Source organism: Pinus tabuliformis, chromosome 5_2 (assembly GCF_031772625.1).
Source record: "Pinus tabuliformis cultivar Carrire ecotype Pingquan chromosome 5_2, CPIR1, whole genome shotgun sequence".
Lineage (NCBI taxonomy): Eukaryota > Viridiplantae > Streptophyta > Pinopsida > Pinales > Pinaceae > Pinus > Pinus tabuliformis.
In genome coordinates, this window is record NC_142306.1 from 524,117,704 (window position 1) to 524,261,882 (window position 144,179).

The 144,179-nt window shown below is 35.7% G+C and overlaps 1 protein-coding gene and 1 pseudogene across 1 annotated transcript in view; both read right to left on the bottom strand.

Moving 5' to 3' along the window:
* Positions 1-22,917, bottom strand: part of LOC149160007 (transcription factor bHLH36-like) — a 257,260-nt gene extending 234,343 nt beyond the window's left edge. Inside the window, exon 1 of the mRNA XM_089433612.1 lies at positions 22,222-22,917. The gene's annotated coding sequence lies outside the window, so the exon portion shown is untranslated. The remainder of the gene's footprint in view (positions 1-22,221) is intronic.
* A 7,753-nt stretch (positions 22,918-30,670) lies between these two features.
* On the bottom strand, positions 30,671-118,873 carry LOC149160008 (LRR receptor-like serine/threonine-protein kinase SIK1; annotated as a pseudogene).
* Between the last annotated feature and the right edge of the window lie 25,306 nt (positions 118,874-144,179).

Here is a 144,179-nt window from a genome sequence, read left to right on the forward strand (position 1 = left end):
TACTGGTATGAGTCTACACCAATAAAATATTGTAAGATATTTTCCTTTATAATAAAAGAACAAGACAAAGATGACGACAGTAGTGGCTTTCTCCCACATTGGGTTTCCACCTAAAATCTTGGTGTTCATGTGTGATTGATATGTTTCTTGTGTGTTGATGATCTATATTGTCTTTATTGCTGCTTAATTAATGAATAATGAATTAATGATGCATTGGTTAAACATGAACTGATGATGAAATATATGACAAGTTAGTTGACTAGATATACATTGTTTTCCTTTACTAAAGTCATGTACATACCTTGGTTTCCTGAATGACAGTATCATATGGAAATTAGAATAAGAAAAGAAAATTTGAAGTGAGTTTATAAATATTAATTACCCCCCTAGTATTTTTTCTAACACAAGGATTGTCATCCATCATCTCCAACTATTTGAAAGGGTCTCATAGTAGAGCTATTGTCGTCAAAGGGTAAGCTAGATGATTAGAAATTTGTTGGCACTTAGAGGAGGTGATACTCTCATATTTCTATGCCACAAATCACATTCTAATAGATAAATTTAGAAGAATAGGATTTGATATAAAAGGATACATGTATAATGTCTAGAGGATCCATGTACCACCTGACAAGCTGAGATTTCTCTACATTCGCAAGTGATTAAGTTAGATGTTGGATGGATTTCCATGAGAGGAGAGTTTAATATGATTAATCTCTAGTGGAGAAAATTTTGGGCATTAGGAGACTAGATCAAGATGTTGAAAAATTCAAAGAGACACTGCATGCTTTAAAAATGGTGGACCTGGATATAATCAATGATACATTCACCTCGAATAACTAATGCAAGGGATCAGACTAGGTTGTCTCTAGACTCGATTGTTTCCTAGTCTCTGAAGCACTCATGGAAAATGATGTCTTTTAGAAGCTTCCATCCTTGCTAATAATATTTCATGTCATTGTCTTGTTTGTCTAACCATAGACATCAAATCTCACCCCATGAACAAACCTTTTTCTTCAATATCTTATAGATTTTGGTCTAGTATTTCATTGGAAAATCCTAAACTCAGTGGTTAGAAGCCCCTTCAAATTCATTCCCAATAATGAAATAATTCAAGAAAAAATTAAAATTCCTCTGAAGTTGTGTCAAAACCTAGAGCAAGTCAAAGTCTTGGAACATCTTTCAAGCCCATGGGATCCTAGAAGATGGCATGAAAGAAGTCCAAAAAAAGTTTTTCATAGAGACAAGATCAAAAGAGTTATATATAAAACAATCATCCTTCATCATCCAACTAAAATACAAATGAAAGTAGGAGAAAAAACTTCGGCATAAAAAATCCTGCATCAGGTGGCCCAAGGAAGGTGAGAAAATCTCAAAATTCTTCCATCACTGAATTCTTAACCATCATAATTGAAATTGGATCTATTCCTTAAAAAATTAAAAACTGGTCAATCTCTTGAAGCATGAGAATATTAAAGTAGAGTTCATTGTCTATTATAAGAATCTCTTCTTCAAACCTCCACAATCTCGAAATGAAGTTGTTACTAAGATAGCAAGATGCATTCCATCCCTAGTTAGTCAAGCATTGAATGATTCCTTAATGTGTCAAATTTATATGGAATATGTGGAATGGGTAGTCTTTGGAATGCCCAAGAATAAATAATCATGGTTGGATGGATTCACCTATGACTTCTACCAAGCATGTTGGTATTTTATGAAGGAAGACTTCAAGGATGTTGTTGAAAAATCATAAAAAAAAATCAATACTACTTTCTCTCAATGTAACTCTCTGAGCCTTAGCACCCGTAAAATATAACTCCTAGGATCCAAGAATTTTTCACCTGATAGCTCTTTGTAATACCATTTACAAAACCATCTCCAAGGTCATTGCGAGTAGTCTTAAGCCCATCCTCCCTACTCCCATATCATATGTGCAAACAAGTTATGTAAAAGGTAGTCAAACTCTAGATGGAATAGTAGTTACTGAGGAGCTCATCCACTTATTTCATTATTCAAAAACATCCAACATTCGTGTCACATTAGATCTCTCTAAAGCCTTAATTAATTAATCTTGTTATATATGTTTCACATTTCTCATGTATTTGGTTTCTCAGAGGAGTGGATGAAATGGATCTTCTCTCTTATTCGATTGGCCTTTTCATATATACACATTAACACTTTCCGCACATTTGATTTCAATCCTTCCCAAGGGATCCATCAGAGTCACCGTCTTTCCACCTTCATTTTAATCCTAGTGGTTGAAGGGTTAGGGAAAGCCTTGAAACAAGTACTAGCTGCTAGAGCTATCAAGGGACTCCACTTTTCCAACTCTACTAAGAAAGCATCATATCAACAGTTTGTTGAAAACACAGTTCTCTTTTGGGTTCCCACAATTATAGAAGAGACTGTTTTTCATAAAGTTTTAGAAACTGTCTAATCAATTGGACAACTTGACTTTTAGATCACTAAATATAGTAGGTTAAATGGTCCAACTCAAATATTTTTTGTAGGCCTTACCCATGTGCCTTATATTAGGTATTTTCATTCCTAAGAACATTCTCCATCAAATAAAAGCATCCAATGAGATTTCCTATGGGAAGGGGTGAAAGCCTTGAGAAAATTTGTGTTCTTTTGATGAGAAAAATTATGATTACCAAAAAAAATGGGAGGATTGGGAGTTCGTGATCTAGAAAGTCCAAATAGAGTTCTAAGAGAAGCTTTGTGGTGGTAATGGTTGCAAGGAGGGAAAAATGTGTGGAAGAGAATATGGTCAAAAAAATATAGCAATCACATACGACATGACCATTGAATTCACATTGCACTCTTTCCCGTAGGCACATTCATTTGGAACCTAAGTTATAGGGGGGAAGCACTTGGTATAGGATCATTGTTTTTGGGAAGTCAAATATGGAAGTATAGCTCATATTTTGGATGATTCCTAGGAACAATTTTCAAAAACATTATCTCGACAAGATCTTGAGATACTTATCATGCAATACAATATTTAGGGAAAACACAAGTGATATAGGGAAGGTGTTTCTCCAAAAACCATTCAAAACAAGTGGGAATCCCCTTCAGCCTAAGACTTATCCCTCTCGAGAGAAGATCAACATGAATTAAAGGATATCTTTCTCCACCACCAAATACCCTTTTCTGAGGAACTTGATAGACTCTAATGGGGATATCAACCCCAGGGATACTTCACTATTAAATAAGTTTATCACCCCCGAGTCAATCATGATAAATTTCAGAGTAAATTAGTATGGTCCAAGATTTGGTATCAAAAGTTATGTCCCAATATCACATAATTTATATGGCTAATCCTTCACAGGAGAACATTGACATGGGATAAGTTACTATCTAGGGGATATGTGGGCCTTTATTTTTGTTTCCTCTACCAAGAAAGTTAGGGGACTAGAGATCATCTCCTCATATAACGTCCAATGGCTATGGAATTATGGAACATGTCTAGAAAAAGATTCAGATAACCTAGTAAAATGGGATCCAATACAAATGAAATGGTTAGTGACTAGAATCCCTCCTATTTTCAAAACCCAATTCTCAATCAAGAATGAAACTCGGTACTAGGCTTCATTCTCTTCACCCTATAGAAAGAGTAGAATTGGCATATCTTCCCCAACTCATACGGATCCAATTCATCCCTCTAGGACACATGCGTTTTTATTTCAAAGAAATTGTTCTCATCTCTAACTAGTCCACATCAAATTGGAATTCAAAGACTCAGATACTTTTTCTAACCTCCAGTTACCCTCCACTCCTTTACTTTATTCGATTTCTCCTTGTATTTCCCCTTCCTCTCTTGCTCATTTGTCCTGCCCACTGGTGAATTTCGCCAAGCTTAATTTTGATGATGCCTCTATGGGAAACCATGATAAAATAGGCTGCAGACGAGTCTTTCCCTCTGAAGCGAGAGATATATTCATACATACATGGGGTATATAGATGATAATATTAATAATGTAGAGGAATTATGCATGCTAGAAATGGGACTAAGGATCACTCACTCTTTTAACTTATTGAGGACTATCATTGAAGGAATCTTCCATCTCGTCATCCATGTAACACCCTTTCTAGACCATTGGAATGAAAATAACATATATATGTGGAACTAGGATAGTGAACTAGAACATACCAAATGGGCTAGTGAGTCAAGGACATATTTTGAGGGTTGTTATACCCATGTGCATGTGTGTCTTTTTCATTTTGAAGATTCATTGTGTTTGTATACATGAGTTTTTTTTTGTGGGTGGGGGGGGGGGGGGGAGGTTGGTATGCCTGATTCACGTGTTCCTAATTGTATATGTGTTTTTAGGTTAGAAGACCTAGAAATGTAATTATGATAACATATGCATGTTAACAAAAATATAATGGCCAGACACTGAAAGGAGGTAAAGAGTATCGAAGGTCAAAACTCCATGGATGGGTAAAAAGAGGCACATATGATTTAATAACCATTAAAAAGTGCACATGCATATAACTAATGTCCATCAAGCAGCTTGAGGAAGTCCCAAGTGGCATAATAAAGGCATGCATATAAAAAAAGGATGTTGGCACTGTGAAGGCAGATTCAGGTTTATCCATTCTGGATTATAGCCATGGAAGCAAAGAGGTAAAATGGAATGAAATCATGTAAGGGTACTTGAAATAACCATGAGGGAAGTTGAACTCCTAAAAGATATTGGACTCTAAAACATTCCTTTCTAGATGAATATGATGCCTTTAAAGATGGTGCATAAACATGAGGGACTACAGGTGCATAGAAGGGTGTGCATTGCTTGGGTGAAATATGATGGGGAATCTGAGCCTGCTAGGTTGAGACTTACGGGTTTCACACCTTGGTTGTATGAAGGCCTAGAAGGGTACCTAGAAGACCTATGAGAGAAGTGGAACTCTTAGAAGTTGCAAGAATTTGGAACATCCCTGCCTGACCAATATAGGGGATGATGGGGGATGTGAGCCTATTGGTTGGAGGCTATCACGTTTGGTACCTTGTTTATTTGATAGTACTAAGCATGTATTGAAATTTGGGTGAGCCAATTGCCATGGAGACAAAGCCCCAATTCAGGGGTGACCTAATATTGAGAGAAAATGAACCACATCGTCTATGGTTGGGTGGAACGTTGAAGGTATGTAGCCAATTGGGCACAAATTGAATGATAAGAATTTAACTTCTATAAATATTTCAGCTACATGTTTCTTTTGTTTAGGTGAACTATATCTTGAATTTCAATTATTATATTAATCTATAATATTCCTATGCATAAGTAGTGCATATTAACATGCATTTAGAACTACATTATATCATGCCATAATTTCCGAAAAGAAAATATTTTTTCTCTTTCTTAAAGGTTATCATTGATGTCAAATATAGAGTTGGGCCTAAACTAGAGACTAGAATAGATCATTAGTGCATTCAAGGACATTACAGGGGGTATTAGAGCCCATGATAGAAAATTGGGTTTGTATGGGCCAAGAAAAAATATGGTGTATAAAGGTTGCAAAGAAAGTGTTTGAAAAAATGCTAGTAAGAGGATCTCTGCTAAGTGTTTGTTAAAATTTCCCAAGTGGAATTGAGGAAATCAAAGCAAAGGGTTAAAAAATATCAATTTTAACCCTTTCATGAATGATTAGGAATTAGACAAGTTGTTTTAATTATAGAGCTAGACATGGATAATTTAGGGAAATTTGTGAAACTTCAAAAAAATAATGATATTTTTTTTAAATGTTATGAAAATTTGGTAAAAAGGGTGTCAAAGTGCATGTTAGATGGGAGGACAACCATTGATCTATATGTTGGTAGTGTTGGAATTAATGTCAAATGGTTATGAAGGAAAGAAACATGTAAAATGGTTATGAAGGCAAGTAGCATGTCATATGAAGGCAAGTAGCATGTCATATGAAGGAAAGTAGCATGTCATATGGCTATGAAGGAAAGCAACATGTTAAATTATTCTCAAGGAAAGAATCATGTTAAATGGTTGTGAAGGAAAGCAACATAAGACATATAATTATTAAGACTTGGAAACGCGCTAATCAAGACTTGACAACATATTAAACTTGGACTAGTAATGCTTCATAAGCAATTTTTCATAAACCATTTTTTTTCATAAGAAATGGATGTTTCATAAGCAATATTTGCCATATTGTTTAGGTCATAAGAAAAGTAAGTATATGGCATAGAATATCTAGAGAATGTTTTATTTTCATTGATTATGAATGTTCATATCAACTTCCAATATGATATATGTTGAGTTTACATTTCCAGGAAGGAACCATATCCAAGCGATATAGGAAATCATTATTGTTTCCTTATATTACTTAATCATTTTGAATCATACAAGGTCATTTAATCTTGACTTCACCTTCAAATTCGAAAAATGAAGAGGTAGACCACAAAGATCACTGTAATACAAAGAGGCAACATTTCACTTCAAATTCATGCATTGAAATGCAGATAGTAAGATAACTAAGTATATAGAAAAGTGTGTTTTAAATGATAGAGAGGCTAATAAATTCAAATTTTTGTGAGAACTAATTTATGAACTTCCTATCCAAGAAAGAAATAGGAAGTGGAGCATATGTGAAACATAATTGAGGAGGAAGAATAGGAGATAAGGAATTGTAAAGAGAGTAGAGACATACTACATAATAGAGATAGAGAAAAGAGGAATTCAAAACTAAAGCCCACGTTATGAAGCATATTAAAATTTTTATGTATCAAGGGATTATTGTCTCCTTTCAGATAGTAGCCTGAAAAAGAGAGTGTTAGAGACTATAGAACATGGAGTAGGAGATTCCCAACAAATTGTAGCTTGTAGAAGAAAATCAAGGTAGAAGCTTCCTGTAGGTAGAAGTCTATAGAAAATTGATGTAAAACAAGAATGGGTGCTTCCCTTTACATCACAACAACCAAAATTTGTGGTTTTTCCTTTTATGTGTCTACATTTATATCAAGTGTCTCAATGTGTTGTATGATCTACTTGTATGTTTTCCTATGAATTCATGGCTAATTGTTGAACACATATATAGATATTTTGCTAATACATTAAAGGAATATTTAAAAGGTTGGTAAAATACTATAAAATTTATCATTTAAAAGGCACAATTACTTATTCACCCACGTCTCAATAATTTCCTAGTTTTCAACACTATGGTGGCACCATATTTCATAACCAACGTCAACTTTGGAGCCCATGCTCATGTTCAAGATTTAACAGGGGGTGGTGGAAAGTTGTGCCCTCATTAACCGTTATATATCAACGATCAATTTTCGCATATCAACAATCAAGATTGACTATGTGGCCCCTTTCATAGTTAATGTATAGCAAGAGGAGAGATTATGGTTGGGATTTTTTCCAAACATTTCCCATGCCTAATCAATAGTGTAGGTTAATTGTGCCCCGCCCCCCTTCCCCAAATTTGAAACCACTACTAGGAGGTATACATTACTTATGGTTTTGGTCAGGGAAATTTCCCATGATCATGTGGCACACAATAGGATAGTAAGTGGTCATTATAGGGCCATGTAGGAACATAGTAATATATGATGCTGACATGGTAGTTGGCATGGACAACTGACGTTCCATTCCATGTCAACATGAGATCATGATGGTGCCACCAATGAAAGGACTCAGATAGGATTTTTGAGACTTATGCCCAAAAGAGACAAAGGGACTTGATTAATGTGGAATTAAAGATTGAATGCATGCTATGTGTAAAAGGATGTGTCACATGGTTAGTTAAAGGCCATTGAGAAGTAAAAACATGAATAGGTGGAAGGGTGCATGCATGCTAAGTGTTGAGGGAGGCGACGCATGGAAATTTAGGGCGAATGACAACTTGAATAACCCAAAAGTATGGGAAGCTATTTATTTTCTTAGGGAAATATGAGGTGCACAAAACTGTTAGTATGATTGAAACAAATATACAATATAATTACAAGCAAATATGATTATTACAAGGGAGAAAACTAAAAAGAAATTAGCAAATTTATCTGATTCTTTGCTAAATTTATAGGTCATCTGCTTGCAAGATATTTTTGAGCACCTAAATAATTCTTTTTGGCATTGAAAAACCATGACAACTTATTTTAGCATAAAATAGTTCGGGATATTTACAACAACATGCTACAATCACAAAATCGAGTTAATGGGAAGGAGTTGTGACTGAAACAATATGAAGGAAAAATAAGAAATATAGTCACATAAAAAATGGGTAACTTAACAACTAGAGCATTAATTGGGATGTTAAAGTTAGAGAGCTAAGAGACGACAAAATCCAACCATGGAGCTAGATTTGAAAATTTGAATGCATAATTGCTTAGGAAATTGGAAATAGTGTACTATGACATACTAAGGTAAATTGGGTTAAATAGGCCAAAATTTTCAAAGGATATAACTTCCAGCTCCATAATAATATTTGGGAGAGCAAACAGTTGATATAAAACTATTGAGATGGAGAATACTCCTATAAATATAGAATTTTGGATCAAGGTAGGAGATTTCTTAAAAATTTTAAAAGAATATATTAGGTGGCTTATAAGGCAGGACCAATATGAGGACCATGAGTATGGGGGGATACCTAGGGATCCTACAATCTTGAAGAAGAGGTCTAAGCCATAAAAATTAGAATGGCTAATGCTAGAACAAAGTCAAATAGTCATGGAAGGGATATGCTAGAGGAAAGAGGCATAGAAGAGACCTTCAAGAGTCTCCAAATGGAATTACTCATTTATAAATATAATAATGAGAGCTTGATAGTAGAATAAAAACAAATCAATTATCATATCTTACATATCCTAAAAAATTGCAAATGAGAATAAACTAGGGGTCTCATTGTAGAAAGGAAAAGGAACATGACTCAACAATTAAGTGGAGAGATGTTGTAGGTTTAAGAAACTCTAGAAATGCTTCTAGGCATCCTCATCATGCATCAAGGAAATCCACTAATAGAGCCCATGTTTCTTTAGGATAAGAAAGTAGTTCAACCATGTCACTAGTAAGGCAGCCAAGAAGGAGACCAAACCTACACAATTTACAAGGGGAACTTGGAAAGGTCATGCCACTTATATTTATTGGTGAGCATAAGAATGGAAAAGATGTTGAATCTTGGTTGTTAGAAATGAGAAAGTACCTTTAGCGACATGTTTATTCCTCTAATTTAGAGGAACAAATTGCCATCTATCACATGTAGGGGAAATAAAATTTATGGTGAGGGAAGCTCAAATAAGTAAAAAATTTAGATGAGAATAAGATTTCACGGAGGAAATTTTATAAATATTTCCAAAGGAAGTACTTATTTGAACATTACTAGGAGAGAAAAATGCATGCATTTTGTGGACTCACATTTCGGAAGATGACAATGGAGGAATATGGCCATAAATTCACTAAGTTGTTGAGGTGTGTGGAATTTATTAAAGATGGAAAATTTAAATTACAAAGATATGTGAGTGGATTACCACCATTATATGGTGACAAAATTAAATATGACAAACCAAATACTTTTTATGAAGCTATGAGGAAGGTAGAGACCTCTATCAATAAGGAAAAAATGAGCCATATTACGAAATGACTTAGGATGAAAAGAAAGGAAGAAATATGGAACAAAGGAAGAAGGGGTTCAAATCCTCATCTTCAAAAAATTATTCTCATGAAAACCAACTAACAGAACTAGCTCATAATGAAACAAAGTGGGATGATTCACTGAGCAAGAAACGAATATTTGATCCCATTAGTTGTTCGGGTTATGATGGAGAGAATAGGTATAGAGACTGCCCACACAACAAAGGAAAAGTGAGTATTATACATCACATCCAAGGAGATGATACAATGGAGGAAGTGGATAGAAGAATGCCCATAATTTATACAACATTTGATAACGGGAATGTTGAGAATCATGCACACATGGTCAAGGTGGAAGATAAGTAAAATAATCATCCCATTTCTATTATAATTGATTATGGAGATAATCATAGTTATCTTGATCCTGTGTTTCATCAAAAATATAACTTGCAGAAAACAGAGCATCATTGGGCTTGGTTAGTTTAGTTAGCTACAAGAGCTAAAAGAAGAATAAATGAAATGGTAAGGAAATGTCCCATCAATATGATTGAGTTAGATACAAATGCATATTAAAAAAAATCCATTGGCATCATGTGATTGCCTAATTGGCATGGATTAGCTGGAAAAACATCATACAACACTAGAATGTTACATTAAAACATTTTGTTTACTTGATGAAGAAGGGAAGGAAAGTGGAGGAAATACTAAGGGAAATTTCTATTATTGAAATATTGTGTATGAAAGTGAAGAAGAATTTTAGAAAATGGTGCTAAATTTATGCAGCAAATATGTAGGAGATGGCCGAGGATCAGGGACCAAGTCTTGAGGACCATCCAATACTTAAGGAGTTTAAAGATGTGTTTTCCAAAATTCTAGGGTTACCACCTCAAAGAGACATTGAATTCTCTATATAATTTGTATCTAGAGCTACATGAGTGTCCAAAACAAAATGCTAAATGAGCACACCATAATTAAGAAAATTACAAATGCAACTAGAGAAGTTGTTAAGGAAAATGTACATATGACCAAGTGTATCACTCTAGGGTACCCCAGTATTTTATTAAAAATAAGGATGGTACAATGAGTTTGTACATTGACTTTCATCGACTAAATGTGGTCATAGAGAAGAATGTGTCCCACAATAGATTATTTTTTTACTCGCTCGGGGGAGCTAAAGTATTTTCCAAAATTGAGTTAAGTTTAGGGTATCATCAGGTGAGGATTGAGGAAGAGGTATTAAGACAATATTTCAAACACAATATGGACATTATGAGTTCATAGTGTGCCATTCAGGCTATCTAATGTACCAAATGTTTTCATGTGCCTCATGAATGGTATCTTCTAGAATTATTTAAATAAGTTTGTTATTGTGTTTTTGGATGATATCTTCATGTATTCGAAACATGATGAAGAGCATGAACAAAATTTAAGGATGGTGGTACAAGTATTTGCATAGAATTAGTTATATTCCAAGCTAACTAAGTGCTCATTTTATCAGAGAAAAAATCATTATTTGGGTCCTATTATCTCATAAGGGATAGCAGTAGAGCCATAAAATATTAAAGGAATTAAAGAGTGGTAAACACCAAAAAATTTGAGAGTTAAGGTATTTAATGGGTTTAAAAATCTATTATAGAATACTTCTTGAGCAGTTCTCTAGGACAACCTATCCCATTATGTCCTTGCAAAATTTGACTGGTTTCATAAATGTGAAGAGGTCTTCCATCATTTAATGAGGTTTTTAACAAGTGGATCTATATTGAATATATATGACCTAGATGAAGACTTTCGTGCATGCACAAATGCATGTAAAGAAGTACTTGGAGGAGTTCTCATGCATAATGGGCATGTGAATCGAGGAAGCTTAAGGAGCATGAAAAGAATTATGACATTTATGATATGTAGCTGACAACCATTATACATTCCTTGAAAATGTGGATGAATTACCTTATAGGAAAGATATTTGAGTTAATAACTGGTCATAATGGGTAAACAAATTTGTTTGGAAAACCAAATTTAAATGATAGACAAATAAGAGCATGTAAAGATGATTTAAAAATCATAATTTTAGAAGTACGAAATTTAGATCAATGATACATGAAAATAAAAGCATCTTACGACAAGGTAAAGTGTAGCACAAGTAGAAGGATTATGAAACAAAATAAAATGTAGACATATTGTATGAAGGTAGGATTTATTTGTCAAATTATGGAAGGATTAAAAAATTAGTGTTGAGTGAAATTCATGGAGTGCCTTATGTTGGGAACCTAGAGAATTAAAAGGAAAACTCAACAATCAAGAAGCACAAATTTCGGCTTCACATGAAGAAAGAAATGGCTGATTAAATAGATGGGTGTGTGGAGTGAAGAAAGTTTAAAACTAAGATTAGGAACCTAACACATTTTCTACAACCAATATCCATTCCTTAGTGGAAATGGGAAATTGTTTCCATTGATTTCATTACAAATCTACCTATAATAGTGAAGCAACAGGATTCCATCATGGTGGTGGTGGATAAGCTTGCAAGGTGTTCAAGTTAATTGCAATTAAATAAAAACAAGAGGAGTCCCAGTCCATTTCAATGAGGCCAAAACATAAGGTAGCTAATGTTACTGATATTTACATGAGGAAAATTTCTAGGATGCTTGGTGTGACCAAGGAATTTATTTCAGATAGAGATCCCAAGTTTACATCCAATTTTTGGACATGTTTATTTAATGGATTTTTGATTGATATAAATTTTAGAATAACATACCATATAGATCTAGATGGCCAACCAAAATGAGTTAATCAAGTTGTTGAAGACAAGCTAAGGATGTATGTGATGGAAAAACCATCAAAATTGGTAGAATATTTGCACCTGGTAGATTTTCCTTATAATAATGGGTACCAAACATCTTTGAAGATGAACCCATTTGAATCCTTTCATGGCAATAAATAAAACATAGTAGTGAGTTGGGATAGTATCGTAGATAGGACCATTGTTGGTCCATATTTTATCTGAGAAATAGAACAGAAAGTAAAAAAAATTAAACAAAATTAGAAGGCTTCCTAGGATAAACAGAAAAGTAATGCATATAAGAATAAGTTGAACAAAGAATTTAAAATTAATGACCATGTCTTCAAAAGAGTGAAGAAAAGGAAAATTTCCTTGAGGTTGGGAAATTGTGCAAAATTGGTAGCTAGATACCATGGACCATTTGAAATCATAGAGAGGATTGATCTAGTGGCATAAAGGATTGTATTTCCAACAATCATGCAAATTCATAATGTTTTTCATATTTCATTACTTAAAACATATGTTATTGATGCTAACCATGTGATTGATTAAGACATGATTCTAGTGGAACTCAAGCAATTCTTTTAGCTCCAACTAGTGTGGATTTTGGAAAAGAAATTCAAGGTGGTCTAGAATCGAGTCGTGACCTTAGTAAAGGTGCAATGGATCAATTTTAGTAATAAAGACACTACATGGGAGAATTTGGATGTAATGATACCCTCATATTTTTAGATATATATATATATATATATATATATATATATATATATATATATATATATATATATATATATATATATATATGGACTGAGGATAATGCTTAAATAAGGGGGAGGGGAATGTAATACCTATACCTGATCACTAGAATGTAAATAACTTTTATATGTGGAATTAGGCTAGTATGTCGAAACATACAAACTAGTTTGGTGAGAATATGACACTTTTCAAGGGTTGTTATGCCCAAGTTCATCTGTATTTCTATGTTTTGAAGGGCCATTATTCCCATATACATGTTTGATCATGTTTTCAAGCTAATATACCTCACTAGACATGTTGCTAATTGCATATGTGTTTTGAGGCTAACGGGCTTGGAAATCTAATTATTATAACACATGCATGTTAAAAAAAATATAACAGTTACAAATTGAAAAGAAGTAAAGAGTATGGGGGGTTGAGACTACATGCATGGTAAAAGGAGACACATATGGTTTAATAAAAAATACAATGTGCACATGCATACAACCAAAGCCCATTAACTGGTTTGGGAAGCACCAAGTGGCATAATAAAGGCATGCATATAAAAATAGGATGTTGGCACTGTGAACGATGATGATTACACATGTTCATCCATTTTGGTAGATGACCATGGAAGCCTGAAGGTAGTATGTAATGAAATATTGTAAGGGTACCTAGAAGAACTATGGGGGTAGTGGAATTGATGGAAGCCACAAGACTCTAAAACATTCCTTTCCAGTGGAGTAAAATTCCCTAGAAGGTGATGGCATAGCCCAAGGGACTTTAGGTGAAGAGAAGGGTGTGCACCACTTTCATGTAGGCCGATGGGTAATGTGAATGTGCTAGTTGGTGATTGTCTAGTTTGGTACCTTGGTTGTATGAAGGCACATAACTCTTGGAAGTTGCATGACTTTAGATCATCCCTAGCTAGCTAAGATAAGGGTTGATAGGAGATGTGAGCCTTCTAGTTAGAGGATGCTCAATTTATTACCCTGATTGGTTGAAGGTATTGAGCATGTACCAAAATTTGGACAAGTTAATTCCCAGAGTCAAGGCCCCATCTCGGTGGAGACTTTTTGTTGCGAGAAAAATAACAACATGGTATATGGTTGGGTAAAATGATTAAAGTCTGCAGCCAATTAGAAACTAGCAGAAAGATAAGTATTTAAATTCTATAATTATTTATGCTTCAATGTTTTACATTTTTAAGTAAATTTTTTCTTGAATTTCAATTAGGATATTCATGTAGAATATGCATGTGCAAAAGAAGTGCATCTTAACATGCATTTATACATGTACTGTGTTATGCAAAAATTTTCTAGAAGAAAAGAGAAAAAAATTAGTTATAAGCTATCAGTCATGTTAGATACATAATTGGGGCTTAGCTAGAAGCTAAAATACACCAATAGTGGATTGAGTGAGATTGTAATGTATTTTATCATCAAGCTTCTCAAGGGATCTTCCTTATTACAGATTGCCAAAAGTTTGAGAATGGAAGGCTCTCTACCTCACATTAAACAACTTCTCCCCCATATTCCATCTTCCATTCCCTTGCATATCAGAGGATCATCTAATAAGTTGGCCAACAACCCAACAAATGAAGGATGTAATCATCATATTTTGGTAAGCCAGTCATCCTAGACTTCTTTCCCCACAACCTTAAAGTAAGAATGTTAGGAAATCACCACCAAGAATATGAGAGCCCCAATGGGTTTGTTAATGTGACAATAATGATGACTGGTATTGAAATGACAAGCCCTCCCATTTTCCATCCTTTGAACATTCCACTATATCACGACACAAGAATGGGGCCTCGGCTCCCAAGGAGGATGGCAAATGATCCCTGGCATGCCTTATGTTTGAACTCTTGAGTGAGGCTTGCATGATCCACCATGCTCCATCTCCTAGGTAACCTATTTTCATTCTTGTTGCTTATTTAATGCCTCCTCCTAATGCTTTCTCTGTTCACCACTGATTTTGATGGTTGTTTGGTTGTTTGGCTCTGGGGATCCACTCCATCCCCTCCCCCTTTTCCTTCTCCTTTGATGAATTTTTTAGATGGAGTGGGACTTACATCGAGCCCATTATCAGTGCAATCCACCTGTCATGACATTATGATTAAATTCTTCCATAATAAGCTCTTGTAGCTTCTCACCTGGCTCCAACCGTGCCCCAATAAAGTCTTGTTGCCTCTAGTAGCCATGATTCACCAATGAGCTCGATGATGGCATAAAGGTGGAGGTCAAGGTGCTTTGCAAGGCTTTAAAGTGAGGTTGTCTGTTAAGTCCATAGCTCACATATTACATGAAAACACTCCTCTAGACATCTAGGAGGAAATTTGACTTGTAGAGGTGGAAATTTGGTAGGAAATACAAGTCACATTAGACTTGGAGGTTATGTAAAGCATTGCCTCTTGGGCTCTTGACACTTGTAACTCTAGAGGTTGTCAGAACCATTACCTTCTTACAATGGACTTGTATTAGCATGCGAGGTTGTTGCTTGGAAAGATTATTATGGATAGGAGACAAACTCATGTCAACCTTATGAATAGACTTGATGAGCACAGGGATATCAGGTTGGATATGGAAGGGAGGCTTGCTAGGCTAGAGATGTGATCACCAAACAACTTTCCCATTCCACTCTCATGCAAAGTTGAGGAACAACCCATTATCCTTGAGACCTCATTATCTTCTTGATCCTAAAGCTTCTTATATTTCATAGTCTAAGTCCTTATTTCTCATTGTTTCTTATTTAGGTTGTTAACAACTTATTCTTATAATATATGTCTAGTTTCCTTTCCTTATTAACTCAAGCACTATGGATTCTAAAAACCACTCATTTTTTGCTTTTATTGTTAGCTTCCCCATAACAGGATAGCATTATCCCTGTAAACTTCAAAAGTTTTAGATTGTAAGTTATAGTTAAATGTGAATATTGAATATATTCATATTTAAAAAAATAAATATATTCTAAAATTATGCTTATATATAGACTTGATTTCTACCTTGGTAAGTATGAATGAATGTAATTACTATCCCGTATAAATAATGTCTCACCTAAAAGCTACAACTCATCTTCCAATCTTTTTGTTTTTCATTATTACTATTTAGAAGTTCTATTTGTACAAAAATGATAACACTGAAAACTGAAAAGAAAATTACCACATGCATTCACGTGACAGAAATGTTTGTCCTGCTATATAGCGGAAAAACTGCTTAAACTTTTTGTTTTAACTTTTTTAAATAGAACTTCGAGTCCAGCCTGTTTTGAATTTACACCTAGTCTCAAGGAACTTTGTTACAAAGTCAAATACATTTAACAGAAATAGCTAGCCAGAAGAAACGTAAACTATATATTATTTTGTCATTGAACATTTTGGAATGATGCCATTCATCAGTTCGCCAATTATCCCGTGTAGGACAACGCTATCAAAGTGGTTACAATCTAAGAAACGCAGGGTTAAGATAGAATCGTTAGAATATTTGGAAAAAAAAATTGCAGGGTAAAAATATAATCGTTAAGGTATTTGTGAAAAAGAATTCCAGACAAACGTTGCAGCTTCAGGGTTTCAATAAAATAAAAGATCAACTTCGAGTGAATCCTATAAAAGACCCTATAATTTATAGCAGTGACTGTAGCATTCACAACTGCAAGTCCGCAGTCGATCTGATTCTTGAAAATATTTACAGTGACTTCAATACTTAGACCAAATTTGGTAACCCTTATGGTCTGAAATTTGTCCCGGACATTGGAGGCTCGAGCCTGGGGCTTTTATAGATACCGAAACTGCCGGAGAAGGGTTTAACAGTGAGCGAGAATTTTAGCACATATCTTTTCTTTTCGAGCTCTATTAGCTTATTTTGCAAGTGACGAATGCATTTAATGGCCTCCAGCAGTTTGTCAGATAATGTGCATTTTGTCTACAAAATTATTAACACTTACATTTTTCTTTTGTTTTTAATTCTTCTTTTCGTATGCTTTTCTTTCGTTTTTAATTATTCTTTTCGTATGGTTTAATTCCAACTAACTCTTTCAATATAAAATTGGGAATCTTATATTGTGAGTATCAACATCAATGTGTAAAATAAAATGAGACATTCATATATGCAACATTCAAGTCCATATCCAAAACATTTAAAAAAAATACACATGCTTATTGTTTAACGTGAAAACTTCAGTATGAATCGTGTATCATATGGAAATAAAAGAACCATGTCATAGTTTTATATACACTGGCGGATTGTTGAGGGTCACTTTCATACATACATTGCTTTGGTTGGGAATATCTAGTGACACATGTTCACTATCTTTGAAAGACAGATATAGCGATGTTAATTTATAGCGTCGTAACGTTTTATATTTGGAACTTAAACAAACCTAGGTTTACCATTATTATTGATTGAGGCTTCGTAAAGTAGAAAATAGTCTATCATAATGAGGGGCGATAATTATTAACCAAATTTACATAATCTTATCCACATAATCTTAGGTAAAATATAATTTAGAGTGATTCTTCATGCCATAGAAATTTAAGGTAGTTTAAAATAACCTAGATGGATAAGTAATTATGCTATAGAGAAAGATGACTAATAATAATTATGATGAGAGATGATAAATAATAATTGTATTTGTAGTTTTGTTGATTTATTAAAAATGAAAAATTAGACATGTCTTTGGACTTTTTGTTAAGGGTGATGATTATCAATTATTAATAGCTAGATATTGTTGACCATTTGGAATCATGGAGAGGATTGATTTGGTGGCATATAGGATTGCATTTCCAACAATCATGCACATTCATAATGTTTTTTATGTTCCATGGCTTAAAATTTATGTTATTAATGTTAACCATGTGATTGTTTAGGACATGATTTTAGTGGAGCTCAATGGATTCTTTTAGCTTGAGCTAGTGTGGATTTTGGACAAGAAATTCAAGTTGATTTGAAGCTAATTCGTCACCTTAGTAAAGGTGTAGTGGACCCGTTTTGATATTGAAGATGCTACATGGGAGCAAGAGGATGTAATGAGGGAATAATACATCATATTTTTGGATAACCTATAATAAATGCACAGATGATAGTGCATAAATAAGGGGGAGGGGAATGTAACACCCCTACTCCACCCCTTGAATGTAAATAACATGTATATGTGGAACTAAGCTAGCAAATTGAAACATACAAAATAGGTTGATGATCATAGGACACATTTTAAATGTTGTTATGCCCATGTTCATGTGTGTTTATATGTTTTGAAGGGTTGTTGTGCCTGCATATATGTGTCATTATGTTTTGGGGCTAAGATGCACAACTATGCATGTTGGTAATTGTATATGTGTTTTGAGGCGGCTAGAGGGTTTGGAAAAGTAATTATGATAACACATGCATGTCAACTCCATGCATGGGTAAAAAAAGGCATATATGATTTAATAAACATTAAAATGTGCACATGCATACATCGAATGTCCATTTATTGGCTTGGGAAAGTGCCAAGTGGCATAATAAAGGCATGCATATAAAAATAGGATTCTGGCATTATGAAGGGTGAAAATTACTTAGGTTTATCCATTTTTGTAGAAAACCATGAAAGCCTAGAGGTAGTATGCAATGAAATGTTGCAAGGGTAACTAGAATACTTGTGAGTTTATTGGAACTCTTGGAAGCCACATGATTGTGGAACATTCATTTTCAGCTAACTAATATGCCCTCGAATGTAGTGGGATAGCATGAGGGACTTCATGTGAAGAGAAGGGTGTGCATCACTTGGGTGTAGGTTGATAGGGAATGCAAGCATGTTGGTTGGAGATTGTCGGGTTTGGTACCTTAGTTGTATGAAGGACTTGAACTCTTGGAATTTGCATGACTCTGGATCATCCCTAGTTAGTCGAGATAAGGGTTGATAAGGCACATGAGCTTTCTAGTTAGAGGCTTCTCAATTTAGTATCGTGGTTGATTGAAGATATTGAATAGGTATCAAAATTTAGACAAGTTAATTCCCACAGAGTCAAGGTCCCATCTCGGTGCTGACTCATTGTTGAGAGAAAATGAACAACATGATCTATGGCTAGGTAGAATGTTGAGGATCTGCAACCACTTGGAAACAAATTGGAGGATAAGTATTTAACTTCTATAAGTATTTCTAATACAATGGTTTACATGTTTAAGTGAATTCTTTCTTGAATTTCAATTAGGATATTCATGTAGGATATGCCTATGTATAAGTAGTGAATATTAACATTCATTTAGACATGCATTGTACTATGCAAAATTTTGTAGAAGAAAAGAGAAAAAAATATTGGTTATATGTTACCAATCATATCAGATACATAATTGGGCCTTAGTTAGAGGCTAGAATACACTAGCAATAGCTTGGGGGAGATTATATTCTCTTTGATCGCCAAGCTTCTCAAGGGGTTTCCTTTATTACAAATTTCAAAAAGTTCGATAATGGAAGGATCTTCACCTCACATTGAACAATCACCCTGCCCTACCTTATTTTATCTTCCATTCCCTTTCATGTTAGAGGATCTTCTAATAAGATGGACAATAGGCTAGAAAATGAAGGATTTACTAATCATCTTTTGCTAAGCCACTCATCCTAGCCTTCTTTCCCCACCACCTTAAAGAAAGAATTCTAGGAAATCACCACCCAAAATACTAGAGCCCCAATGAGGGTGTTAATGTGATAGTAATGATTATTGGTATTGAAATGAAATGCCCTCCTATTTTCTATCCTCTGAACATGCCACCATATCATGACATAGAAATGGGGCCTTCCCTCCCATGGAGGGCCGCAAAGGCTTCTTGGCATATCTTTTGTTTGAACTCTCAAGCGAGGGTTGCATGCTCTGTCGTGTTCCTTCTCCTATGTAACCTATTTTCATTATTGTTGCTCATTTAATATCTCCTCTTGATGCTATGTTTGTTCACAATTAGTTTTGATTACCATTTGGTTGTTTGAGTGTGGGGATCCTCTCCATCTCCTCAGGATCCCCCTCGTCTTGTGGTGAATTTTTGAGATGGAGTGAAACTTGCATCGAGGCCATTGTTGGTGAAACCCACTTGGCATGACATTATGATTAAATTCCTTTATTAAAAACTCTTATAGCTTCTCACCTCCCTCCAACCCTCACTTAGTGAAGTCTTGTTGCATCCAATAGTGATGGCTTTTTAGTGAGCTCAAGGCTAAAAGGGAGGTGAAGTTCACACTGCCTTATGACGCTCCAAAGTGAGGTTGTGCATTAATTCCTTAACCCACATATTTCATGAAAACACTCCTCTGGACATCTAGGAGGAAATTTGATTTATAGTGGTGGAAATTTGATGGGAAAGACGAGTCACATTCAACTTGGAGGTTATGTCAAGCACTGCCTCTTAGGGTCTTGACACCGGTAACTCTAGAGGTTGTTAGAATCATTATATTCTTACAGTGGACTTGTACTAGCATGTCAAGCTACTGCTTAGAGAGATTCTTTTGGATAGGAGACAAACTCAAGTCAATCCCATGCATAGATTGGACAAGCTCAAGGATCTCATGTTTGATATAGCAGGGAGACATGTTAGGCTAAAGATGGGATCACCACATAACTCTCCCATTCCACTATCATGCAAGGTTGAAGAACAACCCTTCAACCTCAACATGTCATTGTCTTCTTAATGCTCAGGGTTCTTATATTTCATGGTTTTAGTCCTTATTTCTCATTCTTTCCTATTTGGGTTGCTAACTACTTATTCTTATAGTATATGTCTAGTTTCCTTTCCTTGTCAACTCAAGCACTATGGATTCTAAAGGCTTCTCATTTTGAGCTTTTGTCAGTGGTTTCTGAGTAGGGAAACATTATCTATTTGAATTTTCAAGTTTTGTATTATCAATTATGATTAATTCTGAATATTAAAAATATTCACCTCTAACAAAAACAAATAATTATTTGTTCTGAAATTATGCTTAACTATATTGTAACCCTCTCTCTGGTTCTCTATTCCGAAATTATGCTTAGCTATATTGTAACCCCCTCTCTCTAGTTCTCTCTATATATAGATACCTGATTACTATCTTGGTGAATGATATATAAATACTTGATTGCTATCTTGGTGAATGTGAACGAGTGTGATTAGTCTCCGATATAAATATCGTGTAGCCTAAAAAGTACAACCCAGCTTCCAATCATTTTATTTTTCATTATTTCTGTTTCGAAGTTCCATTTGTACAAACACGATAACACTGAAAACTGAAGAAAATTACAACATGAACTTACGTTACACAAACGTTTGTGCTCCTATATAGATGAAAACCTGCTTAAACTATACAGAGGAAAAAGTGCTTAAACCTTTTGTTTTAAGTTTAATAAAAAGAACTTTGAGTCCAGCTTGTTTTGAATTTACACCTAGTCTCAGGGAGCTTTGGTGCGAAGTCAAGATACATTTAACAGAAATAGGTAGCGAGAAGAAAAGTAAACTACATATTACTTTGTCATTGAACATTTTAGAATGATGCCATTCATCCGTTGGTCAATTATCCCGTGCAGGACAGCGATCTCAAAGTGGCGGAAATCTAAGAACTACAGGGTTAAAATACAGTCGTTAAAGTATATGGAAAAAGGAATTCAGACAAACGTTGCAGCTTGAGGGTCAGTAAGAGAGTACCTTCGTGTGAATCATATAAAAAAACCTATCATTTGTAGCAGAAACCGTAGCATAAGTCGATCTGCTTCTTGACAATATTTAGAGTGACTTGAACACGTAGACCAAATTTGCTAACCCTTATGGTCTGAATTTTATCCCGGACATTGGAGGCTTAAACCTGGGAAGCTTGCAGGTTTTTATAGATACCGAAAGTGTTGGAAAAGGATTTAAGAGGGGGCAAAAAATTTAGTACGTCTTTTCTTTTCAACCTCTATTAGCTAATTTTGTAAATGACGAATCTATTCAATGGCTTCTAGCAGTTTGTCAGATCATGTGCATTTTGTCTTCAAAATTATAAACAGAAGTACAACAATTACTCTTTTCTTTTCGTTTTTAATTCTTCTTTTCGTATGGTTTATCTACGAAAATGTCAAACACAAGTAAAACTATTGCCCCTGTACTTGTCTTTCTAATACTTTTATTGAAATGCCTGAGATATAGAAAGCCTCACCTTGCCATATTAGAAGCGATAACAGAGTCAAACAAAGAGCTTTCATGTTAATCCGCCTCAGATTGTGTAGAAAAGCATTCCCAATGCATTCCTCGCTAGCCTCATGATCATGACATCCTCCTGCTGCCGTTTTCTTCGTTCGACGCTCCGCGTAGGTGAGAAAAAAGGGTTTGTGGAACTGGGCGAGCTACGGGCTAGGGTTTGAACTGGATTGCCATTGTTGGCTACCAATTTCTTCCAACATTGCGTAACCGCGAGTGATGAATCCTCCTGAGCAATCTGGTCAATCTGCACCGCCGGCCCTAAAGAAGCTGCTCCGAGCAGACCGTAAACATGTGGCCTTTTGGTGGAGACGTCACCAAATATTACACCAGCGCGCGGTATCATCATCTGTACAAAGTCCGGTTTCCGCAAACATCACCGATTTGGTTGCTGTTTATATCTGAATACTTTCATTGGCATCAATGTTACCATGATAATGAGGACACCATGGTGCCTAAGAATCAGAGGACGAAGCATAGGTTTTCCTCCTTAAATATTCTATTTTGAACTCTACCGCCTGCTGCCTGCCTGATTAATGAAGATTGCCAACGACCACTTAAAAGTAAAATCGGAACCTTCAAGTCTCTAATATAGCCAGGTGTCTCGCTTCCAACGAGGAGGGGACTGTCTTTTCCATTCAAATCTGATGGAATGGTAAAGTGGAACTCTGTGACTCTGGTAAGACAAAAGGAAATGAGGGATGAACGTGTTAAACGCTTAGCCGCTAAAGGAACAGAAAGAAGAATTTGTTCAATGCTCAGCTGCAAAAGGAATAGAAAGAGGAATGTGTTCAATTCTTAGTCCATAGGGAATCGACAAAGGAATGGCATACTTGCATGTGTTAACCCTGCTTATTAAGTAAAGTAAATTTTTAAAGATGACAGGAATATATGAGTTTGACTAATTGGACGCATAAATTATTTTCTAGGAATAACATCATGTTGTCCACTCATAATTGTCATTGTCATTAGTAAAGTGATTCTATCTGTGCCCTAATTAAAATATTTAATTTGAGAAACTATAAAACTTAGATAAGAAGATGGGAAAAAATGATAATATATTAATATTTTTAAATATGAAATTCCAACGAACTCTTTGAATATAAAATTGGGCATCTTATATTGTGACTATCAACATCAATATGTAAAACACATAAAATGAGCCATTCGGATATGCATTATTTAAGTTCATATCCAAAACATTTAAAAGAAAATACGCGTGCTTATTGTTTAAGGTGAAAACTTCGGTATGAATCGTGTATCATATGGAAATAAAAGAACCATGTCACATTTTTGAAATAAATCGGGGCAATCCAATCTTGAGGACTAGTAGCATTGGTGGCCTTCTATGGACCTACTTGTAACATGTTTTCTATTATTTCTTGAGCTTTTTAAAAATTATTTATCTTAAAAATTATTTATCTATTTTTAAATGAGATTGATTTTTTCGTGATTAACCTTGAATATGAAGAATATTCATTACTAGATTATTGCAACTTCACTAAATTTCCATTTTTAATTGAAATTGAACTTTTCATGATTAACTTTGTTTATTAAGAATATTCATCGCTGAATTATTGCAACTGCACTAAATAAGAGGTATGAAGTACGGTACCGAGGAGAAATTCATGTATATGTTTTAGGTTTTAGAGGAGTTTTAACATTTTTTTAGTTTAAATTGATTAATTTATTAAAGATTAAATCCTTAATTTTTTATAATTTTAGTGTTTCAAAAAGTTTTTAATATGTTAAATTATCAAAAACCTATTTTAATGAACAAAAATTAAGATTTAGATAAAAAATTTAAACAACAAAAATTAAGATTTAGATAAAAAATATTCACTTAATTTAACATGTTTAGACCATACATATGTTTTTGTGGTAATCCATTAAATGTTGTTTCTCATGGGTTAAAATAGTTTTTGTCATAACACATGGATCATTCCCAAGGCTTCTCTTTAGAAGTGTGGTGGTTTAGGTAATGGCCAACAAAAGACAATATTGAGTTCAAACCATTCGGAGTTTTGTATGGAGAATTGTGCCATTGGATATTTATGGTGATAAGGAGAGAACATCGCCATAAATATTTTGCACTTCGAGGAGACCACAACAGACATGTCACGTAGTCCAAAAAAATCATGGCTAACTGTTGAGGGCCACTGGCATACATACGTTGAATTGGCTGGGAATATCTACTCACACATTTTCACTATCTTTGAAGGACAGATATAGTGATGTTCATTTATAGCTTTGTTTTGCACTACGAGGAGACCACAACAGACATGTCATGTAGTCCAAAAAAATCATGGCTAACTGTTGAGGGCCACTGGCATACATACGTTGAATTGGCTGGGAATATCTACTCACACATTTTCACTATCTTTGAAGGACAGATATAGTGATGTTCATTTATAGCTTTGGTAACGTTTTATATCTGGAACTTGCAAAAATATAGGTAGTCAACTAGAAAATAGTGTATGATAATGAGGGGAAATTATTATTAACAGAATTTAGATACTCTAATCTACATAAGATATAATTTAGAGTGAGTCTTCATGGTATAGATGGTTAAAAATAATCTACATTTATAAGTATTATTATTAATAAAATCTATATATTTTAATTTACATAATTCTATCGTAGTTAAGTCATTCTTGATTGCATAGAAGTTTAAGGTTGTTAAAAATAATTTAGATCTATAAGTATGGTATGAGGAGAGATGATTATTAATAATTATAATTATGGTTTAGTTGATTTACTAAAAATTACAAATTAGACATGTTTTTGCACCCCTTATCAAGGGGATGAATATGAATTATTACTTAAGTCTCGTATTTTTCCTAATTAGAACAAGAATACCATTTTTATTAGTTCAAATATTCACAAGTGTAGTTGTTATATAAAGAGAATTAGAAAAAAATGAGTTATTAGCTAGATAGAATCATTGAGACCATCAAATTTAGAGGACCCTTATCCTAAAAATTTGGAAATTTTTCCCACATATTCTATTATGTCTATACGCATATATAATTGCAAATTTTTCTTAGAATTAAACAATATTTACAAAGATACATGCATGAGATCTAAATAGAAGGGCCACTTTCTTCCATGATTTCCTCCTAGTAAGATGATTTTATGGCATTGAAGTCTCCAACCTATTGAGTAAATGTGCATTATTCACTACTAGAGTATGTTGCTTCGCATGGACCTATATCCTTTGGAAACTAGATATTTTCTACTAATTGACATAGGAAAACCAACCTGTACTCATTCCTTTGGATATTGTTATTTGGTTCTACTAAGATATCCATTATTTTTTTTTATCATTGGGGTGGATTTGTTGTGGTTGAATTTCAAAGAGTAAATTTCCTCATGCAGTTGGTTTACTCTTTCCTAGAGAAGTTAAATTTCTATATCTTTTGAGTTGGCCATTTTTGGCCCCAGTTTCAATTCCTCTTGCAAAGCTACTACTCTACAAAACCAAGTAGTATGAAAATATTCCAAATACAAAAAGAGGATATTTAACTTACCAATTAACATGTGCCACAGTAACCTGAGATGATCAGAGAACAATGCGTAAACACAGTTGATATAATGGTAGACTGTTGAACTCTGAGAAACCTCATCCTAGAAACTTGAAAGGCCACGAACATGTTAGATTTGGAAGGTATAATTCCTCTCCTTGGGAAGGATTGTAAGATTAAAAAGAAATCAATTTTCACCAGGTGATTAAATCCCTATGGCAAAATGTGGAACATTGTTAATATCCTCTTCCCACATACTAAGTTACTCGACTCACCTGACATGATGCCTTACATGTTGAGTTGTCTTCATACGATTCCATCATGCACGTCATGGATCTAGTTGATATGCCTTGAGAAACAATAGACATTGATGTTGACAAAGTTATTCCTCCCAATAATTTTAAGTGGCACTAATTGCTATTTGTAACACATGAAACTATGTCGAAAGAGAACTTGGAAAACATTTCAAGGATCATACACATGAAAATTTCAATTAAATTAGGTGTGATGGAAAACACTTCAATAGGTTCATACTTTCTCCTCTCATAAATTTTATAGCCTACATTGTGTTATTCAAGGTATTTCACTATGGTTTCTCTTAGATTTATCACAGGATGCCTAATTTTAATCCCTTAATTTCCATCTATGAGATAAAAGTGCATGATAGATCCAATTGTATTTAGTGAAAGATCTAGCTTTTTAATCGTAAGATATTAATTACAATGAAGATGGAGGTTGAAAAGCTTCATAATGATGACCTCATGTAGATATTATCCCTTTGTTGGGTCGGCATATAATCTCTTTCTAATCGCCATGAAACAAGGAACCATTAGGGTCTATGACGATTATAAGGATTTAAAAAAGGTTTATTGAAGGATAATTACCCTATCCCATTATTTAGATATTTACATTATTTTTCATCCATCTTAATGCTACTAGAGTGGAAAATTGGAAGAATTAGTTTAAGGGGTCATTTTTATCGGTGGGTCCCAATTTGTAGAATTAGGGTGTGAAACCTTCTAGGGTCCTTTTGAGGAATTACATGACATTTATTGGGGCCAAAAATATCCAATTAAATTCGAAACCTTATGATTCTATCCAATACTGATATATATTTTTAATAAGACAAGAGCCCAGATGTAGAAGGCCTACATAACCATCTATGAAGGTGGTTGGCAATATTGAAGCCAAGAACATTGGATGAGGCTTCTATACAAACACAATATCTAGAAAACATATGCTAGTATAAAGCATAGTCAAGTGTTTCGAGATAGGAAGAACAACATGAAGCTTCCAAGGAGAGGAAGAAGACGTCGAATTGAGGGAATGATAAGAATATAAAAACCACTACACTTAAGTGCAATGATCATAACAATTATTGCAACAAGTACAAAATTGATGGTCACATTGTGGAAAGGTGTTGGAAGCTGCATCAAGAGATGAAACCAAGAAATAAGAAGAGGGATGGTGTTCAGAGACCTTGTAGACTAATGTAATGTTCTACATAGCATATTATAGAGTCAGTAAATTTGTTTAATAAAGGGTATATATATGAATTAAATGTGATGAATGTTTAGTTGGAAGTACAGCCACTCCAACCATATATCATCTTTGTAAATACTTATGAAGAATAAATAAATATATGGTTGGTCAACCTTCAAAAATATTTATCTCTTTGATCATGTTTGAGTGTTCTCGTGTTTATGCTGCAATGCAGTCTAGACTTGTTAACTATGTGTTAACTCCATGTCTTCAATACTTTAGTTCCATTATTATAGACACATAATGTAGGAGAAAATGGGGAAGTGTAAACATAAAAAAAAAACTCGTAAAGCCCTTGTAACATCTTGTTGTTATAGCATGAAGATTTGCAACCAAAAAAAAGAGGGGCTCCCTTACATGCTCATCAAACTTTTGATAAACCCTACAAAAAAAAAATATGAAAGAGGGGAAAGAGAAAGATAACCTATAATTTGAGAATGTGATCATGCATAAATATTTGTGCAAGAAAAAGAAATGAAGTTTCAATAGTTGAAGGGTTGCATGTAAACAAAATAAAATAATGTTGCAAGTGAGACCTACTACTATTCTTGTAGATATTCTCTTTGGATGAAACAAGTTCTTGTGTTTTGTTCCATGTAGTTATTCTCTCTGGATGAAACAATTTATTCCAATTTGTTTCATTGATGCAGAAGTGGGAATATGGTTGACATGATGATATGATTTGTCATAAGATGGTTGATAGGATGATACCACTACTACACAATGGGTGGGGGGGGGTGTTAAGACAATATTTGGGTAAATTGTCTTAAGTTTAGAGAAAAAAAACCTTTTGTATTGTCTTAAATATTGTCTTGAAGCAAATGCCTCAAATTATTGTCTTAAAAAGTTGTCTCTAAAAAGAAAACAAGTCTTATTGTCTCTTCAAAGATAATTTCATTTTTTTTCTCTTTAGAGACAATAGTTGGGAGTAAAGGTGTAGTGTCTATAGAGACAATATGTCTTTAATCCTAGATATTATCTCCCTAGAGACAATTGAATATATATTTAAGGCTAATACAACATCACTTTTGTCTCTTTAGAGAATATAAAACAATGAATCTAGAAAAATATTTCAACATTGAAATAAATCAACATAAAAAGTATTTAATTAAAAATAAACTACAATATCATAACTTAATTCGAATTAAGGCATAGTGGAATCTGACCACCAACCTCTTACTTACAATTCAGGAGCTCCTCCATCGAGATAACACCTTTTAAAGAAGTATGTGAGCACTTATGGTACCTCATTTGCACCTAACTTTAACCCCATGGAAGGTTCTTAGCACAAGGAGAAAGTAGTGCAATTAGTCCATGACCCAACATACATGTTTGCTTCAATTATTTGCACAAAAGTACATACTAAGTGCTACATTGAGCACAACAACCTTGAATGAGTAATGATTTTTTCACCTAACACTAAGACCACAAGTATCTCTGATAATTTTAGAATAACATTATTGTACCATGTACCATGATTTTTTTACAAAATCCCTTGCTTGGTATTATTGTTTGTAATGTTTGCAAAACCCAAGTATTGATTCATCATATAATTAAGTGATTTTCATAAATAAGTGCAATTTTCCTCATCAAATCAACAGCCATATGTTCGAAAACAAATCTAAAAGAGCATTTGCATCATATCAGGTAGATAACCTATTCATTTTTCATAGGAAAATGACTATTTGAATGAAAAAATAACATCTACCATCCTCCCATTTGCTCTCAGCGTCAATCTAATACACCCTATCCCTCACACACAAATAGTTGAATAAGAGCACCTCAGCACACACATGGCATGCATTATTTCCATATTTAAATTTGACTCGGTAGGCAATTCACCTCAAAATTTCAAAAAAACAAAAACCAAGAGGATTTTCCATTCTATCTTATTGGTGATTTAATCTAACAAAGAAGAATATGAATAGACCCACCTAAAGAGCATAATTTTCTAATGACCATTGAGACCCGACTTGAGAACATGGTTTTGGCTATGGAGATTATTTCAACCCAAAATCTTGGCAAGGGAAAAATCATCAAACAAGAAAGACGAAAACAATACTCACTTCTTGCAAGAAAAACTCCATTGAAGGATTTCTATTTGATAAATAAACAAACAATATTCTTCATGTACATAGGCATCCACCATTAATAGTTTTAAGTGTATATATTGTTGTCATGCTATGAAGGAAAGAGGACTTCATTCCATTATGAGAATTTTGAGCTCTAATATGGGCCTCCTAAGAAAACTATACAACCAAAATAAACTTTATAAGAAACAATAGGATTCAAGATGATGATGTCAACCATCGAGGATGATTCACCATTTTTGGAGTAAAAAGGTAAAAAGTGTAAAAACTAATAAAATAATAAAACTACTTTTTCAACTCATATTTTCAATTTATCTCCCTAAGGTTTTACTCAAATTTCGAGCGGGAGTAGTCATTGGATGAAAAAATTAATTCATCACCTAAGGATTACCCATGTTGCATACTTTCGATGGACCCTTCTACATGAAAAATGAGAAATACATGAAAAAATGTGATTGCAATCACATTTTTTCATGCATTTCTCATTTTTCATGTATTTCACATTTTCCATGTATTTCTCAGTTTTCATGTAGTAGCATCCATCGAAAGTATGCAAGATGGGTATTCTCTGGATGAGGATTCAAATTTTTCCTCCAACAAGTGTTTCTACTCAAAATTTGAGTAAACCCATAGGGTGATAAGTTGAAAATAAAAGTTGAAAAAATATTTTTTTCTTTTTTCTCTCTAAATTTTGATGTAATCTAATCTTCTTTTATTATTTCCACTATTATTTTATAATTTCCTTAGGAGGCCCATTTTGGACCTCAAAATTACCCTAAAGTAAACCATATCAGGACTTTGTATCTGAGTGAAGAGGGATGAAAAAAGCTACTGAGTATTTTCTTGTAACATGATTTTTATCTTATTTCAACAATCTTTTCCACCTTAAAGCAACAATATTCAGGTTCATGTTTGGGTACTACACAATATACTATTGGATTCCATTAATATGTTGCTAAACTTTAATTCGAAAAGCACCCGAGAAACAAAAATGTTACGAAGATTATAACCAGCCTCTCTATAAAACAATGCAAAAAACATTCACCCATAACACTTGACACTCTCATTTGTTTTAGCTACCAAGATTTAAATTTTATAGCACACTCTATTCCATTAACAAAATTGGAAAATGTGAGCTTTAGATGTAAGAGGCTAGATTTATTTTCCATTGATAACAATATGGTAGAATGGGCAATTGGATACACTTTTGATTGTTAGCTCCATCTAAGGCTTTTTCAAGTATTTAGAATAGTCAAATAGTGTTTTGTGAAATAACCTTGCCAAATCTCATAAATAAATGTCCATCAAAAGTGCTACTCATGCTTCTTATAACATCTTTATGATTTCCTTCCACATAATCAGCCAAATACCTCTTGTAATTATTGTTGGGGGATGGTTGGTTTACACAGATACTTGGAGATTGTTTAGAAGTTGGTACTAGTGACTAAAAGAATATGGTAACCTCATGCATGGTGGGATGGTCAAAAGTTTGTCTCATTGTGCAAAGTACATGAAAGCTAGAAGATCTTTCTTACAACCCAAAGATCTGTGTAGGTTGTTGCTACTTCTTCATCTACAATTTCCATTACTATATCATTGTATGCTTTTGATAGAATTTGCATTCAAATGCCTATGTCAAAGATACCAAGGTTACTTCTTTATTTTCTTCACCCATGCAACATCCCAAGATAAAAAAGCTTCATAATTGACAAAAATAAAATCCCAGCTAAGGAAAATATAGAGTCATTATCATCTTACGAGTTGAAGAAAATTTGAGTCCTTATCCACAACTTTCCTCCCTATGAGTAACTCTAAAAGAAAAATGTCGTAGTTGTACACATCACATTTCTTGTGAAGCCTATACATCCTTGCATATTTAGGGTCAATATAACTAATAGTACCCATAACATAGGTAGAGGTGTGGGTTTTTGTTGAAGGGATACACTTGGCATTGCCAAAGTTTGAAAAATGTGCTTCAAATTGTTATCTAAGACAATGGTGGAAGTTTTTACATCTCTATAAATAATACATGGGTTACAATCATCATGGAGATATGTTATATGTTGTTCAACTGCCAAAGAAATCCTTAGACATGTGTTCCAGTCTATCTTAATCTTCTTTGAAGATCCTACATACAAGATGCATTGCTTGGATTCTCCAAGTAGGCCATTAGCAAACATTCACTATATATGAAAGGTTGGTTAGAATCTTCTGCTAAAGCCTATATGACTATTATGCATGTAAATTTCTAGAGAGGTTTTTCCATCCATTTCACTCACCATGTAAGATGTTCCATATATTTCCATTCACTATTTAATTGTAGAAGAACAAATTTCCATGTGGAGAAAGAGAATAACCATACAAACTCAGAAGATTCTGATTCTTGATGCTTCCAATAGTCTTAAACTTAGTTTCAAATTGGCGCAAACTTTGTGGATATGGCGTCTATAATCTTTTAATAGAAATTGGATTCCAATTATTTAGAACACATTTATAAACTATGCTTCTAGCACAATAACCAATTACATATTTCTCATTCAAATTTTCTGTGATTTGCATTATGTCATCATACATTTGGAGTGCCATGAACATGTGAAATACTACTAGCCTCAGAGAACCTGGTCAAAACATCAAAGAATTTTTGAAATAAGGGACACATATTGATGTTGATATAATTCTTAGGTCCATGATATAATCCAAAGAAATAATACCTTGTACCATTTTGTTTGCTGACCCTTTGGTAAATTGTTTAGGATGATTTTAATGGTAGAGAGCTATAATGATCAACCATACTAATAAAACTAAACCCAACAAGATGTAAACAATAGATGGTGTTGAGATTCAAGCTTTTCATTTTCAAAATCAACTTAATTCTCTTAAAAATATAATTTCACAGAAACTTGTATCACAAAACATAACTAATCTATGGAATCTAAAATTTAGTTAATGTTTCACCTTTTGATTGTCTAGAGTATATCCCACAAACTGATCTAATCCAATTGCCACAAAGACATGGATTACCTAAAAAGTTGTTGCAATAATCAATCTTGTCAGATGAGATGCACAAACCCATTAATAACCAGAAATAATACCAAATTTAATCCAGAAAAAAATGTTTACATTATATCTACACCATTCTGAGGTAAATCTTATAAAATTCTTTATTACAGGAATATTTCCAGATAAATTGTTGTAGGAGAGATTTATGTGAAATGGTTGAAATCATTTCTAGTATAAATTAGTACACATACTAGAAATATGAATATTATTTCCTTTGTAATTTCACAACAAAATGAACTTAGAATAGGTGATGGGATTCAGATGAATTCTTACAGTGTAGAAAAGATGAAAAAAATGGTCAAATGGTACAAAACCTCCCCTAATAAATTGTTGTTATTCAAGATCCTGTAAATGATCCAACTACAGAGTTATTTTTAGAATAACTGTGAACCTATTAAATAAATTTTATTTTATAAGTCATTATGAGGAACTTACAGTGAGACCAAATTATGTAGGTATTCAAGTTCTTGAGGAATGTTACCTAATAATTGGTTAGCAAAAAGGTCTTTGCATTGAAGATATATCACACCATGTGACTGTGTCATTAAAGTGGTAATGGGTACAGTAATTAATGATGTGGAAGAAACACAACTATAGCACACTTTTGTAGGCTACACAAATCAAGTATAGAAGTATTACATATCCCTAATGCCTCTCAGGTTTCCAAATTCTGCTGGGAGAAAACCACTGAGTTTATTTCCACACAAATTCCTTGAATTCACAATCCAATAGAGATCACAAGGATTAATATAATATCTACCCATAGAAACTATTTTTTTATAAAAAGAAAAAAAAACTACATGTGAAGCTTAAAATTTTAAAAGATGATCCAAATCCCCAACATATCCTTGAATAGGTCTATAAATATCATTTTTAGAGAGGTCCCTAGAAATTCACATCAGATCAAGGATCAATAAAAAAGAATATTCTACAAAATCACATAACCAATCTTTTGTCGACGCGTTTCGAACCAACCAGTGTGGTTCATCGTCAGGACAAGTTGAAGAACTGATCCGGTTTAGCTTGATTAAATAGAGTGTGCAGAGACTCCAACGGCTAATTTTGACCAAAGGTCTAAGTCAAACCACTAATTATTTTATTAATATTCCTAGAAACATAAAATCTATTATTATTAGCCTATATACTAAGAGAGTCCCTTTGTTAATTTGAGTATGAATATTATAATATTTATATAATCTATTTTTAAATATAATGGTCATGTATAATCGTTCCTATTTAATTAAATAATCTATAGATATTATTATTCCTCTGTTATTTTAATAAATAGTATTCAAATTCTACGAAATTTTGTTACATTAGGTAAATTGTGTATTAATATAATAATAATAGTTTAAAGCTAATGGTCCAAAGGTATACTTTAAACTTTCTGGCTGTGCGAATCTGGAGTCTGGTCGGGGTTCAGTCAGTCGAGTCTCCTTAAACCAGGTCTCCTCCCTGAGGGCTTGGGTTTTAAGCGGCTCTTCTTCCGGTGGTATGGATCCGCCGCCCTCTGGCTCTGGTTGGATGATTGGAAGCGGCGGTGGGAGCAGCGACAAGGTGTCGGACATTGGATCAATCGGCGATGATCGAGGGCCCATGAGTCTGGTCAGCCAAGCAGTGGACTGTGGTGATCGCTCTCCGGTCGATCCGCAGCAGCCAGTGGCCTGCTCTACGGTTGACTCTTCCGTGAATAAAGATCTGCGTGGAAGATCTGATAAAAAAGTGTGCTTTCGTGTTTCAGAGGGCTTTGATTTTGGTAGATCAGCGGTTAGAGATCTACGCGCGGGGAGATCAGACCGTTCCGTTGGACGCTGTTCGCGAGGCATTCCGGTCGCTCAAGAGCTGGAGTCGAAGGTTCAAGGTTTGTCTGCGGTGGATAAGAAGACCGGTAGTGGCGTTATGGAGACTGGAGACACCTTTGCGGAGAAGGATTGCGGTGTTAAGGTAAATCCGAGTGCTGTAAGAAATAATCGTAGCGTTGATTTAAACATATGCGATTCTAATAATAATAAGGCTCTAGTATATAAATACAATATTTCAAATAGTGAAGACGATAACGGTAATTCAAACAAATACGACTATGATAATGATGCTCTAATACATAAATGCAATGATTCAAATAATGCAGTCGATAATCCGAGTGGTGAAATTAATAAGGTAGATTGTAATAAGGATTGCGGTGTTAAGGTAAATACAAATGCTGTGAGAAATGAACTTAGCGTTAATATAAACATTTGCGATTTTAATAATAATAATGCTCTATTATATAAATACAATATTTCTAATAATGAAGTAGATAACGTTAATATAAACAATGGCGACGATGATAATAAAGCTTTAATATATAAATGCAATAATTCAAATAATGAAGCCGATATTCCTAGCGGTGAATTTAATAAGGTAGATTGTATTAATAGTGGTAGTTGTAATAATGTGTTAGATGGGATCGATAACCCTAATTGTAAGGTTGGTATTAAGGGTATGTCGGTGGGTAGTTCGAGTTCCCTCCCTCAGGACAATAAGGTGGTAAATCTGTCTAGTTTTTCCTTTCCGCCTGCGGTTTTTAGTCTCTTAAGGAAAGGTCTTAATTTTGCCTTAGCTCCCAGAAAAATCCCTGTTGAAGACATCATTTGCGATGTAGAGTATGGCATTAAGAACCTTCCTGATAAGATTAAAGACACAATTAGGCAGGATTGTGCCGTTACCCTGAGGAGGGCTAAGCCTCCCTGTAGCAATATCAGCAAGGTGGAGTTTGAGGCTTTGAAGAGCTTAAATGAAAATCATGACGTAGTGGTCTTAAAAGTTGATAAAGGTGGGGCTGCCGTTATCCTGGATAGAAAGGATTACAAAAATAAGATGCTTGACCATCTCTGTAATAGTGGGAGTTATAAGAAGCTTTCGAATAATCCCCTCAAAAAGGTTTCCAGAGCAGTCGCTCGTGCGATCAAGTCGTGCAATTCCACGATTCCTCTAGCCCAGAAACTTATTGAGGGAAACCCCATCACTCCTAGGATATATGGTCTTCCTAAAATCCATAAGGATGGGGTCCCCCTGAGACCCATTGTCAATACCATTGGTGGTCCGACTTACCTCTTGGCCAAGTTCCTCGCTGCAAAGTTGAGACCCTTGGTTGGGCAGACTGAGTCCTTTGTCAAAGACTCAGCTTCTTTTATTGATGATCTTAAGAGAGTTAATCTTGAGCCCGAGGACATTCTGGTAAGTTTCGACGTGGTCTCTCTCTATACCTGCATTCCTATCAATGAGGCCATGAAGGTAATTAATAAGCTAACTGACCCTGATACGGCTAAGTTAGTTGAGCTTTGCCTTACCTCCACCTTCTTCAGCTTCGAGGGAGAATTCTATGAGCAGACTTGTGGAGTGGCCATGGGCTCCCCCCTGTCCCCTGTCGTCGCCAATCTCTTCATGGAGGAGTTTGAGTCTAAGGCTTTGGCCTCCTCTCGTCTCTTACCGAAGCTTTGGAAAAGATTCGTTGATGATACTGGTGTTGTCTGGTCTCACGGTCCTGATGAGTTGGATCGTTTCTTCAATCACCTCAATAACCAGTCCGCCGCCATTAAGTTCACGATGGAAAAAGAAGTTAATGGTTGTCTTCCGTTCTTGGATGTTCTCATATCTAAGAAGGCGGATGGTTCCTTTTCTCATCAGGTGTTTAGAAAGAAGACGCATACTGAGCAATACTTGCATGCGTCTTCGCATCATTTCCCCGCTCAGAAGTTAGGGGTTCTTAGCACGCTTGCCACCCGTGCCGTTAGAATTTCGGATGAGGAGAGCCTGGAAGCGGAGAAGGCCCATCTCCTGGATGTCTTTGAGAAGAATGGTTACAATAGGCACCTAGGTCGAAAAGCCTTCCTCAGGGCTAGGAAGGAACCTTCAACCCGAATGGTTCCTAAAGACCATTTCTCGGGTGTGAACCTTCCTTACATCCAAGGAACCACGGACAGGATTGCAAGGATTCTGAAAAAATACGATGTGCCCGCAACTTTTAGGCCTCTCAAAACTATCCGTGGCTCCCTCAGGTCTGTAAAAGACCCTATTGACCCGAAGGACATGAAGGGTGTCTATGTCATTCCCTGTTCCTGTGGGACTCCTTATATTGGTGAGACTGGTCGCTCTATCAATCAGCGGATTAGCGAGCATTCGGCGGACTTAAGACATGGTAGGACCAAGTCCTCAGCCCTGGCTGAGCATGCAGGGAAGACTATGCATCATGTATGTATAGAAGAGGCTCAAGTCATTGCTAAAGTAGCGCAGTTTCACCATCGCAAATTTAGAGAGGCCCTGGAGATTGAGAAAAGGCCGAAAAATCTTAATAGGGATGATGGCTGGAAGATTAGCAGTTGCTGGGTCCCAGCCTTGTCTTCCTAGCCTCCTCATTCCCCTTTTGTTAGGTCTTAGGGTCTCTGTCTTCCTTAAGGTATGTTTTTGGCGGATTAATCTTATTATTATGTAGTATTTAGTTACTAAGTAATTTCGGGCTAAGTATTAACCTTATCCCGTTTTTGATTCTAAGGGGTATAATTCCTTAGGTTTTTGTCTCCTTTTTTTAGGCCTTTATATTTTCCCTTTAACTATTTTCTTATATATCTGACTATTAACCCTTTTTTAAACCTTATTAATAATAATCCATTTACCTAATGACATGGTTAATCTTAATATCTTTTTAGTGAATAAATATTGTTTATCTAATGAATATAGATTATTAAATATAAATATAAATTATAAGAGGAGATAGTTTACAAAATGACCTTTATGTTTAATAATAAATAAGAAATTATTATTTTATATATAACAAATTGATATAAATTTATGATATACCAATAATAGTGAGTGAGTTAGTTATATTTTTTGGATATTCTAGTATTAATAAACATGTTCTTTAATTTTGATTATGATAATTTCCTAATGTAACTAAATAATAAAGTTTTAACAAGAATACTATTTTAATAATATTGGAATTATAAATAAACATAAATTAGTATTTTTATTTTCGAATTGGCCATTCTGATTAAATAATTAATAAAAATAATATATTAAAGTATACCTTTGGACCATTAGCTTTAAACTATTATTATTATATTAATACACAATTTACCTAATGTAACAAAATTTCGTAGAATTTGAATACTATTTATTAAAATAACAGAGGAATGATAATATATATAGATTATTTAATTAAATAGGAACGATTATACATGACCATTATATTTAAAAATAGATTATATAAATATTATAATATTCATACTCAAATTAACAAAGGGACTCTCTTAGTATATAGGCTAATAATAATAGATTTTATGTTTCTAGGAATATTAATAAAATAATTAGTGGTTTGACTTAGACCTTTGGTCAAAATTAGCCGTTGGAGTCTCTGCACACTCTATTTAATCAAGCTAAACCGGATCGGTTCTTCAACTTGTCCTGACGATGAACCACACTGGTTGGTTCGAAACGCGTCGACAAAAGATTGGTTATGTGATTTTGCCGAAGATTATCTAAACAATGTTATGGATCACAGAAGTCTTAATTCCTTAAGAATATTCTACCTTTGGTCCTTTAGAGTAATTATGTTTCTAGATGAAATTTTAATGGCAAGCCTCGAAAACTTAATAAAGACAATAAAATAAAAAGAATGCACAATGTGTCTACATTTATAATATGTTCAAGCTCCATGAAATTGGTCCCTTGACGTTGTTGGAGGACAATTTTCTTGTAAAACCCGCAACAAAAAATGTTAATCACTTTGAATTTACTTTTATTAAATTCAATGGTTCATTATGTTATATAAATCGATCACATTGGCTATGGCTTAGAGACATTTACAAATATGTGAGGTTGTCAAGTTTACAAAATTCCAAAGGAACTGTTCCATTCAAATGATTGCCATGTACATTACTACACAACAAAAGTCAAGAAAAGACATGGCCTCAATATTGTTAGACAAATAGTAAGATTATATCCCACAATTTCTCTAGTAAACTTGAAGATTATAGCACTTACAAGTAATTAAGAGCAATGCATGAATTAATTTTTGCTAAAATTAGACCTTCAAGATGATTTGTAGTAAGGTTCCCATCCCAACAAAATACAACCTAGTATTGTTAAATACTTGTAGCAAAAAATCCACAAAATTTAATGATTGATGTGTATTGTATAATTAGATTTGAGTATTCTTCTACCATGCAAACATAAACTTACAATTCAAATAGTTGTTCCAACTTTCCCAGCACAGGAGGAATTTGCCCTATAAGCCGATTGTCATTTAGCTGCTTGCATATTCATGTACTGGTCACTACCAATGGGAATTCTCTTATAATTCAAATCTAATTTGTAATTTTTGCATTGTATACATGATGATAGATGCAATTTAAAGCTCTTACCAGTAGCTCAACTTTGTCATGTTCACCAATTTTGATGGAATAGATCCTCTGAGATTATTACTATGAAAATATTTGAGAATTATAAAGGAAAGAGTAACAAAATAAATTTGAAAATTAATTAAAGTAATATTCAAAATGCAAGGAACTGGAGGATATAATTCAAACATTTAAGTATGCAAGCAACTTACAACTTTCTAGTGTAATTCAAATTTCCTAACATAGGAGGAATTGTTCTAGTAGGATGATTATCACTTAAATCCCTGTAACAAAGATACTAATCCATCAGTGCACTAATTGATTATGTGCTAAGTCCCAAGAAAAATGCAAAAGCATATAATTTAATGATGGGATCTCTAGACTCCATATTTTCCATATCCTATAAACGTTTTCAACAAGTAAAGAACTGAAAAGAGAGTAGAACCCAAAGTAGCACTCCCAACTTACATAATCTTCAGGTTTTGAACTTGAGACAATATCAAAGAAATAGGTCCCATTAACTTGTTATTATTCACAATCTTGTAAATTTGGTCTATGTGTTAAGGAAACTGCCATTATTTTCTAATACAAGTCAAAATAAATAAACAATTACAAATTGAAAAAAACCCTCTACAGGAGCTAATAACCACAAGACATTACAATACTTACAGTTGTTCAAGTTGTTTCAACTTCAATATTGAAAAAAGAATGTCTTCATATAAATCATTATAAAATACATCTCTACAAGAAAATTTAAGATGAAATCAACTCAAGGCATTCTATGAAACTATTAGATTAATGACTATTTAATTTCACTAGAGAGATGTTCAGAGGAACATAATAGATTGGTCAGTCCTATTATATCTCATCAAAATACATTTTTTTTTAGAATAATACTTGATTGTGACCCATTTGTTTATAAAAATAATAATATAGTAACCTTAAACCAAATCCTGAGTGTTGCGATATGATCAAATCTACTTAAACTAACTTGCAGTTGACTATTAGTTTTGTTTGGACGTATAAACATTTGAAATGGGGCCTTCCTAGAAGAATCAATCCACTTCATTAAGAAAGAAGCCAAACCCATCATACCATCACAATATGAGAAAGAAAAACTCCTAGGATTTTCAAAGAAGAGCAATAGCCAATATCATTAGGAATTTGGCCATAGCAACCATTTCTTTTGAGGTCACTGCATACAAAACATAATAAATCAACTAAGAACACCATAAGATTATGAAGAATTTCTCCATATAATTGGCATTGTAATAATCAACTTAAATGACAACCCAAATAGTTTAAAAACAAATAGACATTAGACTTATGGATTCACATACATCAATTCTGGACTTTTCAGATTGTGAATGACTGGGGAGATTTCACCTCCGATATTTCTCCTCAAAATATATATTTTTCTTTATACTTTCCATATTGTTCAATGTTAAATTAATGAATTAAATAAGGAGAAATCCACATTTAAAATCAAGATAAGTACCATAAAACTATAAGGTTTACATTGTAGCAATTTCAAGTTAGAGTCATATTTGTTTCCAAAACATCAAACAAGAGATATATATACACTACAAGAAAAAATTTCATTGGTGAGGGTCATGCCTATGACATACCTTTAAGGTTCATCACCAATGTTGCATATGGTGAGTGTCCTTAAAAAACCATTGTTGTAAGTGCATACATTAATGATCCTTTATGATTTGTCGTCAAAACCATTTTCAATGACACCTTTGGTGGTGGTTTTCAAAGGTCCATCACTATTTGTATCTTTGGTGACACTTCTACTGAAGATATTTTTTTTGCCCTCACCAATTCCCTTTTTGGTTACTTTTACTGACGGTCAAAAGATGTCTATCATCATTGATCTTTCCAATCAGTGTTTTATGACAACATGTGATCATTGGTATATTTTTTGTCAAAAGATAATGATTTAAGACAACTGTTTTGTAATCTTTTTCATTATGTGTCCAAGGCCATAGTGGTTAGAGTCAATAAATTTGTTAAGAAGTAGTTAGTGTGTATCATTTCCCTCAAGTAATGAGAATATACTTTCCCCATGAGTCAACACATGATTCACGTTTATTAGGTTTATTGTCTAGCAAATTCCCTTTATATGACATTCCACTGGTTTGTGTAGGAACCATATTATTTAATACATCATCAAGCTCATTGAATTCTATTAATGAGAGAAACCTATCCCTCCTCAACACTCTTGGCACACGTTGATATGCTTTGGCACACACTAACATTCCTTGGCACCTCACATGTCTTGGAACATATTTATACCTAGAACATCTTGTCATGACTAGTTCTCCCAAGCACATGTTGCCATGCCCTAGCATAAAACAACACTATATTAGCATGTGTTGGCATGCACTGTAGTCCCTAGCATGCTTTGGAACACATTGGCATGCATTGACATACATTAGAACTTGGCACACATTGGCACTTGGCATGTATTGGAACATATTATTAGTGTGCCTAGCATGACCCTTTTGAAAAAGGTAAAGTATTGAATTATTAACCCTCTTAAGTGTTAATTTCCTTGAATTTTAGCTTGGTTGTCCCTTTTGTTTCCTTGACACTCATTGACACATGTTGGCACACCCTAGAACCCTACACATGCCTCAACACTATTTGGCACATGTTAGCACACCTCATAACTCCCTAGCACACTTTTGCACTTCTTGACATGCTATGGTATTCCCTGGCATGCCTTACCACTACTTAGCATACCTTGTCACTCCCTCCTTGGTATACCTAGCACTCATTTACACTTCCTATCACACCCTCATAATCATTCATTTGCATGCATTTTTACCTAGTGCTCCCTTGTGTTTCCCTAGTACCCCCTAACACTCCTTGGTATGCACTGCCACTCTCTGACACACCTTAGCACTCTTCAACATGCCCTGCCACTTCATACCATGCCTAACACTCCTTGAAACACATTGGAACTTGGCACGTGTTGGCACTTGGTAAATCCTTAGCATGCCTGACATGCATTGAGATGCCTTGGTATGCTTTAGCATGTGTCAAAATGGTTTGGCATGGTTTAATATTAAATTTATTTCAGATCAATTATTGGAAAGAAAGAGATAAGTAATAGAGGAAGATTTGACACTTAAAATGCATTAACACTTGGCACGCATTGTTAGGGTCCCACCCTAACCCCCTTATTTATGTCATGGGATCACGTCATAGTCTAGAGTCAATAAAGCCCATATTAATATTTGTAAGTGGTTAACCCGCAATTAATGACGGGACCACAATTAGCTACAAATGGGCAGTAGTATTAAATAGATGGTATTAATAAAACCCACGGTATTGGCCCGTGGTATTGCATGTAGGAGTCATATATAAAGGATAGAGACTCCCTGCGAGGAGTATCGTGTCTTGTTTTTGTAATCGAGCTTTGCTCTATTGGAGGTTGCCCCCTCGAAGAGGCCTGTGAACATTTCTCTCTGAATAATAAAATCATTGCTATTCTGTGCTCTGGGTAGCTTTTCTTCGCATATTATGTGTTTGGGTATTACTTTGCAGGTTAAGAGCATAACAAGTGGTATTAGAGCACTTTCCAGGGCTCGGTGGGATCTCCAATTTTTAGCAAATTTTTTTTTTTGGCTACAGACGTGTTCCGGCGTCTTTAAACCACGGGATCTGTCATTAAGCACATAAACCTGTGGATTTGGGGAGGCATGAACGCAGGAAATACAAGAGGTGGTCACGTCTGTTGGACTCCCTTGTAACCCCTGTGGGTACCCCTTCGAGTAGTAGCGCATTAGACAGAACCGCGCACGGACTGTCTTCCACGTACCCTCTGGGTATATAGGAAGCCCCCTAGGCTCCCTTAAAACCTCGCCATAGATAAACCTTCGGCCGTCTTGTAGCTACAGTACACCGAGAACAACACTCGGAGAGATTACTCGCCCATACGATAGGGTAGTCGGGTTGTACGGCTAAGGGTACGGTCGATCCTCCTTAGTTAGCACCCTGAAACATTGGGCCGAGTACTACTGTCAGACCCTTATGTATATTGCGATCTGTAGCACCTAACACTCCTCAAGACCATAGTTCTCTTTCTATCGGGGGATCACACATCATCTATTCCAGATCAGCGGGTGCAAAGAAGTGCAGCAGCAGCAGACATCAGTCCGGCAGCTCCATCAGATCAGCAGCAGCAGTTGTTCCACCATTCAGATCTCTCAGATCCACCAGATTGGAGTAGTTGTGAAGGGTTCCTTTACCTGGATAGACTTTTCGGAGGACTTTTGGTGGCATTGACATTTTGAGGATTTGGCGACTGCAGTATTGATCAGGAAGGAGTAAAACTCCGTTAGGAGTTTTCCAAAAAAAAAAAAGGTCTGAGATCTTCCGGGGCGCTTATTGGTGATCTAGCCCATCAGAATCAGGACGACGAGCTGAGCAAGGTGGTACCATTCAATTTCTTAGTAAAAATTTTTAGGCGGTCCCAATTTTTCATCAGGTTGGTGTATGGTAGAAACTCGCGCTCAAGCGATGGCCAATGAAAGGATAGACAAAATTGAAGACCATGTGAACTCCATCCAATTTGCGGTGAACGAAATCCAACATGAGATTAAAGGAATAAGTATCCAGATACAGAATGCACTCTCGAAGGGCAAGGAGCTAGCCCACGAGGAGGCGTATAATGGCCATGAATACCATGAGGGTGAGTCTAGCGACTCTCCTCATGTCTGGCACACCCATCCACCACCCAGTCAGCGACCTCCCAAGTTGGATATGCATAAATTTGACGGTTCTCACACGTCTGCATGGCTAGCACAAATGGAGAAGTATTTCAAATTGAATCATATCATAGATGAGGGGACTAAGGTTATGGTGGGCACCATGTACTTGGACAATGAACGATGGCAATGGGGGGAATGGCATCAGCGTTGCAATGGACATTTTCAGAATTGGGCCCAATTTGCCAAAGCTCTTCGAAATCGCTTTGAACAGGAAGACTCTTTTTTGGGGCGTCTCACTAAGCTCCGACAGACGGGTACAGTGGAGGAATATATTACTGCTTTTGAAGCCTTAGCCTTCTGCACTAAGGGTCTCACAGATGAGTTCTACATGGAATGCTTTATCAGTGGTCTTAAAGAAGCCATCAAATCTCAGGTTCTACTCCACCACCCTCCCACGTGGACAGAGGCTTACCAGGTAGCTCGTAAGGTGGAACGTGCATTAACAGCCCAATCCAGCCGCCCCAACTTCCCCGCTAAAGGTAGTCCCCCACAGGCTCCCAACACGACTTAGACACTTAAGACTCAAAAGGTGTCACCTGCGGAAATGGCCGAAAGAAGGAAGCAAGGACTATGTTACTGCTGTGATGAAAAATATTCCCCGGGTCATAAATGCAAGGAGCCCAAGTTTTTTCAAATAGATGCCACTGACTACAGCTCCACCGAGGAAGATCCACCACTTGAGGAACCGGAGGCGATCGAAGAAGATAACCGAAAGGAGATTGTATCTGATGAACCAATTATTTCGCTAAATGCATTGGCAGGAATTTCTTCCCCTCAAACTCTCAAAATCAGGGGTTTTCTTAAACATCGCCCAGTAGTAGTCTTGATTGATAGTGGAAGTACCCATAATTTCATCCATCAAAAGATCGCTGAAGCAGCACATTGCTTTGTCCGGGCAGTTTCTAACTTCCAAGTTCAAATTGCAGATGGGGGCACAATGAAATGTGAAGGTCGCTGTGAAAATGTCAAACTTCAAATGGGGGATTATCAGTTGAAAACCCACATGTTTGCAATACACATGGGGGGTCGTGACATTGTCCTAGGCGCGGAATGGCTTCGCACTCTTGGGCCAATCACAATGGATTTCTAGGAGTTATATATGAGTTTTAAGCAGAACAACTCCACACATACCCTCCGTGGACTACTAGCGGGAGCCCCCTCTATCATCAGCTCGCATAGGATGGAAAAATTGTTAAAAAAGGGCCATCATGGAGTGGTAGCTCAATTTAATGCCATCCAGGTAGTCGACACCATGTCTCTGCCAATTCATCCTGAGATGCAACAGATTTTAAATAAACATCGGACGGTCTTTGACAAGCCTCATGAGCTTCCACCCTCGCGAGGAGAACATGATCATAGCATCACATTGGTTCCAGGGGCCCAACCCCGAAATGTGTGGCAATACAGATATCCGTTCACCCAAAAGAATGAAATAGAAAAAATCATCAAGGAATTGTTGGAAGCAGGTGTCATTCGTCCCAGCATTAGTCCTTATTCATCCCCAGTGGTCATGGTCCTCAAGAAAGATGGGGAGTGGCGGATGTGTCCCGACTTCAGGGCCCTCAATAAGTTGACAGTCAAAGATAAATTTCCCATCCCGATGGTTGACGATTTGCAGGACGAACTCAATGGGGCTCAATTCTTCACTAAGTTGGATCTTCACTCAGGCTACCACCAAATTCGCATGAAGGAAGTCGACATTCCCAAGACGGCTTTCAGAACTCATGAAGGCCATTATGAGTTCCTGGTCATGCCATTTGGTCTCTGTAATGCCCCCTCTACTTTTCAGAGCCTTATGAATCACCTCCTCAAACCATATCTCAGAAAATTTGTCCTTGTCTTCTTCGATGACATCCTCATCTATAGTGGCACCTGGGCGGCACATCTTCAGCATGTAGATCTACTCTTTCAACTACTCCACAAGCATAAATTATTTGTCAAGATGTCTAAGTGTTCGTTTGGCATGGAAGAAGTTGAGTATTTGGGCCACATTGTGGGGCGTGAAGGTGTCAAGGTGGACCCCAAAAAGATCCAGGCAATGCAAGAATGGCCTCAACCTAAGACCTTGAAAAGCTTGAGAGGAATTTTGGGTCTCACAGGCTATTATCGTAAATTTGTCCGCAACTATGGCCGCATATCAAAGCCCCTTACTCAACTCCTAAAGAAAAATTCCTTCTTCTGGAACGAGGAAGCACAACAGGCATTTACCGCTCTCAAAAACGCCATGTGTTCCACTCCCGTCTTAGCACTACCTGACTTCACCAAATCCTTTGTCATTGAAAGTGATGCTTCGGGTACAGGTATTGGAGAGGTCTTAATGCAGGAAGGGCGACCATTGGCCTTCACCAGCCAACAACTCAGTGGGAGGAATCTGGGCCAATCTACCTACGAGAAGGGATGGCCATCTTACATGCAGTCGAGACCTGGCGACCTTACTTGTTGGGGAGACGTTTCCAAATCTGCACAGATCATCACAGTCTTAAATATTTTTTGGAGCAACGCCTATCTTTCCCACAACAAAATAAATGGTTAGCCAAAATGCTGGAATATGATTATGAGATCATTTACAAGAAAGGGAAAGACAACAGTGTAGCAGATGCATTGTCGCGCCAAATTGAGGAGGAAAGTAATCTGCTCGCAATTTCCCTCCCCATTCCAGACTGGATTAAAGAGGCTCGCAGGGAATGGTTTTCACATCCCGGGCTCTCCCAACTCATTTCTCAATTGCAGGTAGATCCTAATTCCAGCAAGGGCTACTCGTGGCAGAATGATATTCTTTGCTATAAGGACAGAGTTGTAATATCACCAACATCCACCCTCAAAAGTCGCATTTTGGCAGAATTGCACTCATCTCCCATTGCAGGACATTCGGGCTTTCAGAAGACGTATGCTCGCACCAGAAGATCATTTTTTTGGACCGGCATGAAACAGGACATCCTTACTTTCGTAGCAGAATGTGACGTCTGTCAACGCCACAAAGGGGAAACCGTCAACACACCAGGCACATTACAACCATTGCCCATTCCAGCATCAATTTGGACGGAGGTCTCCATGGATTTCATTACAGGTCTTCCAAAGTCTGGGAACAAGTCAGTCATCATGGTGCTTGTGGACCGACTATCGAAGTATGCTCATTTCTGCGCCCTACCCCAACCGTTTACACCAACTTTGGTTGCTCAAACTTTCATGGATCAGATCTTCAAATTGCATGGCATGCCCACTTCTATTGTGTCCGACCGCGACCCGATCTTCACCAGTAATTTTTGGCAGGAACTCTTCATAATACAAGGCACTCAACTCAAACTCAGTACTTCATATCATCCGGAAACAGATGGTCAAACCAAAGCCGTCAACAAATGTCTAGAAACCTACCTTAGGTGTTTCACTTCAGAAAAGCAACACCTTTGGGTATAGTGGTTACCTCTGGCTGAATGGTGGTATAACACCAACTATCATGCCACCACCAAAATGACTCCCTATGAAGCAGTCTATGGTCAACTTCCACCTTCCCCTACTTCTTATCTCAGGGGGTGCTCCAAAGTACAAGCCGTGGATCAACTCCTACAACACCGCGCAACCATGCTCGCCCATCTGCGCGAGAATCTTCATCAAGCTCAGAACCGCATGAAGCAACAGGCCAACCAACATCGCTCAGAGCGCCAATTTCAAGAAGGGGATCAGGTCTTTTTGAGGCTGCAACCATATAAGCAAACATCACTCAAAGACAAGGGTTGTCAAAAGCTCTCTGCAAAATTCTACGGACCATACCAAGTACTTCAGCGCTTTGGAGAAGTGGCTTACAAGTTGGCTTCGCCACCTATAGCAAAAATCCACCCAGTTTTCCATGTATCGTGCCTCAAGAAAGTGATTGGGAACAATTGCCGAGTTCAAACCAGTCTACCTGAATTGGACGAAGAAGGGTCAATCTGGCTTCAACCTGAACAGATTCTAGACACAAGGGACAAGCACCTGCGCGGCCGCATGATTAAGGAAGTCCTCGTCAAATGGAAAGACACCTCTCCGGAAGATGCAACTTGGGAACCAGCCACTATTCTTCAGAAGTTTCCGCAGCTTCAGCCTTGAGGACAAGGCTAGTTTTAAGGGGGAGGGCATGTTAGGGTCCCACCCTAACCCCCTTATTTATGTCATGGGATCATGTCATAGTCTAGAGTCAATAAATTCCATATTAATATTTGTAAGTGGTTAACCCGTAATTAATGACATGACCACAGTTAGTTGCAAATGGGCAGTAGTACTAAATAGATGGTATTAATAAAACCCACGGTATTGGCCCGTGGTATTGCATGTAGGAGTCATATATAAAGGATAGAGACTCCCTGCGAGGAGTATCGTGTCTTGTTTTTGTAATCGAGCTCTGCTCTATTGGAGGTTGCCCCCTCGAAGAGGCCTGTGAACATTTCTCTCTGAATAATAAAATCATTGCTATTCTGTGCTCTGGGTATCTTTTCTTCGCATATTCTGTGTTTGGGTATTACTTTGTAGGTTAAGAGCATAACACGCATTGGCACCTACACGACTACAAAAAATGCCTTTACGAGTGGTTTGGATTATGGTGGTATTTTGAAAACCATCTCTAAAAGTGTTTTTAGGTATTTAGGGGAGGTTTTTTAAAATGCCACTGAAAGTCATGAAAATTTGAACTTTTTCGAGGGTTTTCTAACAATAGCCTCTAAAAGTGTTTTCTCATGACTTTTGGAGGGGATGTTTAAATTATTTCGCATAAATATAATTTTCATGGTGATTTTTTGAAACCCCCAAGAAAGTCACGAAAATTGAACTAGGTGGGAGTGTTCTAACAACCGCCTCTAAAAGTGCTTTCTCATGACTATTTTTTTTTGGAGTTGAGCGGGGGGGGGCGTTTAAATGAATTCCCCTAAATATATTTTTCATGGTGGTTTTTACCCCCCAAGAGTCACGAAAATTAAACACATTCCTCTACAAGTGTTTTCTCATGACCTTCGTGGGGGGTGGGGAGGATTATGCGGGGGGGGGTGGGGGGGTTTAAATGATTGCTCCAAAATATATTTTTCATGGCAAATTTTTCAAATTGACAAGGGAACCTCAATAGTGGTGATAAGGGGATTAGGGGCCCCATTATCACAACCCATAAGTGCTTAACCTGTGACGACTAAATTCCCTATCCCTTTAATCCACAAGGCATAATCCCTTAATCCACACAATCATAATTCATAACAAACCCCCTTACCTAACTAAAGGTACTCACTATGCCAACCCAATACTCCAGTTGAAGTTATGAGAAAGGGGTAAAAGTCTAAACAATGTAAACTTTGAAATGGGAACTGATACTATTACTCGTTTTGTAGAGATAACAAAAAAGTGACCCGATTTTGAAAAGGGGCGATGCAAAACACACATATTTTTTTTAGAGCATAGTTTTTGGAACTTTAAATTTTTTTATGTACATTACATTTTAGAATGTTAGTGATTTGCATGATGATTTAAAAAAGGGGTGATTTTGCATCAGGCCCATTTTTTAAAAGACCTATTTTTTGAATTTAAATTTTCTAATGTATGAAATGTAAATAATTATTTTCTAAATTTAACAATTTTTGACACTTTAAATTTTTTAATGTATTAAGTGTGGATATTCTTTTTAAATGTCACATTTTTTTACACTTTAAAATTTTTATGTCAAATTTTTTTGACATAAAAAAGGCAAATATAAAAACAAAAAAAAACAGAAAATGTTAGAAAAAAAAAATTATCTCTTAAACCATAAAAAATTTGGTAATTATATATATATATATATATATATATATATATATATAAAATTAAGTAACTAAAATAGAAAAAAAAAAATACATTAACAAAAAACTAAAATTGAAAATTAAAAACTAAATAGATTAAAAATAATAGAAAACTAAAAAAAAGGCGGCCATAAAAATCTAAAATACTATTAAAATCAAGATTAAAACATAAAAACAAAACCTAAAAAAACCAAAATATACTTAAATTAAAAAAAAAAAGAGAAAAAAAAACAATTAAAATTTAAAAAAATATATATATTTTAAAATAAAAATAAAAACCCTAAAAACATTTAAAATTGTAAAATATATATATATATATATATATATATATATATATATATATATATATATATATATATATTAGATTAAAAAAAATCATATATTTTCGGTTTTTAAAAGATAAAAAATATTTAAAATTTTAAAGAACATATATTTATGATTAAAACTTTAAAAAACATATATGTACAGAGCTCTGGCACCTAAGGCTACACCCCCACGAGTGGTCGGGCTATAGCTATCTGATTCCAAGAATCGGATAGCCATCCCCACGAGCAGTTAAGGGGTGGCTATCCGATTCTCCCCCACGGGTGGTCGTGCGATAGCTATCTGATTCCAAGAATCGGATAGCCACCCCCACGGGCAGTCAAGGGGTGGCTATCCGATTCTCGGAATCGGATAGCCATCTCCCAGCCACCCCCACGGGCGATCGAGTGGTGGCTATCCGATTCTGAGAATTGGATAACCACCGTCTGGCGACCCCCACAGGCGGTCGAGCAGTGGCTATCCAATTCTTAGAATCAGATAGCCACTACGTGGCCACCCTAATGGGCGGTTGGGTGGTGGCTATGCAATTCCGAGAATCGGATAGCCACTGCCTGATCGCCCATTGGGGTGGTCGGGAGGTGGCTACCTGATTCCAAGAATCGGATAGCCACCCCCTAGGCACCCCCACAGCTCGCTGGATGGTGGCTATCTAATTCTGAGAATTGAATAGTCACCGCCCAGCCACCCCCATGGGCGGTCGGGCAGTGGCTATCCAATGCATCTCCACCACGCAGGGCCATGACCCTAGGGGTAGTTGTGTTGTGGTTGGGGCTGATAAAATTGGTTTTTTTTTTTTAAGAAAAAATAAATTTTGTTAAATATGTTAATTGTATTTTGAAATAAATATATTTAAATTTTAAATGTTTTTTTAAATTTTATATATATTTGTAAAAAATATATATTTTTAAATATTTTAAATGTTATTTAAAGAAAATAAAAAATATATTTAAGTTTTTTTTTTTATTTTAAATGTTTTTTTATTTCTTTTTAAATCATTGTCAAATCAAAATTTTAAATTTTTAAATTTTTAATATAAAATTTGAAATGTTTTTTTTGGTTTAAAATAAAAATATATTGTTTTTTTTTTTTTTTTTTTTTTAAATGTTTTTTGATTTTTTTTTTTATTTGAAAATATATATATTTTTAAAAATTTTAATTGTTTTTCAAGTTTTTTTTTTTCAAATTTCAGCGTATTTTTGTATTTTTAGGGAATTTTAAAAATGTTTTTATTCTTAATTTTAGTAGTTTTTAATTTTTTTTTGTTAATTTTTTTTTTTTTTAATCTAGTTTGATTTTAATTTTTGAATTTTTAGTTTTTGTTAATGCTTTTCAAAATTTTCCTTTTTTTACTTTATTTTATAGTTTTTATTTTTATTTTTATGTTTTTCAAATTTATTTTATGGTTTACGAGATTAAAAAAATGTTAATTTTTTGAAAATATATTTTTCTTATTATTTATTTCTTTATATTTAAAAAAAAAAAAAAAATTCTTATGTTTTATAGGTTATTTTTGTTTTTTTTTTTTTTACATTTTTATGATTGATATTTTCTTTTTCTTTTTTTTTTTACGTTTATGTTTTGTTTTAATATATATTTTTATTTACATTTTGCTATTTTTTTTCTATACCTTTTTTTTGTTTTTTTTTTTTCGTTGTTTTTATTTTTAATTTTATGTTTTCATTATTTTTTTGAAATTTTAATGTTTCTCAGATTCATGATAAAATCTTTTACACCAATATTTCATTGAAAATTTAGCCTAGAAAAAAACCTGTTATTCCACCATGAACACTTTTCGTTTTGAGGGTGTTTTTTGCACAGTTTTTGCACATAAAAATTTGGTTTTACTGGCATTTTTTAAAAATGTTGAAAATTGACCCTAAAAAAAAAGTCGTCATTCCAATATCAACATTTTTCATTTTCATGCTATTTTTTGCATAATTTTTGTACAACAAAATTGTTTTCACTGCCATTTTTAAAGCATGTTCAAAATTGACCCTAAAAAAACATCATTCTAGTATACACACTATTCGTTTTTAGCATTGTTTTTCATGTTTTTTCAGGGTTTTTTTGTGAGAGTTCCTGTTTTGAGTTTATAGTTCCCCTTTTAAAGTTTACATTGTTTCTACCTTTGTTTTTAGTTTTACTTTGCTTGAGAATACATCTAGTGGAGAATCTTCCCTTGAATTGTCCTGAAAGCTTGTAAGGTACTAGTTGGATTTTCTAGAGTTTGTAGTAGAAAATATTAAATCAACCTAGATATACTTACATCCTCTTAAGGAAGTCTTTAGTTGACTTCATATGCCCCAAAAAATAGAGTATGCACTTGTTTCTCCCTAAACCTAAAATTTTGTTCTTATTTTATGTTTTTGGGTTAGGTTAGGGTTTACAAAAAATTTACGTAATTTCTCATCCATAGAAAAGCTAGATGTCTTGGTGAGTGTGCATTTATTTGACATAAAATTACTCTTGTCGCCATAGTTTGTCTTTCTAATTTTGTTTACAATCCTATTAGGGCTACACATCCTAATACTTAGGAATGATTTATGCATCTTAATATTCAAATACCTCTAGATTGATAAATGCTTGTTTAACTCATTATTTAGCACTATTTTTTCTTGATGATTACTTGTTTCAAGGGTTGAAGCTAATGTGTTCTACTACTATGATTTATCACCTTTTATGCATGTTTTTAACAACCAATATATTTTTCTTCTTTTGTAGTGTTTGGGGATCCTCTTGCACTAACTTATGACTTATCAGGCCTTCCAAATTTCCCTGGATCCTCATACATGCAAACCTAGAAATGACGTTCAATAATAAATTGATCTTACCTTGATTATTATATTCTATTAGTGGTAATTTTGGTAACTGGATAGGTTCCCTCAAACTTCATTTTCTTGCTTGGAGGGACCATAGAGACTACTGAGGAACACTACCTTGTGTAGGAGCCATCCTTCACTAAAATCGTGAAATATTTTTCCTTAATGATAGTGGTAACACTTCCCTATTCCACTAGCCTTATCACTGTGCGAAGGCTTTGCACTAAGGTACTAGACTTTGTGATAGCAGTGCCAATGATCTGTTTTGGTCATTTGTGGAAATTGACAAAATTATTTTGGTTCTTTCCACATGTGCGGTAGAAAACACTAGTTTGGGATTAAATTCAAAGGAAAAGGTTAGGTCTAGTAATTGGTGTGGGATGAGGAAATCATGAAAATGAAGAAGCATAGAACTTGATGTTGTGTAATTTCCAACTTAAAAAAGGTATTCAAACTCCATTTCAAAATTGTCTAGGCTGGTCTCTTTCATTGTTAGTTGTTGGTTGATTTTCCATGTCTTAATCTTGCAAGTTTGTTGGACATAAATGTATTTTTCACTCAAGAAACTATTGGAAATATTCCAGGTCCATGACGTACTTGTGAATGTGGTTTCATTCAATAATGATTTCAAAGTATAGTTAGAGGGTCATTGTCAAAACTTCATTTTTCATCTCCATATTTCCAAAATATAATGGTTCATGGCTCATGTTCACTTGCTACTGAAAGAAAATAAATAGTAAAAACCCTAATAATTAATAGTCAAGGGAGGCTATAATTACAAAAATAAATCCAGAATAATTAACTAGTCAAGAAAAGTGATAAGGAAATACAAATTGAAAATTAAAATATGCATCGGTATTGGAAATAATATTCTTTGAACTTAACCTGGAATATGGGAGAATATATCTCGAATGCTAGGCTGTCTTACGTCCTCGTATGTAACTACTTCCACCTTGGCAAATAAATAAGATTTTTTTCAAAATGAATCACACTAAATATTTAACAAGAAATCCCCAATAATAAATCAAGTACATATCAAAATCTAGGATTGACACATATAATGTGGTAGCCAATATTATCTATACCTGATAGTGTTTAGAGGTCTCTGGTGGAAATATAGTGATCTTGAATAGTTAATATTAAAGTGTTGAGATTAGAAGCTGGTGATGGAATTTTGTTTGTTTGTAGCACTTAAACTTGTATTAGTTGAATGATCACCTCGATTGTTGAATCATGAGCATAAATTACCATGAAATAGTGAATTGATAATGTATACACTACTATGAAATGGTCAATTCACATAGACACCTAACACCTCACTAGGCTAGGCCAAGGAGACACCTCATCATCAGATTTTAAACATACAATCATGTTGATTAGGTTTCCAAACCCCTAATTTCATATGTTATATTATGAAGACAACGATTCCACTTTTAACAAATCTAGATCATCTGGAATCAAAATTGTTCAACCGATATTCCAAATAAAGATGCCTACCAGTGTAATGAAATTATACAACTTATAGTGTTTAAGTGTTTTTTTAAACATTTAAAATTGAATTTATTCTTTACGTATTTCGTGATATAATTTAATAAATATAATGATATTAAGTATTATGATTTTTTTGTTCATAGTTTTAGGACATCTCCCATATGTTTGGACGTAGTTCAAAAAAACGATCAAGGGATCAAGTTATGATACTTTATGGTGGATGGATGAAAGGAATTCATATTAGGATACCTCCTTTCAATATGAGTTTAAAACATTATGTGGGTAGTCTAATGAGGGTATCTATAGATACGGAAAACATGAGGTTGTAGCCCTTTAAATCTAGGTTCATTCTTTAAACTGGGAACCTCATGTCTGTGGAAGGATACTAGGGACAATGAAATGACATTGGATTTGGGTCTAGGCATAATATGCTTGGTCTATCTAAAACATAGCTTGCTAGTATTTTGAGTTCTCCTTCCTCTTGGAAATCTACTTTTGGTTTTCTCTGTGATACCACTATTAGAATTAGGTGGTATAGAAGGAATGAGGTAAACTCAAATTTGATTTGAGCTTTAAGCTAGGATAGGTGGCGATGAATCCCATTACCCTATTCATTTTGGCTACACTTACTTTGTGCACATTCCTTAACCAATCCTCTCAAAAGGGAATTCTGGTTTTCTCACTTGGGTTTCTTGTGATTCTAGTTCATGGTGACATTTTTCTTTGTAAATGTTGGTGATAGTCTTATAATTTCTCAAAACCATTTGGGATAGAGATATTACTCTTATAACCATAATCTTCTTCTAGGATTTTCACTCCCTCTTTGTTTGTGGGAAATCCCACTCCTTGCTTAAAATCACACTCACTAGTTTGTTTGGGAAACCCTAACCCCAATTTCAAAGTCCCTCCTACTTCACATGACCCTGAATTTATCATTTTTGGTGTAAAATGAAAACCATGAAACATAGAGGAAATGTTTCAATGCCTGAATGTAATAAATGAGGGCTTGCTAAAGGCACCAAAAACTACTAGCAAAAATCCTCTACCATTTCAAACACCTCAATGCACAAGAAGAACCCAAACAAATGATATGAGGGAAATAAAGGACTTTCATAGTCACTTCTTTGAAAAAAAATGAGATGGCAAGCATGGAGAAATCTATCCATAAAAGAAGGAAAATTTCTCCAAAGACTATTAGGAAGAAGAGTTCAAAGGTTTCATCTATGACACGAGGTACTTGATAACTCATGAAACAAATATATTTAACTTGTATGTTTTGTATTGGGTGAATAAAATATCCACTGCCTAGGTGGTGGTGGAGAAAGGTAGCTAGTGTCAAGTTGTTTTACAGAAATTGAGTGTGATGGAGAAAACATTTGACATTTTTCAAGAATATTTCAAGACCGAAATTACAATGCACAATGATACAAAAAAATAAAACAATACACAAAAGGAAAATGACCAAGTCCTAAATTCCAAAGGGGATCCATTGAATCCCATTACGATGGATGAGCAAAAACAGGTCTAAAGATCAAAAACCATGACAAACATGGAGACTAATGAAGTATGTAACTGATTTGTAGTGTCATCGAGCATGTAGGAGAGAAATTGACCATTGTATTAATCTAGAACTAAGTGTTTGAGGATCAGATTTGAGTTTTAAATTAGCTAAGAAGGAATTTTGTTTGCATCCACAATCATTGGCTACAATGTGGACTTGATGGAGTGCCTACTAGACACTATAAATTGTGTTATGCATAGAAAGAATAGTTGTTTGCCTAGAGGTGTAATTTACTAGACTATATATTTGCTCCAGTGGCCATGTGGATATTGAGTGAGGTAGAGGTGTTAACCATTGGTGCTCCTCCACCCATTAGTATGCTATTGAAACATGAAGTGCCAAAATACTTTATTATTCATGGTTATAGCCTCATATAGATTGCAAGGATGAAGGACATGAGAATGGGGATTTTATATATAAATATTGTCTTATAAAAAAAGAAAATAAGGTTGCATCATAGTCCATAGGAAAGTTATCATTCTGTTTGATAGGTTGAATTTGTGTGTTGATTACAGAAGGCCATTGACAGTTGTGTTAGCTCAAGACAATGAGCATGTGCATTAAGATCCATGTGCAAGTTGATTTATTAAGAGAAAGAGTAGTGGACAAAGGGCTTAGGTTGTTGGAGTATGTCATGGAGCACAGTGATATATGTAATCTTCAAACCATATTGTGAGTGTGTTGTGCAACATGGTGATTGTGTTGGATGTTGACATTATGTGCCCATAGAAAATAATGCCAAAAAGGTTTAATTTTGATAGCAGAAGAAGTGCTTCACCGCTTTTCACACCAAGGTGAGCATTATCATTGTGGAGGTTTTCAATGGCAAGTTCGAGATGCCCAAGCAGGTTTTCAATTTCACAGATTGAAATTTGTTTCAAAATTGAATTGTGTCAAGATAGTGGGAAAAGCTTATGGTAGTGACATGGATTTGAGAGGCCAAATGATGAGGAAAGCTAAAGAATGGTCGAAATTTGGGTGAGTTGGAAGGGATGCATCAAAAGTGAAATTTATGAAGAATTACATGCCGGATAGTAAAGGCACAACTTACAACAAAAGTATATATTTTAATCTCTTTCATGGCATATGATATCTTATGCTTCTTGATAGTTTTGATGACTTGTTTTGGAAGTGAAAACAACATGAATACATGCATAAATGATAAAATCCCAAGTCTTAATTTCATCTAATAAATTTTCTCAATGGTAAATCCTTTACTTGATTTGGCCTCATAAATTCATGAGTGGTCCCATGGATTACATTGATATGTTTGGTGATATTTTGGATGATGTGATTTTGAAATGTAATCACCATGAATACATGCATAAGTGATAAAAGGCTAGATAATGTCCAACAAATTTCCCCAATGGTGACTTCTTTAATGGCTTTGGTCTCATAATTTCATTAGTGGTCCCATGGATTAAGTAAATAATATTTTTGGTATCTCATTTATATGGTATGGGAACATATTGTTCATAGGAAATTGATTACAATAGAGCTTGTCACATTCAATTATAAGAATAAATCAGATTTGAATGTTACCATTAAGAGGGCTTGTTTGAAATATTGTGTGGATACCGTATCTTTATAATTTTGAAGTTTTGAACCTAAGAATCACATTGAAATTTTCTACCTCAAAAGGATAGCATTATTTTGTTAGAATTTTCCACTTTAACAATTGATGGGTGAAATAATAAATATTGAAGATAAACATTGAATAGAGATGTTGAAGACACAAAGGTCAAAGACATACTTGAAGACACTAAGCATGAGGAGGAAGACAATATTCCTATCATGTGTCTCACATTTTCTTATCAATGACATGTAGTCCCATGTAGCAATATTATGTGATGTAAAATAATTCCTAAGATTGCATTGTTGTTGAAAGGGAGTTCCCCATGAACTCTTAGTTGAATTGTGCACCATAAGTCCTCATTAGTAGGTGTAGAGAATATAACATTGAAATGGATACATTCGATAATATATTTTCCTAGATAACTCATGAAAACCATGGTTGGGTACCTAGATTTCTTGTTAGATGGAAGCACTACTATAGAGAGAAGGATTTTAAGACATTAATTTCAGAATAAATACAATTTCTCAACTTAACCTTTTTCTATTTCTTATTTATTTTAATTAATATTTATTATATCTCTACCAATATAACATAAATAAATGAGTGGTGGTATCGAACTACCTCCAAATCTTAATTTTGGTTTTGAAATTCCAACACTCTAGTTAGTCTTCCATCACAATTTGTTTGTAGTTGTTGGTAGGCAGTTAGTCCTCCATCACAATTTTTTTGTAAGCATTGATATGAAAATTCAGGTGCATATTAGAAGGTTTTGTAGGTTTAGCTAACCCGCCTATCATTTTAAAACTATCTAGCTCCAACATTCTTAAACGGTTGGTTGGTGCCTACATTCCTAGCTCTTGAGGCATCTGTATTTCTATAAGTGAGATGTCTAGGCTAGATCAGGACTGGGTCAAGTGACCAATTAAATGATCTAAATACAGATAGGAGATGTCATCACTGACCTTTCCAAAGGAAAAAATTGTTGATATCATCATCATTGACATCTATCATTCAAAGGGCCGCAAGGGTTACAATTATGGTGGGAAGTGTTAGAGGTATGGAGATAAGTCATCAACTTTTAGGCTTATATATTGTAGTTTGGAATCTAGATGTCAGCCTCTGTTCTATTGATTTCTTTTTTATGTTTTTATTTTGGGTTTCCTCTTGCTGCAGAGTGCAACAATAGATGAATTTTGGCTTGGAGTATTGAGGATCATCAAATATTAGGCCTTCCCCTCTAGTTCAAACCTTAAGTGCCCAATTTTCTTGAATCATGCCATTTTAATTATCAGTGAGTTTCCCGTGTTTATAATTGATTGAAGTAATTTCTTGGAAAACCTTCAGCTCTTGGAACACAAAAAAAAGATGCATGAACTGAATCAAAATATGAATTTAGTGAGATTTTTTTTTCAAGAAATATCTATTAATGTCAAACTGAAATAATGTTTCACAAATGTTCAACTACAAGTCCACAAGCTCTTAGATTGTTTTGTTTATGCTTTGCAAGCCATTTCAAGTCAAAATTGTAATGATATCATACGCTTAAAGTAATTTTATTTTTCATTCTTGCAAGTTAAGCATCCCATACTTCCTCATTAAGTCACTTAAGGAAATGAGAACCAAGGTCATGGAGGGTAAGTAGACTTATTTGGACCACCACAACCTGATTAGCTTAGTAGTCATATATGCATTAGAAAATTTTCAATGCCCCATTCCTGGGTAGACTTTGTGGATATGTTTAGATATGCCTTCTTAGGGGCCCTGGAAGAGTTGGCAGAGCCTCAGGTAGAATTGGTAAAACCTAAAGAAGAATTGGCAGGACCCAATGTAGAGAATGAAAAAACCCAAAAGAGGTCAACTATGAAAAATAAAGAAAACGCAATGGAAATCATTATAGAAGATGCCCATTTGTTCATTAAAGTTGCCCATTTTATCACTGAAGTTGCTCAGAATTCAAATCTCATTTCCAAATTTTAGTATTAAAGTTTCAATATAAGGGGGCCTCCCATAAATTTTATCCATATTCTTGGTTAAATACACATAGAAGTTGGTTTGGGTAGTTTTCAACTAGCTTAGGAGGTAAATAACCAAGACAACCTAGGAACCCCAACAAAAAATGTAGAATTTTATGTGCATTTAAGTTTTATTGCGCATTTTGAAGGCTAAAAGGCCTTTAGTTTTGTAGAGCATAAGCTACTATAAATGCTTAAAAAATGAAACCAGCTAATCAAAGCTTAAGATAAAAGACCCTAAGTCCTCTATAACATAAGTTGTTGTAAACAATAAGAGGAACCGGTAAATAAAAATAAGTTTAAATATAAAGAGATATTAGACAATAGAACTAGAGAACAAAAGGACGATTTTTTAAAATTGAACAAAGTACATACAAAACCATGAAAAGGAAAGCTTTTGTGAAAGCTCTTGACCATCATTATCATAGACCACTACAATGTAAACATTATCATATACAATAATCCAAGAAAAGATGAGAATGATAGCAAAATGAATCCTTCATGTAAGTGCAGATGTGGGCAGCTTGCTTTCTACAAATAAATAGCTATTAGCACTGGAAAATATAGATGTATCTTCAAACAACAATAAATGAATAAAAAATATACAAGATACTTGTAAGACTTTTAGGAATTTCAATGTAGTTACCTAGTTTGTGGGCCCTTGGTGAAACTAGGTTGTTTTCACCATCAAGATTAGCCTCTGACTTATGAGAAATTGAAATAAGTGGAAAAATAACAACTAGAAACTTATAGCATACCTCTCTTTCCACAATTCTTTGTCATGCCTTCATAGATCTCCCATGTTTTTAAAGAGGCTCCAAACAATTTTGGAAGCTTTTCAAGTTTAGAAGATTGGATTAATTTTGCTTCTAATCAAGTTGATTAGATAACAAGAGGAGTGATTTCTCAAGGTTATCTATAAGATTACTTCTAATTAAGGATTTTGACTCTAGTAGGTGGGACACTCTATTTTATTATTGGATTGGGCACTATAAGCCTTCACCTTTAATGCATAACTGTATAAGAAATGTGACTCATGTAATTTTTTCATTCCATAAAGCCTCAACCACACTAATAATCATAAAACATGTTATAACAAAAGCTTGATCATAAGCTTTAAACACAACACACATATATATACCACATTTTCTCATATCAAAATATTGTCATGCAAACCCGAAGACCTTGTGTCTCCATTAATCATGCATATTCAATGTGATCCCACAATAATTTAAGGTGCATCATACGAAAGAAATTTAAATTGTCTCTTCCCAAAATGAGCCATCATAAATATCCACAAGTAAGAACAACATCAAATATTAAAAAAAGGTAACAACGAGGTATCAATATGTCTGTCAATATTGAGGATTGTTGAAAACCATATCCAAGCAACTGTAGAAAAATATGCCAACAAAAATAAAACCTAATGCCCCTTTTTGTGAGAAGGAGTTCACTCAACCTACATTTCCTCTTTGAATTGACATGATTTTACTAAATGTGAATAGCCATAAGATGGATAAGAAAACATAGCCTATGCCTTTTGTCTTTGATCACTAATAATAGGTTTTTGGTTAAATTTTTTCTTACATGCTTAACCAATGGGACCAACAAGTATGGTGGGTTTCTTGAAGGTCTGATGGACATGATGAAATGTTGTGTAGTAAGAGAAAAAGGCTATGGTCCTGCACCAGGTGAGTGGATAATGCATGAAGTGATATACTCCAAGTGAGAGACATGAGCCTCAAAAGGAGGAGGTAAAGAAACAATAGGCCAAGACTAGACTGAACAAAGTGGTTGTGTGGGGATATGATTCCAATCATCATTTTCTAGAACAACTAAGGGAGTAGAAGCATGTGGATGAACTAGAATGTCGATATTTTATTAAGGTGGGAAAGGGGGTTGCTGAGGAAATAATGGTCGTTGTGGTTGAGGTTGCATTATAAGTTGGTGCTTAGGTTTTTCCAATAGATTCACCCCACCAGTATAAAAAAAATTTCTTAACTCTTGAGAATTGGCATCAAAATGAATAAAGACTCTTGGTATGTTTTCCCCTGTTACACCCAGATGCTAGTTTCTATTCATTCCTCCCCTATCCATACCCCTTCCTCTGTTTCTATTTAAAAAACTCACACTTCAATAGATTCATTGGATTACTCGTAGGCAATGGATGATATGGAATCAATCATTAAATTTTGCACAAAACTTTATGTTTTCAACAACAAATAGGAAACATAGTTAAGTGAGAAAAATGAACAACATTAATATATATATTAGCAACCCAGGTGGTAACAAAGGGATTGACTCAAATCATCCTGAATCTCAATGTAAGGAACAAAGGCCTTATCAAATACTAGCATAACCAGAAAGACACACTTGGGCCAACACTATTTATTTGAAGAACATGAGTAATAAGCAGTGGATACGATCTTATGAGGACTCGCAAGAATCAATTTCGAATTAATATAAGAGATAACGTAGATAACAGTAAGGAGGTTCGATTGGCTAGTTAAAATAACACACACACAACCAAATAACGAAAATGACATATTCCCATAGTAATGACTCGGAAGAATAGAGATATATAGCATAGATTTGGAGACGTAGCATTGTATAAAAGAGAAATTGTGTTGGTAGAAAGATAGGACCTACAACTTATGTGTCAAAAAAATGGCTCAACTTAAGAAAATTTGAAGGTTTTCCTATGAACAACCTTCGTATGGGTTCTTTCCCCGAATCCCTAAGACCTTAAGAGCTCCCGCCTATAGTAATAAATTAGTTTAAGGTTTGTTTATGCTTTTAATATAAAATCGTAAAAGTGAAAGTGACCACACTCTTTAACTGGTGTCACAGGTAATAACCAACGAATAGGCTCAATTTTCGATAAAAATGATGTATGCCCAAGGATTAAGAGCCTCATGGGCTTCACATCATAGTTCATTAGAGGAATGACTATAGGACGGTAAAGGATTTCAACAAAAATAACTTTGTGCAAGAACCTAAACGACATTCGATGCAACGCCTTTTGCAAATTTATGAGACGAACATTGTTACCACATGAGACTAACTATATATATATATATATATATATATATATATATATATATATATATATATATATATATATATATATATATATATATATATATATATATATATATATATTCCATTAGTGGGGACATGGAAAATAGGGAGAAAAGCTAAGAGAAGTTCATATTTTTAATGAAAGAAAACCATTTCAAAACATACCTAGTGAAAAATAATGTCTAAAAGTAGAAGAAAATGACAATTTGAGTAGAAGACTTGTGCTTTTGCAATCGTACTTCAATTTTTTGATGGATTTCTTCACTGAATTCTAGCGCAAGGTCGTCTAGAATGAGAGATAATAGAAGGAATGAAACCCTTCACAACTAATGGATAACAAGCACACAACTAAAGGATAATAAGCAGTGAATTGCATGGCTCGAGGTGGTGAATACGATGGGGAGTAAATGCAGTAGTGAATGGTAGAGTTAGTGGGTCATAGGATTTAACATGCTAGCTTGCTCAGTGATTAAGACATAACCCAGTGGAATGATGTCGATGCAACTCATTTGTCATGATTCAGGGGTAAGTCATCATAGGTATAACAAGCTAGACCAATAAGAGTTTTAAAAGATGAGCACATATATGTCAAAGTAATTCCAACATGTCAACCAAATTTATTACCAGATTAACAACACCCCCAATCATAAATACAATGCATAAAGAAAAGTTTCAAGCCTTACGAAGGCCATTTCCCATTAAATTACACAACTATGACCATTTTTATGTAAATTTAATCAAAACCACATTAAACGATTTCCGATAGTGACCCATATATTCCAACCAATAGACTCACGTATATATGAAAATTTGATGAAGCATGTTAATGTTTTTTCTTGTGTGGAACTATAGATCATATAAACAATAAACTTTTTTGGAGATTATTCCAACAAGAATATTAATCCTTTTATCTGATAATGCTGCAAGCTTGTGCCATCAATAATATATTAATTCACAACGCGAAGTTTTATTCATAATGTATACCATGTGTATGCATGCGCTCATCCAAACCATATAGTATAAGATTTCAAAACATATTCCACATATGTACATATGGCATGCCTCATGATGGTAGTTAACCATCGTAGCTTATATATAACAAAAGCTTCCAACCAAACTATAAGTCCTATCATAAAGTTTAAGACCATATATATAGCCTTGTTACTTGCAACAAAGCAATGCCATAATACAACCCAACTTTTATATGTATCAAACCAATGAATAGAACATATGCCATGATAATTACACTTGTGATTGAGATGATCTAAGAAATAACTTACCAAGCACAGTCAAGGAAGGATATTCTTCATTTATTTATATTTAGGTGGGTTTCCTCATGTTATAAAACAAAGAGGGAGAAGAAACATGTCATTCTAATGATGTGTAACCTTATGTAGTGAATATTGGTTGGAGTTTAGAAGTTATAATTTGAAGACAAATACTGACTCTTGCCAATGAATTTCCTTTTGGGAGGGGTCTCTCGTACAAATTCCTTTTTGGGTATAACATATTTAATGAGTAAATTTAGTTATGAGATAACTTGTTGGGGTGTAGTGATGACATATAATTGCAATGGCTTGCGGGATTTTAATTAGTGTTGACTAACATCAACACCACTCATCATTTTTTGTGACAAACATTTATATGTGATTTGCTAAATTATCATTTTTTGTGACAAACATTTATATGTGTTTTGCCAAATTATAATGTTTAGATTTGTATTTATATATATATTTTTATAGTTATTTGTCTATATATATTAATGGAAATGAATAGTTTGATATATATATTTTTAATGAAATTTATTTACTAATAATTATTGGCAATAATTAATAATCATTATTGTGAAAACTTTGTGATTACAAGTTAAACATTTGGTGATGATTATTAATTTTCTCAATAAATATTAAAAAATGATAATGATGTGTAAGTGTTATTGTATCTTTAAAATTTGAGGCTTAGTTGATGATTAATAATTGTCAATTTTAATAAAAAGATTGAAAATATGCCTAGCAAATTAATTTTAAACAAATTATAAAAGTATGTAAAAGAGATTATTGGCCACTTATTATGATATCATATGATAGAGATTCCCACTCATAAATGTAAATGATTTTTTTTTCATATATTTCCCAATCAACTCTCGTCACTATAAATTATTTTTAAATACCATAAAATTTCATTAATAGTGACTTCTCCTCGACCTTATAAATTACTTTTTACCCATCTATAATTTTTTTTAACAATATATGGTTACATTTTTTGGATTCTAACAAAAAAACCCATATAGTTTGAGTGAGCCTAATGGTTAAGAGCATGTGTTTCCTCCTAAGAAGTCACAGGTTCAAAACTAGAGGGGCGTAGAGTATGTATGCCTTTGTAGACTTAGCAGTCAAATCACTATGCAGAGGTGGGTCCCTTTTTCCACAAACAAGGGGGTCTCATACACCACTTTGGTGTCTCACTTGGCTGTGACCTTAAAAATAGATAATAATAGTAATAATTCCTAATACACATTAATACCTATATACCATTGATTGTTACCAAACCAATGTACATATGATAATTATTACTAATAATCACCCCTTATCTCTTTCTACCACAAGAGACATGTATCATGGTCTCTCTAAACCATAGTGTATTTATGATGATCTCACACTATTTCCATTAAAGATTTTATTAGCAATAGGTAAGGACTAGACTATCATCAAAATCTTCTCAACTCTTTGAAGTTATGAAAATGTTGGCTTCTATTGCATATCAAAAAAGAAATACACACTTCGAGTATTTACAATGATAAGATTTTATTAGCAATAGATAAAGACTAGACTATCATCAAAATCTTCCCAATTCTTTGAAGTTATGACAATGTTGGCTTCTATTGCATATCAAAAAAGAAATACACACTTCGAGTATTTACAGTGATGATCTCACATGATAACCATAAAATATTTCATTGGAAATGAGTCGAGACTACCATCAAAAGTTTTGCTATACTGTGAAATTATAGCAATGCTAGTTTATGTTGCTCTTTAGAGAAACCACCATAAAATCAACAATAAAGATGAATATTTTATAATCAACACCATTTTATTTATAACATTAAAAGTATATACACGATTTTCAAATAAATATAGAAACAAGCTTATTTATCAAATAAACAAATTTCAAATAAATATAAAAAGAAATTTATTTATCAACCCTCAAAAGTATATAAACAAATTTCAAATAAATATAGAAACGAATTTTAAATAAATATAAAAACAAATTTATTTATCAACCTTCAAAAGTATATAAACAAATTTAAAATAAATATAGAAACAAATTTTAAATAAATATAGAAACAGATTTCAAACCCCTTCTTCTTGTTTGATATGGTATAATAATTTATTTAAGGTAAATGTCCTAGCCACTAAAATGAAATTTCAATTGAAAATGACCAATCTATAAGTCCAAAGTAAGTAAGGTACCACCAAAGACCTCGGAGATGATAGAAAACCTTTTATAACAAGTGCTGCATGCAGTCAGTAGTCCCTGTCGGGGCCTGCCAGAAGGTCTACGTTGCAGATGGCATAACGGCCAAAATTTTTTCGAAATTATTTTTAAATACTGAAATCATAAGAGTAATTTTTTATTTTGTAATAAAAAGATGTCGGTCGAAATTGTTTTCAAATTATTTTTGCAGATTTGTTTTTAAACAAATTGTATTGGTCAGAGTACAAGATGTCGGTTGAAATTGTTTTCAAATTATTTTTGCAGATTTGTTTTTAAACGAATTATATTGGCCAGAGTACAATAATTTTTTTTATTTTTTAATAAAGATGTCTTGTCTATTGTTGGCAAAGCAGTGGTGGTGAGCCAGATTAAATCCCTATAAATGACTATTAAGATATAAAATTCTTAAATAGTAGTTGATTAATTGACACTAAAAAGACTCACCGTAAAAACCAATAAATCACTTTAAAATATTAATTATGGATTTATATATCAAAATTATTTATAACTCTAAAAATTAATAAATCCAAATTGTCCAAAACTTTTATTTAATATATATTTAATTTATCTATTATAGCCTTTATATTAATAAATAATTTAATCAACTCCTTTTACATAAAAATTTAAAGTTAAATAATTTTTAAAAAACATTCGAATTTCTGTTTATTTTTAAAAATATGAAATCATGATTTTTACATCACAATTGTTATGAAATCCTATTGATTTTTAATTTGTCAAAAATATAAACTTTATTTTAATATAAATAGTACAGTACGAAGACTTGCGATAAATATATTGCATTTATTTGTCCGTGGTCCTGATCCTCTGCCCACTAAGTTTAATATCAAAATGGGCTCGTTGACCGAAAGTATCGGCCTAACAATTTGGACATCAGCGCTTGCATACATAGACAAGCTCGAAATAGGAAGACAAATCAACTATAGAAGAAACCCATCCCTGCCATTTTGACATTAACCCTTTCTACAATTTTAACATCAACATATCCGTTCTTGCTTCAACATTTCTATTACCATTAGGAGGGCATGGGATTTTCATGGCAATTGCCTCCTTGTAAATTTGACTTCCTTCTCAATTTCACAGGAAAAAAACAAACTGCTTTCATTGGAAAACAAAGTTTACATATACAGATCGTATTATCCCCATAGCCTAGTGAAAACCAAAAAGAAAGAGCAGTAATCTGGAACATACCTTCCAGAAATCACCAAAAATACATCATAACAAATGTTGCACATAGGCACAGCTCCACAATGGGCCAAAAGAACTAAAAATTGCCCCATGCAATCTAAAATTGATCCACTATCCAATCAGGGACAAGGAAAAACTAAAACTACCAAAACAAAAAGGAACTACGATAAGCCTCCACATGATCTAGAGGCCCACGTCAGAAACCCAAAAAGCAGAGGAAAAATAGAGCAAGTAAAGAAAAAAAAAACCTAGAGCTAGAAGAGGAAAGTCCCAGATCCACGGACAGAGCCATCCACCTAAGAGTCAAAGTGGATCGAATCATGTTTGGAGAGAGCACCAGCACACAGATTCTGCTCCCAAAAAACATGCTCGAAGGTGATGTTGGAGAAAGAGGCCATCAGATTTTGAGCATTCTGCAACCAATGTTGTAGGCAAGGCATTATAATGAAATTGTGGCTCAGAGCCCAATCTATAACTATTTTGGAGTCTCCCACAATGTGAATCTTGTCAAATAGTGAGCCAGGAAGCGTCCCCCAAGAGCCAATACCTCTACCTTGAATTAGTGCCCGGCCCACCAAACCTGTAGAAGCAGTAGACAAGTGATGAACTGACCTTAATATATGCCCTCATCCACACTTACCATGTAAATTTGGCCTTGTTGCCATCGTGCATTGCAAAAAAACAACATTCGGTGTTGTTGCCATCGTGGAGTACTTGGTAGGTGCCACGTTGGCTGCAATAGCTCGTCCTGTGGCACCTTTGCTCTTCTTCAATAACAAGTTCAAACCCCATCCCCATCGTCATGTAGATCTTCCGTTAAAATCCATATAGATATCCAATTGCTTTTTCTTATGTAAATTCAAATTTTATTAAATTTTATTGCCTTAGAGCACTATAAAGAAATAAAATATAAATGCTTGTTGAAAGTGAATTTAAGTTTAATTCAGGAGTTGCATTATAAAGAAACATCTGGAAGTCTGAATACGTCTTCACTAGCCGCATTTTAAAAAGAAGGGAAAATTAAAAATCGGAGTGATCCTCTTTTAGACTTTCAAGTTTTATTCATGTCCTGCATTAGACTTGGTGCCTGACCTGCATTTTACAACAAATATTAAAAAATTCTAAAACTTTTTGCTGGGAAATCTACTTGATGAGCTGCATAATTTGTATAATTTATAAAAATATTTAGAAATCTGAATGTCAAACCTTCTCGTCTGAGCACTAGAATTTATAAAGAGCTGTCTTTTTAGGTGAATCTTTTCTGTAAATTAAACTTCATTAAAGAAAATTCAATCGTTGTTGCATTTTTAAGGAATACTTAGGATTCAAAACCCAACAAGACCCAGATGCGACATCTCTGTAAATCAAATCCTAAATTAAAAAAGTGCAGCTACACTACAAATTTAAAAATTAAAAATCCCTGAAATAAAATTGGAATAACAAGGACACCCACAAGGCACATTGCATACGAAACAAAGATATGCTGAGTTGAGAATGTGGGGAATGCAAGCTGTTAATCACCCACATAACCAAACCGAGAAAAAGGAAAAATCAAATAGATATATATATATATATATATATATATATATATATATATATATATATATATATATATATATATATATATATATATATATATAGGGAATAGATACTGTTAATCGCCCACATAACCAAATTGGATACAAGCTGTGCTGTAGATATACACTATGTATATATTAGGGTGAATGTAGATTGATGCTATGAAAAGACCCAGATTACATTAGAAACCCAACATGAAAGCCGTTAAGGAAAAACAGACACAGCTACCTGAAATCTGAAGGGAAAAACCAGCAAGAAAACAATGATGTTCTGTCTGGGAGCAGGAAATACAGAGAATGTGTTCAATGTTTATCTACATTTCACTCAACTCGGCTCGATCCGCCCTCTGAGATCTCTGCAATCCAGAATAGGACTAGATCTCGATGAAATTCTTGATGGCATTGTAAATATGTCATGTTGATGGATAAACACACGTTAATATCTTCCTCAGCGGAAAATTCAATTACAGAGACAAGGAAGAGAAGAACACAATAAGGAACAAGCATAGAAGGTAGGCTGCCAGAGTCAATTTAGCTTGAAAGCTCAGCCACAGCTAAGTGACATGCATCAAACACTTGGCTTCCTCTCTAACTTTGCTAACCCAACACGTGATTTCATCTTAATATAAAAAGTGGCCCCAACTGGACTTAGGATAAAATGAACTTTGGATAAAATGAAGGCACGAAAAAATCACTGCTGCAAGGTGCCAGAAAACTTTGTATAAAACAAAGTTACCACAATATTTTTGTCTCGGGCCACGTGAAGGCCGCAATAAGAGGTACAATATTTTTCAAAGGAAAACTTTGGTTAAAATTTCAGTGAATCACATTGTCAGCATTAAACTTTGGTTAAAATATGTTTAGGCGGAAAAAAAATTGGTCAAAAGATGAATTAATGCAGAGTCAACGATCAATCGATCGCTATAGTCCAGGCAGGGACTAATAATGCATGTCCAGAGAAGGCAATGAATACGAGTATTCCTCATGGGCTATTTCTTCATTCTATTTAAAAAAGTCATGACTTCGTTGTATACTTTTTGGCATATTTTTTATGTTGGCAGTCACATATGTGATTTATATGTATTGGGGACAGTGAAGGGTTACAAGGAAGGTTTAGTCCGTGAAGGGTTGCAAGGAGGTTTTAGTCTGGTAGTTCTTTTGGAGGAGGGTTTTATATATCTATATACTATATAAACAATATTGTGGTAGTATTAATTTTATGTAAATAATTGTGTGGTAATTTAAATTGGATTAATGATGGAAGGGTTTTTAGATGTTATCAGATTATATATGATGGAGTTTAAACAATATTGTGGTAGTATTAATTTTACGTAAATAATTGTGTGGTAATTTAAATTGGATTAATGATGGAAGGGTTTTTAGATGTTATCAAATTATATATGATGAAGTTGATTGATGATATTAAAAAATCAAAAATATTTTTTTAAAGGTTTGTTGGTTTTATCAAGTATAACTTTATGTGTAATATGTAACTGTCATTATTTTATTTTCATATGATTATGGGTATGTTTGTTGGTTTTTTCACTTTGAATTTCTCCAATAAATCCATGTGTAATATATACTTGCAATTACTTTATTTTCTTATTATTACGCCGTAAGGCATTCCGCTTTCAAATCAACTCCCCTAGGCTTCCACTTTGTACCCTTTTGCATCGTTTTCTTATGATTATGAGTATGTTTGTTGGTTTTTTCACTTTGAATTTCTCCAATAAATCTATGTGTAATATATGCTTGCAATTACTTTATTTTCTTATTATTACGCCGTAAGGCGTTCCCCTTTGAAATCAACTCCCCTAGGCTTCCACTCTGTACCCTTTTGCATCGTTTGATTGATTGTTAGGTGATTGAAAGAATTTGGGCTCTTCGATTCTACAACCGACATCACACAATCGAAAACTGCTTCAAATATCAACTACTTGAACGGTTACATAAGCATGATGAACACATTTTTGAATCACCTCTATCATGGATTGCAAGGCGACTTGTCAATATTCATTACTTCTCTGTAGGAGTGTTCCCATTTGAAATCAACTCCGCTAGGCTTCCACTCTGTACCCTTTTGCATCGTTTGATTGATTGTTAGGCAATTGAAAGAATTTGGGCTCTTTGATCCCACAACCGACATCCCACAACCGAAAACTGCTTCAACTGTCAACTGTGAATTGCTTGAATGGTTACATAAGCATGATGAACACATTTTTTAATCACCTCTATCATGGATTGCATGGCGACTTGTCATTGTTCATTACTTCTCTGTAGCTTCTTTCAGCAAACTCATTGTATAATGAGGATGCAACATACTATGAATTTATAGGTTTAGGGATTATAGATGCTCAATGCCTCTCTGAAGATGATGTTTGGATGTTGTTTTGTAGAGTGGAGGAACAATGTCACTCTGAAGATGATGGTTGGATGTTTTTTTTTAAAGTGGAAGAACAAAGTTAGTGCTGGAGAATTCGTGGGATTTTTGAGCAACAGATGAATAATTGTGCCTAAATATTGTGTATTTTTAGAACTATGTAATCTGTGGGTATTTACGTTTGAGAACTAGACAAAACATTAAATTGTGTATTGTATGTAGATATTCGTGGGATTTTTTAGCAACATATGAGTAATTGTGCCTAAATATTGTGTATTTTTAGAACTATGCAATCTCTGGGTATTTATGTTTGAGAACTAGACAAAACATTAAACTGTGTATTGTATGTAGATATTTGTTACATAGAGAAAATTGTATTTATGCATCCATGAGAATTATGAAAATGTTCTTTAAACAAATTTCTGATATTTGGTAGGAAGATAATATTTAAACAAATTTTTGATATTTGGTAGGAATATAATATTTTCCGTTTTGGAGTTGGTAGACCTGAGAACTTAAAAACTGTATTGAATACAAAACTTAGAAAATGCAACCTGACTGCTTTAATTACGAATAAGGAAAGGATGATTACTTTATATATTTTAAAGAACAAGAAGTTTTTCTGATAATTCTGGAGAACTTGGAATCAAACAACCACCCATAACTGAGCAAGAAAGGAATGGGTTATCGTATCCGGATTGAATCAGTAATATTATATCTATATATACATTAGATGTTGGGAAGCGTAGTTGGGATAAGGAAACCATAGGGTGTGGTGGATAAAATTAGGGGAACTTGTAAATAAAGCCACAATACACTTGGAAGAATTGATTAAATAAAAACCTTTATGATTAACCGTTAAGCTACCTGTACATTGGTTATCAATGATTTAAAAGGGAAAGGAAGGCTGTGGGAGTTTAGGCCAAGGCCACCCGATTACGAGGGGCCGACCCAGTCTTCCTTAACTAATTCCAATTAAAAGTCTGCAATTTACAAGACTATTATAGAAAATAATATGTTACAATGGAAAGAATGTAGAAGTATTTAATAAGCACAAGTAAGCATGCTAAATTGAATAGAATAAAAACAAGAAGTCTAGAGAAGAAGAACTGTGTAGAATCATAATTCCCATTACAGTAAACATTGAAATGAGTTAGGTTCAAAACCTCGTATGTACATGGAAAGCAACCAAAAACATGAAATTATCTCCATTCCTCTATTAATTAAAAGTAACCCGGTAGACAAGATGACCAGGAACTATTGTATTTAGTATATTTGATTAATTTAAACTATTACAATTCATGGTCAGAGCTAATTCCTTCTAAACTTCTATAATATGTCACTATTTAGCTTGGAGGAATAAATTGTTAAACAGACACCTGGCACTGGAATGATATAGAGGTCCTACTTCTTGAAACCCTCTACATGCATTCCGACTGTAGGAATTAAACATAGCTTCTGCGGTGGTGTCCATGGCAACTTGTGTAACAGCCATAAGGAATTACATTAAAACCAAACAACCCGTGACATATGTTCATATATAGCTAAATTCGAGGGTTATCTTTCAGTACGTACTGGGGTTTGTAATCCAAGCTGGAGATGAACCCTGCTTATGAGATAGGCAAGCTGAGGGTGGAAACCAACCATGTGATGGAGTGGAGAAACTTGCGAGAAACCTTGTACATTGACAAACAACCATTTCATAAAGAAAATATTCTAGAGAGTATGGATTTTGAATTATCTTCCTCAAAAACCAAGTTGGGGTAATACCTGTCAGGGAAATAAGTAAATAGGAAGGCCCAAGACCCTATCAAATCCAATTGTAAAAGGGAGTAAGCAGCTAAGTCTTTCAGTAAGGAATGGAAGAGTAAAAGCATGTTAATGTGTATCACTTTTTCCCTTTTTGTGGCAAAGAAGTTTTATGAAAATAAATGGAGCTGGAAAGTTTACTCTTAAATTTACAAAATCATCAAAAATTAGGTGGTGGTAAAAGAAGACAAAACATGTCAATTTAAATTCAATTTCATGTCATATTTTTTCTAAAATTTAATATATATTTTTTATCTAATTTATTCATTTTCTTTAAAAGATATCATTAATATTTTACCTAAATTTTTAAGTAGTGACAAAACTGCGACCCTGCATTTCTCTATTGATTTATGTTTTTCAATTCCAATTTCTTTAAGAGATGTGTTGTAAACATTCTAAATATTGCTAAACAAATTTAAAAATAAAAAGTAAACATATTTTTTAATTATTATTAAAATACTAGTAAAAATGATCATCTTTTCGTATATATAAAACCGCAACCCAAGAAACTACCCTTTCAAGTTTATAAAATCAATTTTTTTAATAGAAATTTGAAAATAACATATAACAAAATGTTAAAATTATTTTTTGAAAATTTTTAAAATATATTTTAAATTTTTTATAATAAAATTTTTAATTATGATTATAATAACATATTTTATATTATTCAAAATATAATATATAAAATTATTTGTTTAGAAATTCTAATTCTATTTTTATATTAACCATAATTTTTACCAATATTTACTATCAGTTGACTTATTTGCAAATTTAGTATTTACTTTTTATAACATTATTTATATTTTCTAAATCCATTAAATAGGTTCACTATAGCTTTTACTAAAATTTATTGTGAGTTAGCTTTGTTAGAAATTTAGAATTTATTTTTTATAATTAACAAGTATGAAACTCAACTTATTTAATTGATATTTTTATACTATTTTTTTTTTTTTATCTTTTTTCATTTGAGTACATTTTTGCTTTTGCCATAAAATGAGACACATTAGCGTTATTTTTTTCGGAAACTAAACCTCAAATAGGCCTGCGGTGCCAGACCAAATAACCAAAGTAAGTATTGGCAAAAACCTCTATAGTGGTTGTAGTAATTTTTGCATTATATATTGTATCCACAAAGGTTTAGAGAGATGCTCACCTGCAACTAACATAACTCCATAATACCTTAGAGAAAGTGGAAATTGGAGAGCTCGTAGAGCCCATCACCCTTGAAGCCCGGGGCAAATGATTTACCGAAACTGTGGACAGGGTAGGGTTTCAGTACCCTAACAAACCCTAGGAAAACCTCAACCATATGATACCCAACCTCATGATCCGACAGTGTAAGCTGGCCCATAACATGACTATCAACATCTGGCAGTTGTAAATCGTGGTTTGAGAATGTTCCAGGCATACTAAACGCAAGATGACTATGTGTGGTGGATTAAGTACTGCAAAGTGTCAATTCTATTGGATTCTCCTATGTCAATATCTTTTAATTTAAATGCTAACCAGACTCGTGCAAGGTTTAAATTTAAATTGTGTAAGAAAATCCCACTGCACAAGAAAAAGACCATGTGAAAGGGTGGCTATTAGTTAAATCACGTAAATATAATCTAGGTAACATAGCATTCTATATATTTATATATATAATCTCAATTTGAGTCATTAAGAAAGTGATGTGCTACCATGACAAACTGAAACATTAATTAAAGTTTTATTTTTTATTTTATTTCATTATGTTGGTGAGATGTGTTACAAATTTCAATGTAAAGAGTTTTTATTGTTTTCGAAAATCGTGACGTATTCTTAAATTTGTATTCATGACATTTTATTAATTTTCTTTTTAAAATTTAACAATCAAATATATATCTCTAAAGAGATTCTATATATTTAAAGAGATTCTACAAATTTGTTTTTAGATATATTAGATATATGCTTGTTTTCAAATTGTTTAAAACGGTTATATATGTAGAGAAGCTAAACTATGATGTATTTAAATTCATAGTTATAATTTTTATTGTTTTTTAGTTTTTAAACTTAATAACTAATTTTATTTTTAAGAAATTTGGCATAGTTGTTTTTTCATTTAATTATTTGCAAATTATTTAAAATGGTTATATATAATTTTATGTATAATTGAGATGTGTATTAAATATTTTATTTTTTAATTGATAAATTGCGTAAAATATATTTTAAATTGTGATTTAATAGATAAATTAATATACTATTATATTTGAGAATACAATTTAAATCTCAATTAATATAAAATCTTAAGAATTGAAATATTAAATAACTTGAATATTTTTATATATTTTATAAATTTAAATTATTATGATAATTTGATTTAATAAGATGATATTTTTATAAAAAGTTATTGGTTCAAATATAAAAGGGATAGAATATTTACATTTTTAGATGTTTTAATTTTTAATTAGTGATTATAATTAATTTTCCACATCCATTACATTGACATTATGTTTCCCAAACTTTTGGAACCATCCAATATGGTTTCATTAATAAAAGCAAAAAATCTATAAAAAAATCTCATACACTAATTTGATATCTAGCTTAACCAAACCTTAAAATTATGTTATTATTATTTTATCATAACTTAAATTTTTAACAATAATATAATTTATAAAATATTTAAATATAAAAGTAAATTTCTTAATATTATTTATACCATTAATGTGATAAAAATAATGTTAACAAAATATTTCATAATATTATTTGGCATTGACATTATTTTTACCAAACTTTTGGAACCATCCAATATGGTTTCTTATGAGAATAGAATGAAGCTTGTGAGATAAACAAAAAAAGTAAATCTATAAAATATCTCATACAATGATTTGATATCTAACTTAACCAAACCTTAAAACTAAGTTATTGTTATTTTATCATAGCTTAAATTTTTAACAATAATATAATTCTAAAAATATTTAACTATAAAAATAAATTTCTTAATATTATTCATTTTAAGAAAGTAATAGAAATAAAATTAACAAAATATTTCATTTAATTTTTAATGTTAATCAGTATTTTGTTAAATAAAAATTAATATCCACACATATTAAACTAATAAAATATCTCATTTAATTTTTAATTTTAATTTACAGTTTTTACCTTAACCAAACTTTAAAACTATATTATTATTATTATTTTATCATAACTTAAGTTTTTAATAATAATATAATTTTAAAAATATTTAACTATAAAATAAATTTCCTAAGATTATTATTTTTATTTCTTCACGTTATTTATTTTATCAATGTAATAAAAACAAAATTAATAAAATATTTCATTTAATTTTTAATTTTAATCAATATTTTGCTCAACAAAAGTTAATATCCAAACATATTAAATTATTAAAATATTTCATTTAATTTTTTATATTAATTAATATTTTTTAAATACAGATTAATATCCCAACCTTTTAAATTATTTTTGACTTTCTTATAATGTATTTAAATTTATGTTTCAAATTTTTATTGTTTTTTATTTTTTAAATTAAATATTTTATTTTATTTTTAAAAGATTTGAAATATTTGTTAATTTATGAAGATTTTCTGATTTGTTTTTCCATTACAAATTATTTAAATTAGTTATATATAATTAATATCTAAATATCTTAAACTATTTTTAACTTGATTATAATGTATTTAAATTTAAATTTATAATTTATTTTTAACTTTCTTATAATGTATTTAAATTTGTACTTATAATTTTTTTTGTTTTTTAAATTTAATATTTTATTTTATTTTCAAGAAATTTGAAATATTTGTTTTTCCATTGCAAATTATTTTTTCTTCAGAGATTAGAAATATTTGTTTTTCTATTACAAATGATTTAAAATAGTTATATATAATTAATATCCAAACTTCTTATACAATTTTTAACTTTCTTATAATGTGTTTAAATTAATATTTATAATTTACATTGTTTTTTATTTTTTAAATTTAATATTTAATTTTATTTTTAAGAGATTTCAAATATTTGTTTTCTCATTGCAAATTATTTAAAATAATTCTATATAATTTTACATATAGTTGAGATACGTGTTAAATATTTTATTTTTTTAATTAATAAATTATGTAAAAAATATTTTAAATTGTGATTTAATAAATAAATTAATATACTATTATATTTGAAAATAAAATTTAAACCTCAAGTAATATAAAATTTTAAGAATTGAAATATTAAATAACCTCAATATTTTTATATGTTTTGTAAATTCAAATTATTATAACAATTTGAATTAATAGGATAATATTTTTATAAAAAGTTATTGGTTCAAATAATAAAATATATACTATTTACATTTTTAGAAGTTTTAAATTTTGATGTTACACTGAATATTTAAAATTAATCTTTCATATTCACGATACTCACATTATTTTTTTCAAACTTTTAGAATCATCCAATAAAGTTTCATAAATAAGACAAGTAAATTTATATGTAAAAAATATTTTAAATTGTGATTTAATAAATAAGTTAATATACTATTACATTTGAAAATAAAATTTCAACCTCAATTAATATAAAATTTTAAGAATTGAAATATCAAATGACTTGAATGTTTTTATGTGTTTTGTAAACTCAAATTAGTATAACAATTTGATTTAATAGGATAATATTTTTATAAAAAGCTATTGGTTCAAATAAAAAAACGATAGACTATTTATATTTTTAGAAGTTTTAAGTTTTGATTATATATGGAGTATTTAAAATTAATCTTCCACATCCATGATATTGACATTATTTTTGCCAAACTTTTAGAATCATCCAATATGGTTTCATAAATAAGAGAAGCAAATCTATAAAAAATATCAAACACTAATTTGATATCTAGCTTAACCAAACCTTAAAATTACATTATTATTATTTTATCATAACTTAAGTTTTTAACAATAATATAATTTATAAAATATTTAACTATAAAAATTAATTTCTTAATATTATTTATATTATTAATGTGATAAAAATAAAATTAATAAAATATTTCATAATATTATTCTCTAGAAGTTTCAACTTCTGATTAGTTATATGGAGCATTTAAAATTAATCTTCCACACATTATTTTTGCCAACTTTTCGAACCATCCAATATGGTTTCGTAAATAAAAGAAGCAAATCTATAAAGAATCTCAAACACTAATTTGATATCTAGCTTAACCAAACATTAAAATTACATTATTATTATTTTATTATTATTCTTTTATCATAACTTAAGTTTTTGACAATAATGTAATTTATAAAATATTTAACTATAAAAATTAATTTCTTAATATTGTTTATATTATTAATGTGATAAAAATAAAATTAATAAAATATTTTAGAATATTATCTATATTATTGAGTCGAAGATATTCGAATGAAATGCCTCTAAGTTATTGTCATCATCTTTCAAAGTATCATATTGAATGAAATACCTCTAAGTTAGTGTAATCATCTTTCAAAGTATCATATTGATCTTTCTAATTAGCATTTAATTAGTTATATGGAGACTAGATTTGAAATTAATCTTCAAATCCATGACATTAATATTGTTTTGGCCAAACTTTTGGAACCATCCAATATGGTTTCTTATGAGGATATAATGAGGCTAGATTTGAAATTAATATTCAAATCTGTGACATTAACACAATTTTTGTCAAACTTTTGGAACCATCCAATATGGTTAATGAAACTTACGAGATAAATAAAAAAAGCAAATCTATGAAAAATCGCATACATTGATTTCATATAATCTACATTGATTCCATATCTAACTTAACCAAACATTAAAATTACATTGTTATTATTTTATCATAACTTAAGTTTTTAATAATAATGTAATTTATAAAATATTTAACTATAAAAATAATTTTCTTTGTATTATTTATATTATGAATGTGATAAAAAATAAAATTAATAACATATTTCATTTAATTTTTTACTACAAATTAATATCCAAATTAATAAAATATTTTATTTAATTTTTAATGTTAATTATTTGTTTTTAATAGTGCATGAATATATTTTCAAATTTAAAATTGCTATAATGTAATCATTATTTTACTTACTTTATCACATAATTTATGTATTTTAATATATTTTATTTACTTAAGGAGGAAGAATTTTGTTATCACATTTTATATTTAAAGGTTTCAAGTTTAATTCAATAAGATATTTTAAGTGTGTTAATTTTTATTAATAATAATGATGATGAGAATCTAGCTTGTGTTTTATTTATTCTATTTTCAGTGCTATATTTCCTATTAAACTTGTGATAGATATTCAGTCGAAGAGATTTGAATGAACTACCTCTAAGTTATTGTCACAATCTATCAAAGTATCATATATGATTTTTATAATTAGTCTTTAATTAGATTTTAATTAGTTATATGGAAGCTGAATTTGAAATTAATTTTCAAATGAACTATCCTTTTTTTAGTTATATGTTTTGGCAGTTTTTAGGTGGTAAGTTAGATGGTTGGTGGTTCATTTGGTTGTGTGAATAAACAATGCTTTCAACAACGTACAGGGTTTGTGACCATGTAAATTTTTACAATGGTCTTTACACATGTTAATATAAATCGATGACATATAAACCTTGTGATGTTGAGGGTAAACCCTGTGTTGTTGAGGGGGCAATGCAAAATACTAAAATAATTTATTGCTAGTGTTAGGGAAATTCAAAATGTTTTTTTACAATTTCAGAGATAATTTTCTCTAAGGAGACATTGGAGATATTGAACATCATCAACCACACTACACTAGATTTTCCCATCGAAGTTGCATATTTTGCACCAAAACTTATGAATAATTAGGAGATGATGTCTGACTCATTTTCATGATGTTTGAAATTTGTTAGATTGTGATGCAAATTTAGATTTGGAAAGATAGTCATCATATTTTTCATGAATTAATATTATTTTATTTATCTTATCTCATGTCATCTACTACCTATATTTTTTCAAAATCTATCAAATATTTTCTATTGGATCTTGAAAACCCATCTTTGAAGATTAAGAGGTAATTTGTGTTGGAAAAGTTATAGAATCTGTCATTTGGCATAATGTAAGTGTTTTCTCTTTATCTTCTGCTTACTTTTAAAAGGAATTTTGTTTACTAATTTTTATCTTCAATGATTCATTATATGTCACAATGCTTTACGATCAAAGGTGCATGTTTTACACCAAAACTTATGAATGAGATGGTGTCATCTACTACCTGTATTTTTTTCAAAATCTATCAAATATTTTCTATTGGAACTTTAAAAACCATCTTTGAAGATTAAGAGGCAATCTATGTTGGAAAAGTTATAGAATATGTCAATTTGGCATAATGTAAGTGTTTTATGTTTATCTTCTACTTTTAATAGGCACTTTGTTTACTAATTTAAATCTTCAATGACTCATCATATGTCACAATTCTTCTCAAATTTATGCCTTACGATGTTTCCTTTGCAACATCTAGTGCAATTGATAGTTATATGTATATATGGATTGAATTAATGTATAAGGTTAAACTTCACTTTTTTATGGTACATTATTTATGATACCAAATATATTTCTATTGATGGAATCAGGGTTTCACAAAGTAGGCACTTTTAATGAAAATATTGATATGTGTGGTAGTGACTTAATAAGCTAGAAATATTTTCATGGTCACTTTTAAATGAGAAAATAATATTAAAATTGTCATAATTATTTACATTTGATTGAAAAATGTTAGTTTTAACTATATATTAAGATTAATGATAAATGACCTAGCTATGTATATGATTAGTAGTAAGTGACATTAGAACATGGCTATATAAATAATTAATACTATGAATAAATGGCCAACCACTTCAAGTATTTATGTGATTTTTGGCCTTTCCACATTTTCCACTAACTCTTATCTCTTATCTTTATGCAAACCTGCAAGCTTCGCAGGCTCTACCCTCAATTGTACGGGAGAAGCATCAGAAAATCAGGGTTCGCAAATTTGGTCCAGGCATTAAGTCACCATAAATACTTTCAAGAATCATATTGACTTCTCTAGCTTGCTACTGGTCTTAGAAGAAACCAAGTTGAAGTTGTGTGTGCTACGGTTTCGGATATAAATGATAAAGAAGTCGAAGTTGATGTGTTATTATATGAATCCCTTGACATCAAATGTTTATCTTGAGTTTTTCTCAAAGTAGTTAAACGTTTCTATTTCTTTACCTTGTAGTTTTCAGAATTTCATGATAGGAAAATTGAGAGAGATTAGAGAAATTGTGCACACAATAAATCACTCTTGATATCACAATAAATTTGATATTTTTATTGATCACAAAGGTTACATATATTGGATATAAATTAGTGGCTGACACATTTAGATCAAGAGTATGACTCATACATTGGAAACAACGCCTTCTAGATTGGCTCCTAGTAACTCTTAATGACAACTACACATGACATGGAATCATTACTTCCAACACCCTCCTTTAATGCTTACATGGAAAACATTAAAAAAACATATTACAACAATAATCATCACTCATCTTTGAGAATTGATGCCTCTCGACCTTCGCCAGGGCATGACGAGTTTGATACTGAACATCCTTTGGAGAGACCTCCATCTCTTCTTCGATACTGAACCATCCTATGGAGAGACTTCCATCTCTTCAATACTGTATTCCCCAGTTACCTAAAAAGATAGTTTGAGTACTGAATTTATTTAGAAGTAAATTATACAAGATGAAGTCTTAAACATATAACCAAATTAACCTATAAACTCATGTTCCTCCCTCCACAAGAGACCACCAACTTATAATAAATTATACATAATCAAATTAATAATATATTTTTGTGTCACCTTATACATAAAAACCACGAATTTAAAAATATATTAATCTATTCTATAATTAATTCTTCATTTAATTTTTCGCATTACACTTGTTCCAATAACATACTATAACTTCAACTCATACCACAAACTTACGACATAAAATCAATACTGGAAGATTTGAGTTGATCCATAAAAGTTTCTGTAAAACGATTTCCATTGCTCTTATTTGTGATCAGATCTTCATTTCATCTTCTTCTATCTAGGCCATTAGCACCTTTTCTTTGTGTTGTAAGTGCTGAGGTCCATCATCAGAAGAATAACTGAAAGAATCAGAATCAATGTTAGAATAATTACATTTACATTCATCTGAATCTGAGCAATTACATGCCTGAGCATGAAGATTTAGTTCTTCATAATATTCTTCTGACGTATAGACAGAACTAGAATTAGAATATTCAGCAGAAGAATAGAGGAGTTGTTACTGCTAAATTTGTCGATGTTCTCTTGTCACTATGTTTGGGTAGTGATATGTTTAATGTGCTCTGGATCCACATCTCATGCAAAGCATTGAAGTTTCTATTTTTACAGATTTTTTCTGTAGGTGTAGAGGTTGAGACTTTTTACCTCTATTTTTCTTGGACTCTTCTCCTATTGGTCATCTGTTTGTTGTGTCTCCAGTCTTTTCAGAAAGCCAGCATGTTAGCTTATTCTATTGTTCTTGCTTTGCACTATGTAAGTGGATATCTAAGGGCTTATAATAGTGGGTTCTAGGAACATATCTACAATGTCCCTTCTTCTGTGGCCTCTTTTGTTGTATTGTAGCTTGGTGGTATTTCTTTTTTCTTTCTTAGCTCTTTTCTTGAGTTTTCTTCTTCTAACTAATGGATCATCAAGGGATAATCCATATCTACTACAAATAGACTTACTATCTGGGAACTTAGACAGTTTCTTAAGCGATTCATTAACTTTTGAGCTAGTGCATAATCCAGCCAAGGCTTTTGTAATGATAGAATAAATTTTTCCCCAGTTATAAGATTCAAAAGGCAACTCGAAGACTTTGTGCAAGTGAATGTAATCAACAAACCTTGAAGGTAGTACTGCAAGGTATACCTGCTTCCAAGGACTATTCTTTGAATCTTTTACTTCTTAAATTCGTTGCATCCAATCTCGATGGAAATCTTTAAACTGGGACATCTTATGGCATTTTAGATTCATTAAGATGACTTCGTGTTTATCTTCTATTTCTGCTTCTGAACCGCACCAGTGCTCTATAATCATGGAGTTCAATGCTCCAATCATATTGTTTTGAATAGTTCCATTAGGATTGTGAATAATATTTCCTTGCTCATCTTTGAGCAATTCATCTTGCATCTTGGCTACAAGATCTGGGGAGGATTCTATCTCCCACCATCTCAACAATGTTCCAGTAAAGCACTGGATTATTGTTTTACATGCCTCAACTTCAGTTTTCCCCCTGAGACACATCAACTTATATTCTGTGAACATCATGTCCACAATTTTCCTGATTTTCCCAACTCTAAGGTTGTCAATGTTCCATTCTTTGTGGGAATATGGGAAAAATGTGTGAGCTTCCAGGAGCTTACCTTTGCCACTTAGATCTAGAGCAAAATATCTGTTGTATTGGCTTTCTAAGGGCTCATAAATAAGAAGGACTCCTACTTCCTTTTCCTCTTCTTTAAACAAAGATGCCAAGGAGATGTGTTCATGAAATGAAACTGCTTCTAGTTTATCTACTTGTGAAGATGCAACTTCTTTTGGAAATAAATGGGGAAACCTATCAACTGGTTTGATAGGATCTTGTATCTTTACACTCCTTTTGTGCAGAAAGGAGGCAGGAACTAGTTTTTCCTCTTTATACATTGTCATTTTGTCTACCTTGACTACCAGTTCACTTATTTTTCCAGAAGTAGACCCAATGTGTTCTACTATCTTTTCTTCTACATTTTTTAATTTTATCAGGGATTCTCTAAAATATCCTCTGACAATTGATGTTGAATATTGTACATCATTTAATGATTTATTTACATCATTAATAGAAACATGAACAATATTGAACTATTCTTTTACTTCTACAGAGTTGGCTATATTCATCTCTAGCCCTGTGACAACTCTGTTAGTCCAATTCAGTTGGTCACTAGCTTTCTATATTCTGCCATCAATGCCTAAAGCATTGTCATCTTTCAAAACTAGTGGGATGGCTTTGGCAGAACAATGGCCTTCTCTTAATACTATACTTTTATAGGGAGGAAAAGTGGTTGTTGTTTCAATCTCACTACCATCTAATGCAAACCAGAGGTGCTGGGATGAAGTGGATATTGTAGCATCATTCATCATAATTTTGTCTCACTCTTTCTTCTGAATCCATGAATAAAATGATATCCATGTATTCATATTTTCCATGTATTGTTTCCATTCCTATGACAGTCCTATATTTTCTTCAACTGTATGACTAAGGCCAAATTCTTCAGCCTTTGGATGGGTAAATATATCCCAGTTTAACATAGCTTTCATCCTTTGAGCACCAATCTTGTGCTTTGGACATCCATCCATCAATGTGAAGAATTTTTGCATCTCCATGACTACTGGCTTTTTGCAATCTTCTGGTATTTGACCAAATCTTGAATCAGGAATTAAACCATTGGCTTGCTCTAGATATCCTAGACCATATCTAGGCTTTGCAGGTCCCATCATGCTAAATATTTCAGTTAGCCTTGGATCTTCATCTTCCAAGGTAGTAATTTCATGCATCATCAGAATATGTTCAGACTCATGAGGAAAAGGTATGTCTAAGCATTTAGGATTAGGAGAAGGATTTACTAAAGTAGAAGGTGAGGCTTCTCCTGTCCTAGGGTGATGATTTTCATGCATGACCATTTCAGCAAGATGACTGAGATTGACTGAGCAATGGCATTCTGGACATTTAACCTCAAGGGAGGATAAGTTAACTATTTTTGCAAATTCAAACAATGATATATGTTGACAAGGATTTGAACTATAACTCGAACAAGCTGTATCTACAAAATCAAGATTTTTGTACAAAGGTGAACTTCTGCATTCTTGGTCTATTCTTTTTCTATCAATGGTAGATCTGCGAGGGAAGGAAAGAATAGAAGAGGAAGGTTCTTCTCAGATATCAACAAAAGTGATTTTCTTGATGGCTGGAGGCTTGGGATTTGAAACCACCCAGTGTTCGGGAAATGTCAGGTCTTCCCATCTTATGGTTTAGTGTTCTATCTTCTAGTTTTTCGAATCAGTCAACACCACAACACTGGCTATAGAATATTTGTTGGGGGCATGCAATACTGCAAGATAGAAGGTGTTTGTATGTCTCAAGAAACCTCTAGTCTGGATAGCAATATTATGTCTTTTCTTGGCCATGTCAAATCCAGTGGTCTGGATTTGTAATTGAAGAATACTTTCAATTGTTTCATCGAATACATATACAGAGATGTTAGGATAACAATCAAAGTATATAGGCCCATTAGATAGAGGAGCAACAATCCCACATATCAATGAATTAGTATATTTATTGTGGGTCAGATCTCTGATAGTTGCTAAAACAAAAGTGTTTAGACCATGGTGTGTTAAAGCATTTATGCCAATTTGTATGCAACCCAAATGAAGATATTGAGTTTTTAGTCTTTTTGTCTCAGCCTGGAGTTGTTTGGAATTTAGAAGGGGTATTGACTGTACACAATCACAATTTTCTTGGATTTGACTTATTAACTCTTTAATGGAAATCCTAGTTCTGGCTATTAAATGAAATGCAGACAAGTGTGAGTAAACTTCTGAAGCATTTATGCTGGGTAGCTACCATCTAGCAGAGGGTTGTGTTTCCTCATATTCTAATTCAGCAGATTTAAAACTTGACTAGATGCATATGCAAACATATCCCTGAGGGGATTTTCTTGAACATATGATTCTTTCTCTTCTAGTTCTCAGAAAGAAACAAACTTTCTGAATGGATCCATTTTAGTATAGAGTGTTTTTATTGAGTACTAACCTGAACCAAACTTTTTGGCTTTAATACCAATTTTACGCAGGGGCTTCCACGAAGCTTGCAATAGCAACACAGCTTCTAGGCCTTGCTGAGTCTCTTCTCTGCTTTTGCCACTTACTCTCTTTTACACGAACCTACTGGGGAATTTCTCGCTCTATCGACCTTTTCAATGGCTTCCTCACCTTACACATTCTGGCATCCCTTCTGCGTTTTCGCGAACCTCTGGTAAACTTTTGGTGAACCTCAAATCAGAGTAACTTAAGTAGATACTACCTCAACAACTCATAAATACAGAAGTACTCATATGCACAATGGGAATAACACTCTTTATATTAATATCAGAATGGATTTCAGAAGATCACAATCTGTTCAATCCTGAGATAGACTGTGTTCTCTTTTACTAGACTTTGCTACTCAAACAAGAGATAGCTTACTGGAGGCTACCTGGCGAGATCATAGACTCAGTCTTTGAACAATCACACCAACACACATATAAACAGACTCTCTAAAAGATCTGGCCACTTTAGGTTCTCACCTGTGTCAAACACACAGATGCACATGCTTCTCAAATCAACTAAGACTGTGAGATTTATTTGTGATGCAAGCAGATCAGACTATCGTCCGCAATTGCAGAGTAGGAATATCTCTCGACTCTTCGACTCTCAAACTCTGAATGCCTCGAATGAGCCTTTCCCCTTTATTATATAGGAAAAGGGGGGGGACAAGCATCTGACCATCGGGTAGAAAAACTTAGTACTTTGATACCCTGTCAATGGGATGTGGCTTAAAGCACACCAAAAGTCGAAGAAGTGCTCCAAGTCACATTAATTTAGGAATATTCGTACTTTTGTACAGAAATTTTTGATCAGTACATTGTGGATGCTTTTGAACAGTGAAGCCCACGAGAAAACTGGTCACAAATAGTCCTTGTGACTAGACATCATGATTACATTGTGGAGGCTTTAAGGATAAGCCCACGAGAACCATTTATGAAGATGAAGTGGGGTCACTTAAAGGAGTAATCCCTGGAAATTGGGATCTTTGATATAGAAGTCCATCCCATGCCTTGGTATAAATTCGTCAGACAATCATGGGTTTATTTAATACATATTTATGTTTTATTTTTGTTAGGGCTAGCCATTCATCATGTCTAGCCACGAACTGGTGTAGGATACTGTGATTAGGAAATTGTAATAAATCTCTGACAATTGTACAAGGAATGTGAAAGCATTCTATGGCATTTTTCCCTGAGCATGTTCTACACTGCATTTGGAAGTAGATTTTGTAATAAACTGGACCGATGGTTGTTCTTTTTACTCCATAGTCTTTCCACCAGTCTTGTAACCATTCAGCTTGCTGATTTCTCTGCATACTTCCATTTGATCCAAACTTGATCTTTGTATAATGAATCTCATCTTTTCCATCGACATTTAATATGTCCCACCATAACTTCTTATATCCTGAAAAATTATAAATGGTATCTGGAAAGATTAAATTTGGATCATTTCTTGGCCATAGTGCAGCATTATTGTTCATGATTGGCCAATGGGTGTTCCTGGTTCTGTTAATTGAGAAAAATCTATGGAATATTTTCCTTATGTTTCCTCCTTCTGACCAAACCTATGATATATCATGGAAAGAATTCTATAATGCTTCTTCCGCTTGATGTGCTGCTACCATGCTACTAGTATACACCATATCATGTATCCAATGATTTCCTTTCAAAAATACTTTCCTTTCAGGAAGAAGGTGTAGAATGTCAGTGTGAGGTTGTAGATCTACATCTAAAACCTTTTTATTCCTCAACTGCCATGTAGGTTTCCAATTATTTTTGTATTCTTCCCAACTCTGATCTTCTCTGATAGTCCTCAATACTTCTTTCTACTGGGTTGGGTTCCATTCTGTGACAATTATCATCACATGTTTTTGCTACTGGGTTTCTATATACTCTCTATTGAGGAAGTCTGGTAGACAGTTTCCTGCTCCTTTTATATGCTCGACTTCAAAGTCGAAGTTAGCAAAGAGAGCTTGTCATCTTGCAAAATTAGCTTCTCCTAGCTTTTTTATGTCTTTAGTTAAGACTTTCTTGAGAGTTGATGCATCTGTTCTAAGGTGAAAAGGCTTGCTGACAAGATGAATTTCAAATTTATCTATACAGTTCCAAGCTGCCTTGACTTCTTTTTCTATGGTAGAGTAATTTTTCTCAGCAGGATTCCATGTACCTGAAACAAACTGTACAATTTGTTCTTCTTCATTTTTCTTTTGCTTCAAGATTCCACCCCATCTGATGTTACTGGCATCTGATTCAACAATCTTGTATGTTGCATCATCAGAAATATATAAAATAGGGAGAGATTTAACCTTGGCTTTTATATTTTTGACTGCTTTTGTGTGTGCTTCAATCCAAGGTTCTGGATCCCTTTTGAGACACTGATTTAACAAACTTCTACCTTTAGCACAATCTTTATAGAAGTTGCTAACATAGTTTAAGCATCCAAGGAATCTTTGGAGCTGTGTCTTGTCTGTAATGACATCTAGAAATTTGCTGGAAAATTCTAGGGCATGATTTTGTAAAGTGATGTGGCCATTAAAAATGGTATGGCCAAGAAATTTTATGGAGGTTTGAAAGACCTCAATTTTCTTCTTGCTAAGAACAAGACCATTTCCCTTTATGGTATTTATAAAGATTTGTATGTGCCGGAAATGGTCCTGGACATGCTTTGAAAAAATAAGAATATCATCAATACATACAATTAGCCAGTCAAAGAAAGGTTTAAAGATGGAATCCATCACCTTCTGTAATTTGGATGGCACATGTTTGAGTCCAAAAGGCATCGCATTCCATTGATAGTGCCCTGCTGGCACACTAAAGGTTGTTTTGAATTTATCATTTTTTGAAACTGCAACTTGCCAAAATTTTGACTTTAAATCAAATTTGGAAAATACTTTGGCACCAACAATTCTGCTTATGAGATCTCCCTTATGAGGGATTGGATAATTATTGTCAGCTCATAAAAAATTTAAGGGTTTATAGTTAATTACTAGCCTTGGTATCCCTCTAATTTGTTCAACCCTTTTATTGACATAGAACCCACAATAGTTCCATGGGCTATCTGATTCTCTGATTAGCTTCTTTTCTAGTAGCCTTTGTATCTCTTTCTTGTAGAGATCTCTGTACTCTTTTCTCATTGGAATAGCTTTTCTTTTGCAAGGCTTTCCTGTGTATTCTGCATTGTATGACAATTTTATCGAGTACTGCTTTCTATGCCAGAAAGCATTTGGTTCTTCGGTGCAAAATTCTCTTTCAATCTGCTTTTTATTCTCCTCAATCTTTTTCTGGTTTACTGGACTCTTAAGTTGTTCTGACACCTAGATGGTAGACTTTAAATATTTGAGGTCGAGTAACTTATACTCAACTTTTTCTAGCTCCATCATAGCTTGTACCATGGGGGAAATTATGGGATTTGAGATGTACGGCATCTCAATTCTTTTAGGAATTCCTTTGGAAGTTGGAACATTTATAAAATATCCACCCTTGTTTCCTTTTAATTGAACCGAGCCATGAGATTCTACAGCAGCTAAAAAAATATTTCCTAGAATACAATCAACTGGGATGTCAGAAACTGCAAATTTCAATTTTATACAATGATTGTCAAAATAAATTGAGGCTTTGGGCACTTCGTATTTGAGTGTTCTGCTGCCCAAACCAATCAATTTCCTTTTTACAGACATCAAGTATTTAGTTGGAATTACTTTGGTGCTTAGGATATTAACATCTGCACCAAAATCTATAAGAGTTGTTAAAGCAAACATTTCATTCTGAATACATACATTAATCTATACATGATGTTGTTGATATTCTATTGCTAGTATCCTCATTTCCTGATATCCTGCAGTAGGGTATTTTTTCCCTTTAAATATATGAATATTTGATCCATGAAATTATGGATGATCATATTCATCTAGAGGATCTAATGCAATAGATTGCTTCCCTTTCTCTTGTCTTTCAACATGGATTTTCAAAGTATAAATCTCAGATTTAAGGTTATGGATTTCTTTACTTACCTCCCCCAAGGTAAGTGAGCGAACCTTGTCTTGTTGTTTGTGTCTTTGGAAATAATTTGTATTGCATTCATATGAAGCATCAATGAAAATGGGTTTCTTTGAAGAACCCTTACTCTTGTTGGAAGATTTGAGTTGATCCATAAAAGCTTCTGTAAGATGATTTTTCATCTCACCATATTCCATTGCTCTTATTTGCGACAGGATCTTCATTTCATATTCTTCTGTCTGGGCCATTAGCACCTTTTCTTTGTGTTGTAAGTGATGAGGTTCATCATCAGAAGAATCATTGAAAGAATCAAAATCAGTGTTAGAATAATTACATTTACATTCAACTGAATTTGAGCAATTACAGGCCTGAGCATGAAGATTTAATTCTTCATAATCTTCTTCTAATGTATAGACAAAACTAGAATTAGAATATTCAGTAGAAGAATAGAGGAGCTATTGCTGTTGAATTTGTGGATGTTCTTTGATCACTATGTTTGGGTAGTGAACTGTTTTATGTGCTCTGGATCCACATCTCATACGGAGCATTGAAGTTTCTATTTTTACAATTTTTTTCTATAGGTGAACAGGTTGAGACTTTTTACCTCTATTTTTCTTGGACTCTTCTCCTACCGGACATCTGTTTGCTGTGTGTCCAGTCTTTCCACAAAGCCAACATGTTAGCTTATTCCACTGTTCTTGCTTTTCACCATGTAAGTGGATATCTGAGGGCTTATAATAGTGGGTTCTAGGAACATACCTGTAATGTCCCTTCTTCTATGTTCTCTTAGGCCTGGAGTGGCCTCTTTTGTTGTATTGTAGCTTGGTGGTATTTATTTTTTCTTTCTTAGCTCTTTTTTTGAGTTTTCTTCTTCTAACTAATTGATCATCAAGGGATAATCCATATCTACTGCAAATAGAATTATTGTCTAGGAACTTAGATAGTTTCTCAAGAGGTTTATTAACTTTTGAGCTAGTGCATAATCCAATCAAGGCTTCTGTAATGATAGAATAAATTTGTCCCCAGGTATAAGATTCAAAAGGAAACTGGAAGACTTCTTGCAAGAGAATGTAATCAACAAACCTTCAAGGTAGTGCTACAAGGTATACCTACTTCCAAAGAAGATTCTTTGAATATTTTACTTCATAAATTTGTTGCATCCAATCTCAATGGACATCTTATGGCATTTTAGATTCATTAAGACAACTTCATGTTTATCTACTATTTCTGCTTCTAAACCGCACCAGTGCTCTATAATCCATGGAGGTGAATGCACCAATCATATTGTTCTAAATAGTTCCATCAAGATTGTGAATAATATTTCCTTGCTCATCTTTGAGCAATTCATCCTGCATCTTGGCTATAAGATCTGGAGAGGATTCTGTTGAGACTTCTACAGATTTGGCTATATTCATCTCTAGCCCTATGACAGCTGTGTTAGTCCAATTCAGCTGCTCACTAGCTTTTTGTATTCTACCATCAACACATAAAGCATTGTCATCTTTGAAAACTAGTGGGATGGCTTTGGTAGAACTCCGGTCTTCTCCTAATACTATACTTTTATAGGGATGAAAAGTGGTTGTTGTTTCAATCTTACTACCATCTAATGTAGACCAGAGGTGTTGAGATGAAGTGGATAGTGTAGCATCAGTCATCATAATTTTGTCTGACTATTTCTTCTGAATCCATGAATAGAATGATATCCATGTATTCATTTTTTCCATGAATTGTTTCCATTCCTGAGATAGTCTTATCTTTTCTTCAATTGTATGACTAAGGCAAAATTATTCAGCCTTTGGATGGGTAAATATATCCCAGTTTAACATAGCTTTCATCCATAAAGCACCAATCTTGTGCTTTGGACATCCATCCATCAAAGTGAAGAATTTATGCATCACCGTGACTGCTCGCTTTTTGCAGTCTTTTGGTATTTGACCAAATCTTGAATCAAGAATTAAACGACTGGCTTGCTCTAGGAATCCTAGACCATATCTAGGCTTTACAGGTCTCATCATGCTAAATATTTCAGTTAGCCTTGGATTCATTCATCATCAGAATATGTTCAGACTCATGAGGAAAAGGTATGTCTGAGCATTTAAGATTAGGACAAGGATTTACTAAAGTAGAAGGTGGGGATTTTCCTATCCTAGGGTGATGATTTTTATGCATGACCATTTCAACAAGATGACACACGATTTACTGGGCAATGGCATTCTAGAGATTTAACCTCAAGGGAGGAAAAGTTAACTATTTGTGCAAATCCAAACAATGATATATGTTTACAGGGATTTGAACTAGAACTCGAACAAGCTGTATCTACAAAATTAGGATTTTTGTACAAAGGTGAACCTCTGCATGCTTGGTCTATTCTTTTTCTCTCAATGGAAGATTTCCGAGGGAAAGAAAGAATAGCATAGGAAGGTTCTTCTCAGATATCAGCAGAAGTGATTTTCTTGATGGTTGGAGGCTTGGGATTTGATACCACCTAGTGTTTGTGAAATGTAAGGTCTTCCCATCTTACAGTTTGGTGTTTTATCTTTTGGTTTTACGAATCAGTCAACACCACGACACTAACTTTAGAATATTTTCTGCGGGCATGCAATACTACAAGATAGAGGGTGTTTGTATATCTGACGCAACCTCTAGTCTCGATAGCAATATTATGTCTATTCTTGGCCATGTCAAATCCAGTGGTCTGGTTTCGTAATTGAAGAATACTTTCATTTGTTTCATTGAATACATATACAGAGAAGTTAGGATAACAATCAAAGTATACAAGGCCATTAGACAGAGGAGAAACAATTCCACCTATCAATGAATCAGTATTAGTATATTTATTGTGGGTCAGATCTCTAACAGTTGCTAAAACAAAAGCGTTTAGACCTTGGTGTGTTAAAGCATGAACCCCAATTTGTATGCAACCCAAATGAAGATATTGAGGTTTTAGTCTTTTTGCCTCATCCTAGAGTTGTTTGGAATTGAGAAGGGGTATTGGCTATACACAGTCATGTTTTTCTTGGATTTGACTTATTGACTCTTTAATGGAAATGCTAGTTGCGGCTATTAAATGAAATGCAGACAAGTCTAAATAAAATTCAGAAGAATTTATGCTGGGTAGCTACCATCTAGTAGAGGGTTGTGTTTCCTCATATTCTAATTTAGTAGAATTTAAAACTGGACTAGATGCAGATGCAAACATATCACTGAGGGGATTTTCTTGAACAGATGATTCTTTCTCTTCTAGTTCTAGGAAAGAAACAGACTTTCTGAATGGATCCATTTTAGTATAGAGTGTTCTTATTGAGTACTAACCTAAACCAAACTCTTTGGCTCTGAAAATAATTTTAATCAAATCAATCCACGAGGTTCTACAGCAGCAGGAATTTTTTTTCCTAGGATACAATCAATTGGGATGTCAACAACTACAAATTTCAATTTTATACAATGATTTTCAAAACAAATTGAGGCTTTGGGAACTTTGTATTTGAATGTTTTGCTGCCCAAACCAATGACTTTCCTTTCTGCAGACATCCAGTATTTAGCAAGAACTACTTTGGTGCTTAGGATATTGACATCTGCACCAAAATCTATAATAGTTGTTAAAGAAAACATTTCATTCTGAATACATACATTAATATGTACATGATGTTGTTGATATTCTATTGCTAGTATCCTCATTTCCTGAAATCCTATAGTAGGGTCTTTTTTCCCTTCAAATATCTGAATATTTGATCCATGAAATTCTGGAGGATCATATTCTTCTAGAGGATCTAATGCAATAGATTGCTTCCCTTTCTCTAGTCTTTCAACCTGTATTTTTAATGCAAAAATCTTAGATTTAAGGTTATGGATTTCTTTACTTATCTCCCCCAAGGTAAGTGAGTGAAGCTTGTCTTGATGTTTGTGTCTCTGGAAAGACTTTGTATTGCGTTCATATCAAGCATCTATGAGAAGGGGTTTCTTTGAAGAACCCTTACTCTTGTTGGAAGATTTGAGCTAATCCATAAAAGCTTCTGCAAGACATTTTTTCATCTCACCATATTCCATTACTCTTATTTGCGACAAGATCTTCATTTTATCTTGTTCTATCTGGGCCATTAGCACCTTTTCTTTATGCTATAAGTACTAAGGTTCATCATTAGAAGAATCACTGAAAGAATCAAAATCATTGTTAGAATAATTACATTTACATTCATCTGAATCTGAGCAATTACAAGCCTGAGCATGAAGATTAATTCTTCGTAATCTTCTTCCGATATATAGACAGAACTAGAATTAGAATATTCAACAGAAGAATAGAGGAGCTGTTGCTGCTGAATTTGAGGATGTTCTCTGATCTCTATGTTTGGGCAGTGATCTATTTTATGTGCTCCAGATCCACATCTCATGTAGAGCATTGAAGTTTTTGTTTTCACATCCTTTTTTTGTAGGTGTAGAGGTTAAGACTTTTTACCTCTATTTTTCTTGGACTCTTCCCTACTAGACATCTGTTTGCTGTGTGTCCAGTCTTTCCACAAAGCCAACATGTTAGCTTATTCCATTGTTCTTTCTTTGCACTATGTAAGTGGATATCTGAGGGCTATAATAGTGGGTTCTAGGAACATGCCTGTAATGTCCCTTCTTCTGTGTTCTCTTAGGCCTGGAGTGGCCTCTTTTGTTTTATTGTAGCTTGGTGGTATTTCTTTTTTCTTTCTTAGCTTGTTTCTTGAGTTTTCTTCTTCTAACTAATGGATCATCAAGGGATAATCCATATCTGCTGCAAATAGACTTACTCTCTGGGAACTTAGACAATTTGTCAAGAGATTTATTAACTATTGAGCTAGTGCATAATCCAACCAAGGCTTTTGTAATGATAGAATAAATTTCTCCCTAGGTATAAGATTCAAAAGGAAACTAGAAGACTTCTTGCAAGTGAATGTAATCAACAAACCTTGAAGGTAGCGCTGCAAGGTATACCTGCTTCCAAAGAAGATTATTTGAATATTTTACTCCATAAATTCGTTGCGTCCAATCTCGATGGAAATCTTCAAACTGGGAAATCTTATGTCATTTCAGATTCATTAAGATGACTTCATGTTTATCTGTTATTTCTTCTTCTAAACTGCACCAATGCTCTATAATCATGGAGGTCAATGCTCCAATCATATTATTCTAAACAGTTCCATCAGCATTGTGAATAATATTTCCTTGCTCATCTTTGAGCAATTCATCTCGCATCTTGGCTACAAGATCTGGAGAGGATTCTGTCTCCCACCATCTCAACAATGTTCCAGTAAAGCATTGGATTATTGTTTTACATGCCTCAACTTCCATTCTCCCCTTTAGACACATTGACTTATATTCTGTGAACATCATGTCCACAATTTTCCTGATTTGCCCAATGCTAAGGTTGTCAATGTTCCATTCTTTGTGGGAATCTGGGAAAAATGTGTGAGCTTCCAGGAGCTTACCTTAGTCGTTCAGATCTGGAGTAGAATATCTGTTGTATTGGCATTCTAAGGGCTCATAAATAGGAAGGGATTATGCTTCCTTTTCCTCTTCTTTAACCAAATATGCCAAGGAGATGTGTTCATTAGATGGAACTGCTTCTGGTTTATCTACTTGTTAAAGACAAAACTTCCTTTGGAAATAAAAGGGGAAACCTGTCAACTGGTTTGACAAGATCTTGTATCTTTACACTCCTTTTGTGCAGAAAGGAGGCAAGAACTAGTTTTTCCTCTTTAGACATTGTCATTTTGTCTACCTTGACTACCAGTTCACTTATTTTTCCAGAAGTATACCCAATGTGTTCTACTATCTTTTCTTCCACATTTTCTAATTTTATCAGGGATTCTCTAACATATCCTCTGACAACTGATGTTGAATACTATACATCATGATTTAATGATTTATTTATGTCATTAATAGAAACCTAAACATTATTTAGCTGTTCTTTTACTTCTGCAGATTTGGCTATACTCATCTCTAGCCCTGTGATAGCTGTGTTAGTCCAATTCAAATGCTCACTAGCTTTTTGTATTCTGTCATCAATGCCTAAAGCATTCTCATCTTTCAAAACTAGTGGGATGGCTTTGGCAGAACTCTGGCCTTCTCCTAATACTATACTTTTATAGGGAGGAAAATTGGTTATTGTTTCAATCTTACTGCCATCTAATGTAGACCAGAGGTGCTGAGATGAAGTGGATATTATAACATCAGTCATCATAATTTTGTATGATTGTTTCTTATGAATCCATGAATAGAATGATATCCATGTATTCATTCTTTCCATGTATTGTTTCCATTCCTAAGACAGTCTTATCTTTTCTTCAACTGTATGACTAAGCCCAAATTCTTCAACCTTTGGGTAAATATATCCCAGTTTGACATAGCTTTCATCCATTGAGCACCAATCTTGTTCTTGGACATCCATCCATCAAAGTGAAGAATTTCTATATCTCCATGACTGTTGGCTTTTTGTAGTCTTCTGGTATTTGACCAAATCTTGAATAAGGAATTTAACCATTGGCTTGCTCTAGATATCCTAGACCATATATAGGCTTTGCAGGTCTCATCATGCTAAATATTTCAGTTAGCCTTAGATCTTCATCTTCCAAGGTAGTAATTTCATGGATTATCAGAATATTTTCAGACTCATGAGGAAAAGGTATGTCTAAGCATTTAGGATTAGGACAAGGATTTATTGGTGTAGAAGGCAGGGCTTATCTTTTCCTAGGGTGATGATTTTCATGCATGACCATTTTGGCAAGATGATTGAGATTGACTGAGCAATGGCATTCTGGACATTTAACCTCAAGGGAGGAAAAGTTAACTATTTTTGCAAATTCAAACAATGATATATGTTATTTGGGATTTGAACTAGAACTCGAACAAGCTGTATCTACAAAATCAAGATTTATGTACAAAGGTGAACTTCTACATTCTTGGTCTATTCTTTTTTTATGAATGGTTGTCAGGCGGAAAGAGTCAATAGTGCGGACACAACCAACCTCCCTAGGAGCCTAAGCCTCTCTAGTGAAAAACAAGACAAACAAGAGCAATCCTTCTCTAAACATGCATTTACTATACGAAAAATCAAGTGTTCAGATCCTACCTATAGTCCAACGCTGTTGTAGCAGTCCAGCCTCGCTAATCCGGATGAGCTCCTCCTTCACTTCGAAACCTGCATTCACTAACAATCAAACGATTAAATAGCACTTGATAATCTCATAAAAGAAAACATATTTAACATATAGACGAAGGAGTACATGAAACAACTCATAAATAACAAGTTATTGAGAAGAATGGACTCATTTGCATTAATAGGAAACAAAAGGAACAATTACAACCTGAGCCTTGGTGTTGTGTAAGTCCCTCCCAGGGTCCATCAAGAGTTCTCCTTTACTTTGACAAAGCTCACCCACTTCCAAATAGAACAGGCAAAGATGGTAATCTCTCCTCACAAGCTTCTAAATGGGAGTCCTAATTCCAGCAGCATCTACCCTTAGAAATGTTTAGCTTTCAACCTCCCCTCCTTCTGGCCCAATGCCTGTATTTATAGTGCTCTAGAGGAAGTTATTCAGGTCCACCATCAATGGGATAAGTCCCTCTTTGGATGGGATAGCTCCCTTATTGATGGGATGAGTTCCTCTTTGGTAGGGATACATGAACCATCTGGAGGCGCTTCATACACGTCAAACATACTTCTAGAAGCCTCTAGAAATGACCACAAGTAAGTTTTTTTGGAGTGAAACTTGCGGCTTTTGACCTTTACAGGGGTACGCACCTGCCCCTTTACATACAGAGCGTACAAGTACGTAGTTTTTGTGAACATTAGGTGCGTATACGCAGGTAAGGTCGAGAGAATCTGCGTACCCAGAGATAAACACATTTACTAAGACTTTCTCTCTTTTTGGAGTTTGACATGGAGAGCAGAGGCATAAGACTTGCCTAGGAGGATAACATGACTGTTGATAGAGCCATAATAACTGTAAATAGCCATGGTGACATTTTTTAGTGTAACAGATTTCCCCCTAAAGTGTGAAGCCTGTAGTAGATTAGGGTTTTGTATTATCTAGGAAGGGTGAAGCGCTTTATCATTTCAAGGATTATCTCGTGGAGAGCCTGGTCAGAACCTGCAATTTTCAACACAAAATACATGTATAAGATTATATCATTGCTGAGGTAGGCATTCCCATACTCAGATCAAAACTTTAACTAACAGACTAACTACTCTGATACAAGAATGATCTTGCAGTACATCATAATCATAGACTTGCGTAGACACAGTATGGACGCAGCCATCTGTTTATAATTGGTCTACTATATAATGAATACAAAACTCCTCGCAGCCTGGATGGTGGGAACTAGATCCAGGGTCTTCATTTCTACGTCCTGAATTGGTACGATTCTAGCCATGCGAATAAATGAGTTGATGTCGAGCATGGTAGAAACCACTTGATTACCAGTCAATGATGTAAACCGTTAACAAGTGTGAGAGAGACCACCAATGATGTCAATGGTTCTCAAAGTACCCAGTACAATCCATGAAATGTGAAAAAATGAGTTGATGTCGAACACGTCACGGAATCCTCTGATCGAAAGTCAATGATGTAAACTGCCGTCAAAGGCGCGAAACCTGCCATTGATGCATGCAGACTTCAAGGTACTGTCGATTTCTAAGTCATCTTTCCAGATAATGTGCTGATGTTGATAGAAAGCGACCCATTGCAGGCAAGCCCACAACACGAAATCATTGTTCAAGTTGAAGAAATGTTGCTGTAAGGACTGACTCAGGGATGGTCAAATGGATGACAAGTATTTTGCATATGAATGGTTTATTTGCAGAGACCTCTTGAACACATAACGACACGACAGATGGTTTGGTGACGATTGACCCAAATTTAATACCCGGAAACGGTTGAAGACTTTCAAAGTGGTTTGATCAACTTTTAAGGCAAAGGATTTCCCAACCCAGGTGAACGGAAAGTGTCGTGTCCAAGAGCGGTGATAAGGTTCTTCTGTAACAAAGGATGACAAATTGGTTCATTCTTCTCTCTTTTCCCCCACCATTTCTGGCAAGTACCTCTTTATTTTTAACAAGCTTGAGGAGGATAACATATGCTTGATTATAAGCTCATCCTTCGGATGAGTCCAACCTAGTTTTGATTCGAACCCTAGGAAGGAGTGGTTCGTTCCTGTTTGTAATTGAACAGGTCCTTTACTGTGAAATTTTAACGAGCCCAGTATAGGAGAAACTCGGCGTTTTTCAATTTTAGAGAGTCTGAAAAACTTAAGAAGACTCCAGGTTGAAATTTTTCGTAAATTTGTGTCCCCCAAGCCCGAAAAAGTATAAAATAATACCTGGGAGAACCGCTTGATCTTGTGACCAAGGAGTACTTTCATGATTAGTGCCACTGACCTGAAAAGTAAAAAGCGATCAAGGACACATCATTTAATTTCTGTATCGAGTTTGAAACGACAAAAAACCGGCAATCTTTTCCTATTTTTTACGGTCAGAAAAGAGCTATAAGGGGACCGTCTTCTAATTCCGTTTTAACGAGTGTAAAAGAAACGCTCGGCAATCTTTTCATATTTTAGGAGTCAGAAAAGAGCTTAAAAGATGACTCTGATGTTTTGGTTCGTGAAAAATGATAATTTACCCTAAAGTCCCTTTGTCCTGCACAAAAACAACACATTACTCATACCTGTTTAAGATGGGAAAAAATACATTGAAAAACATCTTTCCATGGTGAAAAATAAACAAACTTAGTATTCGTTCATCCAAAACACCTATAAAAAGACTTTTTACCATGTCATTTTACCATTTTACTGTTGAGGTTGAGAAAAGGGCTTTTGACAAGAAAACTTCCTGTGGACATTGCGGAGAATCCGACCGTCAGAATCGAGCGCCGTCTCTTTCAGGTATTCCACAACATCCTCCTCTTCAATTTCATCCGTTTAAAATTCATTTTTAGGTTTTAGTTTGATTTTTTAGGGGGTTTAGGGTTTTAGGATATGTTTCTCGGGGTACGCAGGTGCCCCATGGGCGACCTGCGTACCCCGACCTTTTTTGTATATAAGAAAAAGGTCGGGGTACGCAGCCCGCCTTCAGACCAGCTGCGTACCGCCGCTCTATGTTCTGAATGTGGGGTGCGTACCCCATGAAATACGCATTTTGAAACCCCAAACTCCAAATTCAACCAATCAAATTTCTTCTAATGAACTCTAACTATTGTTTTTTGGTGTGTAGGGCATTCACCATGCTAGATTGGAGAGAAAGAGAACACGAGGACGTTGATTTGGCCGCAATTGGTCATCAACCTTCTATTGATGCGTGAAAAGCATGCGGTTTGTACAAATACTGGGCCATACCTGGCATGAGGGGCCAGGTGCCATTCCTTGAGTGGCTGGTTGAAAGGTGGAACATTCAGGATCAATGCTTCTACATCAGAGAGAACCAGCTCGAGATAGAGCCCTCCGACATATATTTTCTCTCTGGCTTGCCAAATAGGGACGAGCAACTGACTCTGTCCGGGACTAGGCTGGGTGGCCAATCCCTTGCTAGCCTCCGGCTAGAGTGGTGCAACAATCAGAACCAGGAGAAAGGGATATAAATCAAGTACATATCCCTGCCCGAACTTATGGTGATAGCCTTTACTGTTACCAGACTCTGCGGCGCAGCCGCCTTACACATTGCCACTGGGTCCCAAATGCGGATGGCGATAGATTGCTACCGAGGCACCATTTTCAACTGGTGCGATGCTGTGTTGACCAATATGAAGGGCCAACTAACCAGGGAAAAGAACGGACAACTGAAGACCTTTGGATATGGGCCTTTAGTTGTGAGCTTTGCCTTAGAGAGAGTTCCAATGCTGATCCCCCAGCATCTTACTGTTCCAGTTGGGTCTCCTCGGGAGCCTAAGTTGACGAGATGGGTTGCGGTAATGGCCCGGTATCCTGATGAGGGCGCGACAGTTGTTCGATTTCCTGATGGTTACTTTCACTGGCTAGAGAGCCAGGTCTTTTCTATTCAGGATTTTCCTTATGCCGGAATGGATTTTCGAAATGATCCGGACATGGTTCTTCCATAGGGAGAATAGTGGGATGACAGAGGTATTTCATTCTTCACAAGTTTTTAAATTATGTATTTTTTTTTGTTTTTATATATATCGCCTCAAAACTGACAGCACAAATTTTCAAAATGCAGATGTAGGTCCACGGCGTCTGGCCAACCTCCGGGCTTTTGAGAGGAGAGTACCAGCTGTACCAGCACCAGCCCCACAGGATGCGGCCGCAGAGACCTTAGCCGAGCTGGAACAGGATCTAGAGCGTCTGACGGCGGGTATACCAGAGACCACCATAGATGACATTCCCATTCGACTTCAGCGCTATGTGGTCGCAGTCCCAGGACCTTTTAGGAGGTTCCTGTGTAGGGTAGCGCGGGCAGTGGTCTCGTATAGAGAGCACCACCAGTGATTGGCTAGTCACTTTTGTAGACACATATGACATTTTTGGTTTTTTGTACTTATCATTTTGCCGATCATAAGGTGTTTTTCAACCTATGATCGAAGACGATGTATATTTTTGACACACTCCTATCTATATATATATATATATATCATTATTACCGGCTTATCTTGTTTTAACATATGTGATGAAATGTTTTTTAAATTTACTTGCATGATTATCGCAAATATCTGTCCAACATTCGAGAAGCAATTGCATCTGCTAATGTATTTAAAGACCTTGGAATATGCTGATATTCAATGTAATCAAATTCACGTTCCAAGAGGCGCACTCTCAAAAACAACCTTAATAACACAGGATTTCTAATGGCATATACTCTGTTAAGCTGTAATACAACGAGTTCACAATCTAACCTCACTATCAAACATTGAATTCCAAATGAAATAGATTCAGACAATAATTCAACCACTGCATTGTATTCTGCAATGTTGTTCGTCGTTTGACCGAGGCTTACCCCATGCATAGAAACTAACTCGTCAGAGGGCGAATAGATAACCCAAGCTGCGGAAGAGATATTCCGTGTACTACGACAAGCACCATCGGCAAATCCAATGTACGTTTGGAGAGGCGTCGACATCTGTAATATCAAGAGTAAAACCAAGATAAGCCAGAATAATGACGAAAAACACACTTTCTAAGCTAAGCACACTATCTAAACTAACAAACATACTAGCTAGAAAGAAAACCTAACCTAACTAAAAATTCTCCATACCCATCATTTAAGCATAATACCTCTTTAGGTAAAGTCCATTTCTGGGTTTACCCAAAGAGTCCCCATCAAAATCTACCAGCTCATAGGCCCCTTTTGCTAGCTTTCGCTTTACAATGTAGGGTCCATGCCACATAGGAACGAATTTTCCAGCACCTAGCTTATCGTTAGCTTGATCATATAATAGCACTAGGTCTCCCTCCGAAAAACTTCGAGGGGTCACATTTCTATCATACTGAGCTTTCATTCGCTTCGCGTGAGTCTCGATTGCCAATGCAGCGTCACGTCGAGTCTCATCTAATTGAGCTAAGTATAATAAACATTTCTCCTCTTCGGAAGTAGCTGGGAGTAATTCGACAGCCATTTGAAGTGATGGGATTTCGCATTCAATGGGTAACACAGCTTCCAAGCCATAAACTAGCTGGAAAGGAGTGAACCCTGTTGAAGTTTTCACTGAAGTTCGGTATGCCCATAGCGTTGAAAATAACATGTTGTGCCAATTTGACCGATGAATACCAATGATTCGTCGGATCATGATAACTAGAACTTTGTTGATAGACTCAACCAAACCGTTGGCTTGCGGATAATAAGGAGTAGAGCTATCGTGGCGTAAACCAAGCTGGCTTGTAAGCTCAGTCATCATGATGTTTCGAAAATGGCTCCCATGGTCAGTGATGATTGCTTGCAGGACACCAAACCTAGTTATAATGTGATTGAATACGAAAACTGCAGCTGTTTTGCCGCTTGCGTCGAATGTAGGCATCGCCTTGGCCCATTTAGTAAAATAATCAACCGTGAGGATGATATACGCATGCCCCCTGGCCGAGTGAGGGTTACAAGTAATAAAATCGATACCCCATTTGGCGAAAGGACCAACGGCAATTATAGGATGGAGAGGAGCAGGTGGTGCGCGCATCTTGCGATCAAACACTTGACAGTTGTGGCACTTTCGGACCGCAATGATACAATCTTTAAACATGGACGGCCAGAAATAGCCAGCGCGCAACACCTTCTGAGCTGTGGCATACCAAGACATATGACCGCCACATGCTCCAGAGTGACAATCATTCAAAACCCTCTCAGCCTCTTTGTGAGTTAAACAACGTCGAAAAACTAAGTCTGCCCCCCAGCGGTAAAGTGTATCTCCAATAATTCTGTATTGCTGGGATTGAAACCGAATTTTTCGACGTTCCGACTTTGAAGCTTCAGGCCGAAAGGTTTGGGTTTGGAGATAGATGATTATATCCCCATACCACGGATCTAAAGTACTGATAAAAAACAAAGATTCGTCCGCAATGGACTCTTCTGCCACAGTTTCTGTGTCAGCATGCGGGAAATCACACATCAATTCCGCAAAAACTAAGGATTTCTTAGACTTGGACTTCTCGAACTCCAAGTCGAACTCTTGCAGGATAACGATCCATTTAGAGTACTTGCCCCCTAGCAGTTGTTTTGTCAAAATATAAATCATAGGGTTGCAATCCGAAATAACTGTAGTTTTACGGAGAAGAATGTAGTGACGAAAACGCTGGACAGCTTGAACGGCTGCCAGGGCCAATTTCTCCACATGCGAATATTTTAGCTCAGTGGGGTTTAATGTCCTACTAAGATAATATATCACATGTTCCGTTCCGAATTCATCTTCTTGGACTAACACCATTCCAATAGTGGAATGCGAAGCTGCGAGGTATATGAAGTAGTCTTGGTTGTAGTTGGGAGGATGCAACAATGGTGCATGGGTCAACGCGTGCTTAAGTGCATCAAAAGATTGTTGGGCAATCTCGTCCCAAAAGAATTGAGCGTTCTGTTTCAATAACCGTGTAAAACCCTTAGTGACCTCGGCGTAGTTTGGAATGAATCGGCGTAAAAAGTTTGCTTTTCCTTGCAAACTTTGGAGTTGGCGCAAACTCGAAGGAGGAGGCAATTTGATGATAGCTTCGACCTTCGAGGGATCGACGCGAATGCCGGCTTTTGAAACAACAAATCCCAGCAATCGACCCGTTTCTATACAGAAGACACACTTGTGGGGATTCAACCGAATACGATAATGCCTACACCTCATGAAGATTGCTCGTAAGTGGACAAGGTGATCAGCTCGATGTAAAGAATGAGCAGGCAAATCATCGAGGTATGGTTGCACAATGTGCTTGATGTCATGAAATGCATAAGACATCGCCCGTTGAAAAGTGGCTCTGGCATTCTTAAGCCCAAAAGGTAATTTGCAGTAAGAAAATGTCCCCCATGGACAAATGAATGTCGTTTTTGGTTGATCGGCAGGTAGAATATTGATTTGATTATAGCCTGAAAAACCATCCATAAAGGAAAACATTTCACTTCCGGCACAATCATCAATGATTTGATCGATATAAGGCGTAGGATAGTTGTCTTTTGGACAAGCTCGATTTATATCCCTATAGTCGATACATATTCTTATTGTTCCTTGTTTCTTGTTAACCGGAACAATATTCGATACCCAATCCGTTAACGGGATTGGATAAATGAAACCTGCTTTCAACAGCTTCTCGACTTCTGCTTTAATCGCAGCCGCTTTTCTAGGGTGAATCTGACGCAACCGTTGCCGGACGGGTTTAGCGTCCGGGTAGGTCTTTATTTCATGAACAACAATGGCAGGATCGATTCCTGGCATTTCCTCGTAAGACCAGGTGAACACATCGCGGAATTCTTGGAATAGGTCCTTGTAAGTTTGAATTTCATCTTCTGTACATGAGGCACCTATATGAATGTTCTCTTCAATTCCGGGCTTCACTGAAATGTCAATGGGAATAGTGTGAGAAATATTCCCTAAATTCAACTCTGAATCAGAATGTTTCGTTGGATTCTGAGCGTCTTTGACATATTCAGCGGTAAAAATAGATGAAAAATCGTTTTCAAAAGCATCATCCTCAGGTAAAAACGAAGATCTATGATGGAGATCTTCCCATGGTAGATCGTCTACACTTAGGATTTCGTGAAGTTGCTCGTCAGATGACACGACTTTGTGAAACGCTATCTGTTCTGAGGTTGATATGAAAAGTGATTCCTCACTGACCACATTCATTTGGTCGATTTGGGTTGAACGCGAGTCGGTAAAAGACACGATGGCTTCATAAGCAATTTCATATGGACTCAAAGACATAGCATCACCGAATGAGTCTATCTCAGATTCAGGTGGGACAATCCAAGGATTGTCGTAAATAATGGTGTCTGATGTAATCATATGAATTGATGCAAATGAAGGGTCTGTGTTGATTGGAGGGAAAGGAAAAGTTCCCAGTAAACCGGAATCTTTAACTAAACCTACGCCAACGTCCCTGTAAGGGATTGTCGTCTTACCGACATGCTGGATACTTTCTGAGGAGGCTAGGTCGGATGAAAAGTATGTCAGCTGATCAATTGTCATGATCTTGCTGTTATGTGGAAACTTTATTACTCTGAAGACCGATGAAACAACCGCTGTCATAGCATATGACCAACTTCGACCCAAAAGAAGGTTGTAGTCTAGAGGGGCATCAACCACCTCCACATCCAGACTAACGGTTTTACCTTCTACCCCTATAGGCAATTCCTGTAGAATACCAAACGGACGGAACCCACAGCCATCAAAGGCCTTAAGGATGGTCGGGGATTGGTTCAGCGAAGGAGAACCAAGCGATCTCCAACATTGAATCGACATAATACACGTGGAAGCTCCCTCATCAATTACAGTCCGATGAATAGGCCTATTTTTGACTATCACTGGAATCTGGAAAGCCATTTGATGGGGAAGGCGCGGTGTACTATTTTCTAGATCGAAGATTATCAGATTCGGGTCCTGAACATCAACAGCTCCGATAGTCGACAAAAGTAATTTTCGTTGTGCTAGGCATGATTGCAGCACTTCTAAAGCCGACATTGCTGAGGGTGAAACAGCTAAGTCCTCAACAATGTTGTAATTCTGGGCCGCTCTCGCATGTGGATTGAAAGCAGACCTTCGAAGAACACCCTTGGCGGGCGGTTTGATTACTAAGTCCGGGTTAGGTTTTTCGATCTGTAGTGGATCGGAACCAGGAGCTGAGGTTGATGGATTAGAATGAGAAGATTCTGCTTCCTTACCATCAACAGGATTCTTACTACCATAATCTTGCGACCGAGTCGCAATCCTCACATGAGACATCATCAAAATGGGTTCTTCACTGGCAGTCGAGGAAGAACCTATCATCTTACTCTCCTGCTTTGGAAATGGATCTTTCAACACAGCAGGAGTGGGAGAACCTTTGACTATTTTCACAACCTCGGCCCGATGAGGGCAATCTCTTGTAAAATGATCCTCTTCACAAATAAGACAAGGATATAGAGGTTTGCGCTTTTCGTCATTGGTTTCCGACTTTTCTTTTTTCTCCTTCGGAGCCTTGTCTGCTTTAGCCTTCTTCTTTCCTTTCTTCTTTCCCCCGTTTTTTGATTTGGCCGTAGATGACTATACAGCGTGAATATCGGCGGAAAGTTCAGGAGAAGAGTCTCCTGTCGGGGAATCAGGCAAGGTGATTATAGGAGTAGTAGAATTCTTGGAAGATTTCTTCTTGCTCTTCGTGTTCACCGTACCAATCATACCATCAGCGGCATGAGATCCCGAAGGAGCAGCAGCGATTTGATTCGATTTTGGAGGATCTGGGATCTTCTCGTGTAACGTACCCGATTGAGTATAAACTAAGTCAAGGTACTGCGCCTGAGCAATGACTTGCTCCTCAGTAACTACTCCGGCCTTAGCTACATCTTCAGTAATCTTCGGTAATAATGATTTAACAAACCATTCAGCTAAGATTTGGTCCGGAATAAAAACTTTCACTAACCTTCTTCGACGTCTCCACTCATGAATGTGATCAGAAATATACGTGGACGTCGATTGTTTTAGTGAAGTTAATAATTCCATGTCGTTATCATAGTGAGTTAAGAACGAGGTAGCTAACTGGCTAAAATTGTAAAAAGAGGCCCGTGGTAACTCAATGTACCACTTGGCTGCGAGACCAATGAGTGTACGCTGGAAAAGACGTAAGCGGATCGAATCATCCGAGATAGAATTTGAAGCACACCAGAGGTGGTAAGTCATCAAGTGATTGGACGGATCCTCTCCAGACTTACCTTCGAACTTGGGTATATCACTGGGCAACTTATTTGGCATTGGCGGCCAGAACGGAAGATATTGAATTGGATCGTTCGTTAGGCGCGTCAAGTCTGGTAAATCCAAAGTTGCGATAAATGGTAATTGCCGGTTAGGATCTCTAAAACTCTGGGTCACAAGACCAGTCCTAGGAGGAGGATATCCAGGATAACTATGAACAGGAATCGCATTAGGGATATTATATCCTCCTGGAAAACTAGGATTAACCGGACCGTACTGGGGTTGTTGATAAGTGTACCCAGGATACGGTTGATACTGGTAAACCGGCTGCTGGACAACTTGCCCATATTGGTACTGTCCCTGGTACGGTTGATGAACAAATTGTGGTTGAGTAGTGACAACTGTACTTATACCAGGCTGACCTACAGGCATCTGAACTGTAGTTTGAATCGTAGATCCAGATAAGGGTAAAGATGTCTGAGGAGTAGTTACAGAGACAGTAGAAACAGGAGCTGTCGATACTCCAGAAGTAAGTGCGGCAGATGTTGCGGTAGTTGCAGCAGCCGTTTGAGATGGAGTACTAGGTGCAATTGGCGGCTGAGTAACTACCGAAGTTACAGAAGTTTGAACATTTGACTGGACAGGTTGCGGTTGCTGGGGTGGACCAGAAACCACGGGTTGTCCAGCTTGAGGTAACAACTGTATACTTGGCTGCAACACCTGTTGACCTTGTGATGGATCCCACACTATCATTCCAGGGTATTGACCCGTAACAGGTTGAGGATACTGAGATCCATAACCTGATTGAGGATAGGATTGATAACTGAAAGGTACAGTTCCCATACCTTGAACATATGACTGACCTTGAGGTGGTTGATAACCTTGACTCGAGTATTGACCTTGAGGTTGATAACCTTGGGGTAAATACTAATACTGGGGTTGACCTTGACCTTGAGGTTGATACCCTTGAGGTTGATACCCTTGAGGTAAATATTGATACTGAGGTTGACCCTGGGGTACATATTGAGGCTGGGGTTGACCTTGAGGCATGTATTGTACCATAGGTACATACTGACCTTGAGGCTGCCCACCAGACACAATTTCTGTACCTTGAGGTTGCCCCCCAGGCGTTAATTGAGGCTGCCCCCCAGGCGGTAATTGACCACCTTGAGGTTGAGAAACGGGAACTGAACCTGACATCATGTAAATGTCTCCTACACCCAACGGTTTATTACCATTGTTTCCAACTAATAACCCATGATCAACGGGTTGAGGAGATGCCCCCGCAAAGATACCAGAAAGTGACTGATACCCGGTGGGAACAGAAGGACCATCGTGTAAGAAAGATTCAGGAGATTGAGTGAACACGGACGACTGACCAGACATATTTACAGGAGTATAAATACCTCCAGGTGGAAAAGGAGTACGAGGTGGAGAAAATCCTACCCCTGAGTTGTCTAAATAATTGGTTAACGAGAGGTACCAAGTAGTACTTCTAGGAGGACTGTAAAAGATAGATTCACGCTCCCTTAGATCAATAGTAGGTCGATCTTCAAGGTTAGAGACGCCTATTTCTTCCTCTGGAGCAAGTTCTTCAATAGCAATCAAACCAGTAGGAAGATTTTCGGTGATAACTCGTTCTACTCTTGGTGAATCTGGAACACTAGAAGTTGGAGTAACAGGTTCAGATATTTCAGGTTCTTCGCCTATATCACTAGTAGATGAAAAGCTACCAGCAAGCTCGGAAACTGTAACAGCTTCGGGATTATAACCTGTCTCTAGACTTTGGTAATCTGGATGGACTACCAAGGAAGACTCTCCTTCTTCAGGTGAACCTACTCTACTGCCACTAGGAGGAGTTACAAGGACCTTCAATCCTTCGTACTGACCCGGGACGTCTTCAGGAGGTCCACCCCGTGATCTACGGAGTTTCCTCAACAAATCAGTTCCGGTAACAACCTCAGCTGACTTGCCCCGAAGTCTACGGGACTGTCTCGGTAATTCCGCCATAGCTAAAAACTTTTAACTACTACACACGAAAGCAAAGTAAAATCTCAAATCAAACCACCTAAAGTCTCTAAAGAACCAAACAAATTTGAATCATACGCCTAAAGAATCTAGGGCATCAAACCAAACACAAACAGTAGCCTTCCAGACCGAAAACGCTAGTTGGAGATGAAATCCAACATCGCTGGATTCAGTACAGAAGTGGCGGGTGGAACAGTTACCCCGGCAACCTGCTTAATGAATAGACCGGCACAAGTTCCTCCACTTTAACCATCTCGTGTGAAGTGAACCCCCCAGAAAATCCAAGTGAGTCTAGCCGACGTCTACTCCAGGTACAGTGTGATCTTCCCTCCACCGTCACCTCGGTAGAATCCTAAAGATAATGGTCACTAAGGTTACCAATCACAACAAATGCACCTGGGGGAACAGTCTACACTCCGACAGCACGCAAGGGCAGAGTATCAAGCTCAATCCCCTTGCCGGTTCCTTGACAATAATCCAAGGTATACCGACAAGTGACCCCTGGCTCCTCGATAATGGTTAATCCGAGGTTTACCGTCTGTAATACGTGCGTGTCTGGCGTTGTTCCCAACGAGGGAGGATTGATCCCCTCACTGGTTCTGACATGAGCTCGTGCTTCTCCTTTAAGAGGAGCTTTCCCAGAGTACAAATGAGACAATTGGATTTATTCTATCACAAGATAAGCTACTTGTTTGGTTTTGTTGTCTTGGAGAGTTAATTACTCTCCTACTCCAAGACACTAGCCTGATCTAAATTGGTGTTTCAGAGCCCTAGTAAATAAAATTTACTAAGTTGATTTTACTTTAAGCGTTAATTTTATGGTTTTTCTTAAAGACAAAAGGTAGCGGAAATGAAACCAATGGTGTGTAGACTCGACTCGCAACCACTACAAAGATGCACCTAAGATGATTTACGCTACTTTTCTCTTTCAATGAAACTCCTAACTAAGAGAGTTGGAAAATGCAAATTTTATAGAAAACAACTTTCTTAGTAAAGACAATCAAAGAAACAATTCTCTTTATCTTTCCAAGCATACAAACATGACCACTCCTTACGTGCACGAAAAATTCTTTTTCTTTCAAAATACTCCAAAGCTACTTGAAACAAAACTTTTCAAAGGAGATGTTTTTGTATTTTTCTTATTTAATAAAGCATATAAATCTATTTTAACAAAAATCAATCTCAAAACCTATAAAAATTATGAAAAATTGACTTACAAGCAAATCAAAAAGAAATTTACTCTAAAGCAAACCTAACGAGGCAAAAGCCTACAAGGATGATTCTAGGTTGTTTTGCTTGACCACAATCAAGCCAAGGACCAGCTAATGCAGAATCAAAAAACCAGTCAAAACAAAACTCAAATCTTTTTGTTCTTTTTGTAAAATGGAATTCAATACTCAATCAACAAGCACTTCGAAATTCGCCAAAGAGACAACTCAAAGGTAAGTTGCTCTCACAGGTAGACTTTATGACAGGTCCGACTCCTAATAAGGCTGACAAAACCAGAGAGATCTAAGGCTTGACAACTTCTACCACCAAAGTCACTACAGGACCTACTCAAAGATCAAACCCTAGGGCTTAAACTTCTATGAAATCCACTAAAACACTCAATGCTATCGAAACAAGTTCAGGTGAAGATCTTTGACAGGAGACTAATGGATCTGGGCAGTAAAAACTAAGAAAAAGCAAAATCTAAGAGGAAAAATGTAGAAAATGGAAATTTCTTAATTTTTAGCAGGGTACGCAGGCAACCTTTTAAGACAGGTGCGGGCCCGCTCTGTGAACACAGCAACAGTGCGTACAGGTACGCACTGTGCAATACTCAGAGGGTGCGTACTACTGGAAAAACCAAGAAAAACTAAATTCAATCTAACCCTAAGCTAGCCCACCCAAATACAAAGTCACAGAGCCAAAAACCAAAAAATAAATGACTTTTCTCAGATCAAAGTTGCATACAAAGGAAAAAACTTTCACATCAATGGATTCCCCACTGGAGTCGCCATTTTGTCAGGCGGAAAGAGTCGATAGTGCAGACACAACCAACCTCCCTAGGAGCCTAAGACTCTCTAGTGACAAACAAGACAAACAAGAGCAATCCTTCTCTAAACATGCATTTACTATACGAAAAATCAAGTGTTTAGATCCTACCTGTAGTCCAACGTTGTTGTAGCAGTCCAGCCTCGCTGATCCAGATGAGCTCCTCCTTCGCTTCGAAACCTGCATTCACTAAAAATCAAACGATTAAATAGCACTTGATAATCTCATAAAAGAAAACATATTTAACATATAGACCAAGGAGTACATGAAACAACTCATAAATAACAAGTTATTGAGAAGAATGGACTCATTTGTATTAATAGGAAACAAAAGGAACAATTACAACCTGAGCCTTGGTGTTGTGCAAGTCCCTCCCAAGGTCCATCAAGAGTTATCCTTTACTTTGACAAAGCTCACCCACTTCAAAATAGAACAAGAAAAGATGGTAATCTCTCCTCACAAGCTTCTAAATGGGAGTCCTAATTCCAGCAGCATCTACCCTTAGAAATGTTTAGCTTTCAAACTCCCCTCCTTCTGGCCCAATGCCTGTATTTATAGTGCTCTAGAGGAAGTTATTCAGGTCCACCATCAATGGGATAAGTCCCTCTTTGGATGGGATAGCTCCCTTATTGATGGGATAAGTTCCTCTTTGGTAGGGATACATGAACCATCTGGAGGCGCTTCATACACATCAAACATACTTCTAGAAGCCTCTAGAAATTACCACAAGTAACTTTTTTTGGAGTGAAACTTGCGCCTTTTGACCTTTACAGGGGTACGCACCTTCCCCTTTACATACAGAGCGTACAAGTACACAGTTTTTGTGAACATTAGGTGCGTATACGTAGGTAAGGTCGAGAGAATCTGCGTACCCAGAGATAAACACATTTACTAAGACTTTCTCTCTTTTTGGAGTTTGACATGGAGAGCAAAGGCATAAGACTTGCCCAGGAGGATAGCATGACTGTTGATAGAGCCATACTAACTGTAAATAGCCATGGTGACATTTTTTAGTGTAACAATGGTAGATCCGCGAGGGAAAGAAAGAATAGCAGAAGAAGGTTCTTCTCGGATATCAGCAGAAGCGATTTTCTTGATGGCTAGAGGCTTGGGATTTGATACCACCTAGTGTATAGGGAATGTAAGGTCTTCCCATCTTATGGTTTGGTGTTCTATCTTCTGGTTTTTTGAATCAGTGAACACCACAACACTAGCTTTAGAATCTTTGTTAGGGGCCTGCAGTACTGTAGGATAGAGGGTGTTTGTATGTCTGAAGCAACCTCTAGTTTGGATAGCAATATTATGTCTTTTCTTGGCCATGTCAAATCCAATGGTCTGGATTTGTAATTGAAGAATAATTTCAATTGTTTCATCGAATACATATACAAAGAAGTTAGGATAACAATCAAAGTATATAGGGCCATTAGACAGAGGAGCAACAATCCTACCTATCAATGAATCAATGTATTTATTGTGGGTCAGATCTCTAACATTTGCTAAAACAGAAGTGTTTAGACCTTGCTGTGTTAAAGCATGAATGCCAATTCATATGCAACCCAAATAAAAATATTGAGTTTTTAGTCTTTTTGCCTCAGCCTGGAGTTGTTTGGAATTTAGAAAGGGTATTGACTGTACATAGTCAGAATTTTCTTGGATCTGACTTATTGACCTTTAATGGAAATCCTAGTTGTGGCTATTAAATTAAATGCAGACAAGTCTAAATAAACCTCTGAAGCGTTTATGCTGGGTAGCTTCCATCTAGCAGAGGGCTGTGTTTCCTCATATTCTAATTCAGCAGAATTTAAAACATGACTAGGTGCAAATGCAAACATATCCCTGAGGGGATTTTCTTGAACAGATGATTCTTTCTCTTCTAGTTCTTGGAAAGAAATAGACTTTATGAATGGATCCGTTTTAGTATAGATTGTTTTTATTGAGTACTGACCTGAACCAAACTCTTTAGCTCTGATACCAATTTTACGCAGGGCCTTCCATGAAGCTTGCAACAACATCACAGCTACTAGGCCTTGCTGAGTCTCTTCTCTACTTTTTCCACTTACTCTCTTTTACATGAACCCATATGCTCTGATACCACAATTTTACGCGGCGGCTTCCACGAAGCTTGTAATAGCAACACAGCTGCTAGGCCTTGCTGAGTCTCTTCTTTGCTTTTGCCACTTAGTCTATTTTACACGAACCCATACATGAACCTGCTGGGGCATTTCTTGCTCTATTGATCTTCTCAATGGCTTCCTCGCCTTAACATGGTCTCGCATCCCTTTTGCCTTTTCGCGAACCTCTGGCGAACCTCAAATAAGAGTAACTTAAGACGATACTACCTCAACAGCTCATAAATACACAAGTATTCATATGCGCAATGGAAATAAAACTCTTTATATTAATATCAGAATGGATTTCAGAAGATTGCAATCTATTCAGTCCGGAGATAGACCGTGTTTGCTTTTACCAGACTTTGCTACTCAAACAAGAGATAGCTTACTGGAGGCTACCTGGCGAGATCATAGACTCAATCTTTGAACAATCACACCAACACACATATAAACAGACTCTCTAAAATATCTGGCCACTTTAGGTTCTCACCTATGCCACACAGATGTGCAGGCTTCTTAGATCACTTAGGACTGTCAGATTTATTCGTGTTGCAAGTAGATCAGACTATTTTTTGCAATTGCAGAGCAGGAATATCTCTCGACTCTTCGAATCTCAAACTCTGAATGCCTCGAATGAGCCTTACCCCTTTCTTATATAGGAAAAGGAGGGGACAAGCATCCAACCATCAGGTAGAAAAACTTATTACTTTGATACCCTATCAATGAGATGTGGCTCGAAGCGCACCAAAAGTCGGAGAAGTGCTTTGAGTCTCATTAATTTAGGAATCTTCATACTTTTGTACTGAAAGTTTTGATTAGTACATTGTGGATGCTTTTGAATAGTGAAGCCCACGAAAAAACTAGTCATAAATAGTCCTTGTGACTAGACATCATGATATTACATTGTGGAGGCTTTAAGGATAAGCCCACGAGAACCGTTTATGAAGATGAAGTGGGGTCACTTAAAGGAGTAATCCCTGGAAATTGGGATCTTTGATATAGAAGTCCATCCCATGCCTTGGTATAAATTCGTCGGACAATCATGGGTTTATTTAATACATATTGATGTTTTATTTTTATCACAACTAGCCATTCATCATGTCTAGCCATGAACTGGTGTAGGATACTTTGATTAGGAAATTGTAATAAATCTCTGACAGTTGTACAAGGAATGTGAAAGCATTCTATGGAATTTTTCTCTGAGCATGTTTTACAGTGCATTTGGAAGTAGAGTTCATAATAAACTGGATCAATGGTTGTTCTGTTTACTCCATAGTCTTTCCACCAGTCTTGTAACCATTTAGCTTGTTGATTTCTCTACAGACTTCCATTTGATCCAAACTTGAGCTTTGTATAATGAATCTCATCTTTTCCATCGACATTTAATATGTCCCACCATAACTTCTTATATCCTGAAAAATTGTAAATGGTATATGGAAATATTAGATTTGGATCATTTCTTGGCCATAGTGCAACATTATTGTTCATGATTGGCCAATGGGTGTTCCTGGTTCTCTGAATTGAGAAAAATCTATGGAATATTTTCCTTCTGTTTTCTCCTTCTGACCAAATCATTGAGATATCATGGAAAGCATTCTGTAATGCTTCTTCCGCTTGATGTGCTGCTGCCATGCTGCTAGTATAAACCATATCATGTATCCAACGATTTCCTTTTGGAAATACTCTCCTTTCATGAACAAGGTGTAGAATGTTAGTGTGAGGTTGTAGATCTGTATCTAAAACCTTTGTATTCCTTAACTACCATGTAGGTTTCCAATTATTTTTGTATTCTTCCCAACTCTGATCTTCTGTGATAGTCCTCAATACTTCTTGCTGCTGTGTTGGGTTCCCATTCTGTGACAATTATCATCACATGTTTTTGCTGCTGGGTTTCTATATACTCTCTATTGAGGAAGCCTGGTAGACAGTTTTCTGCTCCTTTTATATGCTCGACTTCAAAGTCAAAGTTAGCAAAGAGAGCTTGCCATCTTACAAACTTAGCTTCCCGTGGCTTTTTAATGTCTTCAGTTAAGACTTTCTTGAGAGCTGATGCATATGTTCTGAGGAGAAAAGGCTTGTTGATAAGGCTCTCAAGAAAGTCTTAACTAAAGACATAATTTATGTGAAAATGGAATTTTTTTTTTTTTAATACTTAAAAAAATTCAAATCTTGTTAATAAAAAAACATTTTATTTAATATATGGTTGAAACTAAAGTCCGTTAGACTATCACGTTTTAAGATTTTTAAATTATATATTTATAAAATATCCCTTTTGAGGTGTAATTTATTTGCATAAATCATTTCACTTAGATTTCCTCAGTATTTTTAATAATTTGTAAATTATAATATAGTGTATATTTTTGATAATTTGTGGATATATATATATATCAAATTAATTTAATAGATATCAAAAATATTTTAGGATTTAGAATATTATTTATGTATGAGATTACTTTGTATTGATTTTCTTTGTTTTCGTATTTTTTTGTTTTTAATGTAAATATTATAAATAGATGTAAATATAATTTTCATTTTTTTTATGAGGAAAGGTAGGTGGGATTATTTATGGGAAATGATGATTTATTTTAACAAGTACTTTATTTTAAGGAATGCTTTAGCAATTGTGATGTCCCCAGTAATTGTAAATATTTAATTACTACACTCGATATTATTATTATAAATTTATAAATTTATTATTTTGATTAATCTATGCACAAAGGGAATGTATTGATGATGTCAATCATGTAACTCTCACATGTTAGTTAGGATAGGCAGTTACCTATCCCTAACTACTTGAAGATTTATTCTCAAGGAAGAGATCAAGAGGGTATTCGTACCCGAGATCAAGAAAAAAAAGAAAGATGAAACAAAGGATACCGTGTTGATATGTCAGATGAGTTCATAAAGCTAAGTCTGGTTAAGACCAGATAGCCGTGACATGTTAAGACCGTTAGTCTTAAAGGAAAACATCCTGCATGTGAGTAAGACTAGATAGCTGTGACATGTTAAGACTATTAGTTTTAAAGGAAAACATCCTACATGTGAGTAACAACTTGGGGGGAGACTCAAGGTTGAAAGTTGGTCTCAAGGTTGGGAGGAAATTGGGAGGAAATTCAACAAGTTATAGTCGCATTGGGACTAAGCAGTTAGACGACAGAATAGCTACGGAAATCAGATAAGTACTTACTTCTTTATGAAAATTAAACAAATTGTTGAAATAAAGACATGAACGAATTGTTGAAATAGAGACATGTATTCTATTTGGAAAAGATTAAATGTGTTAATACATTAAAGGCCTAATTACTACCAAATAAAGTATATAATCAACATGTTAGTTATTTAACATAAATTAGTCTAGCAAAGGAAATTCTAAAAAGACAAAGTAAGATCTGTAATTAGATTAGCAGTCATTCTTTAGGAGAATCCATTTCAGAAGGCTATACAATATATAAGTCCTTTAGAAGCAGTAAACCAGAAACAAGAACTTGTCAGAATTGTCTCAGAAACTTTCAAATGAAGAGGGTTACTCTTCTGGAAATGAACAAATACTGCTTACAGTAAACCCACGTACAAGAAAAACAAATGTAGATTATGACTCTTTTAATTCCACGCTAGCTAGGAGAAAATGCAAGAAATAAGCATTAAATTAAACTCTAAGGAAAAATCAAGCCTATCGAATTATTCTGAACTAAAAACCAGAATCAATGTTAAGGTAAAACAAACAAGTTTCATTTTAAAGAAAATGCCTTTTGAAAAGAAATTGAATCTCGAACCTAAGAATTTAAACCCCAAATGAGCATGGGTCTTCTGGGTAAAACATAGCAAAGACTCTACAATGATATTTTTAGATAATCACGGTAAATTAATAAGGACTGTTTATATTTGGGACATAGGTAGAAACCTTGAAACCACATGCAATTACAAATATTGGAACAAAATGGTATGAAATCTATAAAAAAATTCAAGATCATAATAATGGAATATGGTAAACAACTAATGCTTTCTTAAATAGAGAAGGAAATCCAGTTTGGATGGACATCATAAACCTCTGCATAAAGAAAAGAACTATGCAAAGGTAGAAACCGTTCCATCTAAATGCACAAACCATATATTTATATAAGGCACATAAATTATAAAAAAAGCAAATATGAAATCGCCATTAATATAAGCCTAAACATGATTTAATGTACAAAGGAAGGTTACAAAACCCAATTCAAGCTATACGCCAGAATCCTAGAAAGATTGGAAAAATGGCAGCTCTAGGTTCTTAACAAAAGGAAAATACAGTCGTAAGGCATTTTTTTACATAGAGTCCAAAAAAATATATGCCTCAGCAAGATATAAGTCTGAAATTAAACTAACTGAAGAATAACTTAAAGAGATGGCATGATAAATCAAAACCCTCTGTCTCTGAAACTCTTCAATTCCAAGATTTCACGGAGCACACCCCCCCTTCACATTACTCGGTGTGAGGATGGAGCAGTAAGTCTGCAACCCTCAGACTTGGGTGAGGAGACAGGAATCCATCCCTCTCAGGCATGCTCGTGCAGTGTGAAACCCTCCAGTGGAACCTAACAATCCAAATGAAATAGTTTGTTAAGCAAATGAATAATGAATATATTGAAGTGAAATATACCAAGGATAAGGAAAAACCAATTACCTGGGCAGGACTGCTGCAACAAAGAAACTCCTTTTGAGGTGGTAAGTGCTAGAATGATCTTTGAAAACCTAATAGTTGGATGTATAATCATGATAGAGCTATGAAGGAATCGAAATAACTTCGTCAACAATATAGAGAGGTAGAAGCAAATACCTGCGTAAAACCTTGAAGCCATGGATAGGACCTGGAAGGCTCTGCCAGATAGAGAGGAAAATGCCAAACCACTCTGCGAAGTAAATGCCAAAGGAGATAAGGTTGCAATCTACTCCGTCCGATGGGATCACCTCCTGGAGGACCGTAGATGAGGTGACCATCCCGAGATGATGACTAATAGTTGGATTGCAGTTGGAAGAACCCAAAATCTCTAGTCCCGCCAACTCTAGAGGAAGGCCAAGTTAAATGTATTAGTTGTTAGGTATGTTAAACCATGGAATTAACCATAGAGGCATAACTAAAGGCTAACAGTGAAAACATCAAAGTATATTAAACATTGTATTTGAAAACTCCAAAGTTATATTTTTCATGTACAGTAAAGCATTTATACCCCACATAATGGCTTGTACCTGGTAAATAATCCTTAGAATAAAGGTGTCAGGTATAATCCATAGAATATTTATTACAGTAATATATAAAATCAATTTTTTATTATTATTACAGTGATTTACATAATGATATCATCCAGAGCTGTGAAAAGTGGTATCAGAGCACTTAGATTCCAAAACTGATACCTCTGGAATTGCTGACACCTAATCATAGGGATTGGGTGAAAAACTGTAATTAATATAAATAAATAGTAGAAAAGATGGAGAGTCACCAGGAGATGAACTGAACAGTGACTCCCTGTTGTATATAATAATGAACAACCTAAATGAATAACATTATTTGATTTGAGGAGTTACCTCCTGGCCTGACATGGTATCAGAGCCAACACCATTTTTGGCTTCCCTCTTTAATTTCTAACTCCTATTCTACCTATTCTGCTAATTCTGGCTACCCTGGCAGCTCTGACACTGACGCTTCCTCCTGGTCTGACAGTTTCATCAACAGAACCATACCTCCCATTCGAGAATACATAGTCACGTGGTATAACGCCTCCCATGTTGCGATATTGTGGCGGTATCATATATAACGTTTGTTTTCATATAACGTTGTTTTCATATAACTTTGTCTGGCATTCTGTCTCTATCTCCCAATTACGTAATCTTGTGGCCTTCGTTGTTGCGTTCTTGGCCTACATGTTCTTCTGAGAGCCATATTTTCATATAATATACCTGGAGATTTTCATATTGGTATCACTGCTCCCTACCATATATCGCTTTGCTCCCATACTTCCACGGCCCTCCTCCATACCTCGGCCCTTGGCATGGTTGATACGTTGTTGGTAAGTTGAACGCTATTGAACGTTGTCCATAAGTATAACGTTGTTGGTTAAACGTTGTTGATATAACGTTGTTGGTATCCATTGAACGTTGCTCCTACGCTGTTGGTTAAACGTTGCTATCCCATATACATAAACACGTTGTTGTTCCATATATACAAGGCTGATATATATATATATACGCTGACACTGTCTATGCTGTCAAATTTGAAGTTCATTGCAAGTTTACTAAATTTTTAAAGATCCAGTAAACGTTTTCGGCGAGGGATTATTTTATGTTGTTTCTGAGTTCCTGCTGTCTTTTCTGAAGTGTATATCTGATGTGCATTATAGCGTGGATTCTCGATTTTGAAAGAGACTTTCTATGACATTTGAACCGGGAATCATAATAGGAGCTTCACATGTTATATATATGCACTTGATTTTCTGCTGTCTGATATAATATACCATCTTCCCCACATAATACCTCTGTCTTCATATATCAGAATCATATATGTTTTAAAATTTTGTGGCAAGATCATTTTTTTCCCAGAGTACACAGATTTTGTAATGCATTCAATCATATCTATTGTGGGAGTAGTTCTCATTGGAAAGGAGAACTATCCTGAATGGTCCTGGAATATAAAACATACCCTCATTTTCAATGAGTTTCGGAAAGGAGTGTGTGTTGGAGACGGAGACAAAGAGCTAGAACAACCTACCTCAGACAAGGAGTACGCCATTTGGGAAAATAACAACAGGAAGGCCTATGCATTGATTGCAGCATCAGTAAATGAAGAGGTGAGTCACCATATTTCACCATTTTCAAATGCTTTCAAAGCCTTACAAAAACTGAAGGAACTCTATGACTCACAATCTGCACTTGAAGTTGTTCAACTCATGATTAAGCTCTCCACCCTTGAATTACAAAATAATGATCCTCTTGCTCTTGCATCAGAAGTAAAATCTATAATGCATGATATCGAAGTCACTAATTTTGAACTGGATATTCCTCTGATAGCTTTTCTCAAGGCACTTTATCCCACTTACTCAAATTATCTTGAGTGATTAAAATCAAATGGAAACCTCAAAGATATTACCTTTGACTCGCTTGTTAAAAAATTTGTTGAAAGAGAGAAAGCTTTTGGCAAGAAGACAACTCATGAGTCTTCTAAAGAGGTTGTGTGCCTTGCTCATAGAGAAACGAATCTTGCTCAAGATTGTTCTAGAGGAAGAGGAAGAAATTTCAGAGGCATGGGGGGCAGACACTCTCAAGGAGGAAAGTCAAATTTTCACTACATACACTACAAAAGAGATGGATCACATGATGCATCCACATACAAGTTGCCTTGGGACATAATTGAGCAGGAAAGAAACCAACCCAAAGGTAAAACTAATGACAAAGAAAAAGGTAAAGCACCTAAATATGCTCATTACGTTGTGGCACACTGTAATATTGGAGTAAATGAAGGATTATTTAATGCTTCACTTGCTTCTTGGAGAAATGATTGGTTGCTTGATTCAGGAGCAACTTGCCACATGACTTCTAGCATAGATTTTTTTGAAGAATTTACAGACAATGTTGATGGAGAAGTATACGTTGTAGAAAAATCAAAACTCAAGGCATCAGGGCTTGGTACAATCAGGCTTAAATTGCCTGGTCTTCCAGACTTTCTTCTACATCATGTTCTATAACTCCCACAGCTGAGGAGAAACTTGTTGTCCTTGGTCCACATCCGCTAGCAAGGACACTCCATTCATATGTTTGATGGCAAGCTTGAGGTTAGAAAAGCTTCAGACCACTCACTTGTCATGACGAGGATAGAAGAAGAAAGGCTTGTCAAGCTTCAGCGTACCTCTTCTCATGCACAAAATTGCTCATACAATTATCATTATGAAGAAGGTACATTTCCATCAAGTTTATTATGGAATTCTAGATTTCGACACTTGAAATATGACGGCCTCCACTTGTTGAAGAGAAATGGTGTTACTGGTTTTCATACAATTCCTAGGAAACTTAAGAAATGTGATGCTTGCATTCTAGGAAAGCATAGCAAACAGTCTTTTCATGATTGACATTCAAGAGCACATAGAAAACTTGAACTGATTCATTCAGATTTATGTGGTCCAATGTGTATTCCTTCTGCAAATGGAAATAAATATATGATGAAATTTATTGATGACTACACTAGAATGTGTTGGGTTTATTTATTGAAGAACAAATTTGATTCTTTTCAAACATTCAAGAACTTTCATACATGGATTGAAAATGATGTACAATCTCATATTGGCTCTATTCACACTGATAATGGAAATGAATACACTTTAAATTAATTTGAAAACTATCTTCGTCAACATGGGATCAAACATCAAAAATTGTGCCTTATAATCCCCAATAGAATGCAATAGCTGAAAGAATGAATAGGACAATCTTAAATATGGTACGCTCCATGATGTTTTTCAAAAATGTAAAATTGATGTTTTGGGCTGATGCAGTTATATGTACTGTATATGTAAAGAGTAGATGTCCATCTAATGGTATTAGAAACAAGACTCCTTATGAAATGTGGTATGGGCACATTCCTTTGGTAAAGCATCTCAGGGTCTTTGGTTCCACTTGTTATGCCTTGATACCAAAGGTACATAGAAACAAACTTGGTGCAAGAAGTCATAAGTGTACCTTCCTGGGGTATTCAAACACCTCCAAAGCATACCATCTCTATGATGAAGTCAACAAAAAGTTTGTTGTATTTAGAAATGTAATACTACTTGAATCATCCAAAACTAACAATGTTGTTGAGTGACAACTTGATCCCTTGGATAGATTCACAAATGAAAAATCATTCCAAGAATTTGATAATCAGATTCCACATCTTGAAGGAGGGATTCCTATACTAGATCAACTTGTGGAATCTTCTTCTGAAGCACTCTCTCCCCCACATGAAACTCCAACAACGGATGATACTTTGAGTGATGCGATTGATAGAATTTGGAGACTCACTCTTGATTCAGTCCCAACTCAATCAACGGAGAAGCCTGTACCATGTGAGAAAGGTCCCCCAAAGTGGCTGACAAAGACACTTGAAAGTGTTCATCCTGATGAGGTTGGAAAGACAGGAACTAGAAATTCAGACCGGAAAAATGGAGGTGATGTAGATGACCCTAATTCACCTATTGATAAGGATGTTTCTTATGATTGTGAATTGAATTTGTCTACAGATTTTGAACCAACTTCCTTCAAAGAAGCTGCTACTCATGATGAATGGAAAGAAGTGATGCAAAAGGAGTATGATGCCCTTATAAAGAATGGCACTTGAATGTTGGTTAATCCTCGATTGGGAACCAAACCAATTGGCTGCAAGTGGGTCTACAAGAACAAATATAAAGTTGATGGCTCGCTTGACAAGCACAAAGCCAGGCTTGTGGCAAAAGGTTTTGCAAAGAAGGAAGGGGTTGATTATGAGGAGACTTTTGCCCCCATAGCAAAATGGGCTACCATCCTGACAATGTTTTCCCTAGCAGCTTAGAACGGTTGGAAAGTCCATCAAATGGATGTAAAAGCTACTTTCTTGAATGGAGATCTAAAAGAGAATGTTTTTATGTCCCATCCTAAAGGATTTGCTATGAATGGACATGAACATAAAGTATGCAAACTTGTGAAATCTTTGTATGGCCTCAAACAAGCACCGCGAGCCTGGTATGAAAAACTAACTGAGCATCTTCTGAAACTCAATTTCAAACATTATGATCTTAAGGATGCAACTTTGTTTGTCAAGAAGGTTGGAAAAATAGTTGTATATCTAGTGGTATATGTAGACGATCTTTTGATGATAGGGAATAATGAAAGCTACATTGCATCCATATAGAAGGAATTGAGGAAAGCTTTTGAAATGACTGATTTGGGCTATGTTCATTACTATCTTGGTATTGAAGTAACTCAACATCCGAAGTCAATATTCCTTTCTCAAAAGAAGTACATTGGAGATCTGTTGAACAGGTTTTGCATGACTGAATCCAATCCTCTGACTACTCCAATGGAACAAAACTTAAAGGTCAAATCCATTGAAGGAAAGGAATTTGAGGATGCAACAAAGTATAGACATCTTGTAGGAAGTCCCAACTACCTGACTACTACTAGACCAAACATTTCGTTTGCTGTTGGAATCCTCTCCAGGTTTATGAAAAAGCCTTATGAGGGACATTGGTCTGCTGCAAAAAGAGTTCTAAAGTACTTAAAGGGAACTCAGGTCTTTAGAATCAAATATACATAGGTGGTCGACTTCAGCTTGATTGGATACTCTGATTCAGACTTCAATGGAGACAAAGAAACTGGGGTATCTACTTTAGGTTATGCTATGAGTCTTGGATCAGGAGATGTCTTATAGAGATGAAACAAACAATTAGTTCTAGTAGATTCCACAACAGAGGCAAAATATGTGGGAGCAGCTGAGGCAACAAAAGAAATTGTGTGGCTCAGGAAAATTCTTGAAGATTTGCAGGTAAAACAAGTACAATCGACTCCACTCATGATTAACAATACCTTGGCAATAAATTTGGCCAAGAACCCAAAGTTCCATGATTGAACAAAGCCCATCAGTACTAAATATCATCTAATTTGACATCATGTTGAGGCCAAAACAATCCATCTCTGCCACTGTTCCACTAATGAGCAAATTGCAAACATCTTCACCGAAGCGCTTGGAAGAGAAAAGCTTGAAAGATTCAGAACGATGCTTGGACTCACCAACATCCCTTCAGATTAAGGAGGGGAATGTTGACACCTAATAATAGGGATTGGGTGAACAACTATAATTAATGTAAATAAATAATATAAAAGATGGCGAGTCACCGAGAGATGAACTGAACAGTCACTCCCTCTTGTATATAATAATGAACAACCTGAATGAATAACATGATTTGATTTGAGGAGTTACCTCCTGGCGTGACAAGAATGAATGAATAACAACGTTTGTGATGTGCAATGAGAAAGAGGGAAAAGAAACTAGCATGAGGAGGACTGGACTTATACCACACAGATCCATGGTAGGAACATGACCAACATCATCCTTTCAAGAAGCCAATCTCGAGGTATGGGTAGAATTGGGAGAGGAGTTGTTCAACACCAACACTGCCATTTTTGAAAATGTACAAGAACTAAAGGATGAAATGGCTAGGTTACGGGTAGACAATGAAATGTTGATGCACAAACAAGAGAAAATTATGAAGAGTTTGTCTGACAGATAAAATCAATGGCAACCAATTCCTAGTCCTGAACAGGGAAACATGACTAGAGAACAAGAATTTAGAAATGAAAACTCAAAAACAGAAGGGGTGAAGAAAATTCAGAGGAGGAATCCAATAATGTATCATATAAAAAAGAACGAAAAAAAATTGAGCTGCAAGGAGAGTTTCGAAAGATCAAACCTCCCTTCATTGATGGTGAATAGGACGAAGTTGTTGAAGCTTGGCTTATCAACATGAATAAGTATTTTCAGTTGTATGAATATCATCATAATCTAAAGGATCACTTAGCCATATATCATCTGCAAGGAAAAGCCACCTTGTAGTGGGAGGAGATGAAGACGGTACATGGAGTTAATGAGAGAATGTAAATTGGGAAAAATTTCAAAGATATTTTAAGGAAAAATATTTAACTGAAATATTTTATGATGAGAAAGCAAAAGAGTTTCATGACCTTCGACTGGGTCAGTTGTCTATAGACGAATTCATAATTAAATTTACATCCTTGCTATGATATGTTCCCTACATACATGAAGAGAAATCAAAGGTGCAGAGATTTATCAGTAGATTTCTACTGTTCATGAAGGAACATCACGAATTTGACAAGCCGAAGACCATGGATGAAGTTATACGAAAGGCTCATATATGCTATCAACAAAATAGAAAAAAGGGTGATGGAGGAAAGAGATGGTTTGATAAAAAGGGAATTAAGTTTTCCTCTGGCTGCAAAGGAAATAAGACTAATGGAAACAAAGGACCCCACAAAGGTTAACCAATGAGAAATATGAACAAAAATCATGCAAGATTCAAATTTCCAAGTGACACCAACACAAATGAACAATTTGAAAGAACTGAAGTGGAAATAATGGCTAGACCCCCAGTATAGTGTTGGGGATGTAGAGGACCACATTATGTTAAAAATTGTGCATACTGCAAGGGAATTGAAAAAATTGTGTAGATTTAAGAAGCATCAATTGTGGGAAAAGTGGCGAGGGGTATTCCTAAAATCAACTCTGCCCTCAAAGATAATTAGGCAGAATACCAACCAACAACGGTGGAATTTGAAGGTAAGATCTTCGACCAAACTATATCTATTTTGATTTATCCGAGAGCTATTTTGAGTTATATAAGTCCAAAAGTGGTTGCGTAATGTCATTTACAATCTGTTAAATTTAAAAACCCTTGGCTAATACAACTCGCCACACGAGCAAAGAAAAGGGTGCTAGCTAAAGTCAGCAATTTGCCTCTACAACTAGCAGGTTAGTTTTGGGTTGTGTTATATTCTTTCCACGTAGTTAACAGGGGGTTTGAGGGGCACCCGTAACCCCACTTTATGGGGTCCGTGGCAGTGTCCTGGAAAATTTTGGTTTTGGACCCTATGTTAGGTTGGGCAGACCCACCTATGGTTTTGTGCATGATTTTCACACATGGTTTTTGGACGCGATAGTTTTTGGTCCATGGTATTGGACATGATGGTTTTTTGGTCCATGGTATTGGATGCTTTGGCATGTATAAATATGTATTATAACATTGTAAGGAACATAATGAAAAATCAAGCTGGTAGTCCTGATTTTGGGATCTAGGGGAAAATCTTTGTGTATATGTGTTTTATGTGTTCTGCTCTCGCATTATTTATTTTGTGTGTTTTAGAATGCATATGCAGGTAATTTCTGTATGGGGTTAAAACCTACATTTGGTATCAGAGAAGATTTGGCTTCAAGGGGATGCCTTTGTTGCTGAGGGGTTTCCTCCAGGCCTATGCTAGACTTTGTTCAGTGGGATATCTGTGAGATCGATTCCGATCGTGAAAGAAGATGGTGAGCAGTGGAATGATAGAGATCAAGAAATTTAATGGTCAGATTTTTGAGTTGTGGAAACTTAAGATGGAGGATCAGTTAGTGGATAAAGATCAGTGGATCGTAGTAGATCTAGGTACTAAACCAATGGGAGTGTCCGATGAAGAATGGAAGAAGTTGGATCGGAAGGCAAAGAGAACAATACAGTTGTGTGTCTCAGATTCAATATTGCTAAATGTATCAGGGGAAGCTACAACAAAGGCTTTGTGGGACAAGTTAGGGACTTTGTACCAATCTAAGTCTCTGGTGAATAAATTGTTCCTACATAAAAAGCTGTATAACCTGAGGATGAAAGATGGAGACTCGATGACAGAGCATATGAATGCATTTAATACTGTGGTAAGTCAGTTAGCATCTATTGATATTAAAATTTCAGATGAAGATAAGTGCATCAGTTTGTTGTGTTCTCTACCAGATTTGTGGGATAGTCTAGTTATTGCAATAGGTATCAATGCAACTGCCTTGTAGTTTGATCAAATAGTCTGAGCCTTGCTGATGGAGGAGATGAGATGGAAAAATATGGAGAGCCAAAACGGTGATGCCTTATCTGTATGGGGATGGTCCTATAACAGAAACAAAAATAAGTCATTGAGTGGGAGATCTAAATCTAAAGGGAGATTTAAATCTCCGGGAAAACCTGTAAAGGTGGTGTGCTGGAAATGTAGAAAGGAAGGCCACTTCAAAAGGGACTGTAAATCTAAAGTTCCTGAAGAAAGAAAGGGATCTGATGAGGCTCCTTCTGTAGAGGGGAAAGCCACCTCAGATGAAGGTGGGGATGTGTACTTGGCTTCTTTAAGTACACACGTAGATCATGAGGCATGGTTGATTGACTTAGGTGCATCCTTTCACTTCACTCCCCATAGAGAGTGGTTTTGTAAGTATGAGAAATATAATGTTGGTGCTGTCTTCTTGGGGGATGATATGAAGGCTAGAACCATTGGTCATGGAAAAGTAAAGTTAAAGCTACAAGGTGAAAGGGTTAGAAAACTTCCGGGTGTTCTACATATTCCTGCATTAGCCAGAAATCTGATTTCTGTTAGTAAGCTGGATGATGCAGGTGTAAAAACAATGTTCGAGAAGGATACCTGCAAGATGGTTTGGGCAGCACTGGTCTTGATGCGGGGAGTTCGGATTGGAACTTTGTATAAGATGCAAGGTAGCACTATTGTTGATGGGTGCAATAGTTCCATGGTTCCTGAAAGTGGAGCAGAAAATCTAGTGGTCTCTGGAGAAAAAACCATGTTGTGGCATCAAAGGCTTGGACATACTGGAGAGAAGGGCCTGTTAGCGCTTGAAATTTCACCTCAGGCTGAGAAAGGTAAACCTCAAGGCTACATCAAACCATTCAGCCTCGTAGCTAGCCCTACAGGGCAGGAGAAGGCTCTCTCCGGTCAATCTCGGTAGATCTTCAATGGGATGAGATGACCAACAAGGTAACACTGATGTTAGGCTAGTAAACTGATTAAAAAGGTTGATTTGGGATTTTTATGGCTTTTGGTGGAAATTTGAGGAATTGCAATTTTGGGTGTGGGGATTTGACACAGTTCCTGCAGGGGGTTCTTTGGGGCGAGGTAGGAGACAGTATTGATGCCTTAGATTGAGATGGATGATCAGGAATGAAGGATGAAGAGCTAAAGAGAGCAAACAATGACTTTGAATTCCCTTTAGACAGTAGAAAACATTGAAATTAAACAAATTTAAAAGCAGAGCATGGCTAGCATGAATTCATACTTTAACACTTCATTTGTTTAATGTGCAGCAGTAAAGAAAGGAAATGAATCACATAACAAAGCTTACAAGAACATGAAGAAACACACCATCAACACATGAGTCCACAAGAATCCCAAAGATGACTGCAAAACCCTGGTCTTCCTTAGCCAAAAATTGCAGAGATACAAGTGAAATAATACAATGATAGCTTCTCCCTCAAGAGTCCAACCTTCCAACCCCTGAAAATGATTAAGAAAATACATAATATAGGCAAGCCAACCTCTTCCCTTGCCTCTAGGGGTCGATCTCATCCTTCTAGGAGCTATTTCAACTAATTCTAAACTGAGCACTAAAATCTAGGCAGTCAAAACAACTTGCCTCTATAAGCTAGGAAACCTATCCATTCATTAAATATTTACCCTTGACATGAATGAATCTTCTAGAAGTGTTAAACAAGAGTAAAAGTATCTAAAAAGTGTCACAATTACGTCCAAGAGGACCATCATTAACCTCAAAAAGTAAAAAAGAGTCAAATCTGCGTTTTCTGCGCTGAACAAGTCAATTCTGGCAAAATCTGCTCAACGGGTCGCGCCCCCCTGTTCAACGGGTCGCGCACATTGGAGCTCTGTTTTGGGCACTTTCAGGTGTCAGAATTGGATGCAAGATAGCTCGTTCGAAAGGTCTACGAGTCTACTTTCCAACGCAACTAGAATTTTTGAATTTGGAGTTCATTTGCCCAGTCAAAACTCAATTCTCCCAAGACTGCTTCTGCAACTCAAAAAAGGGGCAGAAAGTCAAATTTTGCATGTATTTTGACCTTCTCGAGGCCCAAAACTACATAAAAACTCAAGTCCATCCATAGGCATATGTAAATTTGCGTGAAAAATCTAGAAATGCTGAGTTTTTGCAAAAAGGAGATGCCATGACAAAGGGTCTCACCGGGGGTGAGACCCGTTGAGGAGCCAAAACCTGTAAATTTCCAAAAAATGCCAAAATTACCCAAAATTCTCAATTTTTTTTGGGATTTGTGCTGTGGCTGAGCTAATGAGTGCCATGATCTTTGAGGGATGCCTCCGCCAAGATACGGAGTGGATTGGTCCTTTTCTTCCGCCTAAGAGCCTCAGACAACCTCCTTTGGAACATTTTCATTTTCGCCTTGCATACATGCATCCTTGCCCAATAGTGATTCTTCATGTTTCTCAGCAGATTTTTCTCTTGGTTGGCCTTAGCCAACAGCCTCTCCAAGTGGGCATTCTCCTGAATGAGCATTGACTCTCGGTCAGCAGGCAATGGATCACCGGGTCTTCTACGGTTCAAGACTCGGTCACTACGAATCCTCCAAAGCTCATCAAGTGCTTTCTCCTCCTCTAACTGTTTGTTCCGCTGCTCCAGGTAAGTAATATTCCATTGGGAACCCTCAAGTCTCCTCTGTAAAACATCATTTTCATCCCTGAGATGCTGAATGATCTCCTTTGCCTCTTGGCTAGGAGAACTAGCCTCAAGATCAATCACCGGACCCTCATGAATCATGGGCTCTTTGCCCCTCTGTAGTACCTGTGCTGGTGAAGAAAGCAAGGCCCCTTCCACCTGATGTGGAGATAACACTCGCTGAGCTGAAGATGAAGGCGAGACCCCTTCCACCTGCTATGGAGATAGTACTCGCCTAGCTGCTGCAAATAAGGCCCTCGGGCCTTTCTGATATGTGAGCAGAGGTGAAGAAACAACATGTCTAGTGACCGGAATATCAGGCTGCTGAGACGGTCCACCCTCCTCATGAATGACCTCGGGATGTGGCTGGGGTGGTGCTGTGAAAAACTCACGAGAGATGAACTCCTCCCATGAGATGCCCTGCTGAGTCAACTGATGTGAGACTATGAGCTGAATCAAACCATAATGACATAAGCTCCTGTACTGTTGGGCCGGGGTCTTCTTCTACAACATGGGCACCATCCTCTGAATGTTATGAAACAAGAAGACCGAGATGTTCATCATCCTCACTCGGGTGAAATGCATCAAAAGGCGAATGTGGTATGAGTGCACCTGTGAAAATCTGCCCTCACAGGTAAAATAATGCATAATAAGCCTCATGATGGGAGCATACTCGCTCTGGAGAATCTGAATGGAAAATCACCCGTCAAAAGTCTCATGAATGGTGGCTGGACATAGGGCTCAAAGTGAACAAAATCTAGCAACCTGCGCTTAGGCCACACCTCACCCACATTCGGTATCCCTGTAGCCTGTGAGATCACCTCAGGTTTCAATGTAAATTTCACCCCTGCCAGAGTGACATGTCCATCATGGAGGTGTAAAACAAACAAGCGGGCCAACTCTCTATGGTGCTGAATCCGGGAAATCCTCTCACAGAAATCATAACAAGACATATACTGAAAACAAGTCACTGCCATGGGAAAGGCCTGTAATTCTGCCAAAGAGGTGGGCTCCTCTCGCTTATGATGTCCACCCTTACCACCCTTACGAGGCCTCCTCTGTACCTCAACCTCTATAGATGATGAATGGTCATCACTTTGCTCATAAGTTTCGGTTTCTGACATGGTTTAGGAGCAAAGTGGACAAATTGAACTGATGTCTCTGCCTGCAAAAAGTGCTGAAATCTATGTTGTTTCAAGGGGAAAAAGACATGAGGGAAATGTTAGGGGAGGGATCTTTTAACAAGGAATGGGAATATATAAAGATAACAGGGAATTTCAATGGAAATTTTGCAAATCATTATGCATATTAGAACACATATTTGTAATAGGGAAATCATTTGCAAAGATTATTGCATATGGGAAAAACATGCATGAAAGTAAACATGGGAATATATGTATACATGTTTAATAGGGTAAAAAGGGAAACCATGCACAAAACATGCTGACATGTTTACCAACAGTTTTTGTTATTTTGCACATGCATATGGTAGAGGGGGATTAGGGTTTTGAATTTTTGTTTTTTGATGCTTTGGGAAAGGGGTAGGGTTTTCAGTTTTAATGGCTAGGGATGGGGAAAGATTTGCATTTCATTTATAAGATAAAATGGGAAAAGAGATGAACATATAAATGTGAGTGATAGGGAAAGGAGGGAAGCCAACCCAAGGGAAAAATAACTTGAAACAACACAAACCCTAGCACAATTTGGTCATGAACATTGCAGCCATATAATGTCCTTTTACTTGCAAAATTTTGATCATAAAAGCATGCCCATGACATCCACCATTCATAACAGCAATTAATCCATGTTTAGAGCACCTACCTCGAGAAAATTCAGTGATTTGGAAGAAGATTAGGGCAATTTCCTTGAAGTTTGCAGCCAAGCGGTTCAACGGGTCGCGCAGGCCGCCCAACGGGTCGTGCCCCTCCCAACGGGTCACGCACGTTGATTTTTTGAACTGCAGAAGGGCTCTGGACGGGTCGCGCACCACCCAACAGGTCACGCACCTCTCTCGACGGGTCGCGCCCCTCTCAGCTGCCCGAAATCGCTGTAATTTTGCTCCTTTCTCTCAATCACTCTCTCTATCTCTCTTGCAAGCGTTAGAATGCACAATGAGAGTGAAAGGAGGGAATTTGGGCTTTTATAAGTCTCATTTGAAAAAATTTCATTTACAAACCCAGTTTCTAATGTTATTCTTTTGACACTTTATAACACTGATTTTTGGTTTCCTTTATCCTGAATTTGACTCATTGAGTGCTTTGACTTGATTCTTTTTGCAGGTAGATCATCTAAGGGACTTTGGCAAGGGGACCTCGGTTACTGCTGCCCTTTTGAAGACTTTTTGGAATTTCATTCTTTTTACAAAAATTTAACATGACCTTGGCTTTAAAAACAGAGTTTTTAAATCCAAGGTTAAAAATGAACTGTACATGATGAAAATATCAAAGAAACATGTTTACAATCCTCCCTCTGGCTTGCTCGGCACTCAAGGACTTTCAAATACATGACCTTGCAGGGATAAATGACCAAAACCCTAGACCTAGGACCTTTGACCTTAAGACAAAACAAGACAAGCTTGAAAGAGCTTGATGACTAATATGACCTGATCCAGCAAAACCAAGAGGGGTGCAAATAAAGCAGCTCCTCCATCAGGGTTGTGGCATGCCTAACGGGATGCAAAATTTGACACTGAGGAGACACCTACTAATGCAAATGCAAAGAGCTTTGATCACTGATGGAGGGCTTTCAAGACCGATACTAACATTGGCTCCAATGGGGATGGTAGCTCCTTGGAGGTACCAAGAACCTTAGACCTCTGGGAGAGCAGACCAGTGCTTTATTCATTGGGCAATGGAGTCATTATTTTGGCAAACGACACAAGACTTTGACTCATTTATTGACTGAAACCTGACTGAAAACTGACTGAAACTTAACTGGAAGTTGACTCAAACTGACTCGATGGCAAACTGAAATAGCTTGAAAAACTCACTCAACAGACCAAACACAAATGACTCATGACCGACTTAAAACAAAACTTTACAAAGCTTTTGGAAAAACGGCAGCAATCCATCAAGACCTGGAATCATGATGAAAACCACCTGCATACTAATGAAATATGTACAATCATGTATAATGAGCTTTCCAATGTAACCAATCCAGCAGATGGCTACATACCAAATTTATGCTCTCGCTTATCTCGAGCAGGCGAAACGATGAACCTGTAGGCAACTCAAAATAACCACTGAAACCAAAGCTTATGATAATGAACCAGGCAACATTTGTCTTTTCTAATGCTTGCAGAAGAATGCCAAAGGGATCTTGATAATCCTGAAGCACTACCTTGTTTGGAGATCCAGCTGCAAAAATATAAGTACTCGCTTCATTTTGATCTGAAAGAACAGTGGGTTGTTGATTGATAGGAAGGCACAGAGAAGTATAAGCTTCTGCCATATGAGTGTTGGCTGTAAATTCCTTGACCGTGAGAAATTTTGACATATTGTCTCTCTCAAGCTTATATTCCTCAATTTCATGGTCTAGGTCATTCTTAAACAGAAAACAATCCTCAAGATCATCAAACATGACAGCCTCATCATCTTCATGAAAGAAAATATTATCTATTTTCTGATCTATAAAACTAATTACAAGACTGTCATCATTTTCAAAAGAGGAAGAAGTTTCACCAACACTTTTGTGACCATGTGCACACTGCCGATTTGCTTTAGCTTGGGTTGTAGCATGACCTTTCAAAAGCTGATCTATCTCCTCTTCAGACAAAGGAGATAATGCCTTTTGTTTTCTTCTGCTTACATAGTAATTATCTTCATATGACAAGGCATTCACACTATCATTTATTACTGAGTTATTGAAAGGAGATTCATCACTTACTTGCACAAAGATCTCACCTTGTTGTTCATGAACATTTGAATCCAAAACTCTGTCTATGATCTCAACAGTAGAGCTCTTTTTGATGGGCTTCAGCACAAGATATTCTTGGTCATCATAATCTAAATGTTGTTCTGAAGCTGTTCTAACATCATCACATTCTGCAATCTGGTTTTCTTCTGTGGGCAGATCTGAAACAAGCTCTTCTCTTTCATCAATTACAGCCATATGACCATCTTCAACCTGCTGATCTTGATTTTGCTGCAAAATGTCCTGATCATCTTGATGGGAATTCTCTAAGTTTTCTTTATGCTGTTGAAATGGATTCTCATACAGAGCCTCCATGATCTCAACGTCCATAAAATTATCATCTTCATAATATTTCTCAAGGCTTTCAATAAAACTATAAGCATGCTTGCAACAGTCATGAACTAAATTTAATGATGGATAAGATGCTTGATATCTTTCAATGAACATAGCATGAAAATCCTTTAAACAGTAAATACAAGCAGGCGGCAAACTTTCATACCATGATTGGGCTTTACCTTCCAGAGTGGCCAAGAATATCTTCATCAGGCAATCTTCAAGAAAATCCACCTTCAACTTGCGAATATGCATATGAAATCTAACTAGATGTAAAGCAGCATCCTTCTTACCATCATCATTAAATGTAGGCAGATTCCTTGACCAATCTACCTTCGGAATTTTATTTGGAAAACCAGGGATGTGATCTCGGCTCAGGGGAGCGTATCTTCTTGCAATCCGATCCATCTTGAAAAGCTCAAAGCTACTGATCTTCCTGCAGTGAAGTCACCATGAAGTATTGATCTTTGGAGTTTTCAGTGAAGGAGTCGCCAGTGTGAATGATTTCAGCCTTTCAAGTGTCTGATCGTTGTTCACCATCAACAATCAGATCTGAACTTGATACATGTACTGGGGTGAAATGCAAATGAAGTGCTATATTCACAAGCTCACGGAGATTGACTGAAGCAGCATTTATCTACTAACGCTGATGTAAAACAAGAGCGTTTTCGAAGGCTACCTGGCATAACTTCAGGCTCCGTCTAAGACTTATGAAACCAACATATCAATCAACAAACAATTTGTTCTCCCCAGTATGGTCGCCAGTATGTTAGCGCTTAAAATTTCACCTCAGGCTGAGAAAGGTAAACCTGAAGGCTACATCAAACCATTCAGCCTCGTAGCTAGCCCTATGGGGCAGGAGAAGGCTCTCTCCGGTCAATCTCAGTAGATCTTCAATGGGATGAGATGACCAACAAGGTAACACTGATGTTAGGCTAGTAAACTGATTAAAAAGGTTGATTTGGGATTTTTAGGGTTTTTGGTGGCAATTTGAGGAATTGCAATTTTGGGTGCGGGGATTTGACACAGTTCCTGCAGGGGGTTCTTTGGGGCGAGGTAGGAGACAGTATTGATGCCTTAGATTGAGATGGATGATCAGGAATGAAGGATGAGGAGCTAAAGAGAGCAAACAACAACTTTGAATTCCCTTTAGACAGTAGAAAACATTGAAATTAAACAAATTTAAAAGCAGAGCATGGCTAGCATGAATTCATACTTTAACACTTCATTTGTTTAATGTGCAGCAGTAAGAAAGGAAATGAATCACATAACAAAGCTTGCAAGAACATGAAGAAACACACCATCAACACATGATTCCACAAGAATCCCAAAGATGACTGCAAAACCCTGGTCTTCCTTAGCCAAAAATTGCAGAGATACAAGTGAAATAATACAATGATAGCTTCTCCCTCAAGAGTCCAACCTTCCAACCCCTGAAAATGATTAAGAAAATACATAATATAGGCAATCCAACCTCTTCCCTTGCCTCTAGGGGTTGAGCTCATCTTTCTAGGAGCTGTTTCAACTAATTCTAAACTGAGCACTAAAATCTAGGCAGTCAAAACAACTTGCCTCTATAAGCTAGGAAACCAATCCATTCATTAAATATTTACCCTTGACATGAATGAATCTTCTAGAAGTGTTAAACAAGAGTAAAAGTATCTAAAAAGTGTCACAATTACATCCAAGAGGACCATCATTAACCTCAAAAAGTCAAAAAGAGTCAAATCTGCGTTTTCTGGGCTGAACAAGTCAATTCTGGCAAAATCTGCTCAACGGGTCGCGCCCCCCTGCTCAACGGGTCGCGCACATTGGAGCTCTGTTTGGGGCACTTCCAGGTGTCAGAATTGGGTACAGGATAGCTCTTTGGAAAGTTCTGCGAGTCTACCTTCCAACCCAACTAGAATTTTTGAATTTAGAGTTCATTTGCCCAGTCAAAACTCAATTCTCCCAAGACTGCTTCTGCAACTCAAAAAAGGGGCAGAAAGTCAAATTTTACATGTATTTTGACCTTCTGGAGGCCCAAAACTCCATAAAAACTCAAGTCCATCCATAGGAATATGTAACTTTGCATGAAAAATCTAGAAATGCTGAGTTTTTGCAAAAAGGAGCTGCCATGACAAAGGGTCTCACCGGGGGTGAGACCCGTTGAGGAGCCAAAACCTGTAAATTTCCAAAAAATGCCAAAATTACCCAAAATTCTCAAAATTTTTTGGGATTTGTGCTGTGGCTGAGCTAGTGAGTGCCATGATCTTTGAGGGATGCCTCCGCCAAGATACGGAGTGGATTGGTCCTTTTCTTCCGCCTAAGAGCCTCGGACAACCTCCTTTGGAACATTTTCATTTTGGCCTTGCATACATGCATCCTTGCCCAATAGTGATTCTTCATGTTTCTCAGCAACTTTTTCTGTTGGTTGGCCTTAGCCAACAGCCTCTCCAAGTAGGCATTCTCCTGAATGAGCATTGACTCTCGGTCAGGAGGCAATGGATCACCGGGTCTTCTACGGTTCAAGACTCGGTTGCTACAAATCCTCCAAAGCTCATAAAGTGCTTTCTCCTCCTCTAACTGTTTGTTCCGCTACTCCAGGTAAGTAATAGTCCATTGGGCACCCTCAAGTCTCCTCTGTAAAACATCATTTTCAGCCCTGAGATGTTGAATGATCTCCTTCGCCTCTTGGCTAGGAGAACTGGCCTCAAGATCAATCACCGGACCCTCATGAATCATGGGCTCTTTGCCCCTCTGTAGTACCTGTGCTGGTGAATAAAGCGAGGCCCCTTCCACCTGATGTGGAGATAACACTCGCTGAGCTGAAGATGAAGGCGAGACCCCTTCCACCTACTGTGGAGATAGTACTCGCCTAGCTGCTGCAAATAAGGCCCTCGGGCCTTTCTGATATGTGAGCGGAGGTGAAGAAACAACATGTCTAGTGACCGGAATATCAGGCTGCTGAGACGGTCCACCCTCCTCATGAATGACCTCGGGATGTGGCTGGGGTGGTGCTGTGAAAAACTCACGAGAGATGAACTCCTCCCATGAGATGCCCTGCTGAGTCAACTGATGTGAGACTATGAGCTGAATCAAACCATAATGACATAAGCTCCTGTACTGCTGGGCCGGGGTCTTCTTCTACAACATGGGCACCATCCTCTGAATGTTATGAAACAAGAAGACCGGGATGTTCATCATCCTCGCTCAGGTGAAATGCATCAAAAGGAGAATGTGAAATGAGTGCACCTGTGAAAATCTGCCCTCACAGGTAAAATAATGCATAATAAGCCTCATGATGGGAGCATACTCGCTCCAGAGAAATCTGAATGGAAAAACACCCATCAAAAGTCTCACGAATGGTGGCCGGACATAGGGCTCAAAGAGAACAAAATCTAGCAACCTGCACTTAGGCCACAACTCACCCACATTCGGTATCCCTGTAGCCTGTGAGATCACCTCGGGTGTCAATGTAAAGTTCACCCCTGCCAGAGTGACATGTCCATCATGGAGGTGTAAAACAAACAAGCGGGCCAACTCTCTATGGTGCTGAATCCGGGAAATCCTCTCACAGAAATCATAACAAGACATATACTGAAAACAAGTCACTGCCATGGGACAAGCCTGTAATTCTGCCAAAGAGGTGGGCTCCTCTCGCTTATGATGTCCACCCTTACCACCCTTACGAGGCCTCCTCTGTACCTCAACCTCTGTAGATGATGAATGGTCATCACTTTGCTCATAAGTTTCGGTTTCTGACATGGTTTAGGAGCAAAGTGGACAAATTGAACTGCTGTCTCTGCCTGCAAAAAGTGCTGAAATTTATGCTGTTTCAAGGGGGAAAAGACATGAGGGAAATGTTAGGGGAGGGATCTTTTAACAAGGAATGGGAATATATAAAGATAACAGGGAATTTCAAGGGAAATTTTGCAAATCATTATGCATATTAGAACACATATTTGTAATAGGGAAATCATTTGCAAAGATTATTGCATATGGGAAAAACATGCATGAAAGTAAACATGAGAATATATGTATACATGTTTAATAGGGGAAAAAGGGAAACCATGCACGAAACATGCTGACATGTTTACCAACAGTTTTTGTTATTTTGCACATGCATATGGTAGAGGGGGATTAGGGTTTTGAATTTTTGTTTTTTGATGCTTTGGGAAAGGGGTAGGGTTTTCAGTTTTAATCGCTAGGGATGGGGAAAGATTTGCATTTCATTTATAAGATAAAATGGGAAAAGAGATGAACATATAAATGTGAGTGATAGGGAAAGGAGGGTACCCAACCCAAGGGAAAAATAACTTGAAACAACACAAACCCTAGCACAATTTGGTCATGAACATTGCAGCCATATAATGTCCTTTTACTTGCAAAATTTTGATCATAAAAGGATGCCAATGACATCCACCATTCATAACAACAATTAATCCATGTTTAGAGCACCTACCTCGAGCAAATTCAGTGATTTGGAAGAAGATTAGGGAAATTTCCTTGAAGTTTGCAGCCAAGCGGTTCAATGGGTCGTGCAGGCCACCCAACGGGTCGCGCCCCTCCCAACGGGTCGCGCATGTTGATTTTTTGAACTGCAGAAGGGCTCTAGACGGGTCGCGCACCACCCAACAGGTCGCGGACCTCTCTCGACGGGTCGCACCCCTCTCAGCTGCCCGAAATCGCTGTAACTTTTCTCCTTTCTCTCAATCACTCTCTCTATCTCTCTTGCAAGTGTTAGAATGAACAATGAGAGTGAAAGGAGGGAATTTGGGCTTTTATAAGTCTCATTTGAAAAAATTTCATTTACAAACCCACTTTCTAATGTTTTTCTTTTGACACTTTATAACACTGATTTTTGGTTTCCTTTATCCTGAATTTGACTCATTGAGTGCTTTGACTTGATTCTTTTTGCAGGTAGATCATCTAAGGGACTTTGGCAAGGGGACCTGGGTTACTGCTGCCCTTTTGAAGACTTTTTGGAATTTCATTCTTTTTACAAAAATTTAACATGACCTTGGCTTTAAAAACAGAGTTTTTAAATCCAAGGTTAAAAATGAACTGTACATGATGAAAATATCAAAGAAACATGTTTACAATCCTCCCTCTGGCTTGCTGGGCACTCAAGGACTTTCAAAGACATGACCTTGCAGGGATAAATGACCAAAACCCTAGACCTAGGACCTTTGACCTTAAGACAAAACAAGACAAGCTTGAAAGAGCTTGATGACTGATATGACCTGATCCAGCAAAACCAAGAGGGGTGCAAATAAACCAGCTCCTCCATCAGGGTTATGGCATGCCTAACGGGATGCAAAATTTGACACTGATGAGACACCTACTAATGCAAATGCAAAGAGCTTTGATCACTGATGGAGGGCTTTCAAGACCGACACTAACAGGGCCTTTGAGTACTTCATGGTAAAGGTATGGTAGAAGGTATGAGTAATAGCTCCCTGGATTTTATTTCTATGAAAATTGTGTATACAGGAAGTAGAATCGGGTGAGTTTCCCCTCTGGTGGTAAGAGGGCAAAACATATATTAGAGCTTGTGCACAGTGATGTGTTTGGACCTATGAAGGTTCCATCAATGGGTAAGTCCGTGTACTATGTATCATTTATAGATGATTTCTTAGGGAATACATGGATAGTTTTCCTCAAGAAGAAATCTGAAGTCTTTGATAGGTTTAAAGAATTTAAGGCTCTAGTAGAAAACCAGACAGAGAAGAAGATAAAGGTGTTGAGGACAGATAATGGTGGAGAGTTTTGCAGTAAGGAATTTGAAGAATTCTGCAAGAAGTGTGGTATATCACAATAGAAGACTACTCCATATACACCTCAACAAAATGGAGTTGCGGAAAGAATGAACAAGACGTTGATGGGAAGGGAAAGAAGCATGCTCAGTGGTGTCAGGTTAGGATAGGAATTCTGGGCAGAGGCGTTGGATGATGCATGTTACCTGGTCAACAAGTCACCTTCATCAATATTGGAGGATAAGACTCCACACGAGGTATGGACTGGTAAGAAACCCTCGCTTTCACATCTGAGGGTATTTGGATGTGGTGCATATATACATCTTCCAAAGGAGAAAAGAACAAAGTTGGATAGTAAATATGAAAAGTGCATCTTTATTGGGTATAAGGATATTTTAAAGGGTTATAAGCTTTGGAACCTTGTAAAAAGGAGGGTTATGTATATCCGAGATGTGGTGTTCAGAGAGGTGAAAGAAGTTATTAAACATGAAGTCCAACCAAAGGAACCTGAGAAGATAGAGTTTGAGCTAAAGGAGGAAGAATCAGACTCTACAACAGAGGATGAATCAGAAGATGAACAGCCACAAGCTTCGGTTGTGAGAAGATCAATTCGAGAAAGAAGGCAGCCAGAAAGGTATAGTCCATCTGCTTTCTATTCAAATTTTGCTTTGTCTGTTACTAATGATGATCCCAGAACTGTGAAGGAAGCAGTGGAATCAGAGGATAGAAAACTCTGGAAAGAGGCCATGGTTGATGAAATGGCATCTTTGCACAAAAATGAGGCTTGGGATCTGGTGGAGTTGTCGGTTGGAAGGAAACCCATTGGCAGCAAATGGGTGTTCAAAAAGTAGACAAATGCAGAAGGAAAAGTGGAGAAATACAAAGCTCGGTTGGTAGCAAAAGGTTACTCCCAGGTGCCGGGAATTGATTTTGGTGATATTTTTTCTCCTGATGCCAAGGTAACTTCTATTAGATTACTTTTATCTGTTGCTACTAATTTTTATTTTGAGGTAGAACAGATGGATGTGAAGACAACATTTCTTCATGGGGATCTGGAAGAGGAGATCTACATGAAGCAACCTGAAGGCTTTGCAATGAAGGGTAAGAAAGAATTGGTATGTAAGTTAAAGAAGTCTCTATATGGGTTAAAATAGTCACCAATGATGTGGTATCAAAAATTTGATACATTTATATGGGGACTTGTCTTCACCAGAAGAAAAGCAGATCACTGTGTGTATTTTAAATTAATTGTTGGTTGTGTTATTTATCTGGTCTTGTATGTGGATGATATGTTGTTGGTTGGAAATGACAAAGAAGTTATCCAGGATTTGAAGACCCAATTGTCCTCCAAATTTGACTTGAAAGATCTTAGTGCCGCAAACTATATTTCGGGCATGGAAATTAAAAGAGATCAGGCAAAGAGGAAACTCTAGTTAAACTAGAGGAATGTAGGCTTTAACCCTGTACAGAAATTACCTGCATACGAATTCTAAAACACATAAAATAAACAATACAAGAGCATAACACTTAAAACACATATACACAGATATTTTCCCTTGGATCCCAAAACTGGGACTACTAGCTTGATTTTTCATTATGTTCCTTTCAATGTTATAATACATATTTATACATGCCGAAGAATCCAATACCATGGACCGAAAACCATTCCATCCAATACCATGGACCGAAAACCATTGTGTCCAAAAAACATGTGTGAAAATCATGCACAAAACCATAGGTTTGTCTGCCTAACCTAACATAGGGTCCAAAACCAAAATTTTCCAAGGCGCTACCACGAACCCCATAGAGTGGGGTTACCGGTGCCCCTCAAACCCCCTATTAACTACATGGAATGAATATAACACAACCCAACATTCTCCCACTTGTTGTTTTCCTTCCATAGGGGGCCATAAGAGAGCTTAGTCATTTTTCCAACCCTGGAATGCCCATTGTCTCTCTACACCAAGAGAATTTCTCAGAGCTCATAGATTTTGTCAATGCATCTACAGTATTCTTCAAAGTGTCCACCTTTACCAGCAACACCTATTTGTCTTCTATCATATCCCTCACAAAGTGATACTGAACATCAATGTACTTTGTATTGGAATGATATGTGGGGTTCTTTGCCAAGAAAATTGCACTTTGGCTGTCACAGTCTATCCTTATAGATTCCTGTACTAACCTCGTACTTGAGCACAATCTCTACAACCAAACTACTTCCTTGCTTGTATGAGTGGCTGCCATGTATTTTTCCTCTATCGTTGACAATGCCACTACAGATTATTTCTTACTCATCCAGCTAACTGCACCTCCAAACAGGTTAAACAGATACCCACTTGTAGATCTTCTCTTATCCAGATCTCCAGCCCAGTTTGCATCAGCAAAGCCATGAATATCCAACACTCTGTCCAATCCTGGTCTTCCTTGGTAGCACAAACCATAATCACTAGTGCCATGCAAATACCTGAAAACCCGCTTCACTATTGTCAAGTGCTCCTTCCCTGGTTTTGACATAAAACTGCTCAATACTCCCACTACATGTGCAATGTCTAGTCTAGTACAGACCATTGCATACAACAGGCTACCGACTGCACTTGCATATGGAACACGGGACATGTCTTCTTCCTCTTCTTATGTCTTGGGACACTGTTCAATAGATAACCTCACACCTACAGGAATAAAAACCTTCACCAGTTTACTATCCTTCATATTAAACCTCTGCAATATTGTCTCGACATACTTCCTTTGGTTTAACCAGAGCTTCCTCTTTGCCTGATCTCTTTTAATTTCCATGCCCAAAATATAGCTTGCAGCACCAAATATTTCATGTGGAATTTGGAGGACAATTGGGTCTTAAAATCCTGGATAACTTCTTTGTCATTTCCAACCAACAACATATCATCCACATACAAGACCAGATAAATAACACAGTCACCAATTAATTTAAAATACACACATTGATCTTCTTTTCTTCTCATTAAGCCAAGTCCCCGTATAAATGTATCAAATTTCTGATACCACATCCTTGGTGACTGTTTTAACCCATATAGAGACTTCTTTAACTTACATACCAGTTCTTTCTTACCCTTCACCGCAAAGCCTTCAGGTTGCTTCATGTAGATCTCCTCTTCCAGATCCTCATGAAGAAATGTTGTCTTCACATCCATCTATTCTACCTCAAAATCAAAAGCAGTAACAATAGATAAAAGTAATTTAATAGAAGCTACTTTGGCAACAGGAGAAAAATATCACCAAAATCAATTCCCAGCACCTGGGAATAACCTTTTTCTACCAACCAAGCTTTGTATTTCTCCACTTTTCCTTCTGCACTTGTCTTCCTTTTGAACACACATTTGCTGCCAATGGGTTTTCTTCCAGTCGGCAACTCCACCAGATCCCAAGCCTCATTTTTGTGCAAAGATGCCATTTCATCAACCATGGCCTCTTTCTAGAGTTTTCCATCCTCTGAATCCACTGCTTCCTTCATAGTTATGGGATCATCATTAGTAACAAACAAAGAAAAATTTGAACAAAAAGTAGATGGACTATACCTTTCTGGCTGCCTTCTTTCTCGAACTGATCTTCTCATAGCCAGAGTTTGCGGCTCTTCATCTTCTGATTCCTCCTCTGCTATAGAGTTTGATTCTTGCCCCTTTAGCTCAAACTCTATCTTCTTAGGTTCCTTTGGTTGGACTTCATGTTTATTAACATCTTTCACCTCTCTGAACACCACATCTCGGCTGTACAGAATCTTCCTTATTACTGGGTTCTGTTGTGGCCAGCAACAACCCCCCTTCTTATTTGGTGTTATTACTAATACTAAATAAGTGGGGACCCTTAGTCAAAAGTTTAAAAAATCAACTAGTGCTTATATTTCCTTTTTCAATAAAACTTACCATCTTAAACTTAGGAGAAAACCCTTAAAAAATAAAAAAGCCTAAGTTTTATGATAAAGTAGGATTATTCCTTAGGAAATATCGCATCGCAAAAGGATCATGAATACCCCCTTGCAAGCCGAATTCTAAAATTGAAAAATCGTGACAATGGACTACAGACATATATCGCATCACATGCATCAAACACTGCTTACATTGAAAAAATTTAAACTGCCGATATGTGACGGTGCATATCGCAAATCGCAGGAAACAGATTAACGAAAATTGTCATATGCCACGCTCCCGCGATATCGCGATATTGCAATATTGCGATAGAGCAATTTTGTGATATTGCGATAAAAGCGGCAATGCGATAGTACGATTATGCGATAATGCAATTTTATCATCTGTGATATAGCAAGCAAGTGATGTCATGATTCTGCGATGTTGCGATCTGCGATATTGCGAAGCAAATCGCAAAATCGCTTCATCGCAGATCCTATGGGCTCGTGGTTCGAAAAAGTATTTTCCATAAACCAAGACCTGGTTATGCACTTTAATGCCAATTAATGAGTTAGTTGCTAGTAATTAATGGAATAGAGTTTTGTGTTTATCAAAAAATCGTTTCACGTAAGGTGGTGTATTTTATATGTCTTTGGCATTTAAAGCTTTCCTGTCACCTTTCCTTATCATTATTCTCACTTCACTTGTAAATTGTAGGAACGAAGAACAGAGAACGATACAAAGAAGTACGCAGGATACTATGGGAAAGAATGGAAAAGCCCCAAGTCTGAAGAAAAGGAAATGGCGCCCTTGTATACAAACACCGCCTGCAACCGAGATGCTGGTATTGCTACCTGGGAAGGCATGTACAATCTACTTGAGGAAGAGAATCCTAGAGTAATGGATATCGAGGCTACTGTAGGCTCACATAGTTCCTCCGAAGCATCCCTTA